Here is a 113,959-nt window from a genome sequence, read left to right as displayed (position 1 = left end):
CCTGTTCACATACAATACATTTTCCAGCAAGTGACTTTGAACTGTGCTGTAGAGGTGGGTGTAATGTCTTCAAATAATGATCATTCAGTGTTATAACATGTAGAACGCCCATGTCTTTTGAGTGGGTAGAGTTTCACATCTTTCTGGCAGATGAATGTAGATTCGATTAGATCAAAGTAGATTAGATTCGATTCGATTCGATTAGATTGGTGATATTTAAGTATACGGTAAGCACAAAACTGTAGTCAGATGTTCAGTTTGTAGCTGAAAAGTGAATTTCAATTCAAATAGAAATATTTTTTTAACATAAACTTAGAGCTCAGTGGTCTCCTCCTGATCTTTCCAGTTACTGACAGTAATTTGAGCTCGACTCTTTCTAGTCTATTCTACGGTTTTGAGTCAAAACATGAAATCAACCAACCACCTCTGGTTACACAATCACTCATGGCAGACTTTTATATATGACATACACATCACATGCTTCACACTCGGTGGGCAAACAATAAATAAAAAATGCAATGTTCACACATGCACTCACTTAATAGACATAAACCAGTACATAGTGCAGTATTATATACAAAGGATTTTATAATGAATTTTTATCAGCACTTGTAGCCTTTTTCACTTTCTTATCAATAGCAAATCTTTAAACTAAATTAGAAACTGGACAGTAGTCTGACTCACACAAGCCTCTCACATCTTCTTTCACTAACGCATTAACAGTCATATAATAAACAGGTATACGCTCACTAAGGGTCATTCTCTTGCTCTTATTTGTTTATTTATTTATGTTTTTTCATGAAATTTATGTAGAAGCACACAATGAGTTTTGTTCACGCTACAGTTACTTTTTTAATTTCACTGACTCTTTTTTGACACACTGAAGACAACGACTATATTAGCATGACAAAGTCAGTGTTCTTTCTTTTTCTTTTTTAGACCCATAACTTCCTGCTAACAAATGTGTTTAACACCACAGTCAGTACAAAGCTGATGATGAGTTGAGATACTGCATGACCAATTCCTCATTTCAGCTACTCACACTTCACTCGCACATTTGAAACGCACACACAAAAATGTAAATAATTTATTGAACTAAAACAGATGTCAGAAATAATATTCTTAGATGTCACGTGCACAAGAGGGTCAAAAATAATTAGTTGTCTTTAATTTCCTTGATTAAATTTGCTCGGTTTGTTTTTTTTTGTTTCATAGCTATACAAAACTAAAAATGCAATTTGTAGTGAGCAATCAACCACTTGTGACTGCTGATACAGAACTGTGAGTGTTATCACTTCACAGTGGGTTTGGCGCAAGTCCACTCGACTTGGGAAAACCAGAATAGCTGCGTTCTCTAGAGATTTTATGAAGAAAAAAAAAAAAAACTCCCTTTGGTTCTGAGAAATGATGAGGAACTCACCAATTAACTTGCTGATCTTCACATATCAGCTTTGAGGTTTGCATCACAAAAAGGCTGGGTATTTTCTAATGAGGGGGCATAAGGAGGCGAATCTAAAATTCTTTAGAAATGTATCATCAGTGGCCCCCAAATAACATGAGAATGACCAGTGTTTGAACAGTGCTGGTGCCTGGTCACAACTTTTCAGGGCAGGTCATGTAAAATGTGTTGTGATACGCTGCACATATATTTCAGAGGGTTAAACATGTCACTTTGCACCACTGATATGGCATGGTAATCAATACCGCAACTGTAAAATTAATAATTTCTACATAAAGATTCTCTTCCCATTTCTGTTTTGCAAGTTTTGAAGGAACTTCCTCGACAGCTTATTTCAGCTTTGACTGTTGCCACCTAGTGATCACAAACTACAACTGCTGCTCTGCAGGGTGGATGGATGGTGGGTGACAAAGAGCAGAAAATAAAGGCAAAGCTTTTTGGTATTCTTGACAGAGACAATTGATGTGAATCAAAATGATAAATGTATTTTATTTGTTAAGCTGCACAAATTCACAGAACAGTTCTGGATGAAGGGTCATCTAATTATGCAAATTTGCATGTGCATTCAAAGTGGTTTCTGCTCGGTTGACGAGCAAATAGCATCACTCCCAGAAATCGCATTCTCAGGCTAAGTGCTTGTTGTTTCTATTGCAGTGTAATTCAGACTCAGTCTCAAACACCATAGAAACCTGACACACAAACACATTTCAGTGGTGAAGGAGAATTTTTGTCTAAACTTCTGCCAGGTAAATATTCTGAACTTAAGAAATACAGTTAATGGATGTTCTGATGTGGGTGGTGACCTGCTTCCCTGGGGGCTGTGGCGCAGGGCTGCATTGGCTTCTTCGGCGTGGGAGGGGTGTACGGTTGTCTTTAGAATGAGTGGCCCGTGGGTCTTCGTAGGTCTTGATGGGCTGCTGGTGGCCTGGGCTACCTGGGGTTCTCTTTGCCTGCCTCTAGCTTCTGGTGGGCGGGGCTGCGGCTTTCTGCCTTCATTGGTAAGCACATTTCATGACACAAACACATACACCCACATAATAACACAAATGGTTGGTTTGTGTAACTATGCTTCTTCTTTTATTTTGTTTTCCTCACACAATCTTTAATTTTGCAAATATTGTCAATATCTTACGTTTAACAAGTGATGAACTATCTGGTTTACCTACTTGCACTCTTTCCTGTTTCTTTTTTCTATTTTTCTCCCCCCCTTTTTTTTTTCCACTTTCTCTTTTCTATTCCTTAAACCTGTCATTTCTGGCACAATTTGTTAAATAGCATGTTAAAAATAATTCAAATAAAATAAAGGGTCACACAGTAACAAGAGGAGCCTATAGAGAACCTATAGAGCTCATCTTGAAATAGCAAATATGTTTGGCACAACAATGCATTCAGATCACAGTTCTGTTTGCAAGACCTGCCAGGCGTGACAGGCTTAAAAAAAAAAAAAAAAAAGAAATACAGTTAATTAGTTTGCTTGATGCTTGTGTGTACTGGACCCTTTCCTTTATATACTACTAAACACTACTAAACACTACTAAAAGAGTTTTAGAAAGAAAACAGCTAACAGCTTACATCCATCTAAAAAAAAAATAATTTTTTTTTTATAAAGAGGAGACTACATGGTTGGGAACCACTGATTTCATACATAACAATGTGGTATGTTTTATTAAGCTTATTATATATTTTTTATTATTATTATTTATATTATCTATATTTAGGAAGTTTGTAAAATTGTCAAATAAATGTAAAAAAATGAAAGAAAAAAAACATTTTGGTTGTAGTGGAGTTAAAGTATAGAGTAGGATAAAGTACTAAAGTTCAAATATAGTTTTTGAGCAAGGATACTTAGTTACTTGTAACCACCATCTCTTTATCCTTTACAGCACAGTTAAAGAAAATCCACAGTGCACATCCATGCTGAAGCACTTATCAGGACAAGAAACATTTGAAGGGCTTAGGTCCCTAAACTCACTGGCCACTTTGTTAATTGTGCCTTGCTTGCACCACGTCAGACCCCCTTTTGCCTTCTGAGCTGCATTAATTGTTTATGGCAGATTCAACAAGGTGCTGGAAACATTCCTCATTAAGAAATACATTTAGTGACATTTAATTGAATGACTTTGTTAAATTGGTGTGTTGTGGAACTACACCAAATTACTGTGATCCAGCCATCCAGCCACCTCACCTTATATTTTTTAAATTATCTGAGATATTTAGAAAGGAAATCTCTGCTGACAGGTTAAACACATCCAAAACATCCAATAGGATGTTATTTTATATATAGAGAAACACTGAATGATGGGGCACCACTGCTTCAATCAATAACAATGTGTTGCACGTTAATAAAGTTAAAAAAAAAAAAAAAATATATAAATGCCATTGCACTGGAGTGGAAACTTTATACTGTCTCTGGCTCCTTTCTGGCTCAAATACAGAGTAGTAACCATTGCTTACCATAAATCTATACTAAAGCACTATTAAAGTGCCACACTAACCAACACACCAAATATGGCAGGAAAGATTTGAAGGGCATCGGTCCCTATATCTGCATGCATAGTTAATGTGACTACAGTTTAAGGAACCACAGCAGGTTTAAATTTGAGGTTTGACTGTGACTTCTCTAGCAGAATAACTTTACATGATTTACATGACTGAACATAAAGCTACAGGAAACTTATTTCCTTTTCACCAACAGCCAAACTACTGTGCATCCTGTTCCGCCTTGTGGGCAAATGCACAGAAAAAGAAAAAAGACTTCACATTAGGATTTACTTTGTGTGTGTGTGTGTGGGGGGGGGGGGACAGCAGAAATGAAAGCAGGCAGCTGGATTTCCACAGACAAACAACTCACGTAATAAAAACTTCATGGGTCTTTTCACAGGTTTGATGAATCAAGCTTAGCTGTGTTTCATGACAGGAAAACATTTACTTAGAACAATAGGATCATAACTGTAATCCAAACTGCTAAATCACTGCTGGTGGCTTTTGTACACAAGAATGGGCCAGTCTGTTGTAAGGCAAATGGGAAAGTAATGTAAATGAACGAGATCAATACTAAATGTGTGTAAGGCAGCGTGGGTTGGATCAGAGCTGACAAAGGAGAGAGTCAATTACTCAGCTCCTTATGAAAATTGGCATACATGTCCAATAAGGATGCATTAAAGTAATTACAAAGCAATTCTGCTTAAAACTGAGCAGCGTCCTGCTGGAAGAGACACGTCTGGGGCACTCCCCCCCGCTTTGTGCATTTTCTGCCTTCTTTCTTTTTTGATCAAATGACATGCACAGAAACACTTGTCATTGTAACTGTGCCGCACAGATGCATTACTGCCTGATTACCTCACTTGTGAACAAAAAAAAAATGAAATTAAGACTTGATATTTCACAGAAACAGTTCTCAAATTCTCAGTCAGAGAACATTAAGCAAAGTCTAGATGTGTCAGTGATGTTTAAGGGCTCTCTTGTTGCAGTTACCCCTCTCGGGCTCCTCCTCCTGCTTTCCCTTTTGTCTATTATTTTTCCTCCTTCTTCTTTCGTGCTTCTTCTTCTTGCATGTTTTTTTTAGTTTGGAATTTTTTTTTTAGATGTTTTGATTCATTTTGCCCAGTCAGAAAATGCAGGGAAAGGTGCTTTAGTAAATTGTAGCCTCAAAATATTATTATTTTTTTTTTGTGTACATTATTTAGTATCATTTCCCCCCCTGAATTTTATCACCAAAATTTCTGGCCTTTAATGGCACTAAAAATGAATGAATGAATGAATGAATGAATGAAACACCCCAGTTTTGAACATGTGATATCATTGCATCTTGTGAGTAGGTAAGCCCTGTGCCTATGTCTGTAATGTCTGTGATGCAGTATTTGACCATGGGTTGGAGACAGTGTGTGGAAAGCAATGTTTCCCCAGTGACTCTGTCTGTAGGAAACCTTCACTGACGATATCAAACTCCGGGATGGAAAGTCCTGTGGAACCAGTGTTGCAATTTATATATTGTGTATGTTTTCAAGCATTTATGAGCATCAACAATACTATCTGTCTAGATCATGATAACTGCCTGCATGCAGTACTGCTGCTTCCTTTTTATTGCTGGTTGTGGTTCCTGTGCAGTGAGAGTTTTGCTTTGGATGTTCAATCTACAGCACTGAAGTCAACAGCTTGCTGGGTGAAATCATTCAATCATGCCTGTGTCTCTCTTACTGTCCGTCTGTTTTAGAAACAAAAAAACTGAAAATCCACGCACATGCAGATGTTCAGTACACACACAGCCTGTGATATAGCCTTGCAGAGATGAAACCAGTGGATATGCATATATTGGATGCTCGGAGACTTTGCAGCCATAGCGGATTTTAGCAGACTTTTATGAAAAGAGACACTATCAGTACATTAAAAAGCTGAGTAAAGCTTTTTTTTGTTGAAATGGAGACAAGAAATCCTGGGATTAAACTCCGCACTGGCAAGTATCCACTGTGCTGAAGTGTCCTTGAGCAAATGAATTCTCACCTTGACAAAAATGAATCAGCGCCAGATTAAGAGTACTGTGGGCTGACCCAAACCTCTGACACTGAATACAAAATGAGAAATGCATGATATCTGTATCTGATAAAGCATCTGCGTAAAATGAGACACTTTTTTTTTTTAGAAGCAAATGAAAAAGAACCTGAAAGAGATGTGATCAAAGTTGCAAAAACAACTACAAAGAAGGAAGATGACACAGCAAAAACCAGGGTACTCTCACTCCTAACTTGTCACTGAGGAATGATTGGTCAGGATCTTATGGGATCACCTTTTAAAACAAGAAAATGGCAAACTCACAGGCATCTGTGTGGAGCCTTGTGTTTGATACTAATATCTGTGGGACAAAAGCAGACCCTCATATACTCACAGACGCAAACAGCTTAACACTGTCATAGTCAAGGCTGTGGGAAGTAGCAGCGCTGCAGCATCCCCTGCAGGTAGACAACCTACATGTGGAGAACTAACAATGATTAAACTAAATGAACCAAATCTCATTTAATATTTCTTTTTTCATATACTCATTGAAGATGTTCTTGTTATCAGTTTTAAATTCACTAACCTGCTGATCACAGTGTGGTTACAACACATGTTCCAGACTTGCAGCAGCACAAGAAAATTACATTACAAAACCAGGATTTTCTTAAGAATCCATTAAGAGGAGAAATAAGTTAATTAAAACCAACAATTAACTGCAGCTGTGGCTCTGGAACTAGAGTGGGCTGTCATGCTCTGCTTCTTTGTCTTGGCGCCTCCAGTCTGCCCGTCAAAGTATCCTTGAGTTTCCCCTGATGCAACAATCAGAGTGCGAATGTGTCTGTGAATGTTAGATAAAAGTACCAGTCCACTTGTCTATGTCAGTGTAGGATAATCTTGAGACTCTCAGTCTCAAAGGTTTCACTTCCTGGTTAAATAAAAGTCTACAAAAAGTCAAGATACAGTTGGATAACTGAAAAGATAGAGTTTAGCTGTCATGGGGCGAAAGGCAGAGTACACCCTAGACAGATCACCAGGGCACTGTTTTTTTGTTTATTTGTTTCTGGCTTTAAACATTGTATACAGTAGCTGGGCATTTTAGTGAGTCTGTGGAAGGTGACTTGGAAGCTGCCATTAGAGGAAATGCAGCTTTTGGCAGTGGAGCAAGATCATAAACCAAACTATGACATTTTACTTAAGCAAACCAGCTAGTTTTGTTGCCTAATATATCTAAAGAGCAACAGAAAATAAAAGTATAGAGTTCTGTCTCACATAGGACTGCTGTGGCTTCTCCTGATATGCTCCCGTGCTCAGCGGAATGGTGTTTTTCAATTTCAATAATTCAAATAATCCAATTTCAATAATTCAAATCAATTTTTTTTTGTTTATATAGCACCAATTTACAACAACAGTCACCTCAAGGTGCTTTATATTGTAAGGTAAAGACCCTACAATATTAGAAAAAAACAACAATCAGATGATCCCCCTATGAGCAGGCACTTGGCAAGAGTGAGAAGGAAAAGCTCTTTTTTAACAGGAAGAAACTTCTGGCAGAACCAGGCTCAGGGAGGAGCTGTGTCGGGAAAGAGAAGAGAGCAGAGACAAAGATGTTTTTAGGTGTTTTTAGGTTGCTTGTATTGCGTGATATGACAGCTTACTGTCCAGTATGTTACTCACATGTGTTATTCACATGTGACCCATTATACTCCTTAAACTTCCTGAAAGGTATACGACAGATCAGTGGATTTTCACAATGTCATTATCTTCCATACAGCTATCTTTTTTTTATTTTACTCAGTGGATTTAGCCAGCGGCTGAACTGCTTTCTTTACTTTCCATGTCCTCTCTAATGCCCTTTGTCATTTTCACACCATTTTTTTTTTTTTTTTTTTAGAATAACATCTTCCCAGATTCCATTTTTGTCACCAGCATTTCACAAAGAAATTCTCTCCACTTCTTCACTTTCTTCTCTCTTCGCTGGCTCTCCTAAGTTATTGCTCCAAAGTTAATTGCAGCATCCGTACTGCAACACACCAACACAAGATTGGATTACAGCAAGATTTAATGGATGGAAGAACATTTTCTGTGCTCTGAAATTGATTGTCTCTAGGGACCGCACGCATGTGATGGCTTGACATAAGTTGTTCTTGTATTATTTGATGCTGTTAAAGGTTACATAACGAAATCACACACTTTCACTTTTCTTCCAACAAAGCAGAGTTGAACACACTTTCTTCAAGCTCTCTGCTTCTTTGTCCTCTACCTCTCTTTTTGATTTTTGTCTCTCCTCCCTTCTTTTCATTTGTTACCTCTAATCTGTCATTTTTGTCCACCTCTGTTACATGGCTTTAGGTGATCTTTAATAAGCATCTCACTCTTTTATCCTCCATCATTTCTCCTCAATAAACCTCTTTTCCTCTCTTTAGTCTCTCTCTGGTCCCTTCCTTCCTCTCTCCAACTTTCCCTTCATCCCCTGCAATCCCTCCTCCTCTCAAACATCACACAATCCCCTCCTATCCCAATCCAGTGCACCCTCGCTCTCTCCCTCCCTCTCCCTTTATCATGCCCTCCCTCTCTCTTTCTCCCCTTCATCTCACCTCCAGCTAGCCGGAGAATCCTCCTCCTCCACTTGGATCGCTTCAGCCCGCCCCTCTAGTCCACTTTTTCCTTTCTCTCACTCTCTCTCTTTAAACCTCTCACTCCCTCTACTGTCTTGCCTCTCTTTCTCTCTCTTTCTCTCTTTTTCTCTATCTGTCTTCCACTTCTTTTCATCTGCCAGAAGCTCACAGGCTCACTGCTCTATCTTCAACCACTGAAGATTCAGAAGCACTCCGGACGAAGACCCTGTCACAGAAGGTAAGAGTCTATGTGTGTGTGTGTGTGTGTGTGTGTGTGTGTGTGCGCGCGTGCCTTAGGGTATTCACCCTTCCTGCATCAGCACCTTCCTCATGATGCAGATGGGACAGTGAGAAGAAGAGAAGGGTAAGAGAAAAATAGACTGACAAATTGTGGAGAAAGCCAGCTGTTCTGCAATAAATGGGAAAGTGGACAGGATGAAAAATATTTGGAAGAGGCAAACAGCTGTGGATGATGATGATGATGATGATGATGGTGACAGTGTCATGATGTGTTGTGGGAAAGAAGTGAAAGAGAGGGGATATTTTAATGCAGCAGTCACATTCAACTGCACCATCCAAAAAGATGAAAAGAGTCAGAGAGAGTTCAAGAAGAGGGAAAGTGGAACAAAAATTTATGTGACGCTGCAATAATGGTAATAAAAATTTTTTTTAAACAAACCATAAAATCAAAAATGAAATGCAAATGCCGAAAATGAGAGAAATATTTGGGGTGATGGAAGAAAAAATGAGAATGGGATGCTGATCTTTCCCTGCTGTGGCAGCTGCATGCCTACAACACAGAGGTGCCTCCCTCCTCCTCTCCCGTAAAAATCCCATTCACAAACAGGACCTGAAAACAGGCAGTGGTGATTGGTTCCCTGAGCGCTGTGTGTCTGTGTGTGCTCCACTGTGGTGTGTGCGTCTGTGTGCATGGGATCGAAGGAGGGGAAGATATGTGAGTGAGTGTGAATATTGGGGAAAACACAGTGCATTCCTGAGCGTGTGATAATTTGGAGTGAATGAACGTGCAGGGTGTGTGCGTTCTTGTACATTATCTGTATTGCCACAGTACATACTACACGATACTGCAGCAACAGGGAGTGATGTACGGGGACACTGCATTATATATCTGTGGAAGCACTTTCTCACTGAGACCACATCCTTACAGTGACAGACAGATGTGGTCACAGACTGGAGCTCTAGCTGTAATTTGCACCAGACTTCAACTCTTCCTCTCTCATTGCGTCATTCCCCTTGCTATTCCAGATTGTCATCCCTCTCTCCGCCACTGTCACTGTCACAATCTTTTCTGCTGCTGCCAACCCTTCGAGATTAACAGCTGTCTGAACAACGATGCTCTCATGCCTCCCCAGTTCTGGCCAATTAGAGACTGACATTTGTTTGGAGCGAGGGGGAGAGCCCATTGCAGTTGAACTGCTGGGAGATTATCAAGAATGGGGGTGGGGTGGGGTGGAGAGAACTTCATGTATCTTCTTAGTGTGTAGCATAGGAATGATTAATTGGCCTGGAAAGGGAGGCATATAGATAACAATAGTATCCTGTAGAGGCCCAAGAGTCAAAGAGAGAGGATCACCAAAGCAATTAAAAGATATCTTCTGTTAACCATAAATGCCTGTGCAAAACTTTAAGCTAAACTGACAAGCAAATTTAACACATATAGTACCAGTCAAGTTTGGACACACTTGAATGGGTAAGTGTGTCCAAATTTTTGACTGGTACTGTATAATACTGCAGAAGTGACACGTTTGACCTGAAGTAGAAAAAAAAAATTCATCTTCTTGGACTAAATGGTATTCCACATGGTGCCTGATACATCTGACAACATGAGGATGTCAGATAAAAAAAATGACAAACAGCCAAACATGATTATATCAAGCAGCATTTCTAGCAAATTGACCAGTCCGTGTATTATAAAGTTGGATGAGAGACATAAAACAGTATTGTCCTTTTACTGCTTGTCAAAGTTTAGATTTGAGTTGAAAATAACTGCCAAAGTTGCAGCTTTGTCAACGCAGTTAGTTATAAAAGTGTCAAATTTCAGGGCAAATAAAATGATCTCAGTTTTCATCTTAAAGATGGAGAAAGTTAAAACAACAAAAAAACCCAAAAACGAAATAAAACATAGGAATATATAATTTTGTGTCATCTGCATATACAAGAAGTGCATGTTTAGACAAAGCAAAAATAGGGCCTAGTCCGAACCTTTGAGGTATACCTTAGGTAATGTCTGTAGGTGAGGAATTGGAGCTCCTGAATTCCACATTTCAGTGCGATATTAACCTCTAAAAATGTTCTCTTTTCTCCAATTCTTCAACAACAGGGATAATACAACGACAATCCATTTCTTTCTACATCTTGCACTCTCTCCACTCTTAAACCCATATATCACACATCCCAATAAACCTTATCACTGCTATCCTATTAGCTATAAAAGTCAGATGCAATGCATAGTAGCATATCTTCTCGTGATTTCATAAGAATTCAATGAATTAGGAAGTACCCAGGTGTGAAATAATGCTCTGTGGGAGGAAACCACACGATGGGGCTGCAGTGTGTGTGTGTGTGTGTGTGTGTGTGTGTGTGTGTGCGTGTTAAGGGCAACATCTATAGGTGCAACGTCTTTTCATTCAGAGGCATGGTATAATGCCATTTTTGTTAGATTCCACTTGCTTCTGCCTAATATGCACAAGGTGTCTTTTGGTGTTGGTGCACCGGCCATGCTGATGTTTTTGCTCTGATTAGTTTTTCTGATTAAAAAATGATTTGGCTAGAGGCCCTTAAAGCTATTTTTATATATTTAGGTGCTATAAACTAGATCATGATCTACAGCAAAATTCAGAACAGTTACCCTGACAAAAGATGAGCTGGGACTGACAGACCCATCTAGCTAATGCCAACAACCTGGTGTGTTAGGCTCTGCTGCTTAAGGACACCTTGTGCTAAATGAGCCACGCCAGCAGCTTTGACAAAACAGTATTAACTGTTGCCCCGGGAATGAGAACAGGCTGGTTTAGGGACGTGTGGAGAACCAGTGTAGAAATTTCAGACCTTCGGTGGGCAGATGCACTGATGCATTGCATTAACAATTTGATTGGGATATTAAGGAGTGTGATTATGTGTATACTGACAATGTGTGAACTAGGTGCTTCATTTTTGACAGTGGGTGGTTTGTTTTAGAAGACTGTGTTCAATTGTGTAATAGAATTGTTATATACAATACAAGGATAATGTCATTACTGAGGCAAGAAGATGGATGCTGATTTACCATCTAAATCGTCTTTGAAGTCATAAAATATTATTTGGTGCATGTACTTTTGAATGTTCAACACATTTGAGACTCACGTTGATTGTGCTACACTCCTGACTTTTAGCCATGGTAATCTGCTTGTGGAATGACAGAAAACTGAGGGTGTGGCCACAGTAAGTAGATTCATCCTGTGGTGACTATGAAAAACTGTAACACATTTCATGGTAATAACTTTCAAGCCATCCAATAGATTTTTAGCCTGGCAAAAAATGGCACTCTCAGACAGACAGTCAGAAACGAACTGCTCTTTGCTTTATTCAAACCTTTTTTTTTTTTTAAGAATCCATGTGAAATCACACAAAATAAAAAAAACAAAAACGGCAACCAAAAAACCTACTACCTACTCATGGTTAGGCTGATGATGGTGTTTAGGGCTTTCAAATATTCCTGTGTATTGCTGGGGAGGATATGCTTTGGCCTACAATGCAAATCGCCCTCTTTCATCCTTTGCAGCTCATTGTTGCAGAGCACATGTGGAAATGTGAGTGGGGAGGATGGAACCCTATCAGTGAAAGGACTGGACAGGGAACGATATACAAGTAGCTGCTTGTGAAAGCTTATGATAGCAGATGAGAAAACATAATGAAATTGGTAGTCAGAGGGTGAGCAGCCATGTTGCCTTTTCTTCTTGCTCTTATTATTATATTTTTTGTATTAAGCATCATTATCATCACTTTCCATTTTTTTGTTTCCTCCTAGATCCTACTTTTCCTTGTTTAACTCATATTAAATCTGAATATCTGAACACTCTTCCTCTGATCTCCACATTCTTTAACTTCCTGTGATCCGCAGTGTCTTGAGGATGAGCCCTGCCTGCTGACCGTATGGTTACCCCATCACTATGGTTTCTCTGCAACTTAAAAGATTGTCTGGATAATTAAAACACTCTTCCCAGGAATGGAACAGAGGTCACGCAGAGAGAATTTGCATTTGAGCTGATTTCACGAAAAGCACAATTAACCCCCTGTCCTGGGGCCCTTGTTGAACGACATTAATTAAAACAGATTTTGAATAAAGGTGGCTGAATAAAAGGATGTCATGTGGTTTTGATGAAGGGAGGAAAAGAAGGGAAACTGGGATTTTGACATTTAGAAACAATTGGAGAATTTTTTTTTATTGCATTGATCTAATCCTGACCCCTGTCCAGTGTGTAATGTAACCTGATAGGCATAAACAGGCGCACACTCATGCATGACAAACTATTCCACTGGGCCGCTGACAGATCACATACAGTAAAGACCCTGATATACCCCAATACACCCACAAACTAAACAGTTACATTTACACAGCACAGAGACACAAATGGTCCTGTTATCCAACAGAAGGCTGTGATAGGCAGACTGGCTCCCTATACTCGTTACTGGTGAGTCTTCTTTGCCAAGGTCAAGGACAGTTGTTGTGTGTGGCAGTTGCATCTGGAGAGAGTTTGTTGGGTTTGATGATACACAGGGTGATTATTACAGAACGTGCCCGATGGTGCCTCTCTACAGCTTATTATTGGGTCCCTTGGCCTGCAAACACAAGTGTGCAGATGCCAACGTGTATGTATGTATGTATGTGACAGTGTGACTGTGTGTGGACTGCACTGGTGCTGGAACAGAGCCACCTGCTAACAAAGACTTAGGGGCTTGAAATGAACAGCATCTACTGAGGCATCAGATGTTGTGGTTTGGCTAATATTTGAATAAGTGATGGGACAGTGACAGTGCACAGTGTTCTGCCAGATAGTGCTCAGCTGGATGTTGTGTGGTTGTGTCAAGGTGTTGCACGCTACCAGAATGAACAGCAGTGTGTAACAAGCAGTAAATTGCCCAGCAATACCGGTAACCCGCATTACTTTGAATGGTTTTGTTATCCAGGTCTTCTTACTCTTCTGTCAGCTGTCATCCAGCTTTTCATGGTTCCTCTCTATGCAAAGTAACATCACTAAATCCACATAAAGTCACTATTTCTCCAAAGGCACAGAAGGCTTTCCTTAAGGGAGCACCAAAGGTAATTTGAGCAATTAAAAGGGTTGGTTTGGACTCATAATGACAGTCGGTGACAGAAGTTGGACTATTTTTAGTGAGGTCACAAAGTCTGTGCTAACTTTAGACTGTTACAGAGGTCAGTCCAGGGAAACAGGAGTCAGCCCATTTCCAATTAGAATATCCATGACCTCTTAAATGAGATCATTAACAACCCTATGGTCAAATGGGAGAAGGAGTGAGCAAAAATGGATTGAGAGTTTTCTTATTATTTTAGCTAGGTCTTTTTTAAGAAAAGGAAAATTAATAGGATGATGATGTGACCTATTTTGTCAAAGTCACTTAAAGCCTCCATCTTTGGGGAGCAAAATCTTGTCATATATAGATCTGCACTGTTTCTTAAGCAACGAATGGTGTGAATCCTCAGGTTAAACGTTTACTCGGTCAACAAATGCACAGTAATTATACAAATATTGCTCTGCCACTGGTTTACATTTAAGAGACATTCTAGAATTTATTTATTTTTACTAATTTGTAAATTAGAGCAAGAGTTATGATAAACAATCTACATAAGCAACAATATACAACTAAAGTGAATGAGGAATATGAATATTACTAAACAAGTTAGCACTTTGTCCTTACACATTTTGCTACTTTGCTATGAATACAATTCTATTTAAAAAGAACAATAAGAAAGTAATTTTAATAAATGACTTCATTTCTTTATGAAGTCATCAAGAAGAGTAAAGCTTAGCAGATCAACAGAAACACAATGAAAGTTCACCTCAAATAACATCTAATGTGGAGAAAGATTTGTCAGATGGAGGCATGGTTACACCACAAAGTAGTTGTGGCCTTGTAATGCTCTGTTTATTCAGAACAATATCCATCAATCCCCACTGAATGTTATCATATACCAGGCCACATCTTTCCCCTTAGGAATAAAGGCAAGGCTGTTAATGATGGATAAGTTTCCATTTATCACTTCCTCCTCGTACCTTACTCCTCTTTCATCTGACCTTCATTTCCAATTCCCTGACACTACATTCCATTTAATCCATCCATCCTCTCTCTTCCCTACACCATCTCTGTGTTAGCACCTGCTTTGTTGCTGAGGCACATAGTGCACAGAGGTCACCAACTTTCTGCAGAATCAACTGCTACAGACCTCCAACTTCACATGTTCAAGAACAGTGTGTAGAGAGCTTCATGGAATGGCCGAGCAGCTGCATCCAAGCCTTACATCACCAAGCTCAATGCAAAGCATTGGATGCAGTGGTGTAAAGAACAACGCTACTGGACTCTAGAGCAGTGGAGAAGTGTTCTCTGAAGTGATAAGTCACACTTCTCTTTCTGGCAATCCAATGGACGAGTCTGGGTACTTGGAGAACGCTACTTGTCTGAGTGCATTGTGCCAAGTAGAAAGTTTGGTGGAGGGGGGATTATGGTGTGGGGTTGTTTTTCAGGAGTTGGGCTCGGCCTCTTAGTTCCAGTGAAAGGAACTCTTAGTGCTTCAGCATACCAAGACATTTTGGACAATTTCATGCTCCCAACTTTGTGGGAACAGTTTGGGGATGGCCCCTTCCTGTTCCAACATGACTGTGCACCAGTGCACAAAACAGGTCCATAAAGACACGGATGAGCAAGTTTGGTGTGGAAGAACTTGACTGGCCTGCACAGAGTCCTGACCTCAACCCGACAGAACACCTTTGGGATGAATTAGAGCGGAGAGGTCACAAATGTATTTCTGGAAGAATGGTCAAAAATTCCCACAAACACACTCATAAACCTTGTGGAACATCTTCCCAGAACAGTTGGAGCTGCTATAGCTGCAAAGGGTGGGCCGACATCATATTCAACCCTATGAATTAAGAACAGGATGTCACTCAATTTCATATGTGCATGAAGGCAGATGAGCAAAAGCCTTTGGACTGTGGGAGGAAGCTGGAGTACCTGGAGAGAACTCACACACAGGGAAAACACAAACTCCACGGAGCAAGGACCAGACCTGGATTTGAACCAAGGACCTTCATGTTGTGTGGCTACAGTGCTAACCACCATACCACCACTGTACTGCTGTGCTATTTTTTTTTTTGTCTTTGTATGGGTGAAACCTACATAGTAGTAAAAGTGCTGCTCAATAGAATATGTTAAGTTAAATTGGTAGGTGTATTAAGCTAAAGCTTCTGTGCACATATATTTTTGCAATAATCACATGCAATTTAATTCTTCATTGTTTTTTAATTATATGAGCTTCTTTTGGTTGGTGTTGATTTAACCCCCCAAAATGTATTAACCTTTTTTAGTTTAAAGATGTGTGTTTAAATTTCCTAAGACAGCTTGGCCTTCATCGTTTGTGCATGACCTGTTTTGTTTGCAGAGAACAAACAAATTCAGGTGTTGAATCCTGAATTTTTCTGTGTGAATAGTTCATATGTGTGGTTTAATCACAGGTTAGTGAATGATACTGTTACTGATACGGAGTGATACAGTGGTACTGTTAAGTCATTTATTAACATGTGGGCTTAATGTTATTAAGGGGTACATTTGAAACAAAGGCACCAATTAAAATTAAAATTAAAGGATCAAACCTAAAGTTTGGGTGCATAAAGGCAACCAAACAGCAAATGAAAGCTAAAGTAAAACAAAAACAACAAAAAAAAGAAGTGAAAAACTGGAACAAAGAGCAAAACACAAAACTCTCAAACGGGATATGAACTACTGTGTTTTGGCTGACAAATGGAAATCTTTGTGCATACTCTTCATACCAGTGACTTCTGACAAAACGCTGGTAAAAGTGCTCGTTGCTTTGGGATGAGTGCATGTTGTCACATCCCGCACATTGACTTTAATATGTAAAATTGGTGGATTTCCTTTTTAAAAAGAAATCCTTTCATTATATTTTAATTCTTTAATTCTACTTTATGTCTGATACCTAACTGAAAGACTATTTGTCTTTTTCTAATACACTTCAAACAGACCTTTTAATTAAAGAAAAATATATTTTCCTGCTTTAAGTACAGCAGTGTTTCTTCAGCAGGACTCACAAAGCCCTGCTACAGACAAAACTCTCTCTGACATTGTTTATGCCATAATGCACTTGTTCCTGAAACCCATTCACTTCCCTGTCATATTCAATCTGGCAACATGAGCCTGAGGCCTGTGGTATCTTCAGTAAGAAGCACTAGGTTGAAGAGAAATGATGCTTTTGTCATATTGAACCAAGGATTGACCTCAAAAGGCAGGACTTGGAAACTGACTGCAGTTTCCCAGGTTTTATTGCAATGATAAAGGTGTAATTTATGAGTAGGTAAGTGATACTGGCGGGAGGTTTCTCTATGGACACAGGACAGGAGGTTCTGCCAGAGAGGAGAGAAGTGATTAGTGATGGCCAAGGTGAGCCAGTGATGATCTTGCAGATTTTGTAATTAAACTCTGAGACCTTACTTGTTAGTTTCTCGAACAGGTGATTTGGAGGGGCAGCTGGCAGATGGACAGGTTTTCAGAAGGATGGAGAGCGGGCAGGCAGATTCAAGGCAGATTACAGGTGGAGTAGCCGCAAGACAGCTCGTAAGTGGTGAGTAGAACAGGACGTGTTAAATGTTCTCAAAGAGACATGGGTCCAAGGAGCTGAACAGTGATTCTGAACAAAATGCAGAACAGGTGTGGAGGCACGAGCTGGGAAAAGGGAAGCTCTGCCCACAGGCGAGCCGGCAAGGAGAGCCGGCCCTGTGGAGGTAAAGAAACTGCAGAGAGCGAATGTGAGCGAGAGGAAAAGAGGGGAAAAAGAGGGGAAAAAGAGGGGAAAAAGAGGGGGAAAAAAGGAAGAGAAAACCCGAGGCCTGCCAGACTCATGACAGCTTTGATGAGGCCATTTTTATTTACATACTGCAGTTGAATTGCACAAAACCTCTTGCAGCGGATTTTTGTCAAGGGGGGTTCCAGGGTGCTTTTTTGCTTTTTCATGAAAGCGTGTGTAACAGCATTGCATAGATTCATAACGCACTTTATAGTGCACGTGAATGTGTACATAGAATTGTGTAATACACTGTTTTTGCGTGTTTATTCATCTTTCTCCCTGCAGCTAGAACTCAATTTCACTCGCTGTCTTTTGTAGCTTTGTGAATGACTGCACATTTCTTTACTTTATGTGAACGTGCATATTCTGTCCTCAACCACCTGCCTCCAGCACATTTTCTATCTTGCCCATTTTCTCATGCTTTGTAAGAAGGCTGGGGCTGGCAAACAGGCCTGGGGTGATTCCTAAGTGTGGACCGAGTGTCTGAACGAACACGAGAGGCTGCGAGGGGGAGGGCTGTGTGTGCTCCATCCCGAGTGCGTGTGTCTTAGCGTATGAGCAGTCGAGTGTGTGCTTGCATTGTTGGAACTGTTTGGGTTTTCTGCTGCAAGGTCAGTGGAGCTCTGCCGCCCCATCTTTTTTTCCTCCTCACAGCACTGCAGGAGCTGCTGTCAGTGATGGGGTGGGGGGGTGTCAGCTGCTGACCAGGCATCGCTGCCAGGGTAGGATACAGGGCAACATGTATAAATGGGCATCCATGCGCTTACTCATTTGTACAGAGGAATATTGCTCATTCATGGGGAATACAAATTCAAACACACCACGCCACCAGCACCTGAAAAGTGTACTGTTGAGCACTTGAGTTGCCATGTGCTGATAGCCATCCTTCTCCCTCACCCACTCCTCTAACTGCATCATTATCCAACTCTGAGGATACACTGGGAGTCTATATTTAGATAATCCTAAAAAACCACTGGCAAACTCAAGCGCAATGCAGACAAGTGTGTCAATATACAAATCGCTTGCGTAATGATGCACAAAATTAGGCGGAATAATGATATTCTGCAAGACAAATTTCTGAGTTCAACTGGCTGCAGTAAAGTAAAGCTATTGTTACGATAGGAAGTGAATGATGCTGCAGTGTAGTACTTTCTCTGACGTCAATGTATGCCACATTGCTGACTGAAGGTCAAATTCCCTCCTTAAAAAGAAACAAAAAAATCTGTCTGCACAGTGGACGAATGCCCCTAGACACCTGCCTTTATGTCAAATATATTTAACCAGTCTTCAAACTGTGACTTTAACAAGCCCTCCTCTCCTCGCTGCCCCCCCTTCACTCACATCACAGACATGGCCCAGAATACAAATTGTGTTTTCTTTCTTTATTTGGGTTGCCAATAATGCTGTTGAGAATGAGAGTTGGGACTGAAAGCATCTAACCAAGCGCAAAAGGAGGTAACTGTAAACTGTTAAAACAACTCACCAGAAAAAAAGATGAGTGGACAAAGAAGTGTAGAGGAGACACCGTGAGAAAAGTAGAGGAAAATGGAAGATGAGTGAGCAGGGAGTGACGAGGAGAAACGATACAAAGACAAAAGGCAAAATGCAGATATGAGGTGTTCCATGAAAGGCAGGCAGCTGGATCGACTTCAAAGAATTCAATTGTGTGCTCCAGCCTACAATGCTAATCACTGCCAAAATATTTGGAAAGCTGCATGGAGCTGCAGTCAGTGTGTTAATTCTAGTGACTCTTTTCACATTTTTATGTTCAGATGCAAAATATTGTTTAATAGCTCTTTGATTTCTCCTTCTGAAATAATGCCAATTTCTACCTGAGCAACAATCAAAAGTCATTTCATGATTATGGCTTTTGATTTTGTCATCAAGTACACTTAACTACTCAACCAAGCTTTCTCAAGCCCAAAACCTGAGAAAAGAGTTAAACCACAGGGCCTAAAGAACTACACGTGCCCGTGTCTCTTTTGACTAGCTGAGCACTGGTGGGTAAAGTGAACTGCAAATGGAAAATTCAGTGAAATGTCTCTTTCAGTTTACCAACCTGGCCTGATGATTATCTCCAGAGTTTTGGACAAAATTTGTGCTTCCCTGTAATGTTGAGAAATCCAACACTAACTTAAAGGGGTTATTTTGGGGGTCCCGTGCATAACCTTCACCCCTGCTTTGTTTACTCCTCCAGGGCATTGCAGTATGACACAGTGCATAGTTTTTCTGCATGAACAAGCATCTGCCTGAAGTGCCTTTGAGCAGGATGCTGAAAGGGACTGCCCCTTACTGACAAGGACGAGACTTGTGATATACAGACTGTGGCACTCATGAAGCAAGCTATTACTCTTAATAAGGCAGGGTTGTCCTGCGCACCTCACAGACAGTATGCAGTGAGTCAGATCTCAGAGTCCATCAACCTTCATTAAAATCATCAGAAAGGGGTCTGCTGCCACTCAGCCCAAAGGAGCTCCTGCTCTGTTTGCTGGATGGAAGTCTTGCAATCTTTCACTCAAGCTGTCCTTTTCCATTGTTCCTCACCAACATCAGAGGAAACAAAGGCGAACAGGCAGAGGGACGAGGGGGATCAAGACCCAAAGGCCGGGGATGTTTTTGTTTGTGTGATTGTGAATTGCCCATGCTTTATATTTTATATGCCTGTATAACCGTGAAGGCCAAGTGCCTGAAAGAGGTCTTTGTCTGCATGAGTAAAAAAAGAGACACATCTCTCATGACTCTCTCTGACCCTAGTTAGTCGTGACTCAAACCATATTTGTGTTGCATTGCCCTAAGTACCACACTAGCAAGTACACACACAAACTCTGTGTCGCAGTCGACGTCTGTCTTGTTTGATTTAACGTTTTCCCCACACAAAGCCCGGCCAAACTGGACTCCATCACTTTAAAGCAGCCGAGGAAAGAATGGGCCCTTACATCACGCTGCTGTGAGCCAGCGAGGCATGACGAGGACTGCAGTATTTTCAGCGGGGGCGTGCGTGCCTGCACACACCTGCCTTTAACAACACAACATTAAACTAATCGAGCCTCTCTAATATTCACTGACACAAGCGGAGATGGGTAAAACTGTGTTTTCACCGTGAATCTTCAGATGAAGGTCAAAGTCACGCTAAATACTCCACCTGGTTTCACGATGTTTTCATCAGGCAAATCAATCAATGCCACACACAGCAGTGTGTGATAGCAGTCTTCTATATAGTGCATTTCAAACTTTTACATTTTTGCCGTAAACAATCTGAGAAAACGAAAAAAAATGATGTTGTGAAAGATTGCAGAATCATTCAAAGGAGGACCTGAGGCTGCTATTCCTGACAAAGTTGTTCTAAGTTACAGTCAAGTGAAAAAGACAATTTTCACAGGACTCTATGCAGTCCTCTGAAAAACTAAGTCCTTTACTGCTTCCATTGGAATTAACAGGGTGAGTAGCAGCTAGGGGCTGCTAATCAAATACATTTGATTAGCTGATCATTAGCAAATGTAAGCACCTCTATAAAAGCAGAAGTTTTGGGCATTTGACAACTTCCAAGAACTTGGAAGTTCTTGGAACTTCCAAACTTCTAGTCTGGAGCATTCATCCCACAATCTCCCCAGGAGTGGACATTCCAGCAAATTTACCCCAAGGTTAGACCATGCAATGCTCAGAGAAACTGCAAAACACCCAAGAGCTAAATCACAGACTCTGCAGGCATCAGCTAGGATGTTAAATGTTAAAGTTCATGACAGCACGATTAGAAAAAAGACTGAACAAGTATGGCTGGTTTGGAAGGGTTGCCAGGAGAAAGCCTGTTTTCTCTGAAAAGAGCATGGCAGCACAGCCTAGATTTACAGTGTTGAATCTGAACAAACCATAAGATTTCTGGAACAATGTCCTTTGGACAAATGAGACCAATCTGAAGATGTCTGGCCACAATGCACAGCACCACATTGGAGAAAATCAAACACATTATATCAGCACAAACACCTTGTACTAGCTTTCAAGTACAGTGCTGGAGGGTCCTGTGACTTGTTTTGCAGCCACCTGGGCACCTTGCAGTCATTGAGTTGACCATGATCTCCTCTGTATACCAAAGTATTCTAGAGTTAAATGTAAGGGCATCTGTCTGACAGCTGAAGCTTGGCCCTATTTGGGTCATGCAACAGGACAATGATCCCAACCACAGCAGCAAATCTGCACCAGAATGTCTGAAAAAGAAAATAATCAAGATGTTGCAATGGCCCAGTCAGAGTCCAGACCTCAACCTGATTGAAATACTGTGGTAAGACCTCAAGAGAGTTGTGCATAGACAAATGCCCACAAACATCAATGAACTGACACAATGACTGGGCCACAATTCATTCACAACAATGTAAGACTGATAAAATCAGGCAGAAAACAATTACATAGTTATTACTGCTAAGGTGGTTCAACAAGCTACTGAATCATGGGGTGTACTTATTTGTGCACAGGCCTGTGTAAAGCCCTGTGAAAACTTTCTTGGTCACATTACTGTAAATGAGGTGTGTGACCATTTAAACATGCACATGTAAATAGCATATTGGCATCTTCTAATTTATTTTTATACAGTACCAGTCAGAAGTTTGGACACACTGTTCAAAGGAAGCAATGTTTATTTATAAAGCATTTTCCAGCTAATCTAAAAGTGAAAAACAAAACAAAAACAAAAACAAGAAATGCCGGAAGCTTGAAAGGGTCAGAAAACTTTCTGAATGTACTACAAATAAGTAGGTTGGAGCTGCTTAGTATTTGCAGGCATGTGTGGGAGATTAATTTCAGAAGACCTGCTTCTTGAGCTTTTGTCATGCAATGACAGTGATTTAACTCTTGCAGTCAGCGGCTTGTCTGGGTCACTCATGAGTGAGTGCGTGTATGTCTGTTTGTATTTGTGTGTGTGGACTTTATTCCATGCATGCATGTGTACACTTCATACTCTATAAGAGGGCATACATGATCGATTGTGTACTGTAGATGGCTGGATTTATAACTCTGTGTGCATGTTCATATGTGCTTTGGCAGCATCTGGGCCTTCAGGGTCTTCATCTTTCAATGAATAAAACAAGTGAATAAGACAGTAAAAAAGACGAGGCATTGCAGTAAAGAGGCAGACGAAGGGGCAGCTTAAAAACAAAGATTCCACAGTCAAAGGCTCCAAGTCAAATCCAACTTATTTATAGAAATGATCTTGGTGATGTAAAATGCATATTTTGAGTTACAGTTCTTTCAGCTATCTATTTCATATCTCTATTAAAAAATATTCAAGAAAATACCAAACAGTACTGCATTTCTTTAAAATTATTTTTATTGACATTACTTTTTTTTTTTAACCGTGGACACAGTTAATACAGCTTTACTACGTATCATGTAACAGCCATAAAATTGCAATATGGACACTGCATGGTGGGGGCTGGTCCTCAGGGGTCATGGATAGCAGCAGTGAACACATCAGCATGTATGACAAAGTCTTTTGTCACTCTTTATCTGTATCACCCAGCCAATGCTCACAGAACTCAAACACACAAGCTGATAACTAGCATATCTGTACAGTTAAAGCACAGTTTGCAATGCAGCATCATTGATTTTTCTTTCTTTTCTTTTCAGTGTAACATACTGGTGGATGTTCAGTTGACTTTTACCCAACAGAGACAATGCAATGGGGTGTGCACTGTAGATTTAGGGCTCTTTTGATGAGCATGTATGGGAATGCTTCAGTACTCCTGCAACACTGGTTTTGTAATAAAAAGATGCCACCCAACTCCCTCAAATTGAGCATGGTGTTAGTTCAGACAGTACAAAAAGTAATCAGATCACCTTTATGTCACGCTGATAACAGATGATGTCAATACCAGCCATAATCTCCTGCTGGCCCTCCTGTCCATCCAGTTGACAAATCTCATATAGGGTGCACTATTTAAGCTGCTAGGGTAGGCTTGGATTTGGGTAATGTAAATTCAGCTGATGATTGAGAGGGCACATGCGGACGTCTGACACTTTTTTGCAACCGTGCAGACTCGTCCACTGAGACTACATTACAATGGACCAACAGCACATGCACTCCAGTGGCTGGACTCCAAGCAAACTACAAAGAAAGAACAGGAATGACTATTCGACTGTCATGTTTTCAGCGGTCTTTGTCCATATACACAACATTATTAATATAATCTAGGCTTAAGTCTGCCTAGAGTTGCTGCACATCTGCAAGCAGCTTTGCAACCCACCTTCAAATCCAGCTTTTCTTCCTTTTCATGTTTTGATTATAGTTGTCCTGATTGATGTTTGTTTTTTAATGGTTAGGATTTATAGATACAGACTTAAATAACAATAGGCACATGATTCAAACTTCCTAAAATAGAAGATTTAAATTGCATGATTAGTTGAGATTGGCAGATGTTCAAGGTTAACCTCACAGGTGATAATCATCGCTAATGATGACTTTGACTCCAAAGAGTTAAAACACAAAGGTAGTGCAGTGACACTGAAGTTCTTTTTATCTCTGCAAGCAGATTTGCGATAGCATGAATAGTGCCATGGTGCAAATGGTGGGAGCCTTTTTAAAGCCTCAGTTTCTGTGATTTGGTTTAGAGTGTTATTCTCTAGAAGAGGGCTTCTTAATCTTGTCTGCAGCTCGATACACCCTCATACCAATATCTGCTTCTGCAACAGAGGCGAGCATCTGACTGGTTACACTCAGTGGAGACATACAGTACTGTTCATGCCTCTAGAAAAAAATGCCAGTGCAAGCGTTACACCTGAAATTGAACCATATTATGCAATGATTAGAACATCATAAGTACAAAAAGAGTCAGTGTGAGGGCCAAAACTATTGCTTATCAGAGCCTGAAAATGGATAAATGAGACATTTAATTTATTTTTCCCCACATTGTTTTCCCGAGTTCTTTCACATTCCATAAACCTCTTATCTATTTTGCCTGATTTCAGTTATTAACAATGGTGGCATTTTGTTGATAAATGCAGAAACTGCATAAATCCGTCCCACAAGTGAAGCTCACACAAATATCAATACAAAAAGTAATTAATTCAGAAATTCTCCTTGGTGGTTGCAAATGTCTTACTGATTTCAACCATGAAAGATTACTTCCATTCAGAAACTTCCATCCAGATACAGTGACTCTTCTGTCTTCCCCAACAAGTTATAATAGCCATTTTTACACCTCATTGAGCCTTGAAGCAAAATTATGACAGCACAGTATTGATGCTGTTGTCTATTTAATGAGCTAGATGAATTAATCCATTTGGAATTAGAAGAAAAGCGAGAAGAGGAGAGAAGGAGAGAGTAATGGCTTGGCAAAGGTTTTGACGATGGCATGGAAAACACATTTGTCACACAGAGCCAAAAACCTCAAGGGGACTGTACCAAGTTTGTTTGTACATTTATGTGTAATGTTGTACGTATACATTGGTTCTGCGTCAGTGTGTTTGCTACATATACATGGAATATAAGTCAATTTCTCAAGCCACAGACTGACACTATTGTTTGATTCGGCTATTATAACACAGGCTGACTGGCAAAACATGACAGATAGTTTCCTTGGAAAGAGAGGAAAGAAAGAAGAAACACTGGTGCAATGATTGGGCCATTGGCTGCTCATCGTGTATGTGTGTTAGTGTATGTGTGTGCATGTTGTGTGAGCTGCATCCAGGTCCTCCTGTGGTCATGATTCAGTGCAGTGCACCTGGAATATAATGACCCGTTTGCTGTGGCCAAATGATCTAGAGGGGTGGATGTGTGAAAAGAGTAAAAGAAAAAAATAAATATGGGGAGGAGGAAAAGGATTTAGGGGTGAAAGAATGGGGGAATTCAAAATGCGCATATGAGACCATATACCGGTATGTGCGCTGCTTCCAGGAAATGAAAGTGGAAAACTAAGGGTGGGAGAGTTCAAGATGGAAAGAAAAGCAAGACAAAGAGAGAGATTGGGGGATGGATGGCTAAATGAAAAGGAAGAGATGGATGGAGAGCCAGAGAGATAGATGAGAGTGTTAATTTGGGTTGCAGGGCCACATTGTTTCTGTAGCTTCAAGGGAATGGCGAGGAACCACATAGACAAATGGGGGAAATAAAAAAAAAAATGGTAACACAGACAAACACAGAGAAAATACACACAGGAAAGCCTAGTTGTGCTGCTACATTTTCACTCCCCCGCCCAAAAAGTCTCCAGTCCCAATAGATGATATCATAGCACTGATTTAGAGCTATTTTAACATGCCTACTCTCCTCCCCCCTTTAAAAATTCCCAGAAAAAAATCACTTTTAAAGTTGGCAGAGCTGGCAGAGGTAGACTGACGCAGTGTAGTTATGCCGCCAAAAAGTACTCCAACTAAATGATCCTACTGGCCATTTGTTCTACCATCTCAAACAAACCTGACAGATGCGTCTAACTCTTCAGTTTACTGAAGCCTCATCAGAAATGGTCTCAGTGGAAGGGTGGCTGTCAAGAAGCCATTCTTAATGAAGGAAACAGGGAGAAAAGGCTAAGGTATGCTAGATTACACAAGATCTGGACAGAAAATGGCAAAGTGGCAACAAGTCTGATGGAGTAATGAATCCAAATTAGAAATTTTGGTACAAATTTTCACCAATATATACAGAAGAGGTGAGGAGAGAAGCACAACAGTGAAAGTAAAACACGGTGGAGGCCTGGTTATGTTTTGGGGCTGCATTTCAGCCAGTGGTGTTGGAGATATTGTCAAAACTGATAAAATTAGAAACCCACAGAAGTACCATCAGTTTTTATCCACCATGCAACACCATCTGGAAAGCATCTGATTGGCAATAACTTCATTTTTCAGCATGACAACAATCCCAAACACACTGCCAGTGCAGTAAAATCATACCCAGATTAAAAAAAAACACACAGTGTAACACTATCAGTCATGGATTGGCCTCCTCAGAGCCCAGATCTCAACACCAATGAAGCAATGTGGGATTATCTCAACAGAGAACTGAACAAAGGGCAGAAACATCCAAAGAAGAGCTTTGGATGTCCTTCAAGAATTTGGAGAACTATTCCTGAAGACTACTTAAAGAAATGACAAGAAAGTTTGCCGAAGAATGTTCAGGCTGTGTTGAAGAATAAAGGTGGTCATACTAAATACTGATTTACAAGCTCATTAGAATTGTACAAGCTCTGTTTTTGGCTGATATACTGGGTAAATGGGAAATAGCTGCAAAGGTTTATTGAAACATGTAAAAACATACATGGCTGAGTTTGAAGCAGCTGGAATGAGAATTAGCACCTCCAAGTCTAAAAATATGGTCCTCAGCCATAAAGTGGTAAAGGGCCCACTCAGGGTCAGGGAGGAGTTTAAGTATTTCATGGTGTTGTTCATAAGTGAGGAGAAAGTAGCAGTGCTGTGGATACGGTACCAGTCTCTTGTGGTGAAGAGAGAACTGAGCATGAAAGCAAAGATGTCCATCTACGTTCCTACCCTCACCTATGCTCATGAGCTCTGGGCAGTATTCGAAAGAATGGGGTCATGGATGCAAGCAGTGGAAAGGAGCTTCCTCTGAAGGGTGGCTGGGCTCTTCTTTAGAGACAGGGTGACGAACATGGTCATTGGGAAGGGCTTGGAGTAGAGCCAATACTCCTCCACACTGGAAGCAGCCTGATGTTAAACTTTATTGTAACACCTGGGAGAACAGCAACACTGATCATTTTACTGGAGCTGAAAGAATCTGGACCATTTTTAACTGTCAGTGGTGCCTCAGTGTTTGTTTCATTTTGGGAACCAAAGGAACATTTGAGGTTGAGCAATGATTGTCCAAGGCTTCGATTTATCATTCATTCAAGAGCAGTTTGCCTGTCTTTCCTGCACACTTGGAACTGGCTAATGATGTCAGACTAAAAAAATGGATACTGAATTTGCCATAACAAGTGTTCCTGTAATCTCTTTAATGCCCTCAATATATCCTACAGTGCCTCGTGAGAAGTACTGTAGAAGCAAAGCATTATATACCATCCTGCATTGCGCTGAAAGAAAAACGGCAAGCTGCAGCACAGGAAAGAGATCAACAAATCAAAACATAAATGACCATAAAGTATTGTTGTTAATTTAGGAAAATACACTCAGTATATTTTGTATTTATCACAAAGTGTTTTCTCTTTTTGCAGATGAAGTGATAGAACTCCCTCAACAGGGGATAGGAAGTTGTAAAGGAGGTAATGATTTTGGACATAACCTTGTTCTGCATTTGATTGTTTGGTGACATCTCACTGATGTGAAACATTCAGTAGCTACTTGAGATGCAAAGAAACGCATGCCCATTGAGGCACAGCATCTGATTTTGGCTCGTCTCGCCTCAATGGAAAGTGGCTTAATGATGAAATGAGAAACTCATCATAGAGCTTAAGAAAACTGACAGCTGCCAACATCCAGCTGAGACAAAGAGATTTCTCAAAAAGAAAAAGAAAAAAACAACAAAGAAACAAAGAAAAAACGTTATTTGGCCTGATAACAGATGCTACTTTGAGAAGAAGAGGGGAAAGGAAAGCACTCGAGAAGTGATGACATGGAGATACAACCAAGAAAATTAATTTCAGATGTTGGGAAAATGAAAAAAAGAAAAAGGGCCAGGAAGAGGACTGAAGGTGGAAGAAAGAAACAGAAGCTGACTACACTCATGCAGCCATTTATCTTCAGAAGCTCATCACAGAGCATCCTATGGGAAACATGAATGTCTGCAAACAGAATTTGCAAACTCCATTGTAGACCAAAGTAAAACTCAGGGGATCAAAATTTCATGGCACTCTGTCTAGTAGTCACTGAGGTGTTTCAGTCAGAAACAAAGTGGTAGACGAACTGGTTTACACCGTGATAGAGGAAGAAGATCAAAAGATCATTTAAAAGGACTAAGAAAGTCTGGTCTGTTGTTGTTTTCATTAAACTCTCAGCACAGCATCTGACTACTTTCATCACTGCTGTGCCACTCATGTGTACGCATCTCTTGCTTACGCTTCCTCTTTTGCCCTAACCTTTCAACCCTCCACTCTCTATTTCATTCATACCTCTGCTTCCCGCATCCCCCTCTCCAACATTGCGTGCCTCTCCTAATTACTCCCTCTGTCTGTTTCCTTGTCTCTTTCTCCCTCTCTGCCTCCCTTCCCCCCCTCCTCACCTGCTTCATCTGTCACCTCTGATTCCATGTCAGGAGCTCTTATTGGCAGGCCTAGTTCAGGAGCTACTACAGCCAATCCTTAATGTAAGCATGCTTCAGTGGGTGCGTGTTAAGTGATTTAAAAGATAAGGAGGAAAAGATGAGTGTGTGTGACCTTATGTGTATGCCCCAACTCAACTCCCAGTGGCATCTGTTTATGTTACCAAGCGTGCCGGGAAGACTGGCAAACCGCTCTTGAATGAATGATAAACCGAAGCCTTGCGAGGGGACGAGGGGATCAGAGGCAATCTCTCTGACACTCCTCTCTTTTTCTTTCTCTGATACTCGATCGCATTGCTCTCCTTCTCACGCACCATCTTATCTGCTCTGTATGCACTTCATCTCTGCTTGTTCTGCTAGATGCCAGAAGTGACGAACTAAGCACACACACACAGAAGTAGTGTGTGCACATTGACATGCTGGTGTGAAGTGTGTAAGTTTTAATACTGACTACCTCTGGTGCAGCAGCTACCGTTCAGGGAGTAACAACTAAGGTCAAAGTATTGATCATTATTCATTGTGAGATAGTAAAAACCTTTTTTTTTTTTTTTACATCTTTTTTTCTGGGACGCCTCTCCAAGGCTTGCATTCAGGATGGAACACAAAGGGAGTGTTACTGGCATAAGATTTACAGTGTCATGTTAATTAAAGAGGCATTAGCTAAAAAGTTCTGCTTACATTTTTTTTATTGTTAAATTTATGGCTTAAGTTCTTTGTGAGAGCCATAAAAAATAACACCATCAGAGTTTAGACTGGTTGCCTATAAATCTTTCTTTCATTGCTGGTACCAGCCTGCCTGCAGGCTGGAATTTTCCGGCACTAGATCAGATTTGATTTATGGCAAAGAGGAAGTACGTCAGCAACTCTGCAAACAAACCCGGAAGCTCTTAGTGTGTAGGACTAGGCTAGCTGTTTCCTGCAGTAACAGCAGCAATAGCAAAGAAGTCATTTCTTGAAGAAATTATTCAAGTTAAGCAAGATTTGACAAAATTCAACTCAACTTTTATTGTCAGTTGCTGCCGAAGACAGGTGGAGGACTAAAATTACGTTTCCCACGACCCACGCTGTGCAAAGAGCGTGTTCAATATAAAATATTAAATATACAATATATACTCAAAATGTACAAATGTAGATTAAAATGTTCCATATACACAATATATACACAATAACACACTATAGACACTATAACTAACTAACTAACTCAATACAGTAACAGCAGCTGGTAGCAGCAATGCAGTGGTTGTAAAATAAATAAAAAATAGGTAATAATAAGTCATAAAGTAAGGTGGCTGGTGCTGGGGGGAAACTGTGTGTGTGGGGGCAGGAGATTAGAATCTATTGTCTTGGGTTGCAGAGGGGAGAGAGGGCAGAGAGTTCAGCTTCCTGACAGCCTGGTGGAAGAAGCTGTTGCTCGGTCTAGTGGAGGAGGCCCGGAGGCTCCATAACCTCCTTCCTAATGGAAGGAGACTGAAGAAGCTGTGTGAAGGGTGGGTAGGGTCGCTCACAATGCTGGCTGTTCTGTGGGTAAGGCGGGTGTTGTAAATGTCCTGGAGGGAGGGGAGTGGAGCGCTGATTATCTTTCCAGCAGTCTTCACTATGCTCTGCAGGGTCTTCCATTTGGAGGCTGTACAGCTTCCGAACCACACAGTGATGAAGCTGGTTCGGACTCTCTCAACAATGCCCCTGGTTATTGTCTCTGCACCATATGGCCAGTCTGCTCACCTCACTCCTGTAGTGGGTCCCGTTGTTGCTGTTGATGAGACCCACAACTGTTATATCATCCACAAACTTGATGAAGATGTTGGTATTGTGGATGGGAGTGCAGCTATGAGTCAGCAAATTAAAAAGCAGGGGGCTGAGCACACATCCCTGCGGGGCTCCTGTGCTTAGCAAAATGGTGCTTGAAGTGCTTTACCAACTCTTACTGCCTGTGGTCTCCCAGTGAAAAAGTCCAGTAGCCAGTTGCACAGTGAATTGCTGAGGTCCAGTTTGTGAATAAGTTGCTGAGGGATGATGGTGTTGAATGCTGAGCTGAAATCTATGAACAGCATTCTGACATGGGAACCTTTTGTGTCCAGGTGGATGAGGGTTGTGTGGAGGGCATGGGAGACAGCGTCATCAGTGGACCTGTTGGCTCAACAGGCAAACTGAAAAGGGCCCAGAGAGAGGGGGAGGGTGTCTTTTATATGCTTCATGACCAGTCTTTTGAAGCACTTCATAATGGTTGAAGTCAGTGCAATGAGGTGGCAATCACTGAAGCAAGCTGGTGATTGTTTCTTTGGTACAGGTATAATGGTGGTGGTTTTAAAGGTGGTGGGGACAACAGCCTGGCTCAGGGAGGTGTTAAAGATGTCTGTGAGGACATTCTTGAGTTCCTCGGCACGGTCCCTCAGCATGCGACCAGGAATGTTGTCTGGACCAGCAGCCTTGCGAGCATTCACTTTGGAGAGAGTTCTCTTCATGCTGGCCGAGGACAGGCATAAAATCTGGTTGTTGGGTGGTGTAGTGGCCTTCTGCGCAGGTGTGTTTGTCGTGCAAAAAAGTGTTGAGATTGTCCAACAGAGAGGTGTCATCATCACAGGTCTGCGGAGAGGGTTTGTAATCAGTGATGGTCTGGATCCCCTGCCAGAGACTCCTTGTGTCTCTGCTGTGTTTGAAATGAAGTGTACTTGGCTTTTCTGATGCCCTGTGACAGATTGGCCCTGGCTAGTGTCAGGCCAGCTGCATCACAAGCTCTGAAAGCAGCATTGTGTGCCTTCAACAGCCCCCAGACCTCCCCAGTCAGCCATGGTTTCTGGTTGGACCAAATGGTGACAGTGACATCCTCAAAGCACTTTTTTAATTTAGGAATTGACAGTATCTGTGTATTCCTCCATGTCTATTTCATGGGTGTATGTGGCAGCTTGCTTAAACATGTCCCAGTCTGTGGTGTCGAAGCAGTCCTGAAGTGCTGAAGTTGTACCTTCAGGCCATGAACGGATCAGCCTCTTGACTGGTTTGGTGGTTTGGTCTGTATGCTGGCATTAGCAAAACAGTGATGTGGTCTGGGGTGGAAGATGCAGGGATGTGGGGGAGGGGTGCGGCTTTATATGCTTCTTTGTGGTTAGTGCAGACCAAGTCCAGTGTGTTTTCCCTTGTTGTAAAATCAACATGCTGCTGTAGTTTGGGAAATACAGTTTTGGCATCAGCATGGTGGAAATCCCCGCCATGTTTGCCCCTCTTCTGCTTCGTCTGATGCCACGTCTCCTGACAAGGTGGAGAGAGCCATACGGGGCTTCGTAGTCAAAGGCTACGAAGCTGGTGGAGGGGTTTAATTTGTGCGTATTCGATCTGCTGATGGATAGCAGAACTTGAGCCTCGTGGGCGACAGACATGATACACATTTACACAAATTACACTTAGGAAAACACTCAGGAAAACATCAAAACACTGTACTATCGGGGTTGCAAAGGGCTGCTGTGTATGCACACAACACCGAAAAAAAGAAAAAACACCATCAAAACAAACTTTACAAAGAAATAAAATACAAGTTATCACATGCACACAGTTATTAAGGGTAAGCCTGTGAAAAAAAAAGTTGTTTTTTTAAAAATGTGGACTCATAATTGACCTCAGGTCAGGAGGCGGCTTGCTCCATAGTACAGGACCACAGTAACTGAAAGCACCCTCAGCACACTTAGCTCTAATTCAGTTATAAGATCTGCACCTGATGACCTGAGAGGCTGAACTGGTTTATACACTGAGCAAGTCAGAAATATATTGAGTGCTTTATAAACTAAGAGAACTTTAAAGGTAATTCCTGACAGCCAATGAAGTGACTTATTTAAGTGATAGAAAGCAGTTCTGGTGACTTTATTAATATAATTAACAAAACTGAGATACAAAATATTGCAGAGGTTCCTGACTTGCTTACTGAGTTTCAGAGAAAGGGATGATAAATATGATTTTTTGAACAAACAGCAAATATTTCTGTCTTGTCTCTGATTAGTCCTAAAAGGTTTCTAGACATCCACCAGTTAATCAGTGCATATTACTTTGGGAGATATTACTTTGATCTCTGTGGAGTTCTTGATATAAGTAGTTGCAATGTTTTTTTTTTTCTTTCTTTCTTTTTTTTTTTATCCCACATAGCCTAAAATTCATGTGATTAATAAACCCATTTTAGGAAAGATCATAAAATATGAGATGATAGGGTTTTATTTTAAAAAGACTCAAAATGACCCCTTTGGCTGGTCTAGTGTTAATGGGCTTTCACAACAGAGAACCTGCTCATGTTATCTCGACTTTATCAGTAAATAATAAAACCTGTCTACCTGTTATACGGCTTAGCTTTTTCACATGACCTTTGCACACTACTGAACTGTGTCATTGGAGTTTTAAAGGGCATTCATAAGTTTTTGTAGTGCTTTATAAGATGATACCGATACCAGGTGATTCAAAAGTCCGCTATATTGGCCAGCATTTTTTTCTTTCAGACACACAAAACATAAACAGATCTCCCTAACAGATTTTAGGTGTAGTTATTTGAGTCCTTACTTATGACAATGCATTCCAAACACAGCAGCAGGGAACACGTGTTCCAGCTGATCTGATATATCAGGCTCTACTTTGTACAATAATAATGCTCACTTTAGGCATAATGCTAACCACTGGCAGCCCCCAAATGATTCCATCCATCCATCCATCCATCCATCCATCCATCCATCCATCCATCCATTTTCTTCTGCTTATTGAATTCAGGGTTGTGGGGTGGTTGGAGTCTGTCCCAGCTGCCAGGGTACACCCTTGACAGGTTGCCAGTCTGTTGCAGTGCTAATGCTAGCATTAGGTATGTGGACTAATGTGACCATAAGGTTAACATGCAGAACAAGTAGAATCCATTGAGGCACTGCGAATATAAAGCAAGAACATATTCACAGACACTCCTTTCCACCCTTGTCTTTGTAAAATAAAGAGCATCAGAATGTAGCATGCAAAAAGGAGTAGATGTGGCAATGAAAGACTGAATTTTTAATACCCCTGGATAGTGAACATAGTTATTTCTTCTATGTTCATTGATCTTTGTGCTGTGTTGATGGTGGTCGATAGGTTTGGAGGAAAACAGGAACGTAATGTGATGTGGTGCAACACTTGTGTCTTTGCAACAGAGTCTGCTATAATACCGTTTAGACTTCCTAGAGGGACAAAAGTTATCTGTTGCAGCTTTAACACTGTGCTTCTGGCAACACAATAATGATTACAGATACTGATTATTTTTGGAGTCCAGCCAACATGTAAAAGATTCACATTCAGGCATGACGCAGTTGTCGACCCACAATAACACATCCCACTTAGCTACATGTGCATGTAGACAACCATGTATGCTTGCCTACACAAATAGGATTTCCTCACTTCATAACAAACATACTGCACATTATTTATGACCCCAATTCCCAAAAAGTTGGGACGCTGTGTAAAAATGTGAATAAAAACAGAATACAATGATTTGCAAATCTCATAAATCCATATTTTATTCACAATAGAGCATAGAAAACACAAAAAACGGATACATTTAGCTAGTTCATGAAAAATATTAGCTCATTTTGATGGCAGCAACACTTCTCAGAAAGTTGGGATGGAAGCAACAAAAAAGCTGGAAAAGTAAGTGGTACTCAAAAGAAACATTTTGCAACTAATCAGGTTAATTGAGCAGCAGGTCAGTAAGATGATTGGGTACAAAAAGAGCATCTTAGAGAGGCACAGCTTCACCAACTTCACAGAGGTTCACTAATCTGCAAAACTGCATCTACAAATTGTGGAATAATTTCAGAATAATATTCTTCAATGTAAAAATTCTGAAGACTGAATATCTCATCATCTACAGTACACAATATTATCAGAAGATTCAGAGAATCTGGAAAAAGCCCTTGTGGTACATAATGGGGAGCACAGGTGGCAGAAGTTAACCACAATTACAGCACAGATGCCATTGCTTGCACACAATTGCACACGTGTTGTCCGTGCTGTGATTAAAACACTATAAGCCAGTTCAGAAAACAGGTAGCATGAGTGAGCAGAGGGTTGATGGCAACAGTGGATGGAGACAATCTGAGAGGCAGAGGAGAGTGAGTGCATTTAAGAGGTGGTAGAATTTGAAACTGAAATTTGAGCTGCTGTGATAATGATGCTCATGTAATGGAAATAAGGGAAGGAGAGCAGAGTACAACCCAACTTCAGCACATTCTCTGTGGCCATCGAGTTAATGATATTCAGAGAACATGTAATACTCTCACTGCTAACACAGCTACTGTTATGAAATACTAAAGAACTGAGCTACTGAAGACAAACTGACTTTCGAAGGAAACAACAGCAACACAACAGGGTGCTCATGTAACAAATGTAAAGGCAAACCTGTGAGGAAGGATCAAAGGTCAGGTCAAAGCTTGCCCTCTTGCCTGACCCAGCACAAAGACATGATGCTGATGCAGATACTGAATGAATTACATGCTGACTTTGATTTCGAGGTTAAATTGACAGTGTGCTGTAACGTGCTGTCCATTTACATTCTGCCTGCATCCATTGGCCTTTTGCAGTACTGTATTTTTAGCATATGCAAGTGCTGAAACCACAGAAATTCAATATGGCTTTGCATGCTGTACATAGAATCTATAAGGACTGAACATATCTTTTTTAACTTCATTTTTAATGACTGTTCAGTATTAGTTTTATTTAGTGTAGATGATGAGAAAACATTGGGTTTATCATAAGAATTGCTCATTTTGGGTTTCTGCTTGCAGTTTTCCTAAAAACTTGGATATTTGCAAGAAATTACAAGTTTCCGGTCTTATTAAATGTGAAAGACTTCTTTTACATCAGTGAGGTCAGAAAAGAAATAGAGTCGCTGGATGGTTACTCTGTATTTATTGTCTTTATGTTCAGTCTTGTTGTTATTGTGATGTATCAGATCCCAGAGGTTAATGTAAAAGGAATAATAGAAGGTATGCAATGCCATATCCAATTTTATCTTGATAAAACCTCGGAATGGGAGCGAGGAGTGAATATGTGTGTGCAGACGGATGAACAGGCCAAGGGGGTGAGCCAGCAGCGGCTTGTTTGGAAGAGAGCTGTTTGATCTAAAGCAAACAATGCATGAACTCATGAGAAAAGAAACGGAAGATGAAATTGAATCTTCAGCCTCATCTTTTTTCCACAGAGAAGCCCTCACAATCTTTCTCTTCTCTTCTCTCTTCTCTTCTCTTCTCTTCTCTTCTCTCTTCTCTTCTCTTCTCTTCTCTTCTCTTCTCTTCTCTTCTCTTCTCTTCTCTTCTCTTCTCTTCTCTTCTCTTCTCTTCTCTTCTCTTCTCTTCTCTTCTCTTCTCTTCTCTTCTCTTCTCTTCTCTTCTCACAAAATTTCCATTAGCTATATACCATCAGTGACATTAACTGCTTACAATAATTTCAGTTGCTGTAACATTCTGAAAGCTGATACAGCGAGTCTTTTTCTGAGTTCCTTAATGAATTTCTGTACAGTAAGAGGAAATTATTCTTGGAAAGGCTGATGGCATCTGTTTCTTAGAGAAATCACAAAATGTGAACTTATTCTTGAAAGGCTCGGCGATGCCTCACCCAAACTTCCTAATTATAACTGCAATCTCCATTATCTACTCCATAAAAAGCACTGGAGCCAGTTGTGGCTGGCCTCATTTTAAACTGGGAAGATGAAAATGAAAATGGTTCCTCCCTTTGCAGTTGATCAAATTAAACATGCTGTGAGGTTTTCATCTTGGAATTAAATAAGAAGACTTTGCTGTTCTGGGCTTGAAACAAGTATTTCTGTTGCTTGCTTTGACTTCATAAACCATGTTGTTGCTGCTGCCTTCCGTCACATAGGCAATACCGTGGTGTGCAGGCTGAATGGATCATGCTGTGGTTTAAGTGTGCACCTAATAAGCCTAACAAGTCATGCCACCCTGGGACATTAGCAGGCAGTGGATCGATGCACATGAGATTCCAGTGCATTAACTTGACTTAATTATAGTATCCCTGTGGCGTCAAACCCCTCCTCCTCCTAATGTGCAAAACACATTTGCTATACTCAGTTGCCCTTTTATTAGGTACACCTAAGTAGAATTAATGCAGTCATTTGTTGAAACTCTGAGAGAGGTGTCACTTAAAGTGATCATCTTGGTGAATTTTTTTTGTTGCTCAGCTCTAGTTTTCAGCATTATACTAACAAATGTCCTTCAATAAAACTAAGAAGTTAAAAACAGAACACCACTCATAGTCATAATGTTTGCAGTGTTCACTTGCTAGTGCAAATACACATACATTAACATGTACTAACAAATGTGCATATACTAAGAGGAGCAGCAGAAAACTGAACTACCGCTGCAGTCTCGCACAGATACATGCACTACCTTTGTGATGCACATTAATGGCTTTAGTTTAACATTTTACTGATTGATGATCTAATGATAGAGCTCCTTCTTTTCTGCCTTGCAGAGCATTGCCCTGATGAATACCTCACCCGGGAGAGTCCTTGACTGAAATAAGTGTTTAACTGCAGTGCGGCTGGCTTTCAGTGCACAGCAAACTGTTATCCACCTAGCATAATGTGTGTTAATAGACCATTCACGTAAGACTGACTCTTAAACTTATACTGTCCATAAAAAGCAAATAAAGCAAGACATCTGCAGGATGAGACTGCAGAGCAGGTGCTGTTTTCTTTACAAATGTTGCCTTGTTATCTCTTTAATGTTGTTCTAATGTGCAGCATTTAGCAGGCGTGGATACCAAGCCGCCCATAGATTACCAAAAGCAGCACATGAACATCAGGCTGTGTGTGACAAGACCATCTTTGTTGGTTATTATCATAACCTGCAGATTTGCACTGATGTAATTTAAAGCTTTAGAGGATTTAAGGCTGAATAATCTTCAGAGATTTCCTTCGCTGCCTTTATTGCCTGACACTAGTGATTTGCTCCCACCGCACATATAATATAAGAAGCACAGTTTCTAGTTTACATTCAACTTCAAGGTCAAACGTTCCACTGATGAATTTTAAAATATGCATGTGTGCAGTATATGTGTAGGTGTACGGTATATGAGCATATTTGCATGTATATACCCAAGTATATGTGCATGCATATAGGTTGTGTTTGCACAGTTTGCAACTGTGAGGAGCAAGGGGAGAGGCTACATGGTACAGTACTGAGCAAATATGCTGAATGTGAGTGCATCGATGCATGCATGTGTGTGTTTGTAAGCAATTTTCTCAATAATTTCTTCCCCTTATCAGATATTTCAGCTTTCTTTGCTGTAAAGATTAGGCTGCTCTCTAATTTGAGAGTTTTGCCTGTAACACAATAGGTTCAGTTGAGCTAAACTGATAGATACTGCAATGCACATGCGAGTATATATATATATATATATATATATATTATATATATATATATATATACTTTTTTTTTTAAAGCTTAAGTAAAATGGGACACAACACATTCTTCTCCTTCTTCTCTCTGCTGCTCCCACAGTGGATCATCTGCCTCCATCTCACCCTATCTGTAGGATCCTCCTTTGTCACACCAACCCTCTGCATGTCCTCCTTCACTTCCTGAATCTTCTCTGTGGCCTGTCTCTTCTCCTCCTGGCTGACAGCTCCATCTTTAAGATCCTTTGTCCAATATATCCACCCTCCTTCCTCTGCAAATCATCTCAGCCTTGCCTCTCTAACTTTTTCTTCAGATTGCTCAACCTGAGCTGTCCCTCAGATGTACTCATTTCTAATCCTGTCCATCCTGGTCGCTTCCAATGAAAATCCTGACATCTCCAGCTCTCCCTCCTTCAGCCCAGCCTCCTGTCATTTTGTCAGCACCACTGTCTCCAGTCTGGTCTCACTACCATTTTGTAAACCTTGCCTTTCACTCTTGCTGCTATCCTGTCACAAATCACCACTGACACTTATCTCCACCCACTCCACCTTGCTTTCACTCTCTTCTTCACCTCACTTGTGCACTGACTGTTGCTTTGGATGGTTGAACTCAGATGTTTATACTCATCTTCCTTCACTACCTCTCCTCCTTGCATTTTAACACATACGTATTCTGTTTTACCTGTACTGACTTTCATTCCTCTTCTCTCTAGTTCATATCTCCACCTCTCCAGACTCTCTTCCACCTGCTCCCTGCTCTCACTACAGATCACAGTGTAGTCTGTATCATAGTCCACAGGGACTCCTGCCTGAAATCATCTGTCAGCCTGTCCATTACAGCTTCAAACAAGAAGGGGCTCAGAGCTGTTCCCTGATGTAATCCCACCCTCCACCTTGAACCCATCTGTAACTTTTGCCACACACCTCACCACTTTCTCGCCATCCTCATACATGTCCTGTGCCACCCTCACGTTCTTCTCTGGCACTCCTGACTTCCTCATGTGGTCCCACAGTTCCTCTCTTGGCTCCCTGTCATATGCTTTCTCTATTTCCACAAAGACACAATGCAGCTCCTTCTGACTTTCTCTATACTTCTCCATCAACACTCTCAAAGCAAACATCACATCTGTAGTGCTCTTTCTCAGCATGAAGCCATACTGTGGCTCACTGATTGTCATCCCTCTTCTTAACTTTGCTTTAACAAATCTTCCCCATACCTTCATTGTCCCCTCATCAGCTTTATCCTTCTGTAGTTGCTGTTAATGTTTGATTCTGCAAAGATTTCATTCCTCTCCTTGATTTACTCACTGACGATTAGATGTTTCCTCATGAACTCCCTTCATTGCAACAAGTTTAAGTCATCTCTCAGTATCATTTCCTCTCATTTAAAGAAGAAATTAATTTAAATAACTTCACTGAATATAAACCAACTGCTGAAGATAAAATTAGTTAGCTGTGATTTTGTCAGAGATCAGGTTACTTGGCGCTACATTCAAATTGTGCTTGGAACAAACTGTTCACCTCCTTTAGTGATACTAGTGACAGCAAACAGACTCTCAGCTCTCATTTATTTCCAGGTAGACCTCAGTTCAGTTGTTTTTCCCCTTATTCTATCTCCATATTTCCCCATTTCCAGTACTTTTCTTTAACAGTCATGTGTCTTTTGACATTTTGCCATGCCAAATACACTTCCTCTTTCTCATTCCATTCTTTATCAACATCCCGTTTTCTGATTATACATAACTGCAGCTGTCAGACTTGAATATTTTTTTTTTGATGAGGAAATGTAACTTTTTGAAAAGTTTTGCCTTTTTCCTCATCCTCCTCTCTCTCTGAATATTTACAGGCTGCCATATCTGGTTGCTGGAACTTATATTGCTTCTAAAGTCACTCTCAACTATTCCCAGACACCTGTTGCCTGAGTTCACACCATTCTTCCAGCCAAGGCTGGCACCAGATACTGTGTAAATCAAACACGTCACCCCATCTCTCAGCTAGACCCTGCACCTCACATGCTGTAACTCTCCTCACCATTCCTGGTGTGCAAAGATGTCAGCATGCATATGCCAAGTTTATATATCTCCAGGGTTTGGTTTTTATTTTATTTTTATTTTTCTAATTGTTTAGGTGCTCACAATATATGCAAAACCAACCCCAAAACAAAACAAAACAAAAAAACCCCAATTATTGCCAGAATAAATCAAAAACACTGGTGTTTTTTTTTTTTTTTGCAGAGCAGTTTGCACAAGTTTTTACATGGATGCAGAAATGCACACATACAGACCCATATCCAAATGGAAAGCGGGGAAAGTTACTTTTGAAAAAATTTTCTTTTAATCTGTTGGCAGGTGACAGGATTGTTGTTAGTAGAAGCATCCGTTTCCATTTGTAGTCCAAGTTGTACTGACCAATCGATTGTGAGCAGGCTTTGGTTTCATGCAGGTAAACAGCGGAAAGAGGGATTGCCGCTTTGTCATGTGATGGCAAGTGGGAGGGTACTGGACATATCCACTGGCTAAACTGGAGGTGCACATGATTTCTGTGTTAAATCTATGCTATAGGAAGGTTGTAACCACAAACCCTTCTGAAACTCTACACATGACCTACACCGTAACCTGATGTGCACCTCTCTAGAAGTATAGCTACCTGTTGCATTGATAGAGCCCACAACATCTGGTTGCAATGCCTTCCTGACTACTTTTTTCCGCTCACAGCCTCAATATAAAGACTCACAGATGTCAGCAAATTCCAGGAGGTGGACTGACAAAAGCATCGGAAAGGATGTGAGGGAATATACAAAAAAATGTAAAAACTGGAAGGATGAATATGCTTGCCTCCAAAAAAAAAAGAAAAAAAGACCACAACAATGAGTGGAGACCCAGGAGATAAACAAGTCCCAGTACTTTATTTGCTTCTGTTGTTGCTGGCACTGTGTATAAAATGCCAGGACATGACCACAACGTAATTAACACGTAATACAGCATGCACAAGCATGAATGCTGGCCATGTTGGCCATTTGTGTGGGTTATGCAGAAATGTTGATGTGTAGAATTTAGAGGTGTGGTCCCAAATGCAGAACACAGAGGACACAGACTAAAGTAATGGAGAGCAAGTCAGAGGGATTAGACCAAAAACAGAGTCCATAATAAATATAGTCCAAAATGTGAAACCAGCAAAATCCAAAAACAGGAGAGCTCACATGGTGAAGCAAGAGGAAGACAGGACAATATATACACACGGAGGGCAGATATACAGCAGGACACAGATGAGCAATTAGCACAAGTGAGAAGAACCAGGGAATGAGTGGAAGCCAGAAGCAGGAAGTAAAACTAATAGGACACAAAATAAAACTAGCTGTTACAGTAAAACAGGAAGCAGTCCAAATGACACATACTGAACACAAACAAGATGAAGAAAAAGCCAAGAGTGCACTGGAGGACAGGCACGCACATGTCGAGGGAACTAAACACACAAGAAAATACGAAACTTAAAAAAAACGGAACTGAAGCTTAATACAAGCCAAACTCCACAGAAACTGAGCAGCGACCAGAACTCAAATACAACAATAACTAACACTCAAAATTACTAGAATGACAATTAACTCAAAGTAGGAAACAAAACTCAACCTAAGAATAATCAGTATTATACACATCTAATCAATTCAGATGTATATAATCCTGTTACTGTGATAGTGTTTTATTTTTAATGCAGGAATTTATGCTATTTTCTACTAAACACATGTGAGTCTGACTTCCATGTGGTCACAGATTCTGTGCCATCCTGCACTAAGCTACTATTAACTGAATAATTAACACCAGCTTGGTCTTTACTCCAATAATGTTTTGTGATTTTTTGTTTTTTTGTCAAGGATATGCCAAAACCACTTGTTTGAAAATGTTCAAACCTTGAACTTGGCTCTAGGACAATGTTGGCCGGTTCCACAATATGTCAACAAAAAATGGATTGCCATTAAAAGTTATGGACAATCTATCATCCTTGGATTTTCCACCAAATCAGACATCCTGTCTGTTCAGTGTTGTCATTTTGATCACGTTTGGATGCTGACGTTAACATGCACTGTAGCTCAAAGCAGGACTGTGACTATGAATGGGATTAAATCAATGAGATCCTGGCATCTATTAATCTGGATCTGTGAATGCTTTTGAAATGCTTTGAAAAGTTTTCCACCATATTCAGGTGGCAAATTCTTATTTGCATCACAATTATTAATTAAGCACATAACTCGCTTAGTTTGTTAAGTATGCCTTTGAGCCTGAAGGCTGCTTGCATTGATGGATGTGCACCAGCGTCACCAGATAAGATCACTGACTTTAACAAGAAAGATGGTGAAACTATGAAAACCAGATTAAAGGTTTTCATCCTCAGCCTCCTAAGTCAGCAGGACAACTGTTTCAATAAAATTATCATTGTTACCATGGCCACATGATAAATAAAAGAGATGAAGGGACAGCTGATGACAACAACAACAACAACATGCCACCTCATGGATAGCTCAACACTGGCCTGCCATGAGTGATCTTGTTTTGTCAACTCTTCAGAAGCAAAGATTGATATCTGACTGCCCTCTGTCACCACTCATACATCTTCTACCCTAAATCACATCCAGCAAAATCCTCTTTTCTTCTGTGTAGCTTTTTGTCTCTCTTTTTTTTTTTTTTACATCAACCCGTCTTCTCTATCAGGACATCATCCTCCTATGTGTATGGAGACAGGTCAATCATTCTTTCTGACTTCTAAGTCTCTGGGTATCTTTGTTCAATATCTTCAAGCCCTGCAGTGAGGAGTGGTCCTTTGCATCTATAAATTTGCAGAACCTCTGAAGACTTTTAGTTTTACAGGATGCAATTTAAAGTGTAAGCAGGGAAATCTAAATACTTGGATATTTATGCTGAAAGGTGGTTAATACAATAAATAAGCAGGTGGATTATGCTGCTCAAGGATCTGTCTATCTACCTCTGACATATGTGCATCATCTTTTCCCTTTTTCTCATATTGTCAGATTCTCTGCCACTTTACTTTTCCATCAGTCTTTTGCCTCACAACTCAGTCCGCTTTTTCCTCCTGCTCTGCACCATTTCAATATGACAAAGAAAGATAGAAATACTGCTGAGACACAGTAATATTATAGTGCACAGAGAGGACAAAGATGATGACATATTTACATATGTCATCACTTTTGTGATGACATATGTAAATATATATATATATATATATATATATATATATATATATATATATATATATATATATATATATATATATATATATATATATATATATATATATATATATCTTCTCTACAGCTCTTTCACAAACACCCTTAAAATGTTTGTGTGTAGTGACACATTTAAATAAAGTGTCTCTGCCAAGGAATATGAATGTGCCTGTATTTGCGTGTCTATTCCTTAATTCTTTTTAAAATGAACGTTATGTTCCTTTCAGCACCTGATATAATTTATTGACATTATAATGTAAAATGTTTAACTTGCTCACATCAAATTTTGGCACAGTGAAACTGACAAAAGGGACTTTGACTTTGTATACAAGCAGCACATAAAAATCTGAAAGGGAACTTATTATACTCATGTCTCACGACTGTAGTAGGCTTTGTATGATTCAAAATTCAATATAATCCTTAATTGTCTTGTGCTGGGCACTGATGTAGCACATCAGTTCATCCACTGCCTGAAACAAGCTGTTCTGGCTCTCCCACTTTTAGCCACCCTTCCTTTAGGCCAACTTTCTTTGGGTTGGGTTGGCTGCCCCTCACAGCACTAGCACAGTGGGTAGGCACTTGCCTTGCAGCCGGAGGGTTGCTGGTTCAAGCCCCTGTCTCTGCGCTGCGTTGTGTCTTTGGGCAAGACACTTAAACCACCATTGCCTAACGGTAGCGCCGGTCTCTGGCTGCACGACCACAGATGCTCGCCTCTGCATGAGTGATCTGGAACAATCATTTTGTTGTGTGCCTTGTGCGCACAACAAGTTGACTCTAACATTTGCATTAACAGGGATATCTCCATATATCACCTCTCTGACCTCTGATAATAACTTTTAGAGCACTGTAAGCTTTTTGATCACCAAATGCTCCGTTTCCTCCTCCTTTGAGCTGTTCCATTTAGGTAGATCTGCTTGTTTGTGGGTCTTTCTGTATTCAGTTTTATATTTCATGCTCTGTTGGGTTGAGATCAGATGACTGACTTGATCATTGAAGAATATTTCCTTGAGAAACTCTTGGGTCCAATCAGTTTTGCAGCATTTGTCTGAATCTCATCAAAGAGTATAGCTCTGTGTATTTCAGAATTCATCCTGTGATTGATGCTGTGACAACAGTCACAGCATCAATCAACACTAGTGACCCAGTTCCACTAGCAGCCATACATGTCCATGCCACAACACTGCCTCCACCCATGCTTGACAGATGATGTGATATGCATCAGATCATGAGCGACTTCTCTTCTTATCCACATTTTTCTCTTCTTCTCTCTTTATACTCTTCTGGTACAAGTTCATCTTGGTGTTTTCTGTTCACAGAATGTAGATATTTATTTTAGATGTTTTCTGGCAATCTGACCTTATTCTTGAGTGTAAGCAGTGGTTAGAACCTTGGTGCAAACTCTCTGTATTTATATTCACGAAGGCGTCACAGTAATTCTCCGACCTCCTTTAAAGCCTTCTTGACTTGGATATTGTGAAGGTGTTTTTTCTTAACTAAGTAAATAGTTTTTGTCATTGTGCACTTTAGTTGTCTTCTGTTGGCTTTCATGTGTAGAAATAATTGTAATTCCTAAACTGTTAAAGTAGTACTATTATTAAATTTGAAATAAAGCTGAAACAATGCACTTCAGTCACAATGTGATTGTTTGATTTCAGACCCAATGCGGAAAAAACTATAAAAATTGTATCTTTGTTCTAATACTCATATACTTAACTGTATAAAGGGTAAGCAAAGCTTTAGGTCCATCATTAAAAATATAGCTAATGAAGAAAGACACCTTCTGAGAGGATCTTGATAGCATACACAAAAACCACTCACGTGTGGCCAAGAGATCCCAGGGTCTGAAAAGCGTGAAAGGACTGGTTGGCACTGTCAAAAACACCGACCAAGTTCACCAGATAATAATGGAGGAACTAAGTGGTATCAAGAATATGAAGACTGAAGAAAAAAGGAGTCAAGCTCTTTGTTTTTTAAGCAAAGTGTCTTTTGCAGTACATCTACACATTTAAAATATGCAGAAAAGCAGATCGCTAGAAGCACACGTCCTTTTTCTGTCTCTCTTTGTACTCACCAGGTTCACAGTGTGACCGCATTATGCTAGCTTACCTGGACTCATGTTCAAAGGAATTTCTCTCATCCATCTCCTGCCTTCTCTTATTAGCATCTCTCTATCTTTTCCTTCCTGGGAATTCTACCTTAAACTTTATTGTATCCTCTTACTTGATCCCGAGCATAACTTCCCTTAATTCTGATGCGCTACCGAATCTCATTTTGTGCTCAGAACCTGCTGGAAAGTCAGAAGCCAGAAGTTTGCATACTTTTGAAAAGAGGAGCACAGAGAAAATTAGTAGTCATAGTCACCAGACTCACTTAAGACCCAATTCAATAATTAGCTTTTTTTTCCTTTTTTTTTTTTTTAACAATTTACACAAATACTTTATACAAATATTTGATCATGATTTGACTAACAAAGCCTGATAACTCAGGAGAATATAATAATTAGCAGAGCAAGTTTGCATGATTAACATTAGATCTGGTTTGCATGACTGCTAAGGAAGCCCCAGTGGCAAATAGCACACACTGTCAATGAATCAGGGAGGTAGGTTGTAATTTTCCACCCTAATACGCCATTCTGTGCACAAACAACACATCCATATCCATTTCAAAACAATCTCAAACAAACATTGACAAATGTGAGTCCCACAAGTAAATACAAACCAAAAGTCTTTTTTAATGAAAACAGTGCAACCAATCATTTATAGCAGCGGGGCGACTGGGACTGACATTCAGATGCCGTTCAGGAGGGAGGAGTCAATGCAGCCATGTTAATGAAGGAAAAGAAAAAAACAAACAAACCCCCCAAGATTTCTGCTTTGTCTCTAAATGTGAGCCCATGGCGAGCCAGAGTCGTGCAGTCTTGGGGTTTGGGATAAAACCTACATACAAGGCAAACTCTGGAATTGATCGTCTTTTTGCTTCTTCATCACTAAACTCAGCCCCCCCCCATACCCCCATCTGACATCGAAATTCCTTTGTGTCATCTGCTGCCCCCACCTTCAAGCCTCTACGTCTTCCTAGAGAGAATGCGCTCCCTCCATTCTTCTTTTAATCTCCCCTTTTGTCATTACTATTTTAATTTCTCCACTTTAATCGGCTACCTTTATCTCCCTCCTGGCTTCACTTGTCACTACTCCATCACCTCCCTTTCTCTTTTTTACTCCCTCCTCCCTCCTGTCACCCTGCTGATCCCTGGAAGGCAACTGCAAGAAGCTCCCAGGCACATGATGGGATCAAGCGTAACTCCCTCTGCGGCCCTTTGGCTGCCATGAGAAGCTGGACAAAGTGATAAATTTAGAGACAGAAATTCCTGTCACAAAGTTGCATCAAATTAGATAAAGAATGGTGGTGGGAAGGAAAGGGAGAAAAAAATTTGGAACTGTGGAGTGATGGTTTCTGGATTGGCCAGAACAGTTATACTAGGGGGGGATACACAGCAGAGAAGACAGAGGCAGCGGAAATTTAAAAAAAAAGTTATTTTTAGTTTCAAGTTCTCACGTAAGCTCCAAAACCTGAACAAATAAGGAATTTGTCAGCACAGTCCAACTTATATCATTGGTTTTCCTATATCTGATCTCTCAGCCTCACAGATTCTGTCAGTGGGCTGTAACTAAAAATATGTGATCGGACAAGTAACCGGTCAGTATCATTAGCAGCAATTTAAATGCCACATAAGAATGGCAGACACCACCAGTAACATTACACAGAACAGTCCCTGTAAGGACTGCAAAGGCATGGTGACAACAGTCTTTAATGATAAAGAAATAATATAAATCTTTGCCCATTTAAACACTTTGTTTTTCTGTCCAAAGAAACAAGCAACATAAAATTGATAGCTGTCTCATAAATACAATATCTTGGCAGTAACTGAGATAACACCTGTTGCCAAAAGTCGCTCCGCAGAGAACACTCGCCCATGTTTTTAATGTCTCACTCACACTCGCACTCAGCAGTTCACAATGTGTGCGTGAGGGTCACACACACATAAATCCAACTTGTTTACAGCTCTTACATACAGACAGCAGTCCCCAAGTCTTGGACTGGCCTCTCCAAAAGCTTTCTAAGGTCACTGTGAGTGATTCTTAAGTGGAAACAGCTGTTTCCAAAGCTATAAGCACTTCACATCTATAAGTGAGCCTCAGGGACAATTCCTGCACAGGGTGTGCTGTATAGCCTGCCACCCCCCTGAGTGATCAGCAGTAGCGTGGCCCTTTTGCAGGTTCTTTTCTCTGCATAGTGCACTGTGGAAGTCTTCTTCTCATCAAATTTTTACTCTGACTACTGTTCATTTCCTCCCCGTATTTAAAAAAAAATGGCCGAAATTAACAATTAACGATTTGCAAAGCACCTTCCCTAAAAAAAAGCTGTGAATCAAGCAGCCTGTGCAAGCCACAGCAAGTCTTTCAGGCTTCTTCTTAAAGTGGGATTTATGCTTTTGCATTAATCTACACAGTAGGCATGTAGCAGACAGCAACCCATCCGAGACCCTATGCCATATCTTACACTGATATGCACCTCCGTAGAAATGTCATATCAACAAATCCCCACGGTAAGTGTGATTGACCCACTCTGTACAGTTGTTTGCTCCCAATTGATTGAAAGAGAATGGATCAACTTGAAGAGAGAAGCTTCCACTGACAGCTACTGTTTTGGCAGAAAAATTGCAGCGCAACGCCACGCACAGGTGTAACTGCCGGCAACGGCAATCAGGCACTTGTGTAGGCTACATCACAAGCGCCACATAGATTCAAAGCAGAAGTACAAATCACACATAAGCCAAAGCAATGTAAGCTACATAGGCCTAACAGTGTTGAGGGTAGTAACTTTTTTTAAGCAACTTGGAATTTGTTCCTTTCCCATGTATGAAAAGTGGAGAGTTTAGGCTAATGCTGGCAATTTTTTTCCTCCTTTTTCATTGGATGTAGGAATGTTTATATTAGGGCCAATATGCCCTTCATAGAAAGCCATACTTTATGTCCTCATCTTCAAAGTCTTTTCCACTTGTAATATTTCAACATAGTGGAAACACAGAAATTTACAAGAAAAAACATTTTTTATTATACATTCCAGGTAATTAGGACTAGTGCTGGGTCAGTTATAGTTAAGGATACCATTTGCACTCTTACCTCAAAGGCTTATAGTAGCATAATTAGCTAACATTTACAACCAATTCATATTAACAGATAAAGCTCTCCTCTGATGTGTGATGTGCAATACAGCAAAGCTTGAGCATCAGTACAAACTAAAAAGATCATTAGATGGAACATCTTAAAAAATAAAGAAGATTCTGTATGCCATCTTTAAGCAGTTTAAGTTATACTGAGATAGAAAAACAATAGTGACAGAGAGCAGGGCCTTGTAATTGTCACTGATGATGTGGAATGCCTTAAAGGAGGAATCTTAGAGGAGAATTAAAAGTGAAAATTAAAAGTTTAAGAGAATGGATAGAGAGCGAGAGAAAGGAAGCAAGAGGCAAAGAGAAGGAGAGGAGTGAGTGATAGGATCAGGGATTAGAGGACAGAGCAAGGTCCCTCGGGTGGGAGGTGTGAGAAAATTAGGTGGAGAAATCAAATGGCTGGAAGGAGGGAGAGTTAGAGGGAGGGGTGAGAAAGGGGGAGCATAAGAAAAGAAATCTGGCTGGAATGAGGGGAGGAGATTGACTAAAGATTATTAATAGTAATGTTTGATTAGCATGAGTCTGGCTAGGAAAGTGATACGGGCCTACCTAGCAGGCTAACATCGCTGTCCCCCACGCTGAACCGGGAGCCCATTTTTCATCCTAAAATAGTTGGAGAGGACACGTATAAACTGAAAGAGCACAGCCTCTGAGCTTTTACTGGACGTCCCTCCTGCACCTATCCCCCCCCCCCCCTTCCCGCCTCAAACCCATCCACCAGCAACAAGGTAAGAGGAAGAATGAGGGAGAGACAAAATGTTTACCCGACAGACAAAGACAGTGATAAATGACAGATAAAACAACAGAGGCCAATGCTTTTAACTGTAACCTGCAGCAGATCACCTTTGACAGTGATTTTAACTTACCTTACAGGGCTGATAAATGCTTATAGCTGGTGTTGCTTTCTAATCAGATGCAGTGATAGATGAAATTAAACAGAAAAAGCAATTTGCCTTCTTTTACTGTCTCCATAGAGTCTGATTAGATTTAGATAGAGCGACAGTATATCAACAGAGTAATTACTTTCTGATAGTGACGCTTTGCTGCCAAAATTAAAGGACACAGGTTTGCAGCAGCACTTACTTGTGAAATCTGTCAAGGTCAAATTTTAATTACCACCTAATGAGATTGAATGCAGAATCCTGTCCGTACTCCGTGGTAATGCATCTGTATCAAAATGCTGATGAAGTACTGGAGATTTCTCTTGAGAATAAATCCATGTGCTTATGATTAAAATGTTGAATATTACTCATTTAGTAAACTGTGCTATGAATATTAATGGGCAGAACAATATTTTAGTGGTTGATGTCTTAATTAGGGAGGACACAGGGTGCGTTTAATGTTAAACAATGACACAGGACTGCCTCCTTTGCTTTTAGGCCATCGTTAATGTGTGTCTGCTCCACATCAGCACATTCTTATGACTTTTTGAGCATGTTAGTAGTATTTAATACTAAGTAGAGCTTTACCTCAGGTGCACACTGGCATCTATGTTATAGCTCTTGCATACTGGTCTCTATAAAATTACTATACAGAAAGGGCAGAAAGACAGAGAACCCTCTCTAGTTTGAAATAAAAAATAACACATTCCATGTATGTCAACTCTGATTTATGTACTTCACATCTATTACACATTGAAATATCTATAAAATAGGAGATTCACCTTGACCAGAGACCAGATCAACACTGTAATTAGATTTTAATTGTTTTTTTCTTACACCTGTCAATGGCATATTTTGTGGTAACCCCCCCCCCCGCCCCTTCAAAAAAAAAAAATAGCATACACACGCACACACGCACACACACACACACACACACACACACACACACCACACACACCACACCACACACACACACACTTGCATGCATGCCTGCAAACCACAAATGCAGGGCTATTGTTGTGGCAAGCTGTAACTGTGTGGTTAAGCTATCCTTTCCTGTACCTGCCAGCGGATTAGACAGTGGCCAGTGGTGATAACAGCCAGATGATCCCATGCCTCTGCACTACTCATATGAAATCCGCTTTTACTTGCTGCATTCACCCATGGCTACATGCATGCACAGTGTATTTGTTTCAGCTGTGAACAGACGCCGCTCTGCCGTCTCTCCTTATAAGAAGCTGTATACAATCAATAAAGTGTCGTATGCACTCTGAACAGATAGCTCTGGTTGAGCTAATTTCGCAGATCAGCGGTGATTCAGATTAAAAGCTTTCAGGGAGAATGAAAGTCACTGGGGGCTTCCTTTGTTTTCAGTAAAAATGGCCTGTTAGAGTGCTTCACTGTCCTCACATTAATGGTGTGGCCACAGCTGCCGGCACACTTCAAGGGAATTAAATGACAAATGCTAAATACCAAAATCTCACATAGGAAGAATATGTTTAAAATAAACAAAAGTCTTTCAATATCCAGGCGTAGCTTTTTCCCTAAAATGTATGAAATGCATTTTATGGTTATAGTACAAAAGCACATACAAAATTGTGAAGTTTTAATTGGTAAATAAACCTCGCTGTTGGTGATTCTAATTGAACGTTAAATCAGTGTGAAGCTTAAGGGTGTTTGAGTCACATAATAACAATAATTCCACAATAATATGTTCATTGTTTAATGTCTGTAAAGTGGCACAGAGGCAGAAAGAGAGAAAAACATTGTAGAAGTTCATTTTCAGTTCACACTGCAGTAATACTGAAGGAGCATATTTTTTGCAGCCTTGTATGTCTCTCTTCCCTTTAACCTTGCTTTGCTTTAACACACACACACACACACACACACACACACACACAACCACACACACACACACCACACACACACACACACACACACACACACACACGCGCGACTCAAATGAGCACAAACAGCTCAGTTTGGCGTGAAATGCAGGAAGCATCACTGCTCACCAAGGCGCGTGGCACGTCAGGAACACAGGAAACAAGGGCATCACACACACACACACACACACCAACACCACACACACACACACAAACACACCACACACACACACAAACACACTCGTAAAATATTCACACATTCATGCAGCTGTTACAGTAAACCTGAGTGTTGGCAGTCTTGCGGTGTAGTTGGGTTTCCCACACCTAGCAAGACCATCAGGGTCATGTGACTTCCCAAGCTGTCTTCTCCATATTCTCCACTTTAAAAGGTTCATAGCAAACTGTATGTAATATAGAACTGCCTTTGAGATGCTACTCATCCTCAAGGAAGATGAAATTTTTCCTTGATGTGAAGCTTGTGAGATCCATTTACTAAAGATCTGTCTTTGTAAAATAACTTGAACATTTTTAAATTAGTCAGACAAAAAAAATGTCGTGTAAATAATAAATAATAATCAAACATTTCACCAATTATGAGCTATACACAAAAACACACAACATGGTGTTATTCAATTTCTGTACAAATTACTCCATTAGTAAATACACAGAATTACAAAGCAGTTCATTATCTGACATTTTAATAGACTATCAGAAAAGAAAAAAAAAAACTACAGAGAGGATTCACAAAACATTAAGCAATCAATGAGCATAATTTGAAAATACATGAATAAATCATAAATGCATAATGAAATTTGTGTGCTCTGGACATGGATCAAGCTCAGCCTTTAATGGTAGTGCTGTTGTGGCTGGCATAGTTTGTCATTTTCATTGTAGACTGAGTATTGCAGTATTGCCTGAAATCCTGAAAAGTTTAGAGTTAAAGGAATAGTTTAAAATTTGTAAAAATCTTCATTACTGTTCTCACTGATATAAACACTGGATTAAACAAATATAAAATGTGCTAATGAATAAGCTTTACAGGTGCTGGTGTGTGGATTTAAGTTAACTTTATGACAAAGGCTGGCTGTTTCCTCCATTCCTTTCCAAGTATCATACATTGATTATTTAAGTGCTGCCTTCCTATCAACTCAAAGCAGTTTGGCTGTTCTCTGATCATCAAGGTATTTTCACCAAATATTCCTCTTTCCAGATCATTCTCCACAATCCTTAGAGATGGGTATGCAGGAAAATCCCAGTAGATCAGCAGTTTCTGAAATATTCAAACCAGCACGTCTAGTGCCAACAACAATGCCACATTCAAAGTCACTTTAGATCACACGAGCAACCTGGCCAAGCTAGCAGCCATATAAACTCAAAATCATCTCAGGATACTACAGATACAACATAAAATATGAATCACAACAATATACAAAATAAAATACCCATAAATAAAACATTAAAACAATAAATGGCTTCTTAAAAGAAACATCCAAAAGTTCCTTCACTGTTTTTCCTTGTCATGCATTTAAATTCTCCAACATATGGAGGCACATTTATATTTAGGTCTTTCTATAAGTTATTCCATGTCCAAGGTGCACAGCAAGAAAATGCTGTTATTCCCTGATCTGTCCGAACTCCAGGTACATCAAAAAGCAACCTTTTAGAACAGCGCAGCTGGTAACTATTGGTACAAGGACAGAGAAGGGTACAGTTACATTAAAATGAAAAAGAACATGACACCAATGAAGGAAATCTATAAACTACCTCGAATAGTGTTTAATGCTCAGTTTATTTCTTAGTTTGTATCTAAAACAGATACAGAATGTTTTTCTTTGCAGTATGTTTACCAGCCTAGACATCCTGGTTGGCATTGCTTTCCCCTTGTTTGTGTGGTTGTGAGTGTGCGTGTGTCAGCATGCCAAAATGCTACTGTAGCAGGAAATATCACAAACTTACTTGGCAGGTGCTTTGTGTGTCTTTCTGGGGGCAGATCAGACACAAGACTTTACTGGTATACAGTTGAGACCAAAATGAGTTTGAAGACAGGTGTGGTCAAACCTTGAGGATCCCGGAGTTAGGGGGACATAAGAAGCTACTAAACATTAGTTTTTGTGTATATTAGAGTTAAACACAGTCACACTGATAGAGTTACATTACCTGAGGCATGACACAGCAAAACACTGTAGTATGAGTCATTTACAATGAGTCATTTGGAAATGTAAAGGCCATACAGACTGTATTTCCAACACTGAGAAGGACAGAAAGGTGATATTGGCTAATTCAGCATCATGTCCTGGACAGCAAGAACACAGTTGATGATGGTCCAAGGAAAATGGTGACATAGTGTCATTCCCATGACTTTTGCTGAGACATTTCAACTCCCCCTGCTTTGTATTAGTGGTGCAGGAGATTCAAAAATTTTTTATAGCGTGTACATTAAGCTGGTCTCACAAATAGATACATGTTACTTGTGTGTTTTTAGAAAGCAGAAAGCACAGAAAGTTTGGAGTTTAGGTGTTTAGAGGAAGTTCTCCACTCCAGCATCTAACTAATCTTTCAAAGCCAAACTGCCTTACAAGTTTGCTCCATGGTGGAAAATGAAAACAAAACAAACAAACAAAGAAAAGGATCGTCATGAAATTTAGGACACATCATGATAATCAGTGAGTGCAGTATAGTTAATTTGTTACAGTTACTATGTTTCAGACCACCTTAGAATAGGATATTTTTGATTTTTTTTTTTCTTTGAGTAGCCTTACTTTAGGCTAATTCAACTCAGCTAGTACTTCTATTTTCAAACTCAAGATAGTCTAAACGGGCGTACATGGCCTAGTTCAACTGCACATGATATATAGTGGCAAACTGCCCAGTTTAGCCTGCACTTGATTAAACTGTCCAGTATTGTCACAAAATTTTGAATAGCTTCTAAAGTTTTATCATTTCAAGTATTAAGGACATTTTCATTCGATGAATCAATCTGATAACTCTAAAAAGGCTGGATAAAAAACTGAAAGAATATGTTTTAAATTTCAGTTTATTATCACCTGTCACCCTTGAAAATAAGCCCTCATCCTCCTGTCCTGCCCTCTTTCTTTCTCCATCTTCAGAGTAAAGTTCTGACAGATTTTTTTTTTTTTTAGAGTTTATTAAAGTTTTTTTTTAAGCTGCTCGTTAAGATGCTGAACATTGCATTTACACTTAAAAAGGAACTCTGCTTATGCTCATTTCCCATCTGTGCTAGCTAGATGTTAAATTAAAAGCCTGTATATTATTAACATCTGCATGTATGAATGAATGATAGCAGGTATGAGAAGATGTGTGGCGCACTGCCATGGGGTGACATTGCTTTCTGATTTGTTGCTTATCTCCATGGGCATCTGCATCTGAATCAAACTACATATCAGATTTAATTACTCATTAAGTGAAGGTGTCAGGACACCGTTATGGATCGTGATGGTTCCAGTGTGTCTGGGATTTGCTTTCACTTGTGCGTCTGTCTGTGTGTGTTTATGTGTCATCATAGCAAAATGTAGTGACTGAGACACCTACAGATGCAGGAACTGCAAGGGCAGTTTTGAGTGCTTTTGCAGGTGCTTATATGCTCAGTGGGCAGTTCATTAGGTACACTTTGCTAGTACTGGTTTGGACCCCATTTTGCCTTCAGAACTGCCCTTTGTGGCATGACTCAACAAGGTACCCGAAACATTCTCAGATTTTGGTCCATATTTATATTCACATCCAGTTTGGCTTTGTGCCATGGTGTGTTATCGTGCTGGAAGCAGTCATCAGAAGATGGGTAAACTGGGACCAGAAAGGGCTGGACATGGTCAGCAACAATACTCAGGTAGGATGTGGCATTTGAACAATGCTCAGCTGGTACTAAAGGGCCCAGAGTGTGCCAAGAAATTTCCCCCATATCCTTAACACTGTCACCACCAGCCTGAACCAGGTCACGACCCATGCTTTCAAGTAGCTTATGCCAAATTCCAACGCCACCAGCCAAATGTCACAGCAGTAATCGAGACTCATCAGACAAGGCAACGTTTTTCTCATATGCTACTGCTCAATTTTGCTAAGCCAATGCAAATCTATGCAAATTGTAGCCTCAGCTTTGTGTTCTTAGCTGACAGGAGTAGCACTCAGTGTGGCCCTCTGCTGCTGTAGCCCATCCACTTCAAGGTTTGTGTATTTAGAAATGCTCTGGTATCAACAAGACATTTTCTCTTAGAGAACTACTGCTCACTTCTCTTAGAGAACTACTGCTCACTTGATATTTTCTCTATTTCAGGCCATTCGCTGTAAATCCTTAGAAATGGTTGTGCAGAAGAATTCCAGTAGATCAGCAGTTTCTGAAATACTCGTCTGGCACCAACAATCATACCACGTTCAAAGTCACTTAAAATCACCTTTCTTTCCTATTTTGATGTTCAGTTTGAACTTCAAGCAGGTCCTTCTTGATCCTGCCTACATGCCTAAATGCACTGCGTTCTTGCCATGTGATTGACTGATTAGATATTTGTGTTAACAAGCAGTTGAACAAGTCTGCCTAATGAAGTGACTGGTGAGTGTATGTGGACAAATTTATCAAACATGTTGTTAAAACTGTGGAAAAACTAAGGTTTGAAGACCCATTAATACTGAGAAAATGACACCAGAAATATGAGGGCTAAGGAGCCCCCACCTTTCCCATTTTACACCCTGCATTTGCTTTGTTAATGTATTTGTAACTCCCACTATCACGTATCTTAAGGTTTAAACCTGTAATATTTAGGAAGATATAAACTCCCCAAGAACTCATTAGTATCTCCAGTTACACATTTTTAACATTTGGGCACAAAGTAAAAACAAACAAACAAACAAAAAAAACACTTCCAGTTTATGATTTTTAATTTTAGGAAATAAAATCAGCGAACAAATAAATTAATGAGACATATTCTTGTATTCTTCAAGCAGTCATCTTGACAAATATCTTTCATCCAATAAATGTCCTCTTACCAGTCAGTCTCTTGAAAACAGTTGGGCTGGCCGGTGTCCTCTGCTGACCTTTGGTTTTTGCTGTGGATTCACAGTTAGTCTTGGTAACACATCTGTCTGGGAAATCCACTGCACATCCATTACGCATGATGTGGTGCGATGGCCTGCACAGGACACTCTGAAACTTGAAGGTACTCAAATGATCAAGACATACAGTTACACTGCAGTTTAATGTCCTAATTCTAACATAAAAGACAGACTTCTGAAAGACCATTTTTTGTTCTTTTTTTTTTTTTTTTGGATAAACTGTGAAAAGCGCAGCAAGTCATAATTGTGCCCATTCAGGCAAAAGTATGTGTGGATCCGAGTGAACACTCATTCATCATACAGCCCACAAAAACCAGTTAAGGTTTGCCTGCCTACAAAGTGAAACAGAGCACCACTTCCTCTAATGTACATGTTACTCATTTCTCCTCAGCATCACTCCTCTGAGATTTGTGTTTACCTTCATGTGCATGCATCCTGTATACATGTGTGTTTACACTATCAACAGACGGAAAGACGGCGTCAGTCAAAGTCAACGGGAAGGTGACAACTTCATAAGAAGCGATCAGGTTCAGTCACACACATGGAGCAAAAGTCAAAGCGCTTTTAGTGCAGGGTTCACCTTTCAGGGTGCGAGGCACAAGAAGATTCTCCATCTGGAGTGGCTGACAAAGTGAGTACTCCAGTGATATTTCAAACACAGCAGAAGACTCAGATGGCCTGTTAAACCCCTGCTGACTTGGCCTCCGGCCCCGTGCCCTGCTTGTATCCCTACCAGACCAAAGATATCACACAGATAAAATGGAAAACATTGATATGAATGACCCACTGGTTGTTGTGTCCATCTGTCATCACTCCTCTCCATCACTCTCATAATCTCCTTCTTTTTTTTATTTTTATTTTCATGGCCCTGGTTCTTCATCCTGAAACACCACAAACAAACCTTCTTTATTTCCTGTTTCTCTCAACACCGTGCTATAGTCGGTTACCTTTCTCCTCTCATTCCCCTCTCTCCCTTTATCCCTCCTCTTTTACTGTCTCTAATTCATTCTGTCACTCATCACCTCCTTCTCACATGTCCTGATTTCCTGCTCCATTTCTAGAGTGTCACCAGTGTAATACGAGAATGTCTCAGTACTGTCTCTGTTCTCTAGCGACCTTGTTTTTAACCTTGTCTCCTCTCGGTCCTTCGCCTCCACTTCTGTCTCACTCCCTGACATTTTTTTTTCTTTTTCTTATATTTCTCCTCCAACAGCCAAGATGGCAATGAGCAGCATCCTCAACACTGATGACATCAAGAAAGCTTTAGATGCATTTGCAGGTGAGCACCAACACGCCTATGAAGAAATAAAGTTGGTCCCACAAAAATTGAAATCAGAACTACCTGTAGTACACAAAGCTCCATGACCTAAAACTGATGGATCCTCTGGCAAACACCCGCTCTCATTCTGTAACTGTTATTCTCAACTTATTAAAAATAATTTTTCGCCTTTGGGCTTCATTAACCAGATCAATACAGAATAAGAAACTTTCCTCCACTTTGAGAAAGAGTAGTTTCATTATATTTCATCGTGATCTGACAGTTTGTGAATATTCACAGTAACTTACGTATTGGATTTAATGCCTGTTACTTTAAATGTCCAACAAAAGCCTTGTGTCTTTATTAAACAGTAGAAGGCCCATTCACTGCAAACAATCACATGGTTTTTGGAACATTTCATCAAGTTTTAATAGGTATCAGGAGGAGTTTAAACACACTCTGTGAAATCCTGATGTGGGGGCTTCTTTGTCTGTGTGCTCGATTTGTGTTTTTCTGTGTCAGTTGCTGACTCTTTTGACCATAAGAAGTTTTTCGAGATGGTGGGTCTGAAGTCCAAGTCTGCTGATGATGTGAAGAAGGTCTTCACATTGCTGGACGCGGACAACAGCGGCTTCATAGAGGAGGAAGAGCTGAAGTGAGACACACACATACGCACACACGCACGCATGCATGCAAAAAAATCTTGAAAAGTGTAACAATTATCCACACAGAACAAAAGCATTCTGTGACACAAATCCAATCTCCTTTGCTTCCTCTCGCAGATTCGTCCTGAAGGGCTTTGCCAAAGATGGCAGGGACCTGACAGACAAAGAAACCAAAGCATTTTTAAAAGCAGCTGACAAGGATGGAGACGGCAAGATTGGAGTTGATGGTAAATAGCAGTATTAAATTCTATTATTATTATATCTTTCTAAATGCACAAATCACAGAAGAGGTAGGTTTCATTTTTATTCATCTGGGTATGCATCCTTTATTATTTGGTCTACATATGATGTGCTTCTTTGTTTGGTGATGAAAATGTGAGGACACAAGACAAAGCTGCAGTTTTAATGGGAGTTAACGGGTCAAGTTCAACCAATCAATGGCATCAGCTTGGCATCATGCATATAAATTGTTTGTGAATGAGAACTGGTTCTCAAACATTTTACCTGATAAAATAAAGGTTTAAATTAGTTGAAACATGTTTACACGTGCTTCTCAATTGTGGTGAACGTGCTGACGGGTTGTATGTTTTTTTTTTTCCTTCTCTTTCAGAATTTGCTGCCCTTGTGAAAGAATAATTCCTCTGCACTGCTAAAGGATTGCCTCTCAACCAACACCACATCCTGGCCCCCCCCCCCCCCCCCCCCCCCCCCCCCCCCCCCCCACCCCCCACCTCCACCTCACCTTCGCCAGCACCAACACCTCTCCTCCCCACCTCAGCACCCTTCCCACCAGACTAAAGCTGATCCCTGCTCCCCTCCCCTCTCCCTCCTGACTGCTGTTTTCATTGAAACACAATGCTGCACTGAAGTAGGCTGTGCTGTGCAACGTCCTCACATCCCAAGTTCCCCTTTAGCAATATTCACCCTATTTATTTAATCCTTTTTATACAAACTGATCTTGTTTCTCTTTATGTATAGATTAAAAACATGCCTGCAGGAGTAAAACTTACATACAAAGCATAAAGTAGATATATAAAGATTACAGAGATTATAAAAGAAAGACCCTCATTTCCTTCTCTATTTCTGACTTTACCTCCTTACTTTACCAATACTTCCTCTCTCTTCCCTTCTTTCCTTCTACTTTTTTCTTTTTCTCTTCTCTCTATTCATGTCTGGCTCAATGCCCTTCCTGCATTTGCTTGCCTCTGTCCTCTTCCACACCATCATCCCGTCATCCCATCATCCCATCTATCTATCTATCTATCTATCTATCTATCTAGCTATCTATCTATCTATCTATCTATCTATCTATCTATCTATCTATCTATCTATCTATCTATCTATCTATCTATCTATCTATCTATCTATCTATCTATCTATCTATCTATCTATCTATCTATCTATCTATCTATCTATCTATCTATCGTCTGCCTGTCATCCACCCATCCCTTTCTCCTCTGATAATGAGCTGTTTTAAGACATACCAAAAGAAGAAAGAAGTCAAGCTGTGAAAGAACAAAATAAAGTGGAAAAAACAAAGCCTCGAGAAGGCTGACTCCCTAAGTCTCTTCTGTTAATTCCTTCCTTTGATGTGACTCTTATCTGATTTTACACTTTCAATCCCGTTGTCCTTCTTTCTTTCTCCCTTTCTCTGTTCCCTGTCACTTTTCCCTTTATCAAGCAGCTCAGCTGAAAGAGACCTAATATTGTATGAAGAGCTGTACTTAAAGACAACTGCTGTGTATAAGGGGGTAAAATGATCATCCGGTATGATTTGTCAATATTTCTTAGTATACAATCTGTCGCATAAACAAAACCTTGGAGCAATTATGGATTATTGAGGAAACCTCCCCCTGCTAGAATTTGAGCTGCAGGCCACATTATGAATGTAAATTCAGTGGAGGTTATAAAGGCCACATTCTTCCATTTGCTAAAGAGTCTCTACTCAAAAGTGGAATACTAGTTTGAAAACCATTAGCACATTGGATTCGCACCGAAGTTCAATTTGGGTTAAGTATCCCCAGTGGAGGACCCGAACAGGGAACACACAAATCTTTATCTTCTTTAGCAGAACGTTTTATTGCCCGAGCAAATAAACACACATCTGAAGCTCGGAGGATATCGCTTTATTTAGCGGGCACAAGACCGTTAAGCTCAGTGCTGCTCAGACAATCTCAGTGCTTGTTCCAACAGACTGTTATGATCAGTGCCATTCATAAGGAAGACAAAACAGAGAAATTATGGAAAGAAATATGTGGAAATGGCATTCTATATAATGTGATGAAGTGCCACGATAACTTTGTTTCCTAAAATTTAACATGGTGTGACCACCTTTATTCATCAGCACAGTCTGAATTCTCTGAGGCAGCTTTCCTGCCATTTCTTTAAGTAGTCTTCAGGAATAGTTCTCCAGGTTTCTTGAAGGACATTCAAAGCTCTTCTTTGGATGCTTCTGCCTTTTGTTCTGTTCTCTGTTAAGATGATCCCACACTGCTTCAATAATGTTGAGGTCCAGGCTCTGAGGAGGCCAATCCATGACTGATATGGTTCCATTGTGTGTTTTCCTATCCAGGTATGCTTTTAGTAGACATACAGCGTCACTGGAATCATTGTCATGCTGGAAAATGAATCTATTTCCAATCAGGAGTGTTTATTGCACATAGGTTCATAATCTAATTCTACTTTACTGTGTTCATAAATCCATCAATTTTGACAACACCGCTGGCTGAAATGCAGCCCCAAACCACGACAGAGCCGTGTTAGAACCATGTTTCACAGATGGCTGTAGACTCTCACTGTTGTATCTCTGACCTGACAGAAGATACCATTTAAAATTGGTTCTTTGCTAAGTTGTCCATTACAGTATGTGTTGCCACAAAACTGGTTCATCCCTTGAGTTAGGTGCCTCTTTTGTCTATGAATGATTCACAGGTTAAGTAGCTTAACAAACCAAAAAACTTTCCTCTGAAAATGGTCAGGTACAAGCACTGGACTGACTAGACAGCTCTCTTTTACAGCATGTCTTTTGTCCTGTCCTGTCCCCTCAGTCCCAACCGGTCACGGCAGATGGCTGCCCCTCCCTGAGCCTGGTTCTGCCGGAGGTTTTGTTCTGTTAAAAGGGAGTTTTTCCTTCCCACTGTTACCAAGTGCTTGCTCATAGGGGGTCATTTTGACGGTTTGGTTTTCTCTAATCACTGTATGGTCTTTACCTTACAATATAAAGTGCCTTGAGGCAACTGTTTGTTGTGATTTGGTGCTATATAAATAAAATCGAATTGAATTGAAAATGAGTGAAAAAGCAGCCAATGTCCAAAGAAATCTTTGTAAGACCTTCAGCCATAGCTGGTAGTTCCAGTTTGTAAAGGCAGCTGATGTGTATTGAAAGTATGAAGAATTATGCAATCTGAAACATGAGGTCTGGTTACTCACACAAGCCTGTGCCACTGAGGTATCTGTAGAATGAGGGTTAATATTGTTTAAACCATTAAGGTTCATTTTCTACAGTGCTGCAGTAGATGCTCATTTGTCCTAAAATGTGCAGCAAAGTAAACCCAGACAGCATGGGTTTACTTTGCTATTTATTTGCTATTCTATTCTGAATGACAGATGAAAGAAATAGTGAATTGCAGTGAGTTGCAGAGGCTAGGCCAGATGTGAAGTTGGGAATGAAACACACGTGTTAAAGTAACAATATGATGCTATAACGGTGGTATTAGATTATCCTTTAATACATTACATTATTCATTCCATCTCAGACACATCATCCTATTTTTATGAAATATTACAGTCGGTGCCTGCGGTTATATCATCATTTTCTAAAGTATATTTGAAGCACAATTAATATTTAGCAATGGACTTAATTTCACATGTTGAACATGTGGAGCAAAATGGCAGAGGTGCAATATAAAAAAACATAAAAAAGCAGCTGCATGGCATCAAGCACCCTCCTTGAGTTATCCTATATGATGAAAGACACAGTTTAGATTAACACAGTTTTAGCCCCGATTCCTAAAATCAGCTGTACATTATATACATATCACAGACAGTGATCCTTCTTTCCAAAAAAGACAAAGTTAAAACCATTTACATATCATCTCTTGACAGAAAAACGTAAACATCACAGGAGTGGAATGGCAATTTAGGACCTGGTTCGATCAATGCACATATTGGTTTGTGTTGCAGAAACATTCATGTTACAGTGATTCATTCTTACTAGTTCACAAATCATTTAACACAAGGTTTAACATCAAAAAGATCAGTTTAATTGCGTGTGTTTGTTTTTAAAAGATCTGAAACATAAATATGCGAAATCCTTATTCAGATCTATTTCTTCTTTTTCCTATTTTATGTGACAAAAGTAATAAAGGAGAGAAAACAACCTCGATATGCTTGCTCAGCTTTTAAGCGTATATACTGCCAAGGTCAAGAATGAACTGTTAAACCTAATAAAAGCATTTATTTCAGGGTCAAGATGTCATCTGCGATATAGACGTGGAGCTGATCTGTCATTGGTGGACGTGGGCTTCAGCTTAACTGTGCGAACGGATTGGTACCCCTGCAATATACAAGGAGATAAGGGGAGAAGGGAGAAGAAAATAAAAGTTGGAAGATGAGAAAAAGACAAAACAGAGTGGGGAAAACCAATATGAGAAAATGCTCTGACCCAAAATAATGTCTTTGAGCTTAGCAGTGTTGGGTTATATGAAGGTTATAACCAGAGAAATGAGCATTGCATTTTGAAAACTGTATAAACCTCAACTCACAAACAGTTCACCTGAAGTGAGCAGGAGAGTCATGGTTTTCCAAATGCTCCTAACTGCAATGGTTTCAGCACTAGAATGCACTTCGAACTGTAATGGAAGCAATTCTGTGCCATTTCAATCACTGCCCTCAGCTGTTGCTCTCAGATTGAATGGGTTCATGATACACTTCAAAAAAATATCATTAGCTTTTCTAGAAGAGAACATGAAAGGCTTCTATTTTAACATCCTGCCTCCACTTTCAAAGCAAATCTGCAGCTTTATTATTCTTACTTTGGGAAGAGTTCTGGTCGGGCGTCATTCGGTTGTGATCTCTGTCAAAAAAAAAGAAAAACATGATGAAAGTGCAGTATGAGATAGTGAGAACCATTATAAAGGACAAAATGAAGACACATGCACAAATGGGAGCTCAGCAGGATCAAGCTCTTGACCTGCTCGCCCTTCTGCTTTCAGTTGGTCCTCCCACAAGGGGCTGATTGATGTTCTGTGCCAGGCTGCCCCACACACACTTCACAGTGTGTCCGGTTGACACAAACTGCAAGATTTTACAGTTTTTTTTTTTTGGTTTTTTTTTACAGTAGTGATGGAGTGTAAAAACAACAATAACTGAGAACAAGCACAGAAAACCAGAAAAATGTTTTAAGCACCTGCCTGTCAAACTACATTTTTCTGAAGCAAACATGCTATTCAGAGCATCAGCTGATCTGAATAGCATCAAAGAGAAAAGACCATTTTTGGCATTATCCCAAAACCCACTGCAGGGTGCTAAAGAGGAGCAAAAGAGCACACACACACACACACACACACATGCACACAACCTCCTGGCTCATATCAGCAGCTGGAGCTTCCTCCCTGCATCCACCAGAAAGAGGATGTGGTGTCATTGAGAACAGCACCTTGCCACAGTGCCCCTGCTGGACAGATGGGCAAATGCCACATTTAAAGCAAAGGTCTGCAAATACTGAGAAGCGCCATCTCACTTCCTGATCTTCATCTTCTCCATTATTTTGCAGTTACATGCAGCTTTTCATGTTCACTCAGTCTCCCCCACTCACTCTGTCTTTTATTTGGCTAAAATTCTTCTGTGGCTGATCTGACCTAACTCCACAGACAGGTTTTAAAGTAAAGCTGTTCAAATGCTGGCATTTCTGAGGAATTTACACTAACAACAGTCAAACAGGTCACAAGCATGTCAAAATACATAAGGGCTTCCAGTAATATAACTAATAGCTTCATTTATGGTTAACAGATTTGTTAACAATAACAATGATCTTCGGGCTCCCAGGTAGTTAAAACTTTGGTTAAGACCAACTGAACCACAACTGTGAGAAAGATACCATTTTTGCAAGCTTGGTCATATGGTGAGTTGGCACACGAGAATTTAGGATTATCAGCAATTATACATGCATTAAATCCAATTTGGATACCTGCCTACTAGACCTGTACAATCCACAGCTGATTATTTACTGATCTATAATGACTAAGTGATGAAAAAAGACCATTAGATGACCACTCATAACCTAAATCTCTTTTACAAAGACTGTAGATGAATGCTTTTTCAAGATTTCTCCTATTTCTAGAGGACTGACTGATATCCCCCTTGCTGTTATTAATAAATGATTGTCATACCTTCTTTTCTGAATTAGACATAGCCCTTTTGTCAAGACTTGGTGCAACTGGCGGCATGTTAGCATTTTTACTCAAAGATGGAGACTGCAGTGGTGGTGGTGGAGGAGGAGGAGGGGGTGCAGCCCCACCCTGACTGCTGAGTCCTGGTTGGTCGAGCTGGCTGCTCATGGTGCTGTTGCTTCTTTGAGTGGGTCTAATGAAATTAGACAAAAGGTCCCATTAATTATTTTACTTGCTGAAGAAATACAACATCTCTGTTTTTTTACTTGACACCTGATCTCTCTCTGTGGCTTATTGTCAAAAGCAGGTTTTGCTTTTAAACTGATGGATGGATGGATGGAGTTTTCACATCATTTAGGCCTAGTTTAGGTGTATTTGATAACTTTCCCATTCAGCTATGGTAAGATGTGTGTCCAACTGAAACTGAAAAAGTTTTTACTTTAGCAGCTCTTGCTGAATTTCCCCACAGCAATGGGTCACCCAAATATTTTAAATAGTTCACCGATTATTCCAGGCCTAAGTTTCATGCTGACCCTCTTTTAAATATGTTGGCCCCGAAAACAATAGGGACAGCCTCGGGGAAACTACATAATGTTTTCTGTATCAGGTTTGAAGGCAAACAGTGTGCATGCAGTTTAGTTTCCATCCATTATTACCTGCTGCTATTACAGAAAGAATGGATATATTGGTTGAAAAACAACAAATTCCATTCTGAGGGGTACTTTGTCTTTTGCCATGATATAGTAATCCATTTCTGTAACAAATACAATTTAACACGACATTTGTATTTGACCATAAGAAGCTAACCAGCAAGGTGAGGAGAGGGCTCTTTAAACTACAGCAGTGGCAAAGTTTTCAATGACAGTAGGAGAGACCTGACCTCTCTGAGAGGGCCTCACCTGACATCACTCACTCCAGCTGCAAGTGGCATGAATGATTGTGTTTAAAGAAATCTAATGACAACAAATCAAGCCTAAATGTGAAGCCTAAAAATGCAGAGGAACTATCCTTCAGGGAGTGAAAAATAATAAGAAAAAAGAGGAAGAGGAGACAAAAAAAGAAGACAGTGGTGAATGAAGCAGATAATTACAATTCAGTATAATGCAAAATAACTAAATGCTGATAGTTTAGCTTTAACTGTGGAAGAGAGACACTTGAATAACATAACTTCCAACATTTTATTTTGGTAGGACCCCAACAAACTCTAGAATTATTGATAATCACACTTGTTTAATTAATTTAATTAGATGTTTATTACCTGGGAATAGGTGACATTGGTAGATCATCCACTGGTTCCACAAATGAGGCTGGAAACCATCCCTGACTGAAATCAAAGGTGACAGAAAGTTAAAACTACAGTCGCTGATTAAGAGTCGTGAAGACTTTGATGAAGTGCACAAAAAGTAACAGGTAAAGACTTGTGAGCATTTTAGTAGAACTGAATTGCTTTTAGTAGTTTTTATCCATGCTCGCTGTGTGGTTAGTGTCATTTGGAACATTTACCTTAGGCTAGCAGCTGTGCTAAGTAGGCTAAATGTTTAATCTTGTCTTTGTTTCTGTCAGTCTTTTACTATTTTTTTGTTCTTTTAGGCTAACAAATATTTTATTCTTGTATTTTTCTATCCATTCAATTGCTGACATTGTGAAACTGATCCTTCTTAACCTTAACAGATTAGTGCTCATACAAATTTTAAGGACTAAAGATGTTCTCATGTTTTGTCTAACACACAAAATGTGGAAATGCCTAACTGTCCAAATTTATTAAACTTACACAACAAAAAGCTGTAGAACAATAAAATATGTACACTGTATGTTACCATAAAAGGTTTGCAGGTAGCTTACAGGCAATCTATGTAAGTGGTTATATGTAGCAGGTTTATGTAAATAAATTAAAATTCATTGTGCTGTCTTGGATTTTGCTGCTGTGTAAGAACACCTTTTTGGGGCATATTTTTAAATGGAATTTTGACCTCAGCACCATCGGGACTAGAATGGCTTACATAGAGCTGTCTTTATGTCTAGATGTGCTCCATTTACAGTGGCTTGCAAAAGTATTCATACCCCTTGAACTTTTCCATATTTTGTCACATTACAACCACAAACATAAATACATTTCACTGGAATTTAATGTGAAAGACCAACACGAAGTGGTATACAATTGTGAAGTCGAATGAAAATTATACATGATTCAAAACATTTTTCACAAATAAAAAACTGAAAAGTGCGGTGTGCAAAAGTAATAGTTGTCCTGTGGACAGATTCCACCACCTGAGCTGTGGATCTCTGCATTTCATCCAGAGTCACCGTGGGCCTCTTGACTGCATCTCTGATCAGTGCTCTCCTTGTTTGGCCTGTAAGTTTAGGTGGACGGCTTTGTCTTGGTAGGTTTACAGTTGTGCCATACTCTTTCCATTTCCGGATAATGGATTGAACAGTGCTCCGTGAGATGTTCAAAGTTTGGGAAATTTTTTATAGCCTAAGCCTGCTTTAAACTTCTCCACAGCCTTCTTCCTGACCTGTCTGCTGTGTTCTTTGGACTTCATGATACTGTTTACTTCCCAATATTCTCTTAACCAACCTCTGAGGCCGTCACGGAGCAGCTGTATTTGTACTGAGATTAGATTACACACAGGTGGACTCTTTTTAGTCATTAGCAGTCATCAGGCAACTTCTGAATGCAATTGGTTGCACTCAGAGGAAAGGGGGCTGAATACTTTTGAACACTGCACTTTTCAGTTTTTATTTGTAAAAAATGTTTTGAATCATGTATAATTTTCTTTCCACTTCACAATTGTATACCACTTTGTATTGGTCTTTCACATTAAATTCCAGTGAAAAATATTTATGTTTGTGGTTGTAATGTGACAAAATATGGAAAAGTTCAAGGGGTATGAAGACTTTTGCAAGCCACTGTATTTTGGAGTATGGTAAAGGTTTTTTAAAATTTGCAGTCCATGTCATCTGTCCATTAAATAACTGGATATTGTCTAAAGCAGATGACAGGCAAAGACAATCTAGGCATGCAAATAAATGCAGACATGCAGTCACAAAGTACCATCTTTTACCGTGAGCTGTTGTCAGCACGTCCAAACAGCCAGCCGTTCCTGGGCTGTTGGACCAGCACAGTATTATCTGTCCCCTGGTGAAGGGCAGCAAGGTGGGGTTGGAGCCAGCAGGCTGATGGGCCACCCGGGCCCTCATGACTCGTCCTCCACCACCTCCTGCTGAGTCTGCTCCAAGCGAAAAACACTTCCGTCTGGAGACGGGGCTGGAGGAATGACAAATGAAACACAGAAGTACAGAGAGAACAGAGCTGATAAACCTTCTTGGCAAAGAGGAATCTCTGGTGAAATGATTAATTAAAGACTATTAATGGCTAGATTTTTTTTTATTCATTATGACCCTGTTATAACTCAGAGGGTTAGTAGACTACTAAATGTCTTCCTCCAGGCATAATGTTTTTGTTTCAGCAGCAGGCTAATTCAGTAAATCATACTGAATAAGCTGCTGTTATTTGAATTTTTTTGTTACTTTTTCTACTGAAAACTGGTACTGAAAACCTACTATTTCACTACTTTTGTGTATGTTCCATTTTGAAACATCATTAGTGTGTCTATTTTTACTCTAAGCAACCAAATAATTAGACTTTCTTCAGCTAAAAGTATAAATGAGCAGGCATGAAAGTGCATCATGTGCAAAATTATAATGAAGGCAATGAACAGCGAGAGAATGCTGAAAAAATGATAACACATCTGGTGGATGTAAATAAACAATAAGATTATAATAATAAAAACAGTAAGAGCCATGATGGGCTGTGGATATTTAACAGACGAACATTAATATGACAGGAACACACTCATTTTTAAGTGGATCTAAACATCAAATTACTGCAATAGGTTTTTTGGGGTGGCTGTGGCTCAGGAGATAGAGCGGGTTGTGGACTAATCAGAAGTTTGGTAGCTCTTCCACCCTGCATGTCAAAGTGGGCAAGATACAGAACCCAGAGTTTTCCCTGATGGAGTGTGACTGTGTGGATGTTAGGTTAAAAGTGCTTAGACATATTAAAAAAAGTGCTTATGTGAATGGGTGATTGAGGCTTGTAGTAAGAAAGCACCAGTCTCTGCTACCAGTCTATTTAAAACTTTAACACCAAAAAAGTAATTTTTAAGTTTATATTCTGTTTGTGAAATTTTACCAGAATTTTTAAGTCCTTTATACTGTAGCTCAACCACTCACCTCTTGATGGTATTTTGCCAAGAGGCACCTCATCTCTGCTCCTTCTGATCTCCTCCTCCTTCATTCCCACCTGTATAAACGTATTACATGCGCCGACTGAGACAATACTCAAATCCATTGTCATTTTAATATTCAGGTAAACACGAGGAACTGCTGCTGTCATTGTACGAAGCAGTAAACTAATAGCAGAGTAAACAAACTTACACCTGCTGGAATTTCAGGCAAAAACAACATTTCCAATAATCTGGTGCATCATCCACCAAATACAACCATTCCTTAACTCATGCTCTTTGTATCCATTTTTGCATTTCAGTTTTCAGTTTCCCTTTTGGACTTGTTGTTCTTTGGACTTTGGAATCATCCCAATAAAAGGCTCATTGTGTTATTTTGTCAGCTTGTCTAATCCAACAGCTGAGCTCCAAGGACATAATTCTGCATGTGTGGCAACAATTCATGTTTATTTTATTTTATTTATATATATTTTTTTAATTCTACTAGGTTATTTTCACTACCAATAACATCATATCCATTTCATTTTTCTTGTTCCTTTTGTTGTTTTTTTGTGCTGATGTGAGAGCTTTTTGACTTGTTGTGGTTGATATGTTAGTTGATGTGTTCACTGTTTGCATCAGTTGCGCATACTGGACTGCCAAATTACAACCACAGTTCCAAAACACTTGGGACGCTGTGTCAAATGTAAATAAAAACAGAATGCAATGATTTGCAAATTTCATAAATCCATATTTTATTCACAACCGTTAAACACGTTGAACTGTGTTCACAGATTTCTGGCAGGGTTCTTGACCCCATGCAGTGACAGAATCATGCCTGTTATTAATGCAATGCTGCCTGAGGGCCTGACGATCAGTTCTGATGTTTGGCCTTGTGCCTTGCACAGAGATTTCTCCAGAATCTCTAAATCTTTTGATGATATTATGTACTGTAGATGATGAGATATTCAAAGTTGTCACAATTTTACATTGAGGAATATTATTCTGAAATTGTTCCACAATTTGTCCACAGTTTTGTGAACCTCTACCCAGCTTTACTTCTGAGAAACTCTGCCTCTCTAAGATGTTCTTTTTGTACCAGATCATGTTACTGACCTGTTCTCAGATACCCAAATTAGCTCCAAAACGTTCCTCCAGCTGTTTCTTTTTAGCACCTCTTACTTTTCCAGCCTTTTGTTGCCACTGTCCAAACTTTTGAGACATGTTCCTGAAATTTAAATTCAATATAAGATATTTTTTTCTTAATTGGTTTGGCTTCTCAGTTCAAACATTTTATTTGTTTACTATGTTGTATTTATGACAGTCGCAAATCATTGCATTCCGTTTTTATGTGCATTTTACACAGCATCCCAACTTTTTTGGAATTGATATTGTACAGTTTTGTGTCCCCTTTTGACATAAAGACTCACAGCTTTTTTACTTTATGACTTCAGTGCTCATAAATTATTCATTGTTGCGTTTTTTAAATATAGTTGATGATTGTTGAGTATATATATATATTTTTTTTTTTTTTTTTTTTTTTTAAAGGAATAGTTCCACGAAATATGTTTATTTGCTTCTAACTGATTGTTAGATGAAAAGATTTATTGCACTCTGCAGCAAGTAGCCGCTCACTTTAGGTTGGCGTAAAGATAGAAGAACAAGGCCTGAAAATCAGTGTGGCTCTTCCAAAGGTAAGTATACACATAGATTTTTTTTAAAACTGACTCACAGGCTTTCCTCTATTATACACAACAATAAATCCCACATCAGACCAAAACAAACACTAGATCAATGCTAATCCTCTGATTGTTATTATGAAAAGGATGTTGGATATGGTGGTTCACTGACTTGTCACCTTCCAATGAGGAACAGACTGGTAGGGTTTATCTCAGGGGCATCTTTGTTGTTTACTTGAATAGTAATTGCAGCTGTCATACAAAGAAAACTGTGGTTTCAATTTGTGGAATTATCTTTGGTGGTAATGCTTCAGTTAGAGATGCAGAGCAGTCTAAGTTCATCCTCAAAAGACAGTATAGTGTGTATATATTCAAATGATTCAGATAGCTTTAAAACAGTCTGGCACATTCTTCAGGTTACAAGTTTAATCCTCCTCGGAAGGTTTTCTGTAATTGTGATTCATGCACCAAAGTGTTAATTCATTCTGAAGATTTAAATCAAAGCCGGTGCTAACCACCAGAGGGCACTCTGGTAACAAAAATGTTGACTTTTCTCCATAATGGTGTTGCCTTGGGTCTGATATTATGAATTCCTCAGTGCAGATAACTCATAGCTTTATCACAATTGGATTCTTATCTAATATTTGGCTTATGAATTCAGTTCTACTCAGCAATACAATTTTTAAACCTTTCAAGTGGTTTTCAATTAGAATTTCCCAAAACAGACTTTGAAGAGATTCATTCAGTTATTCAGATCAGCCCCACAGCCCCCCCCCCCCCCCCCACCCCACCCCTACCCACCCCCCCCCCCCCCCCCCCCCCCCCCCCCCCCCCCCCCCCCCCCCCCCCCCCCTCCGCCCAAAGAGAGGATTAACATCACACAGCTGCAATGCTTGGAGCTGTGGAAGCTTCATGGTGATTGTGGCACCAATACCTGCAAAAATAACTCAATTGCTGATTCACTGACATGTACACACTCTGAACCACACTGTTGTCCGGAATAGCAGGTCTGTGGGCCTCAGGTCGTCTGGTGGCATCGACCTCTTCTGTCCCAGCAGCAGATTTCCTGCTGGAGAGTTCCCGCATTCTGCAGTAACAACAGGAACAGACACATGCATGCAACAGTGCAGATAAATATTTTTTTTCCCCTATGAGTGAGTGTGGATTAACACAGGAGCTTAGGTCACAGCAGCTTATTTTAATGCTCATTTTGGCCAAAAAGAGAAAATTAACACACAATGTATCAGCAGAGTTGTGCTATTACACATAGCATTCAAATAAACAGCTTTTTAAATTATGGTTAAATAAAAGTACAGTTTTATTTGTCTGGTTTTAGAAATATGTCATCAGCATGCATTCCTGTTTGATTGCCACATAACTCTGCTTACAAGACGCAAATCTGTTTCATTCAGAAAGGCGGAGAAGCTGCAGCATTTAACAGTTTTTGAGGAATCTTCCCATCAGGCAATAACTGCCAGATGGGAGCAACTTTTTGAATGTAAGCCCATCACAAAAAAGAAAACAAAAAACAACTTGTGATGCCCTCAGAATACTTTTCTAACCAGTCTATGGACATTAATGCACAGTATGCTTTAGAGAACGACTTGTGATTGACTGTTTGCTGCTGTAGTCCAGCGTCCTCATTTTCTCAGGCAGACTGATTCCTAGCTTGTAACGTCCAGTTTCAAAAAGCCAAGATGGCGATGCCCCAAATGCTAGACTCAAGGTTTCAAGACCAAAGTCCACAGGCACTACCTCCCATCTTCATTTCCTAACCTCTTTTACTCAAGCTTCCTGGAAATGTTATCGAGGTCAAGGAAAGGTGGGTAGGAGAATTCATAAAGACTTAGAAAAAGAGAAGAGCTGGTTTGCTGAGAATCCAAATGACCTTCCTCTCCTCAAACAATGTCACACCAGATGACTGCAGTGTTGAAACCTCAGCGTGCAGAAGGTGGACTACAAAATGCTCATCTTACTTCACCATAGTGTGTTCTCACCCTGTTGTTTTATGCAGGTCATACAATGAGAACAAGCTGTGAAAGATATCCCTTCATTACAAAGATTGGAATGTCAAAGAAGAAAGAAAGTATCGGGCCAGATTTACTAAGTATCAGCAACAGAGCAAAGGCTTCTAATGTTAAAAAGCTACTAGATTAATGGGACTATGTCAGTGTGTTAGATTACTGTCTGAATGTTGCAGTGTGGCTGGATGAAAAAGGGTGAGGGGCGCATTTTGCACAGTAACTAACTTCATTAGCACAGGGACCGCTCGTAATCTGACAGCACATGATGTTCAGTGTTCCTCTGCACATCCTACAGGTCAGCTGTTACACATAGATTTCAGGTATATGTGGTGGAATAGTTTGTAATATTGCAGCTCTCCTCTGGATAAATCCTGTGGTCCACCTGAGTCTCAGTCCTCAGCACCTCACATGCAGTGCCCAGCAGTTTCTATCAGAAGAGTTATCCCTTATATCTCTCAGCCTTCTCTCATTGATCTGAACTGCCTCACTGGTTTCAGAGAAACACATGCATAAAACCTGAGCTCCATGTAGTAGGCCTACGTTGTTCTCCTCACGCGCCCTCAGTGGATCTGCTGGCTTTTGAGCTGCTAATTTGTGCTGCTGTTGGTAGAATTTCTGCCTTATGCTGAAGCAAACTGGCTGGGTCATGTATATAAATTCATCACATGTCCCAGCTGACGCAAATGAGAAATGATCTATAACAGTCCTAATGGCAATACAACAAAGAACAGTATTAAATCAAACTGAATTATACAGGACTTTGAATGCACTTGATCAATTAATATAGCTCATAATCTTGATTTGGAGAGGTGATATTAATCTAGCTCATGCAAGGGAACAACTGGGTAAGAAGCAAGATTTCTTGATGTTCACAGTTCAAGAGTATGTTTAACAATCTGTTGAATATTCAACAACTTTTAGGTTATGGCATGAAATCTACACAAGACTTATAATTATGTCATCAGTTTTGTTGATGATTTTCATGAATGGTTGTTGCTGAGAGTTATGGGATGGCATTTTCTTCTCTCCTTTAATAAAGGATGGTCCCAGTGTATCCCGTGCTGAAGGATATGATAAAGGAAACCTTATAGCTCCGTTACAAGTATCTGGAGAATTGGAACAGTTCTTATGTGGCTGGCACGCAGACACCCCCTGGTCGCTTCACTCAGTTAGGAACCGCCCTAAGCAAATGGACAACAAAATCTCCAGATCAAAATTCGATCAGCTGCAATGAGTCTGTTCCACATAGGCCAAACCAAGTAACCCACAAGACCTGAAGGATCCGCATGCCAACACCCTGATGCCACTAAACCACAGGACAGCCCATGGCCATCATGTTAAAGCTGATTTTTGGTGTTATGCTCCTCTGCACTTGTGTTTGTTTCTTCTTTCCTTCTTTCCTTTCTTCTCCTCCACTCTCTCCTCTTTTATTAATCTCCCTTCTCTTCCCCAGGTGTGCCAGGTGGACTAATAGATCATTTCCCGTCCCTATTTAAAGGAGCCCAGGAAAAGGGTCTCCCTGTCTCCCAAATGATATTTGTTAGTTTTACTTCCTTGCCTTATTAGCTTAGAGAAGGAAGTTCTAGGTCCAACAGCACAGGCTCCTTATACCTTTTTCTCTTTCTCTGTTTGTTTTTTTATTTTTTTTTGCCAGGCTTCCAGGCATTTATTTATTTTATTTTCTATTTAAGTAAAAGAATATTTGCTGGTAAACTCAGGTGTAGTATCCTCTTTATCGCTTACATCACTGAGAGACGAGATAAGAGATAAGAACCTTTATGTTTTTCCTGGTTGCGCCCATAACAGCAGTGCAAGAAGGAGTTACACAGTATTATACAAGTGGCTATTTGATATCCTATATATGTGAAACATTATAGTAACTATAAAATTGCTCCTGGCGTGTCAAATTTATAAGTAAATGTTGCATGATGGCACAATTAGTTGCTATGACGTGATATTAATATCTTGCAAGGCCCAATTTGTTGATTGGCTGCTATTTACCTGTTCCCATTGTAGTCCACTCTCATAAGTTGGACCAACATAAACGGACACATTGTTTTTAACCAGTAAAAGAGTTTCAAAGGGTGTCGTAACAACCTAATTACATTTTAAAAAAGTCAGTAAAATGATGCGATAAAAATTGAGTCCAGAGTTCAAAGACACAGTCTGGATTGCTGCAGAAAAAGAAACCTGTACTTGTACTTTAAAGTTGCCTGCACAGGGTTATAAAAGAGGATGACCTCACTCTGAGGAATGATAAAGTTTCATTTATATTTTTCTTTTAAGCTTATCTCATGTTGCATGAGATTCCCTATTAAGGTTTGTATGACAAACCTAATCTGCCAGGCACCTCCAGTTAATAGCCAAAGCAAGCTATAAATATTGAATTTACACATGCTATTTGAAGTAAGTTGTATACCTTATTCATGAGTTTGGCGATGGACTGTGTCATGCCACAGTGTTTCTCAGCCAGGAAGCGGTATCTCCTTCTCTTCCTCCTGCAGAGCCTGGCTATAACTCTCCTTGAGGAATTCCACATATTCCACATTGCCACCGCCCTGAGGATATGCCTAATTGACAGAACATAGATACAGAAAGCTGTACAAGGACACATACACAAACAGCAGCGCTGAATTTCCCTCCAGTGTGCTGAGAGAGTAACGGAAAGAAAAACACTAACCTGGCTGCTTCTCCTCCTCAGTCTCTCCAGAGCTGCTGCCTGGTTGCGGAGTTCCATCTCATATGTCTCCCTACTGCTCTGTATGAGAATGCATATCATACCTGTGTAAAATCATCTCAATCATCCAGATACAATTACCAATAAAATGGATCTGAGATGAAGATCTATTTGTAAAGTCTGCAATTTTCCTGTCATATTACTTTCCTGCTACATATTTTGTTTTATTTTGGAACTCTGCTAGAGTAACTTTGTATAACTCACGGTTCAAAATAAGCCCTTATTCTTTTATACTGGGCTATGGTCCACCCCCCCTCAGTGCATCCACTGTCTGAAACAAGCTGTTTTAGTTCCTCAGCTGGTTTTAAGGCTACACTGCCTTAAAACCAGCTTTCTTCTGATTGCCTGCTCCTCACAACAGAAGGTTTGTTGGGCTTCTCTGCTCACAGCCAGACACTGGTCCCTTGGGTGACCATATTAAGGATATCTGCTCACTCTGACATCATACAGATCCAAGAGCAGAGAAACTGAGCATTTAGAGCAGAGGGAAGTCTGAGCTTTTGCCTCATTATTTGAAGCTTTGGCCATGTTTAGTACGTGTATCGACCATTGTTAGAGTATATAAGAGAAAAAGTACAAGAGGTTCACTTTACCCAATCCTATCATACCCTACAGTTAACCTAAGAGTCTCTTGTGCTCCTGTTTTGTTCTCACTCACCGATAAATAATCTCTGTCTATTCGGATGTTATTGTTCAGGGCCTCAAGAAACCTCCATACTAAACCAGCGGAACTGGAAAGAGGCAGAGAAATCAAATTACACTAAAAACATGAAAAATTGATAACATGTGAATTTTATCATAGTCAGTCACTGTGGTGTATACTAATATGTAACTTACCACTCCCTCTAGTTCTAAGGTGAGTCTTCGCTGACGCTCAGAAATCTGAATCAGGACATCTCCTTAAAGACGAGTACATTTCACATTATAAATATATGTCTTTCTAGAAAAATACATTAAATTATGCAAGTGATGTATTTTGACTTCTGTGTTAACTCCTTAACCCATGATGTATAACAAATGCTAAACTTTGGCTCAACCACACAGATTCATTGAAGTCAGATACAGTTTTTCCTGTTGTTGCTAATATAAGAGCTGACTGTCATTAGTCTAAAGTCAGCTTATGATTTCAGCTTATTGTTGCTCCGTCTAATGTATCCAGCTTTGGGCAAACCTGTGAACAAGCAAATTGTGACTGTCATCTATAATTACCTCAACACTCTTGTTTCAGTACATTTGAGTCAAGAAGCTGTTTACAGTTCCAGTTTCACCACTGGATCGCTTTGTGTTATTGGCCCACAAAGTAATTTCTAAACCCTGTCCCAACCCAGTCCTAATCTAGCTGCGTGACATAATACAATGCTAGTTTAGATTAGGAGTTAAAAACATCTGTATAATCATCCTTATTTTTCTTATCAACTCAGGTCAAAAGTTTCCATCCAGGTGCAGGTAATACCACATTGAGTCTAGTCAAGGAAATTTATTTCTAAGTACCTTCAAAACATCGCAAATATTAACCAAAGTGTTGCATATCTTATGGTCTAAAGCCAGGGTAAATAGCTTTGGCAGTGTTTTTGGGGCCATTTCCAGGTTTGAATACAGACTAGAATAAAGACTTGTGAAGGAGTAAGCCATTCCAGAAACTATAAATGTTGGCAGCAGTAGTCGGACTTTCACTCGAGATAATTATGAAACTGCCATTACATTACAGGGCAACAAATGTTATAATAGTGATTTTCAAAGCGAGTCCATTAAGAGGAGCTTAAGGCTGTTGTAACACTGACACAGTACAGCAGCAAGGAAACTGGATTTATAAACACAGCAAAACAGCGCTGTGAAAAAGTATTTGCCCCCTTCCTGATTTTTTTTTTTTTTTTTTTGCATATTTGTCACACTTAAACACATTTTCATAGAGACAAAGATAACCTGAGTAAATACAAAATGCAGTTTTAAATGATGATTTCATTTATTAAGGTCAGAGCTATCCAAACCTATCTGGCCCCATGTGAGAAAGTAATAGTCCCCTAAACCTAACAACTGGTTGTGCAGCAAGAACTGGCGATCAAGCATTTGTGATAACTGGCAATGAGTTTTTAACAAACACCCGCTGTGGAGGAATTCTGGCTGACTCTTCTTTGCAGAATTGTTTGAATTCAGCCACATAGGAGGGTTTTTCAGTATGAACGACCTGTTTAAGGTTATGCCAGAGTATCTCAATTAAGTCTGAACTTTGACCAAAGCATACAAAACCTCATTTTGTTTGTTTGTTTGTTTTAGCCATTCAGAGGTGGAGATGGTGTGTTTCATTGTCCTGCTGCATAGCATCAGTGCACAACTGATGGCCGGAAATTCTGCTTCATTGCTTTTTCACAGCACTGTAAGCATCTGTTTACAGTTAACCAAGCTAGCTACTGTGCTAGCTGTGGAGGCTAATACTGAAACAGTTTATAAACTTCATGTGTTTTTGCCACTTAGTGTGGGTGGATGTTGAACTTACAATATTGACACTTTGGCTTGAGGACCAGTGCAACTGTGTTGACCGTTACTTACATTTTTTTTCTAAACCCAGTTTCCTTGTTACAGTGCTGAATTGATTTTACAGCCCCTTCACCTCCTGTTTAATGAATCTCTGTGTAATTACTAACCCTGGTTGCTCAATAGCACCCTGAAAGTTTCACAATTACTTCTTGGAAGAGCTCTAAGGCCAAAACCTGCTGTCAACATTTATTGGAGTGAGGGGCAGGGGATTGTCCTAAACACGGATAAGCACTCTAAACCAGTTCCATCATCAGTTTCTACCATACTGAAACATTGCACCATATTCTGGAAATGTTAGACTTATTCAGCTTGGCTGTCACTGTGCCTGAAAGGCTTGTCAGACTATATCACTGTACAGTGTACAGTAAGAGTAGACTAATGATCCAGTTCGTACAAGGTCTTCAACTCCAACTTTTAAACTGTCATACCGCTGACATTTAGCAGTTAAGTGAGCGGAGCGTGACCCGCAGCCTGTCTTCATCTATTATTCATGTCCCCCACTGACATCTGACACCCATCTGCTAACATGCTTACCTTACATAAAACTCACTGAAACATACATTAATTTAGTTTTGAACCATCCAGTTTTTTATGGATTATGAATAATAGCTGAAAGTTCTGCCACGTTCTTCAGCCTGACTTGATTTGAGCCCAATACAAACATTAGGTGAGTCTAAGCTAAATCTCTCACTCCTCACAGGGACTGACTGGTATAAATACTGTGAAATGCATGCCTTCAGTAATTTCAAAGAGCATGTTTAACACACACATAAAAGAGTATGCTAATACATGCATTACGTATGCATCGCAATTATTAGTGTAATAAAATGCTTCCTCAGGGAAAACTGTGGTCCTTGTGATACGGGAAAACATGTTTTAATTTGTTTAATATATGACCATAAATACATCAAAGACAAACTGCTCATATCCTGGTGAGGTGCAAAAACAAAGTCCTTACATTTCCACTCATGACTTTGTGAAAAGCAGCTGTGCATTCCCACATACCTATGGAGCGTGAAGACACTGTGTGGAAAGCTTTCTCCCCAATCTTTGAAAGCGCATTGAAGTAAGCATCGCTTGCCGCAGCAAGAGCTGAAACACACACAGACATACACACAAACACACACGGTGCTGTTGTTTGATGCTTTTCTTTGGCACAATTCATTTTCTGGGCATGGCACTTTCAAAAACAGGTAAAGAAAGCTGTTAAATATAGGAAAATATTAAATTGTATTTGTATAGAAATGCAAAGTTTCATACACAAATTTCTTTCGGCAGTCATGGAAATATATCTAATCCTCTCCATAATCTCTTAGTTTTTTAACCCCAGCTAAACCTTGATCATATCACTAAGTGTATGACTTGATCATTTGGACCTTCAGTGGGAAAATATCTTGTTTTTAGACAGGTGAGGTTACAGCAAATGCAAAATAATCCAACACAAAGGATCTGAGATTGTGAGACTAACTGACTTCAGTGATTGTGCTTTCTTACGATCAGTCTTTGTTTATTCATTTATTTTTGTATTTTATAAAGTGAAATTGCATAAATAAAATGAACAAGTTCCAATTTTATCACTTCCTGGTCTTGGTAAGAGCACAATGACATGCTATAAGGTTCAGGCTTCACTCTCTACACACACACACACACACACACACACCAGAAGTTTACAGCTGCTGTGTGGTCAACAAAGAGACATATCTTAATCTATTTTTCATGTCTGCAGGACTGTTGATGCAGCACTACTATCACTGATTAATTCTTGATACAGCAATTGTACTGTCTACACAAACACATTAATATAATATACTGAACATCATTTACATTTCATCATTTTAAAGATCTTCACATTAATGCGCTGCAGTGGGATGAGTCGTGAATATAATGTAGGTAATTAAGAGATAAAAGACAGAGTTTAATCCTGGCTCTGGAATGAGCTCTTCTCTTTCTTGGAGAACTTGTATGCAGAACATATGGACATACACTTAAAACATTTGGCTAATAATGCTGTATTAAACAATATCCTGTCATTGGTCATTATGTGGAAATCAAATATAGTTGCAATGTTGATAATGTAGTCATAGCAACCTTTGTAAGCAGTGATTACAGGCCCATAAATAAGACTATAATAGCACCAGGATATTCCCAAAGCATATGAACTTTGGAATGAGCTACAGTCAGATAGATACCTGGCAGCTCCAGGTGTATGGCAGTTTATGGCACTTATAAAGACATGTTTGTGAGTTTCCCCCAAATAACAAAATAACATAATCCCCCATCCATTCTTTCTTTCTTTCTTTTCTTTCTTTGTTTCTTTCTTTCTTTCTTCATTCATTCTTTTCTTCTTCTTTCTTTTCTTCTTTCTTTCTTTCTTTCTTTCTTTTTTTTTTTTTTTTCTTTTTCTTTCTTTCTTTCTTTCTTTCTTTCTTTCTTTCTTCTTTCTTTCTTTTCTTGCTTTTCTTTCTTCTTTCTTCTTTCTTTCTTTCTTCTTTCTTTCTTTTCTTTCTTCTTCTTTCTTTTCTTTATTCATTCTTTTTCATACTACTCTGAAAGCTTGGACGTAACTGTTTCCCAGTGAAACCAGTTTCTGTAGACTTGGGTTGAACTCATTCATCAAGCTCTGTTTCAAAAGCAACACGCACACACACACACACACACACACACACACACACACACACACACACACACACACACACACACCCACACACACACACACACACACCCACCACATTATCCATCACAGCTTCTTTTGAATATTGACAGCCAGAAAACTACATGACCCATTAAAGAGGAATCAATCGATTAATTTTGAGTTCAATTTGTGTTATGAGTGCGGGCCCTCTCTCGCACACACAACCTAAGACTCAAATCTCTGCTGTTATCGATTGAAATGGAATGCTCCGTGAATTGAAAATGACCTTGTGAATTCAAATCATGTTCATCGTGAGTTTCCACCTCAGTAACCCAGAAATGTTTCCATGTTCTCCCAACTTGTCCCAGTTCCCTGAAGAATCTCTGAGAGCAAATCAGTTTGTTTAATGTAAGTGCGGCCCACAAAGTATCTGTTTCTTACCGAGTAAATCCCCAAGGTGGAGCGATGCAGCTGATCACTATTCATCCCCGACATGTTTATATCCAGAATAGTGCAACTGTGAATAGAACCCGGAGAAGGTCTGCAGGCCTTAAATCTCTCAGAAAATGTACCACAGTCTCTAAAAGAAATGAGAGTTAGATTGGGTGTGGAGCTGAAGAGAGGAGGCAGAGCTCAGTGAGGTGGTAATCCACCAGTGTGGCCTGAGAAAGATAGGAGTAAATAATTAAACATGGCCAACCATAAAACACACATGGCACATGCTTTGTTTGTGCTTGGGGTGTGTTTCCTGAAGGTATGTTTATTCAAGGCTTTAACAATATCTGCTTTCACAAATCATGTAAATAATAAAAAATAAGATAAAATTACATAGTTATTAGCATTTGAAACCATATTATTCAAATTAAAAGAATAACTTCAATAATTTCTGAGACAAATTCTCTATAAACTTATAATTTTCTGTCCTGTGCCAGAGCCAGATTATAAGTTTCCTCATAGGTATCTACTGATAATGTATCTATTCTAGGATTCCTGCAAAGAGAGGCCATGTATTTGCATCTAAAGGCATCTCTAATAGAAGTAAAAACATTTTTCAACCAACAGCTTTTTTTTTTCTTTTTGGAATACTAGTTGATTGTTATAGCAGCAGTGGTCTAAGGCCAGTGTATATGCCTTTTAGATTGTAAAGCACTTAAACATTCTTAAGATTCTATTTTTAGGCTTTATGAAAATGATTTCACTCCAAAATCTATAATTACTTCAGTGGCTCTTAACTAATATCACTGATATGCCTTGCTTTTGATTTGAAATACAAAATTTAGATGTGCTGAAATTCACTCCCCTTATATTTGAATCACTTGGATGACATCATCCACACAACTAAACAGGGTGATGCCCTAAATTCAGCAAGATTCTGAAAACATTCCTCAGGGATCTCCAATTCCACCACATCCCAAAAGTGCTCTATTGGCTTGAGCTCTGGCGACTGTGGAGGTCATTGATTACAGTGAACTCTTTGTCATGTTCAAGAAACCAGTTTAAGATGATTGACCTTTGTGACATGTGTCATCCTGGTAGAAGCATCCATCAGAAGATGGGTGCATGAGCCCCAGGGTGGCTCCGTAGTTGAGCAGGCGACCATGTATGCAGCATGGCTGTGGTGCAGATGGCCTGGGTCCTGTCTGACCTGTGACTCTTTGCTGCGTGTCTTCCCACTTTCCTGTCTCTCTTCACTGTTCACTATCTAAATAAAGGCAAAAAAGTAAAAAAAAAAAAAGGTTTTAAAAAGAAGATAGGTACACTGTGGTCAGGAAGGAAGGTGTGGTAAAATTAAATTAATTTGCATATTTTATAAAACAAAAGGTATAATTTTCTATAATACAACTTGTAGCTTTTATTGAAAGTGAAGTCCACCCATTAATAGAACCTTATTTACCATGCTTGAATCTGGTATACTTAGTTTTCAGTAGTTTCAAATAAATATTATTTGTGTTGAATTTATGAGGAAGCCATTCAGGGTCATTTGACAACAATATGCTGAAATAAATATACTGCAGTCAGCATGCCCTGTGTCTGCCCTGAAGCCTCCTGAATATTCTGGTAGGATATGCCCCAAACACCTCACCTAGGAGAGGCCTAGGAGGAAATCTGGTCAGTTCCTCGTACCACCTCAGATGGCTCCTTTCAATGTGGAGGTATATCAGTTCTACTCTGAGTCCCTCCTAAATGACTGAGCTCCCACCATATTTCTAAAGGGTGCACAGACATGCTCATTTCTGCTTGTATCCACTATCTTATTCTTTTGGTCACACCCAGAGCTCATGACATAGGTGATTGTTAGAACATAGATCAACCTGTAAATCAACAGCTTTGGTTGACCCCAAAGCTGTTGATTTGGGGTCAACTGGTCTGTTCACAGCAGACCAGTAAAGCAACCACATCACTGCTGATGCTGCACCAACCTCTTTGTCGGTCCCCAGCTCTACTGTCCCCTCACTTGTGAACGAGACACTGGGATACTAAACTTCTCCACTTGGGCAGTAACTTGCCTCTGACCCGAGAGGCTCAGGGACAATTGGCTCAGACTTACAAGATACAGGAGATACAAGATAAGAGAACTTTATTGTCATTATATTATTGACTTGAAGGTTTCATCCCATTCACTTCACACTCAACTGCAATTGGACCTCCAGTGCAAGCTGGAGATCATGGCTCAAAGAAGCCAACAGAACCAGAAAAAGGAGAGACAAGATCCTGAGACCACAGAACCCTCCACCCTTTAGTTGGGTCTAGAAATTCTGTCCATAAATATTATGAACAGAATCAATGACAAAGGGCAGCCCTGTTGCCAGTCTGACTTATTGCTGCAATGCAAACAACCATAACTGTCGTACAATACCAGAAAGACTAAAAGCAGTTAAAGCTAATCACACACAACAGGTGGTTATAGCTCCCATGTTAGGGCATGCTGGCATGTGAGAGGAGGAGCAAACAGTTGCTACTATCCTGTTGGGATTCAGGCACAAAGATAGCACCTTTTTCGCGTGGATCTTGCATTAGAGTGCTGGACAATCACATAAGCAGGTGGTGTTTTCCTCACTCCCAGGAGGGTCATTGCTGCTCACACTGGGGCTTGTAATGTAGCAGTGTCACTGTTCCTTTTCATGTGTGGCATAACCAGGGCATGCCTCTGCGCTCTCTCATCAATACAGTAGATACAGCTACATCTCTGACATTCAGTTACAAGATGGGAAGTTTCCCAGCCAGATGAAAAAGGTAGCGATAGCATCTGAGTCTTCTTTGAAATGACTGACAGTGCCTGTACTCCCCAGATATAATGTGTTACTTTAAGTTAACCAGGTATATCTAGTGAAATGGCTGGTGAGTATATAAGAAATATTGATTGCTGATGAAATAATGCATTTCTTCCAGAAATAGCGTAAGGAATAAGAAAATTTGAAAACCTTTCACCTATGTTCAGAAAGACAGGGGCAGAGTTACCTTGCCATATTTGATCAACACCTCAAGTGAGTGGGAAGAAGGTTATTGACTCCTTTCTGTATTTCAAACCATCACATTTGGTACTCAACCATCTTGCTGGCAACCTGAAATACACACTGCACTCATCTCACAGCTCAGATGGAGTATTATTGTCAGCCTGTAGGATTTTTTTCCCCCATGTCAGAGTCAGTGAACTCCCCATGAACTCACCAGCAAAGAGGTGTGGGTGCTGCATGGGACAACGATGTATTTCTTTTGTGAATTCATACAGGATATTAATTGTATTCGTTTTTTATGCTTATGAAGAAGCCAGACATGGAGTGTAGAAGTAGCTTGTGAAACCTTTGGTTAATTGTTGAAGGTTTGATAAATTACAGACATACATTGCTGTAAAACCAACAATACTAAAAAGACATGGTTTAATGGGAAAGCACCATTACTTAGTTTCCAAGATTAAAATGTTTGTACCTTCACACACACAGATTTGTATGTATGTATGTATGTATGTAGTATGTATGCATGTATGTATGTATGTATGTATGTATGTTATTATGTATGTATGTATGTATGTAGTATGTGTGTATATATATATATATATATATATAGAGAGAGAGAGATAGAGAGAGAGAGAGAGAGATATATATACAGTATGCATGTATGTATGTATGTATGTATGTATTGTATATATATATCTAGAGAGAGAGAGAGAGAGAGAGGTTTCTTGTATTAGAAGCAATACTTAACTTTCAGTCAACAAACTGAGCAGCTCTGAGGAAATCTCTTCACAGATTTCAGATAAAATCCTGTGGAAAAAATTCAATGGCAAAATGAAAAACTTCCACCACAAAAACCTTTAAAGCTCTAACACTGCAGAAGCACACAATACAAAGGTCAAGGGTGACTTAGATAATAAACTGAGCTCAGACTTGCTGGGCACAGAGTCTCACAAAAGCTTTTATAGACATAACAGATCAGCACTATGTTTCTATCATTAACTGGGCAGTGGAGTCCAGAATGTTTTACCCAGGCTGGCCTTCTTAATGCACTCACATCTTTAATACAGCTCAATGGAATAAAAATGGACCATGCTACAGCGCTGACCCTTTTTTTGTTAAATTTTAAAAAGGCCAAGAAACCCAAAGAAAATACAGTATTTGTTTAAAACAAAGCTACAAGAATTACTACAGGCAACATCATGCTGGGTTTTTTGTTGTTGTTTGTTTTGTTTTGTTTTGTTTTGTTTTTTTTGTGTGTGGTATATTGTGTGTTGTATGTTGAAGGTGCTGTTTCCATAGGAAAGATAACTACGGTAACACGTGCTACTGCTGCAGTGCTCAGATGTCAGTGTTAGTCACAGTTACTTCTATTTTAATATTCTGAAGCCCAAAAGCTTGAGCTGTTTCTGCTGCAGACATGTTGGATATCTTCTCCCTCACCCATCTTAAGTTTGACCTTTCAGTGCCCGTGACTTTGAGCAGTCTTTGGTTAAATCCCCTTCTTACATGTGTGAGAATGCACACTGCAGCACTCATTTTCATACAAGAGAGGCAGACTTCCCTCACAGAGAGACTGTTCCCACACCAGTCTATTTGCCTCGTGTAATTTTCTATCTAAAGCACATGCATAAATGTATTTTTTAATCAAATGTGTGTATCACACTCTTGGCCAGGCAAGTCTGGTGTAATGAAACTCCTTATTAGTTCCGGGTTTTTATCACGCTCGGTCACGCGCGCACACACACATTAGGGTCATCATTCTGTCATCTCTGCTGCTGTGGCGCTGCTCCACGGGGAGCCTCCAGGGTGAATTATGGATTTCCACACATCACATTACAGTATAGCACCCCTGTAATGTGTTGTTGAGCTGGAAAATATAGCTCTAGCCAAAGGCCCCAAAAACTAATTTTCTGATGTAATGGGAGTTTTTATGTATGCGGGACAAAGATAGTTTAAGGATGTGATGAAAGCTAAAGTGAAAATGGAAATTTGCGGAAAGAACAAAAACGACACCTCTTTAAATGTCTTCACATGTTTGCTGTAACATAGAATCTATTGTGAGCAGAAGACGGTCGCAATACTTGCCCCGGGTAGACTAGAAGAGTACACAAAGGTTAAAGTTATGCTGGAAAAGTTAGCTGGACACAGGGCAGGCGGGGGACAAAATGTGTCCTGTATGTGTTTTTACGTTTAACTTGGCCTCTCTCGCCTCCGCATCTCTCCCTCTCGTTCCGTCTCAGTATTAACAGGCTGGATTTTTGCCTGAAAACCGAGGACATGCGCGCTGAACAGGAGGAGGAGGAGGTGCAACACACACGATCTGCTTCTGATATTTTCTGACTCCATGATCACTCAATTATGGTGCGGAACTCTCATTTTCTATTCGCCTGTTTTTTCTCTTAAAGGGAGGAAGTGAGGAGTGTTTTTTCTCTCGTTTATATTGATTTTATTTCAGTAATTTTATACTTTATTTAGTTGTTTTGGAGAGATTTTGTTTATCACAGATAAGGAGTGTTATTAATAGATTTTTCTAATAATCGATCGCACCCGCCGCCACCCTGAAGTTCATTGTTATTATCTTGGCCGCCGGGATGGTGGCCTTCATCGGAGCGGTTATCTGCATCATCGCGGCTGTCCACACCGGATCCTCCAAGGCTGCCGCGGCACAACAGCAACCAGCAGTCGACACCCACTCGCTGTACCCGGACGCCGCGGCGCAGACACCCGCTGCTGCGGGTTCTATTGCCCGGCCTGGCTCTTTGGGTGCTCTCCATGGTTCTGAAACGCCCGATTCAGAAGCGCCTACCTTCAACATTGGGCTCAGCGGGCTAGATGGGGTCACTGGACTCACTGGACATGACCCGACAGTCAGTCGGCTTATCTGCACTCCAATTCCAGCCGGGGAGTGCAACCCGAAAAACTTTCAGCAACAAGCGGATGACCCATCGCTGTATGCAGGCGAAGATTGGGGATACCTCCGCACCACCGCGGAGGAGCTCCGGCAGACCGTTCTGCAGCAAAAGGACCAAATATTAACAGACCAGCGGACCATCAGGGAGCTGACAGGAAAACTATCAGAGTGTGAGAAGGGACTGGACGGCAAAAGTAGCAGCAGCGCGGGCAGACGCGGGAGCGCGGCGGCGCTGCGAGGAGGCAAAGGCGCGGCAGATGAGGCACACCTGGACCGGATCATGGTGCGGGATAGCCCGTCTTCGACGTCCGACGGTGTGCACTTGCTCACAGTAAGAGCTGTGGATGAACTGGAGCAGGCTATAACTCAGCTCAAAGACCGTATAGAGAAACTGGAGGTAGGTAGAGTGCAGAGACAATCACACATCAACGGTCCACACAAATCATCCTCTGCATACAAATAAAGCAACACATGACGGAGCTGTAATTAATCCCAAGGAGCAGTCTTTATTCACCACGGGGGGAAGAATCTCGCCACTATAAGACTGATGGAGAGGTAACTGTTTTAAATATTTATAACATACTCATTCCTACTGGCCACTGTGAAGCGACCATATTAATTTCTCCTTCACTCTAGAGCTCCCTTTAGGATTTATGAGTATGAGTGCTCCATCAAAGGAAGGATTTTCAAGTTTGAATGATAAGTGCAAAGGTATCAGAGAGGTTTTATTTCTGACGGTGCATTTTTTTCAATGCTTTATCAGGTGTTACTGGCATTGCTAAAGTGTTCATGTCAATTGATGATAACAATTTTCTGTATGTCATTACACCTACCATATTATATGAAGCCCACATGCACTGTTGCTAATTCTATTACCACAGATTGAAATGTCAAATTAATAGAAAGACAAAAGATGAAGAGTAAAGCAAGGAGAGCAGGGAGGAGGGGAAGAAGGGGTGAGAGCAAGAGGCAGTGAAGGAAAGAATATAGCAGAGTAACATCAAACACACTCTTACTTGACCAGATTCAGATGATTTATAACCTCATTTTGGGGCTAAAGAAATTATATGAATAATTCATGAGGTCTCTATGTTTGCTGAAAGCACAGGCTGATTGTGTTTCCCTGCAGTTCTGCTCCTCACTCAGTTGTAGTTTATGTAGGACATGCTTGTGTGGTGGGTCGCCTCCTTTGTTCAGTCTGTTTTCTGCATTGCCACTGTCACATAAAACCTCTACAACACATGCATGTAATCTCCAAGTTTGACACTTTTCAGGACACGAGGAATCTCTTAATTCTTCTGTAAACATAAGCTGAGAAATTATTTCAATGTCAAGGGAAACAGGAGGCATTATGTTTTTCCTTCCTCCACCGTTTCTACATGCTTTAACCTTTTATAGTGAAAATGGCTTTAAGAGCACTGCAACATCCCATGACCACATGGTTTCTTGAGGCTAAAAGTGCTTGTCTGTTTCCATCTTCTGTTGTGTTGTTTTATATGCTGCTCAGAAAACAGACTACCAGTGTATCATGTGGCCATTCTTTAGCAAATAAAGTTCCAGAAGATACAGACACTTCCATCTTAGACATGGGAGTGCCACAAATAACCTTCTTTCTCTACACTGCTGTCAGGCTGCTTTCATCCTTGATGCTGACTGAACTTAAGTTGTGCCTGAATCGAATTCCTGCGATGCTGCTGTTTCTACTGAAATCAGAAGCTGGTTTATCTTTTCTTATTTTTCACCACATATCTACAAACTGTTTCTTTTATCATTCAAGTCATGCTTCTCTGTACTGGAGCTACTTGCTCTGCTTCGGTGGCACGTTGGGGTTTTTACATCATATCTTGTGAGCCTTTGACTAAAGAAGGAGAACCCTGGTCAGGTTAAATCCTTGAACTTTCCTAGCTGTCTTCTTGCATGTGGCCTGCAGAGGCTGTTTTCGCAACATGTCTGTGCCTCAGCAACTCTTCATACCACTAGCTATGCCACAGAAACCTTCTACCATGATCCTCTTCATGTGTCAGGAGAGCAACTAATCTAAATTGAACATCTCCCATTAGCATTAACATATTAGCTTCAATATATTGTAGCAGAAGCACCATGCTGTGCTCAGAATTTAAATCAATGAGCAATATCTTCCTGGTTATTGTCTGTGTTATACAGTAAGTATCATTTTTTTTTCTATTCATATAAAAGATGATGCTTCCATTAAACTAGTCTGGTATGAGCATGAGGAGAAATATTAATTACTGCAGAGCCTGAATCTTGACTTTTGCTCTAGTGCCACTGAGTTTGGGGTCTTCAGTAACATACAGTCTCAACCAGTGCTGAATGTACTGAAATTTGCAGGATGAGTTGTAATAATGTGGATGCAGATGTTCCATCTAGCACCAACATCAGGTCAACACTTGACTTGTGAAACTCTTTCTATATTCACTGTGAATCACCAAATGTTACTATATAGCTCAAAGCACTATTGTGCTTGTAGCTACAACCTCACAGACCCACTCCCATGGCACTGCCATGATAGAACACAACAAGCTAAAAAATATGGCAGAAAACCTGAAACAAGTTCTCCAAACCACCTCCAAGATTACAGCAACAACTGTACAGGCAGTCACAATATAGGCTCACAAAGCAGGAGTAAGGCAAGCACCACATTAATGCCACTGCATGTTTATTTTGAAAGTATTTACACCTGCACATGTAAATGCTTGCCTTAAAGCTTAACCCCAGGCTCCAATACAGAGTTATCAGAAATATTTGAGTACACCTATCATGCCCACACAGGTGTCTCTCATTTGAAGCTCTGAGTCAGCTCACATGTTTTGAGTTTTTTTTTTTTCAATTTGTCTACACATTAAAAAAAAAATACCTGAAATAAAAGTAGGCACATATGGCATGAATAAAAACTTATATTCTTCTATGTCTTCAGATATTCATCAATTCAAAGCACAAGCTTGAGCTAGAGTATTATGTAAGATGCCCTTTACAACTAAAAAATGAAGCATGATGAACAATACTTTAATTCCACAAAACTGTCACGTTTAGGGCTGTGTGGTGGAGAGGGGTGGACCCAAATGCAGGATGCAAAACAGAATTAAGCTAAAACTGCTTTATTTGCAGATTAACTGAATAATACAAAAAACACAAAACACAAAAAACCTGAAATCTAAAACCTAGGCATAAACACTCATGAAGCCTGGGAGAAAGGAGAAAACAAATCACTAAACTAGAGATTACACAGCTAAGGAGGGGAAACACAACGCCGCAACAAAGAACAGAGAAAACTGAGGGCTTAAATATACACAGGAAATCAGGGAGAGTGGAAACAACAGGGAACAATAGGTGAAACAAATGAACCTGATAACACAGGGGAAGCTGTCATGGTCCTGGGCCAGTGGCCCAGTGTTTTTTGTTATCTTTTGTATTTGTCCTCAGTTTGTTATTTCTAGCTCCTTGTGTTTCATTGTGTCAGGTCTGCGTCCTTGTTCCCCCGTTTAACTTCCTGTTTTATTTTGATAGTCATTTGGTCTCTGTCTTTCATGTTCAGTTTTGCTTCCTTTGGTCTTGTTAGTATGATTAGTATTTCCTGTGTTTCCCAGCTGTTGCCACTCCCCTCATTATCTTGTGTATTTAGGTCCGGTGTTTTCGCAGCCTGTTGTTGTGTTGTTGTCATTTGGTCCCCTGCTGTGTCCTGTCTGTGTTTTGCCTTAGTCTCGGAATTCTAGTCTAGTTATCCTTCTGTTTACCTGGTTTTGCTGCTGATTCTGCCCTGCACTCGCCAAATAAAGCTGAATAGACACCTTACCTCGTCTTTCAAATTCTGCGTTGGGGTCCACTTCCTGCCTGCCACACAGCCGATGCATGACAGAAGCAAAACTAAACACAAAGCACAGGGAGCATGAAACTGTCCATAGCATCAATTTAGTGAACTTAAAGTAATTTTTTTTCTTTTTTGCTTAAAGATTATGGCATATTGCAACATTCTGGCAAAAGCCTCACTGACAGTTTTATTACTGATTTTATCAGAAAATCCACCCTGGTCCTGTAAAGTGGTGTTTTTATGGCTAGAGCAGAGACAAAGGATTAATCTCTCATCACTGGGCTGGAGTGACTGTTAAAGTACATGTTAATAGGATGCTGTGAGCATTTCATTGGAAATTCCATCAGTCATTTGTCTTTCTTGTGGAAAAAAAATCATTGCTTTCTCAAAAATCCTGGAGTATGCAGTGCAGTTGCATATATATGTTCAATATGTGTCTCATGTATTGAGTACAGTACATTTTCCAGGGATCTCTATATATTTGAACCACATACTATGAAATAAGATGGTTAGAGAACAGACTGGACAAGAAGGTTTGAGGACACTTGCTGAGTCTTCATTCACCTTGTTTCTTCCATTGTGGTTTGACTGTTTAGTGAATCATGTTATTATGGAATTGTGATTTTCTGTTACTTGGTGTCTGATAGCTAATTGAAAAAAAAAATCTCTTCAGACATGAAATGACTCATCTTATTTAGGAACTCAATAAACACATTTTTGTCATTTTCTCTGGAGCAACAAGTGCTATTAAGTTTAGACTGCTTTAGTCATGCCTCACTCTTTTAACAGATACTCCAATGGAAAATGAAGACTTAAAACTGAGAATCACAGCTTACAGAATAAATTGTGGGCAATGATGGAAAAGCATGCTAATGTTTAGCTGTGGTAAACTCAGAGATTCAATAAAGCCGCTTTTAGCTGCTCCCTTATTCAGAAGGTGCCACAGCAGGAAGCTCTGCATGCTTGATTTGGCAGACCTTTTACACTGGTTGCCCTTTCTGACACAATCACAAAGGGATTTGTGTATCCTCCTCTAATTATCTGGGGATCTTTTGCTTGCTAGGCAAATGTATAATCTAAAACTTTTATTTTGCCAAGAGTTGAAAAAAATCTGACTCCCTCATATCTGCCTATTCTGTATCAACCTGATTGTCTGAAGACTGAAAACAGTGTTATGCTATACCAAAAACAGATGAAATGACACTCGACACACTTCAAAAAGGGTTTTTGTGACAGGTGAAACCAGTTTATCTTGTGTTCTGGTTTTGTCTTGTGTTACTTTTTATTAATCTAATCATTGTAATAATAAAGGAAGGACTGGAGGGATACCTCTAGTTTATTTGGATTTATATTTTGCATATTCCCAATAAACATATCTTGTGAAAAAAGAAAAAAAAGTGAAAGAAGTTGGATTTTCAGGTTAAACAGTCTCTGGTTTGCAGTGGATGCAAAGACTGGAGATGCCCAGCAGCAGGATAGGCTGAATTGAAGCAGGTGGTTGGGGAATTGGAGTCCAGCTCGCAGTTAGAGTTTATTAGGGAGCGTGGCAGACGGAGAGTGGGCAGGCTGAGGAGCTGAAAAATCTGAGCAACAAGGAAAGCAGTATAAGCCTTGACACAAAAAGAATCAAGTTAGCTGAAGTAAACTTGCAAAGAACTTACAAATTTGAATTTAGTGAACGAAGAACATCTGCTAGAAACTGACATGCTGACAGGATGAAGTACCCAGGTAGATTTGTGATGTGAATGAAGCAGAGACATGGGGGCCAAAACCTTAATGGAAGTCATGGCATATGGAATGTCCTCCCCCATTAAAATATAATAAATCTGTAGTATGTTACATTTATGCAATGCAAAGCCAAAATGTAAAAATAAGACATCCTGTTTTTATTTGAGTTTATGTGCCAGACTAATTTTGCCTTGTTGCCAACCACACAGTGAGTGCAACAGGATAGAAATAGACTCGCATAAAAAAATCATGGTTCCTAAAATGCTGATGTCTTTCTGTAAGAAAAAAAACAAACAAACTATCCACAGCATATACAGACTCCTTATTAAACCAGGCTTTAAACGATCTTTTTTGCCTTTCTCCAGAACATAGAGTTAGTGTTAGGGTTCAGCACTAGGCTTGAAGTGGGTAAAAAACTTGCTGCTGCTTGTTCTTTTCTGTTCTAAATACATTACCCACACTGCTAGAATGAATAGATAAACACCCTAGCCATAGAGGCTATGTACCCCCCCCCCCCCCCCCCCCCCCCTTAGATTGTAAAAACCACATTGTGACCAAGTTTTCTTCCACTGACTCTCTCCTCTGCAGTCAGACATTGGCCCATTTCCTCACAACCAGACAGACAGCAACACCTCAGGAGTGCCAGAGGAAGGCAGGATGTCTGGTGGCCCCAATAGGTTCCCTGACCCCGGGCATAGGTCTGGTTCTGACAGCTCCTGGAGAATGGAAGACTTGGAGGGCGAGCTGGAAAAGAAGGTGCAGCTTCTTGAGAAAGAGAGGAAAGCCTTGAGGCTGGAAACAGAAAAACACAATCAGGAAATTGAGTGGGGCATCAATAAGCTACACCATCGAATCTCAGGGCTGGAGGAAGGTAAGGCTTATTAGGAAGGATAGAAAGGAAGAAGTAAGCAGAACATGGCGTTTGTGTGCACGCACACTTCAATGTGCTGTAATAAAAAGATTTTAAAATGATGATAGAAACGATGTGTGACTGATTAATCACTTGCAAAATGAATTAAGTCACTAATGATGAGAAATAATCTGGCATGAAAATAACCCCAGAGGTTCAAGTTTCTTTGGTTTAATCAAATCAAGCCATGGGGTTTCATTATAATGAATAAATTATGTTCAACTTGTGTAAAAGGAAAAAAAAGATGAGAAAGACTATAAAATTCATACCCAACTTAAAAACACATCAGATGTTTGGTGTGACGAAAATGCAGTTATATAATGAAAGCTGGGAAACTGTTTGATCTATTTAACGGGTTTCTCTTTGCGCTTTCTGTCACTTTCCTAGGTATCTCAGGGCATTCTTTCCAGAGGGCTACAGACTGTCCTTTCCAACACGCACAAAACTACATGTATGCTGTTGTGACACACTCCATCCCAAAGCTGCGAGCCTTCACCATCTGCCTGTGGCTGCGGCCTGCAGAGAGAGGCATCGGGACCCCCGTGTCTTACGCAGCTCCCGAACAGCCAAATGAATTGGTGCTGCTGCAAGGCCTGCACACTCCTGCTGAGCTGCTCATCAATGACAAGTACTGAGGGTCTCTGAAAGTGTCTGGAGCGAACATCTATTTCACAACTTCTCTGTAGTCTCCACTTCTTGGGTGCAGTGGATTTTCCATGGAGCTTACTTATATCACTGTCTTTTTATTAAAGTTTTTTTTCCCTTTGTACATACAAATAAAAGCCAGTAGGTATAAAGGAGTCAAATATATGACAACACTCAAACACAACTAAAAAAAAAAACACAAGGAAAAAAAGGAAGAATAATAAATAAATAAATAAAATACAACAAAATAATCCCTACAAAGTAACCCCATTCAGCCCTACCCAGGTCACTGCCCTAGGTCTGCACACTTCATCCTTACCCCCAACAGGAGCGGAGCATGTATTATTAAAAAATGAATTCACCTGAAATATTATTGTATATTTTGAAATGCGTCAAGAAAGGAGCCCCATGTTTTTTTTTAAATGTCCCAGTAGAGTGCTGAAAAGAACATCTTATTTTTCCAGTTTCAAGCAGGACATGAAGTCATATAACCAGTGTTTGTGTGTTGGAGGAGCAGCACCCTTCCATCTGATTAGGATTGTGCACTTTGCTATGAGAGAACAAAACAACAACGCTTGTTTTTTAGAGACTGGTAAGGGCAACTCCTCACCACTGATGCCAAAAAGAGCCAGGAGAGAGCCAGGTGTTACTGCAACTCTGAGGAGCTTATTGATCATATTTCAAATTATTTGATGATTGGAATAAAGGCATTGTTAACTCAACGCTAAACTCTACATTTTATAAAGTTGGTCCTCATCTAGAAATTTTAAGATTGGTGGGGTACATTAAACACAAGCAGCACTCTGAGAGCACAAACATCTGTGACAGCAGCTCACTCTCTGGGCAGTATTTATTTATAAGGCGATAGTTTTGTATTTTGTATTTTTTATATATTCATTTTGTTTTCTTTGTTCTTTTTAAATGTACTTCAAGAAGTTTGAAGTGCAGTGAAAGCAAGTGCAGGCTTTTTTTATTTGCCCTGTTGAAACACATTTTAATTTACTTGACATTATTTTGAATATAATTATTTTTATGATTTTTTTTACATTTATGTGGATATGGTAAATGTGTTGTATTTATTTCATTGTTTAGTATAATTAATTTAAATATTTAGTAATAACGGCCCTGTGACAGGCTGGCGACCTGTTCAGGGTGTACCCCGCCTCTCGCCCTATGACAGCTGGGATAGGCTCCAGTTTCAACTAATAAATCATTAAGTTGGCCTTGAAGGCCGTGGTGGATGTTAGCCAAATTTGAATGGATTGTTAACATGACTCCACTCTACACCTCTACAAAGTTTTATCAGAATTCATTCAAAACTTTGAGCGCTTGTGCTTACAGACAGAATGACAAGCATCCACACATGCACTCAAACACTACCAAAATGGTGCCACCTTTATAGTTACCTCCTTGGTGGAGGTAACTTGACTGCATAAAGGTGGCAAGGGTGGCACAGTGATGGTTTGAATCCACTAGCCAGGTGGCACGAGTTCTCTGCAGGTACTCTGGCTTCTCCCAATGTCAAAGACATGCTTGTTAGGTTAATTGGTGGTTCTAAAATGGCCGTAAGTGTGAATGGTTGACCCTCTCTCAATGTGTTAGTCCTGCAATAGACTGGCAACCTATCCAGTGTGTACTCCACCTCTTGCTTTATAACAGCTGGGAAGCTGTTAAGAATGAATGGATGGACTGATTTTAAAAAATTATATCCTAAATTTGAATTTCTACTGTCTGTTGAGGAAGAAAAAGTGTTCTGAATTAGCATACAAATAAGCAGAACACATCAAATGAAACAGCCAATTTAGACAAGCTAAATAACCCCATTCATGTGTTTAAATGACAAACTGAGATACCACCTTGGGTGGCACAGTAGTGTAGTGTAGTGCAGTGGCTTTAGTCACAATCCATTGAAGTCATTATGGTAATAGATGCCTGGAGAAAAACTTGTATGTCCTTGGAGGTAGCAGAATGTCTTTGGTGCTGGTAAAAAGCTGAATAACAGCCAGCTTTAAGAGGTGTTCTTATGACTTTAGAGCTGCATTTCTTTCTGCAACTGCAGTCTCAGCACAAGCTGCCTGATGACCCGTCTTACCTTCAAATATGTGGCACACCCAAAACATCTCACAACGACATCTGCTTCATCTAGACTGCCCTTTTTGCCCCCCCCATTCTTAGGTGGCTCAGTTGCCTCTGAACCTCTCCAGGGGCAGCTGGCAGCACATCTGTGTGAGCTGGACCCAGAAGGGAGGAGCGTGGCAGGCTTACCAAGGGGGGAGGCTGAAGGGGGAAGGCCACGGACTGGCTGCTGGACATCACATTCGACCTGACGGAGTGCTCATTCTGGGACAAGAGCAGGTGAATAAAAGATATAATTAAACAAATGAAGTTGTAGCTGATTAAAAGTAGGCAAGCATGGCAGCTTACTGAAAAAGTCAACTAATTTGTTGACTACTGCTGACTACAGCACTGCAAGCAAAAGTAGTTTACTGACTGCAGCTGTGGCTCTGCTTACTTATTGGCTTCTCTGTGAGCTGTAATTAAAACTAGAAAATTAAAGCATCAACAACTTGAGAACTTAGGTGAAAGTACATAAATCTATGAATTACATTATCTGCTCACCCGCATTGCGATAGCGGGCTAAGATGTGATGTTGTGAATGAGGTGTGTATGTATGATTAACATAAACAGGGGTGATAGCCTAGTGCAGCATCATCCATAGTTTAAAGAATCTGCTCCACATATCTGCTTTCCTTTTTTTGGCTTGTATTCATACTGGTCACCACTTCTTTTATTTTCCCAAATTCAAGTCCACACTTTTGCCTAAGGCAACAAAACAGCTAAAGCTGTACCTGTGTGCACAGGAAATAGGAGTGGCTTTATTTTATGCATCTAACTATCTGTTCTTCTTTTTCTTCAGGATTACCTGGGTGGAGGATTTGACTCATCCCAGGCCTTGGTTGGGGAGTTGTCCCAGGTGGGTCTTTGGGACCGGGTCCTGACGTCTAGCCAGGTTGCCAGCTTAGCCCGCTGTGGTAGAGTAACCCAAGGAAATGTGGTACCCTGGGCTGAGAATGGAGTTGATGTTTATGGTGGAATAACCAAAGACCCCGGAGAGCCTTGTAGTAAACACAGCAGGAGCTCTCAGTGAACTGCAGGGGAGGGTTTTGAAGGGAAAGATTCCACATCTGCAGTATTAACACTGACATGGGATGTTCTAAACAGTAAAAAACTTCTATAACTGTGTGGCATTGGATAATGGTTGTGTAATATGAAAAAAAAAAAAACTGTCAGTATATATTTAAATGAAGTGAGAAATGGCTTTACAATTACTTCTGAAACTCCGAACAGTCCAACAGATGCTCTTATCCACTGGAGAGATACAAATCCAGTATGCAAACAGATTGCAATTTTAAGGTACATATAGACCATTTTTAAAATTCAAAAGAACATTATAATAAGATAGATTTGCCTCATCAAAAGTAGCAATCAAAGGTGTTAGCAGTAACAACCGTTTTTAGCTAACTAGAACTTATTACCTATTTGAAAGGCTATAATCGCACCCTTAAAAAAAAACATTACATTTTGCAAAACTCACTTTCTTGTTGAGTGGTTTGAATGGAGGAAGCCAGCTAACTTAGCTTACCGAACCATTTCTTTACTCAGGCATGGAAACAAGGAGACATAAAAGTCCTCAGTTACTTTGTTCAGTTCAGTTGAGGTTGTGGATTCCTACAGATGCAGAATTGAATGCATTGCTACTAAAATGCATTTGATTCCTTATCATTCTATACAGACTGTTTTTAGTTCACATAAACTTCAGATGTAATCATGGTTGATAGCTGAGCAGCATTACTTAAAACTGAATTAGCAGGTTCTGATTGCCTCTGTGGGTTTTAGTGTTTAGTGGGCTGTTGAGTTGGAGCAAATGTTCATCAGTTGGAAGTTCAGTGTAGCAATCCAGGCTTCTTAACATAATGAACTCCCAAACTTCCTTCAATGTATATATTATGGAATCTTGTTTCCGCCACCTAAAAAAAAAATGTCATCCATAACTCAAAATTTTGAGTTAGCTCTGCCAATCGGAAGCTCTGTGGAGGACATCATTTCCTTGTTACCCAGAGCAGAATCGGGTAGAAACAGCATCAGTGCATCAGTGCACCAGTGCACGGCAAACATGAACAAACTGGCATCAGGTTCTTCAACTTTGAATGAGCAAATGATACATGTAACTGCATAAAAATTATAGAATCAACATTTTCATGTTGAGCTGTTGGGCAGCTGATGCCTTCTGCCTTCTGCTTTGAAATTTGAGTTATTTTCTCCAAATTTCAACTTGTTAACTCAAAATTCAGAGCCATGGATGGCGTGACTGTGGCGAACAGTGGCGGTAACAAGCTTCCATAGTATATGGCATAATAAAACCAGTAAAAGTGTTATAAAGAGCACAGTGTGAATGGGTGCAGCAGACATGCATTGTGAAGTTTGACGAGAGTGGAAATGTGTGATATAAATTCAGACCATTTGCCACATTAACAAGAAAAAAAGAATTACAGCTGATCATCCAGCATTGTGAAAGATCTTGGTTTCTCTCTAACACAACAATTTGTTGTTCATTCACTCACTAGATTTTGTACGGATTAAACAAATGAGTTAGTAAGCTCTGATGGCTCTTGGCAAGCAGATATTTTTACCTCTGAACAGTAGCAGGTGATGTGTTTCCAGCCTTTTTGCTAAGTTATCAGCTGCTGCAGCAGCATCCTACTTATTATAAACTATGTGTGAGACTGGCAATCATCTTCTTATCAAAGTCTTAACAAGAAAGCAAGTAAAGCTAATCCCAAGCTCTTGAGCCTTTTCCTTAAATCTGTTCAAATTAGTGGTTATTTAGTAGTCTAAATTGTGCAGAAATTAAAATATTCAATAGCACTTTATAATACGGTAGTTTGCACTGAAATAGTATAATTATTAAGTATAATTATTTTTTTCTTTCCTGTAAAAACTTTACCCCCTTATTGTAGTTTCAGATAAAATATACTGAACTTCCATTTAATTCTAAGGAAATCAGACCATTAGTCATGGCCTGCATTGTAAAGTGCTACCAGACATTTAGTTTATTTCTTTATTTTTAAACTGCCACATTGTAAGTAATTTAACAAGTTGATCTCGGTCTCAGAGATCTGACCTCTACCATGAAAGCCAGAAGCTGTGTCAAGCCAGATGAGACCCCTCCATGTGTGCAGCAGGGTCGGACAGGAGTTAATTAAGGGCTGTGACTGCTTTAGAGTTTAGAGTCAAGGTAAGGTGATGAAAAATGCTGGAGAAAGTGGTAGGAATATTAAGTAGTAGGTGGCAGCCAGGAGTTGATGATGAAAGAGAATGAAAAGGGAGGACAGGGATAAAGATAGATAGGATACTTGTTATAAGTGATGCCACATTGTTTTCACCTCTGCATGATGTATTCATATGCTTTTATTGTCTTGCCACTGCAATATGTTGCTCACAGATTTCAGAAATGAGGACAGGGGATTCTGCATTCATGCCAAGGTGGCTGTCATTGTGTCTGTCTTTAAAGGTCAGAGGATCTATTTTATTCCATATGATGATGACTTCATATTACAGTGAAAATTATGTTCTTTGAACGGATAGATCCATGAAGCCCTGCCCAATACAGCCTCAGATCCTCTTTAATTTTTTACATGCAGCCACTCAGTGACACAATGATGACTCAACAACCTGCAGCCTCTAACTATTTCAACTGAAACACATTCCATGCATGACTTGTACTGTTTGTTTGTACCATGGCGAGTTTCTGAAAATCCACCTCTAATCATTATTCTCAACTCCTGTATGAGACATGCTGTTGAATGCAACATTTCTCTAACACTGGCTCTCCCAAGCATAAAAAAAAAGCTCCTTAGTGGAAAGTGCCTGCCAGGGTGTTTGTACCCATGTAAACAAATCATCAAATGAATTGTCCTGATGTAAAATTCTCACAGCAAGATATTTTGAACTAATTAAGCATCTGCGTTTCTGTGAATTCCCTAGCCATTTTTGAAGACGTACGAGATTTGATTAAACATTTGAAAAACGCCACCACTAATTGCAACTTCTGCACAGTGCCGCCAAACTGATGCTAAATCGGGTCAGAATCATCTTGCTGTGGCTAATAGTGTCTTTGATGATGCCTCTCAGTCCGCAGTGGTGATATTATATGTCATGCTTGGTGTCTCTTCAGCTCATGCCTGAGCTTTGTTTGGGCTTTTTGATAGTAGTATGGAATTATATTGTTTACAGCTACTGGAACCGATTCTTTTCCACTGTATGCATTGGTATCTGTCTGTTTATTAATGTTGCTGAAATACTGTATGTCCATGTCTTGTGTGGTGTTGTATTGTTCTGCACACGTGCCCTGTACAAAATTGAAATCTTTATTAAAGTAATAATTTTCAGATGCAATTAATGTCATTATTTCATATCTATCTAATACTTTCTATAAAAGCGCAGTGGCTGAGGTCTGTAGAAGATTATGTGAAATATGAAGATTTTATGGAAGACACACACACACACACACACACACACACGCACACACACACACACACACACACACACACACACACACACACACACACACACACACCACACACACACACACACACACACAAATGCCCACAAACACCCCTGATCCTAAAAGGCAGCAGTAACAAAACCTGCTGGGAGAGCCGGCTCTTCTGTGATAAGAGAAGCTGGCAGAAAAATAGTTATTTTACCAATGATAAAGTAGAGAAAAGAATCATCCTTCGTTGTTTGAGCTGTCGTCTGTTAATTGTTCTTTCAAGCAAATTAAGGGAGAGGGTTCAAGGAGAAAAAGCCTGGAGCCTTTTCTCTCAAGTGTAGCAAACGTATAAAGCTAGATGAGTAAACAGAGGAATTGTGAGACTCAGTGAGTCATTTGTTGTAGTATTACAAAAAAACAATGATTATATTTCTGTAGGAAAAATACACTGAAGCACAAAGATTAGAACTGTTTGAATACCATATTACTGTATCACCCCAATAGAGCACTTCGCTCTCAGACTGCTGGCTTACTTGTGGTTCCTAGGATACTTAAGAGTAGAATGGGAGGCAGAGCCTTCAGCTTTCAGGCGCCTCTTCTGTGGAACCAGCTCCCAGCTTGGATTCAGGAGACAGACACCCTCTCTATTTTTAAGATTAGGCTTAAAACTTTCATTTATGATAAAGCTTATAGTTAGGGCTGGATCAGATGACCCTGAACCATCCCTTAATTATGCTGCTATATATTTCTTTTCATTCACCATTTACTCTGTTTATACTTCTCTCTGTGTTTAATCATTAATTATTATTAATCTCTGGCTCTCTTCCACAGCATATCTTTTGTCCTGTCTCTTTCCCCTCAGCCCAACCAGTCGTGGCAGATGACTGCCCCTCCCTGAGCCTGGTTCTGCTGGAGGTTTCTTCCTGTTAAAAGGGAGTTTTTCCTTTCCACTGTCACCAAGTGCTGCTCATAGCGGGTCGTTTTGACTCTTGCGTTTTCTCTGTATTATTGTAGGGTCTTTACCTACAAAACAAAGCACCTTGAGGTGACTGTTTGTTGTGATTTGGCACTATATAAATTGAATTGAATTGAATTGAATTGAATGGAATGAGTTCTGTTTGAATTTAAAGGCATCCACCACTGGCTTAATGCACTGACTCCTGTGGTGACCCCTTTACCAATGCTGTTACAGCACTTTCAGTCTTAAGAGACTTACAGTGTTAAAATACCCCAGTGGTGGAACATAATGTACATTTACTCAAGTACTGAAGTTTAAATGTACTTCTACTTCCCACTGTTTCCCACTTCTCCAGTCAGTCTAGTGCTGGCCCAAAGTAACAAATCTAACAAGAGTAACAATAAGCACTGTTTCCTCTGCTACTAGACTGCAGAAGCTCATGTTTAGCAGACGATCATTACAATAGAATCACCTTATTAAACTTTTAAAAACTGAAGCCAATGCGGGCTGTGCCTTAAACTGTGTTCTTTCTTTTGACCAACAGGAAGCAACTTAGGTTGGAAAAAAACATCTGATTTGAAAAAAAAAAAAAAATCACCTTATGTCTCACTTGATTTATTTTTTTCAGTAAAAATGTCAGTAACGTGTACGGGCTTGACAGTACGGGTTATTTTAATACAGAATGATATTGATTTTGTAAATTATGGTCCGAAAAATATAATATTTCTGCTTTGTTAAAGTGCTGGATTATCATATCTATTTTTTATTCCTGATTTATTGCTGAGCGTATATTGATAGTGTGAAATATGTTAAAATATATAAAAATGTCTTTTTACACAAACAGTAGTAGAAGTATGCTGGCTGGCCGTTATGGGGTACAGTAAAAATGTAATGTTTTTGTGCTTTCCTGGCTGAGTAAAACATGTTTGTCTTCCAGCTGCCACTGTAGCTAAGTTTGAGCACTTGAATTGGGAGGGGTCAGAAAACAGACCTCAACTGACTGCAATCTACTGACATCTACTGGTGAGACTTTACACACTGTAACTTTAAAATAAAACACTAAACTAAAGCACTCAAAATCAGAGTCCTCAAACCAGTGGGTGATGTCATGATACATGAATCCCTCTTTTATTTACAGTCCATGCATGTAAGTGCATAGTTACAAAACATCAATCAGCAGCAAGCTTTAGTTTAACTGCACTAACCAAACTGATCCAAGAGCAGTTTTTTCTCATTTAACTTTTGGCAAGACAGTTGATACAGGTAATGTGAAGAAAAGAAGCACTGTAAGATTTCCCAATGAATTACTGATTCCACTGCTTTACTGGATCTCGATGAAACCATACCGGTGTTCATATTACTGTATGTATGATGTAACTGCATAATCCCAATGTCTTTTTTTCTGTGTATTAGAATAGAACTTTAAGTCTCACCCACTATTCATTCTTGATGTGCTCTGCCATCCTCTGTTCTCACCCCTCCACTCATCTTCTCACTCCTCCTCTCCTCCTCTCACTTTCATTCCATTTATTGTCCCCAGATCCTTCTTCTCTCCTTGTTTACTGTCACATGCTTTTTGCCCAAGCCCACAATCCCGTTGTCACATTTGTCAGCCATTTCCTGAGCCAAGTCATCCTCAAGTTTACTGTAAAAAAAAAAAAAGAAAAAAGAAAAGACTATGCAACATGGAGACCCGACTTTTCATGAATGCTGTCAGAAATCTGTCATTTTTACAGACTTGTTTGCAAACAATGAGGGAAGTATGTGTACAAGATTTGTAAAAACATAGCCATGAGAAGGGATTTAACAAAAAGTAACTCTATCTATGTTTCTTTGCCTCAAAGCAGAAGTCATGAAACAACATTTCTGAGTCTTTTTCTCGGGCCTGCTTGTACAGCTATTGCGATAGTTTGACAATCTGTCAGAGACAACTAGTGAAAGTACAACAATCATACCTGTAGGTGCAGATAGTTTATGGCATTGAGAGGTACAGAAAAATCTGTAATCCCTAATCAGCATGACTGAGCGTGGGTTGTTCACACAATCCTCATCTTTTAGTAATGGACTTACAACTCAAGTCGAGCAGTGGCTCTCCAGCTTGTGCGACAGTCAGCTGTCAGCTGTCGCACAACTTAGTTAGTCCCTCTAACATTGTTACTGTGTGGCTGCTCATACTCAGTCCTGGGTTAGAACATAATTTTAACACTGATGGTCTCCTTCAGTATCCACTGCCTCTGTCAGAATATTCTCCAAACAGCCAAACACAAACCACTTTAATCCTGTCATGTTTGTATTCAGTTACAGTTTTTCTCAATTGCCAAGACACATTTCTTGAAACCATCCCTCCATGTCTCTAAACTGTAGGCACAAAACTCAATTTTCAAACTACTTTCACAAAACCTCTGACTCTTCCTGCAAAACCAAACTATTGCCTCAAACAGTTCAAACAGTGCTCAAAAGCAAACAGTGTTGTCAGATCAGACCCTGAGTCAATCACAGTGAAAAACACTACTAAACAGTCATTACACACAACATAGAAAAAAGGAAAACACAACGATCAGATCATAAAGTCTTTAGAGATAATTCAAAAAAATGCTTTTTCAAAACAAAACTCCATCCATCCATCCATTCACTTCCGCTTATCCTGTTCAGGGTCGCGTATCCTGTTCATCAGTTGAGCTGGATGTGTCCTACCAGGGAGCTAAACAAATATAAGGAAAGAGAGAAAAGACACGCATGAGGATATACACATTTCTGGAGCTTGGGTTTATAAATCAGTATATTGATTAAACAGAAAAATATGCCAATAATTAGTTTCAGATTTGTTATATACATATATATATATATATATATATATATATATATATATATATATATATATATATATATATATATATATATATATATATGTATATAAACTTTACAACAAAAGTGCATACAGTATCTACTCCTCTTCCTCTCTGACTGCTTCTTTCTATAGTGAAACCTCAACGACCAGGGCTCCTTGGCTTATATTGTTTCTTCACATCATTAGCCACATGTGTGATCACTTTTGAGTCGCTGTGTTTAAGTTGAGACACCTGTGCTCTCACTGAGTTTCACTTTTGGTACCTGTGCTTACCATTATGCAACCCAAGTGCATCACAATGCAAAATGTGTTTTAGTGAAAATATGTTTGCAAGTTGTGTCTAACTAGGTGAAAAGTGCTTAAGGTTCTGCCAAAAAAGGTGACCATCTCAATAAATGGGTTCAGGGCACTGAGCATTTGGTTCAGTCAACAGGGTTTAGTGTTTTGGCAATTGAGAAAAACTGTAAATAAAAAGACAAATGAAAGAAAATGCCTTGTCCCTCACTCTAAATACTACTGCTGGGTCTGCAGAGGCTGAACAGGTTTAATATTCAGATTCTTGTACGTGTTATAGTGGTACAGTCAGTGACTAGACATAGTGAACCATATTATACAATATGAAAATGTTCTCAGCTCATTGCTGTTGTTGCAACATGTCTCACACCTGCAGCTTTAACAAAATTGCCTGTCACAGCCAGTTTCTAACTGCTTTTGGCAGGCTGCTTGGTGTTAATTTCTTTCTTAGTGCGCTCAACATTTCTCAGAGGCAGCAAACGGAAGAGACGTGGGAGGAGACACAATTTCAATGTGTGATTCTTTCACATTAATTCAAATCTCTTTGTCACTTTTTTTTCTCTTTCGACACCTCAAATAAAGGCATCAATCTTGGGAAGCGGTGCCTTTTCTTACTGCAGCACAGAAAGCGTGGTGCAGCCTGCAGCATGGAGCGGAGGTGAAAAGGCACTTTGACAGGAATGGATATGTTGGCTTTGCAAGGACTTAACCTGTGACCTTGTGGTTCCTGTTAAACCCCTCACTCTGACCATCTTTAGTGTCCAACATCATCACACATCATCCACAGTCAGAAGTTAATATTCCCTGGTGGATTACCGACCCCTATCTAATCCATAATGTTCCATCTAGGATTGTAATCCAATCTAATCCAAGGGCTGGATGGATACTAACTCTGACCAAGCATGCTAAAAAAGGCACCCTACCTGAAAGGGAGCTAGTCCATTAGTCCACCCTTTTAAGTTACTGCACAGGCTTTTCTGAGCTTGTGTTTGACTGGTGAAGTGCATTCAGGCTTCACTCACAGCAAATTAGAGACCAAATGTGTTTTTTTTTTCTTTTCATAAGGGAAGACTACTTCTCATTCACAGCTGTATAAATGTGTTTCATTTACAGCCACAGTAAATCTGGATCGAGCTGTTCCATTGGGAGTTAAGTAACTTGGGGTTTACATTACTCTGAAAACCTATTTATTTCCCATGCCCTGCAATAGACCAGCAACCTGCCCAGGATGCTTACTGTCTCTTGCCCATTGAGAGCTGAGATAGTCTCTACCTGTCATTAAAACAGAGAGCATCTTAAATTCAAAGACATGCACAGTATCCAAAAGGAAGTTTAAAAAGTGCACAAAATGAAGCTCAAATGATGGTGAATACTGTCAGTAAAATACTGACCAGTGATTCAGGCCATTGTTTATTCATTCCCTTGTGCTGGCAATGTGAGAGGAACCCACACATTGTCTCTGTAGAGAGAACAAAAACAGATAAAGTTATGTCTCTGTGTGCTCTATAATAAGCACATTCAAGAAATCCATGGAATATTTTCTGACTTCCTCTCAGATACCCAAAGAGACATATAAATAACACAAAATCGTTTCATTGTTGCAAAGTTTTATTAATCTGATCAAACTAATGGACAGAGAAGAATGTGGTTTTGAGCATGACAATTGTAAAATATGCAGTTAGTTTGTGTACACTTGCTATAACAGTGGATGCATCCAGAAATCACTAGTGACAGAAACTGAAAGATAGTGGCTTAACATGCAGCTACAAAAAAATCTGGCAGCAGTCAAACCAGCATAAAAAGGCCAGACTGGACGGGTCAGGGTAGGAATATGGGCTGGATAAAGACTTGAAGGCATACTCTTAAAAATCATTTGGTCTTCTATGTATCCACATTATCTTCTCTCAGAAATATGAAAATGTGCCCATGAAAACCCATAATTTTTTCACCCATAATGACACTGAGTTTGCAGTTAACCTGAAGTGTAAACTGAATCTTTTGAATCACACTGAAGCTTCTTGAGCACAGTGGAAATTATTAATTTATTGCAGGCCTTCCTGTGGCCATGGAGATAGCAGTTTTGACAACAAGATCAGGAGATAAAGCATATGTGAACAGACGAAGACACAGAGAAACCTCACATAAAACAAATATCTAGAAATAACCATTTTTTGAATGTACAATGTAACTGACTTCCACCTGTATACTTAACACCTGTTAAGAGCCAAGAAAGTAAATATTGGTAGGACAAGGTTTGTGTCATGCAGAAATAGTCTTTTAGGAGCTTTATCTCAATAGTGTATGATATCAGTATAGATATTACATAATAACTTGATAACTTGAACAAGAATAAATGAACAGGCATTTTCATCAAATCCCGGTGTTTGCAATTTCCCAGAGTCTCAGAGTGTCCTTGAGGCCTCTTGGAGAGACAAAACCAAGAAGTAATTTCCAGGACTCAAAAGTCTGGCTCTATCCACAGTTTCAGTGCATCTGCAAGCCACTTAGCAACCCACTTTCACCCAGTTCCTTTGTTTCATGATGTCTGACTTGGTGTCATGTCTGTCGTCTTTGATCCCTGCTGTGTTCTGTGCTGCGGTCTTGCTACTGCTCTTTGTGCACATGGAAGGGTGGGAAGGTTCTCAGAATAGAGTCATGCTGCCAAATATAACTTGCTTGGGTGGAAAAGTGGGCGGGAATGATCTGGAATGGCATTCTGGCACCTTCAGTTAATGAGTAATTAAATCACATCGGCAATTTAATACAAAATACTATCCAGCCAGATTATTTTTCATATGCTGCAGGTTGGTGGTCCTTTTAGCTGATGCCACGTAAGTCACCACATGATCCCGCCTGGGCACATTCTTTTGTCCATCTCATCCCTGTGATGCGTTTATACTTAGATATGAGAAAGTTGTGTTCACGGTACTTCAGCATCATAGAGCTACAGAAGTGGAGTGAGCATAAATGAAGTAACTCTTTTGAAGTGGCGGGTAATTTAAAATTTAATGTTCCAAACAGCTCAACAAATATGACACACAAATGTGCAGCTGCTGTTAGTTAAAAGTACTGATGTGTATTTTCCAGTGAAGACAAAAAATGTTAATGTGTGATCATTTTACTCTCAGAGATGGAGAATGATGGAAGAAAGACAGGACAGGAGACGAAGATGAGAGCTTATTTTGGAGTGCTCAGCAAATGTCAGCTATAAATTTAGAGCTTATGTTCTCGTTCATTTTAGAATGTTTACTCAGATACTGGATCTATACCAAATATGTTGCAGAAGTTATTTGGATATTTCATGTTCTGAAATGTTTTAAAACAAATTAAAGGATGATAATTCAATGTTATTCAAAGTTTAAACTTAACAGTAAATAGAGTATTGTGGTACAGTTTAGTGGTGTAGAGGAAAACGTCAAGAGGAAAAAAACTCTTAAAACCTTATTTCTGTGCAACTGACCACTGAAATTAGTTTAGATAATACATTTGTCAAATTCCATCATTATACTGGCTAGCAGCTGGAAAGATACCTCAGGTAACATGGGTCTATATATTGTAGAATGTAGTTGACTAAGTCCACAAAGATCAGAAAACACACACACACACACACACACACACACACACACACACACACACACACACACACACACACACACACACACACACACACACACACACAAGTGTGTTTAGCTATCTATGTGGGGAATTTCCATTGACTTCCAATAATTTCTACAGCCTAAACCTTACCTTTACCCTTTTCCTAACCCTAACCATCACATACCTAACCCTAACCCTAACCTAAACTCAATTCATACCTTAGCCCTAACTCTGACCCCTGACCCAAAAACAGGGTTTCCCCTTGTGGGGACAAGGTTCCAGTCCCCACAAGGAGCAATTGGTCCCCACAATGCAGTATATGTCAGGAAAATTGTCCCCACAAGGTATTATAAACATACGCACACACACACACACACACACACACACACACACACACACACACACACACACACACACACACACACACACACTCAGAACCAGCACAGGCCACCTGATCACAGCCCTGAAAAATCTACTGGAGATCACAACGTCCGACGCAGTAAGCGTTCACTTTTCTCTTTTATTTCCACGTTTGCACTTCTTTCCACTTTTCTGGAAGCTCCCAGGCATCTTTCCCAGCTCTGCTCACCACCTCCTTCTCCCAGCTACTGTCAGAGAGCAAAAGGACACCCACATAATCACACCAATGTCTGGCAGCTGTGCCCCATCCATCTCTGATGCCCCTCCCTGAACCCACTGCCACACTCCTCCCCTGCAGCCGAGCCCTCAACCACACTCCACCACCACAATCACTTGCCCCCATTGCCCTGCTAGAGCAAAACGTTTGGTTCTCCCACCTGACAAATGCCATTTTAATTCCTGTGCATTATTGTAATGTATTACTGCATTAAATTCAATAATCACATTACAAATATATTTCTTCAGCTACCTGCAGAATGGGTGGGTAGAAAGAAAAAAAATCAAATGTGCCTTTTTCTTCCTGTTTATGCTGCAATCAGCTGTTTTCAGTTTGGGTGGTATTGGTGGTGGGGGGTGGGGGTGTTTGAGAGGTTTACAGCCTTTGAGGAGTGCAGATGTGGAAAAGAGTGCAATGGTAAAGTGCAAACTGTGTCCAGCATTATACTGCTAACACAACACTGACACATTTCAAGTATCTGTACAGACCGCATGCTAACACAAAGCTAGCAACGAGCCCAGAGTGACGTTAAAGCTGAGTGTATGCCAGAGCCTGCTCTTCAACAGATCACAAAGGCAGCGATGAGCAGTCAGGCTTGCAGCATTGCAGCCTCCGTTCTACTTGTACATGTTTCTACAGCAGAATCACTGCAGACTGTTGGCTGGTTTTAAATGTTGCTTTGTGGTGTAGTCTTCGCATTCAAAAACTTGTGTGTCCTCATTAGGATCAGTGTCAGTGTGTGGGACTGTAGTCGGAAGCTTTTACTATTAACTGGTCATTTTCAGCAATGCTTTTCAAGACATGTTACAGAGTAACACTCATATAAATATAAAGTAAAGAAAGGTCCTGACTGAAAAAGTACCTTTAACAAAACATAATTTCAAAAATTTTTTAAAGGTAATGACTGATAACTCACTGAGTATTTAAAATTCACACTGAGCAGAAACATTTTTACATCTTGTGTGCATCTGAATAATTACTTTCTATCAAAACCCTTATAACAGCCTATTCATCAGCTTCCCTTCTTTAACTTGGTAGGTAATTCACCTACGCAGCCTCCACACGCACACATACACACACAGGCCAAACTCCCACAGAGGCTCCATCTGGACAGGAACAAGCATTTCCCCTCCTCCGTTTATGTCACCCATCTTCCTCCCTCGCAGATTCTTTACAACTTTGTTAACGCAGCACTCCTTCACATACAGGCACCGGGCTTTGTATAGAGCTGTAATACTGCCAAAGTTGTTGGTTTTGTTTCCTCTGAGGCCCCTCATGTTAAAAATATATACAGCCATGACACTGTGTGGGAGGCACTTGGCACAAATCTATACACCAAATGGCTTGTTTGAGTCTAAATAGACAAGCACTGGTTCGCTTTATGTTTCATTCATTTACTTCATGCTCTTGCATGGATGTTATTTATTGGTAAAAAATATGAGGTCCTTATCCATCTAATTGTGTAACCTATGGTTTCTCCAAAAAAAAAAGAAAAAAAAAGCCTATTTTACAGCTGCTTTCCCTTGTTTAAGAAAAGAGAAAGGTGTTTCTCGCAGTGGAATGGATATCTCAGTTTAAGGGTTAGCAAAACCATTTCCTGTTATCTTGCCTTTGGTCATTAAACTCCACACATGTACATGTGGTGTTCATTTGAAAAGAAGTCAGACTCTCTTTGGAGTCTAGATTTTGGTGGACGAGGTAACAGATGGGTGCTACAAATCAAGTATTCACAAGAAATATATTCTGTTTAGGTGCTGTGCCAGCTTTTGGTTCATGTGTTGATGATGAAAGATAATCCAATTTGTAGCCTATTAGATATCCTGATGCTCATAAACCGTGCCTTTTTTTCAAGCATCAATGGAATAAATGCTCTTGTAATAAATCATGATAATTCTGTTTTTTATTAATATGTTGCACAAACAACACACACCTTTTGATGGATCTCTCCTGCTTTACACAACCACGAATATTCACAACATAACTTGCAGAGAATTTATGAAACTAAGACAGCATTTTTGCATTGTATGCACCTGCTCAGTTATTTCTACTGTTTGTTAACAAGACCCCATGTTACACATTTGACTTAAAGAAGGGGCTTAAAGTTGACATGAAACACTGTGTGTATTAAGCCTAATTTACACCATGTCTTTTGTGTTGCCCCTGGCTGCAGCAATTAGTTTAAAAACAAATCAAAAACTATTAAAGACTGTCCACTTTCACTCTGTCTCTTAACCAGTAAGTGGTTTTTCATTGTTGGTTAGCTGTCCTGAAACAAGAGAATCCACCTGTTAGCTTCAATGTTGGGATTTGTAGAGTGTTTTATGGAGCAATCAGCAGTTTTAGGTGGGATTGATCTCGACGTTATATTGGAGTTAAGTCTCTTTTCCTAAGCACATCCAGCCAGTTTATTACAACATAATAGATCACTACATGTGCATCACAGGACAACTATAACTACTCTTCTTACCGAAGCACGATCAGGAATCTTGATGTCAATCAGGATCTCTGCAGGTAAAGAAAAAAAAATTGCTACCTTACAGATTGACTGATGTGACTGATGGACCAAAAAAAACAGAAGCCTCTTAGGAAGAGATGATATAGTTTTTTTCTGACCCTGTATTGGATAAGCAGAGAGAATGGATAACACCACACCCAGTGATGAAAAATCAAACACAGAGAGGAACAGTGTCAGACTTCAACTTGTCAGCTTGGCGAACTACTGGGACACAAACCCCAATGCCATGGCTAACAGGTGGATTTTCCCCTTACTGCTTAAAAGACAGCGAGTGAAAGTGAACAGTCTTTGGGGGCACTGGTTTTAGTTTTAGTTTTCTTGTATTCCACTGTCACTGTCACTAGTCAGCTAACATGAACTAGTGTCGGACTCTGTGTGGCAACCAACCAATGAACTTAGTGACATCATATGCTGTACTTGGACAAGATGGTGCTGCCCATGCTCTAAAAATTGTAAATTATTTTTTTTAAATCCAGCTTCATGGGCAATGTTAAATCTGGAGTGTTTCATGGCCACTTTAAAACTGATGAAGTCACTGATATAGTACATATATCTCTATATCCATCTTTTACTTAATATTAATTTCCAACAACACACATAAACACACTGACATATATTTTAGCAAGATGCTTTATGTCTGTGATGGCAAGTGAGGGTTTTTTTATTTTCATTTTTTATTATTATTTAGTTTTAGTTTTTTGCTGATAATCAGAACATTTTGGTGTCATCTTCATACTTATAAGTAAAGTTTATTTATAGGTGCATTTGAAAATAACCAGTCTTAACTGAAGTGCTGGACTCCTAAAAGCACAAAATAACATAAAAACAACAAGGTAGATTTTAAAAAAGGAATCATAAAATGAGAAAACAACATAAATAATAAAAAAAAACTAATGCAATGCCTTAAAAACAAAATAAAACCTTCAAATCAACTGTTAGGAAGCCTATAAGGGTGATGTGTGTTCTGGTTTGCGTGTGCCAGTTAGGAGCCGAGCCTCAGCGTTGTGGACCGGCTGCAGACGATAGAGCAATGACGGCTGACAGGCTCAATAAATGAATCGGAACTATTGAGAATCAAAACCGTTCCTGGTGAGTCAGAATGTGTTTAATCAGGTACAGTATGTCCACACCGATATAATCCCACTCCCTAGATCTCACTCTCTGGGTCTCTCTTCCTTTCTAATCCCATCTCTGTAACATCTTTTTGTCTTTTGGTTTTCACTGAGATAGGGTGAGCAGACGCATGCTAATTATTTGAAGTAGGTAACTCGGGAGTCTTCAGCTTTGTTGACAAGATTTGTTATGCATGAACGCACTTTCCTGTCTGTGACAATTCACTCTGTCCTTTTCCTTCATTTATAAAATCCCAAAACATTCAGTATTGTTCCTTTCATTCATTCCTTCTTAAATGTTTCTTTAAACTTGATCACTTGATTTTATTATCTGTGAAGAATCTGTTAATTTGGTTTGAAATCTATGATGTGAATTCTTATCGCATAGAACTTACACGAAGCTCGGCACTGAAACACTTTCATCAGTCTGTGCATCAACACCTGCTTTTCTTTTTATTCAGTATAGTTATTTTCCTTTTTTTCTGGACACTGCATTGCACCCTCCCTAATAAAAAAAATAAAATAAAACAAAAAACTGTGGTCTAAAGATAAATTACTGTCAGAAGATGAGAATGTGAGAACATGCAGTGATGAAGGGTGAGACATGCAGACTGGCATGAGACATGAAACACTGAAGTTTCTACAATTTCTACAAGTGACATTACAGAGCTAAAGGTCTGAGTACCTCTTCATCCAATGCCGTTCATTACTCTTTGTGTGTGTGTGTCTGAAGAGACCCATTTAAAAATGAATCCATCTCTCTGTTTTCTGCTTTGTCCTCTAAACATTTTCAGAGTGAGCATTCATGTCCTCTGAGGGCTTTTCATGCCATCTGCTCCAAATCAGTTATGTGCTGGGCAGAAGGATATACACAATCATACAGTAGGTAGGCATGCACAAACACACACAATTTGCAATCTTGGCTTTTTGCTGACAAGAGTACCTAGAGAAAATTAAAAATTACTCCCTCCTTTACCCTCTCTCGTTCTCCCTCTCTCTCTCCTTGTGAATCCTCTCAGCTGTCTTCTCCGTATTCAAAAATTCCAATCAAAGAAGAACACACATGAGCCACTTCATTAGCAATGGATCCTCCAATAGCACTACACAGTCACTCTCATGCAAACCCATCAATTAAGGATCACATACACATTTTAGTAGCACGGCATTCTCGGAGCATTGTGAGTCATGAGCCATGTGGCTGGTTTCATGCTGTGCCCTGCAGTTTTTTAACACTGTTATTGTATGAATAATATTTCATATACCAGCATC

At 39.9% G+C, this 113,959-nt stretch overlaps 3 protein-coding genes across 3 annotated transcripts; 2 read left to right on the top strand and 1 right to left on the bottom strand.

Annotated features, from left to right (window-relative positions):
• Window positions 1–8,556: 8,556 nt before the first annotated feature.
• pvalb6 (parvalbumin 6) lies at window positions 8,557–59,187 on the top strand. The gene is made up of 5 exons (XM_030736062.1): window positions 8,557–8,803; window positions 57,770–57,835; window positions 58,337–58,469; window positions 58,597–58,706; window positions 59,090–59,187. Exons 2-5 carry the CDS (start codon window positions 57,775–57,777, stop codon window positions 59,113–59,115), a joined length of 330 nt encoding a protein of 109 aa, XP_030591922.1. The 5' UTR covers window positions 8,557–8,803; window positions 57,770–57,774; the 3' UTR covers window positions 59,116–59,187.
• A 3,766-nt stretch (window positions 59,188–62,953) lies between these two features.
• Window positions 62,954–81,291, bottom strand: baiap2l2a (BAR/IMD domain containing adaptor protein 2 like 2a). Its single transcript, XM_030735464.1, is given in 22 exon segments — window positions 62,954–63,018; window positions 63,021–63,034; window positions 63,513–63,553; window positions 64,869–65,061; window positions 65,525–65,527; window positions 66,127–66,192; window positions 67,934–67,994; window positions 67,997–68,107; window positions 68,110–68,136; window positions 69,105–69,174; window positions 71,761–71,823; window positions 71,825–71,860; window positions 75,217–75,285; window positions 75,287–75,367; window positions 75,478–75,555; window positions 76,193–76,240; window positions 76,242–76,265; window positions 76,372–76,433; window positions 79,075–79,161; window positions 80,259–80,265; window positions 80,615–80,689; window positions 81,143–81,291. Coding segments are annotated over 22 exon segments (1,335 nt in total). The 5' UTR covers window positions 81,197–81,291.
• Window positions 81,292–86,652: 5,361 nt separating this feature from the next.
• On the top strand, window positions 86,653–97,324 carry nptxra (neuronal pentraxin receptor a). Its single transcript, XM_030736040.1, is given in 8 exon segments — window positions 86,653–87,464; window positions 93,210–93,492; window positions 93,919–93,930; window positions 93,933–93,973; window positions 93,975–94,159; window position 94,611; window positions 96,352–96,531; window positions 97,094–97,324. Coding segments are annotated over 8 exon segments (1,650 nt in total). The 5' UTR covers window positions 86,653–86,747.
• The last annotated feature ends 16,635 nt before the right edge of the window (window positions 97,325–113,959 follow it).

This window comes from Archocentrus centrarchus, chromosome 8, assembly GCF_007364275.1.
Source record: "Archocentrus centrarchus isolate MPI-CPG fArcCen1 chromosome 8, fArcCen1, whole genome shotgun sequence".
Classification (NCBI taxonomy): Eukaryota; Metazoa; Chordata; class Actinopteri; order Cichliformes; family Cichlidae; genus Archocentrus; species Archocentrus centrarchus.
Note: the sequence above shows the minus strand (reverse complement) of the source record. Positions and strands in the feature narration are given on the sequence as shown.

What these genes read in the sequence shown, in the direction of transcription:
- pvalb6 (XM_030736062.1), top strand. Translation starts at nt 57,775, where the DNA reads ATGGCAATGAGCAGCATCCTCAACACTGATGACATCAAGAAAGCTTTA. An exon ending in ATAGAGGAGGAAGAGCTGAA is followed by an intron (nt 58,470 to 58,596) that starts GTGAGACACACA and finishes TTCCTCTCGCAG; the next exon opens with ATTCGTCCTGAAGGGCTTTG. An exon ending in CGGCAAGATTGGAGTTGATG is followed by an intron (nt 58,707 to 59,089) that starts GTAAATAGCAGT and finishes CTTCTCTTTCAG; the next exon opens with AATTTGCTGCCCTTGTGAAA.